This window comes from Crassostrea angulata, chromosome 1 (genome assembly GCF_025612915.1).
Source record: "Crassostrea angulata isolate pt1a10 chromosome 1, ASM2561291v2, whole genome shotgun sequence".
In the NCBI taxonomy this organism is placed as follows: domain Eukaryota; kingdom Metazoa; phylum Mollusca; class Bivalvia; order Ostreida; family Ostreidae; genus Magallana; species Magallana angulata.
Genome location: NC_069111.1, coordinates 34,696,213 through 34,807,175, shown reverse-complemented (window position 1 = coordinate 34,807,175; position 110,963 = coordinate 34,696,213). Strand labels below are relative to the sequence as shown.

Below are 110,963 nucleotides of genomic sequence, written 5' to 3'. Positions count from 1 at the left end.
GTCAGCCATTTTCAAAGATAGAGATTCACTAGATTCAGCTACTGTAGGGAGACCAGGTGTCACCTTTAGAGAAACATCAGTAGGGAGAGCAAAGTAAAATCAGCTCCTAAATTAATATTTTAATAAAAAGTAATAATTTTGTTACAATTTATAGGGAGACCCGATCTAGAGGGGTCACCTTGAATGGAATATTCATGAGGTGACCTCTGGTCATCAATCAAAAAAGTATAATTTTTGTTAATCAAACAGGAGATCAAGGGTCATCTAATGCCACTTTGAAGATAGAGATTCACCAGACTTCAGCCCCTGCAGAGAGACCAGGGTTAACCTTATTCAAGTGAAATACTTAAAGGCGACTAGACGTCAACCTGGGTCCTTAGTCAATGTAGTATTAATTTTCTTAAATAATACAAATCCAGATGTCACCTTATACATGTATCATTTCCAAGAACATCTATAAGGAGACTAGAGGCCACTTCACGTCCTGAATCAATGAAGTAATTATTTTGTTTATCTATATGAAGACCAGAGGTCACCTTATGTTATTTTACAGGATAGATATTCAGCCACGGTAGAGAGACCAGGGGTCACCGTAAATCAGAAAATGTACAAGCAGACCAGAGTTCACATCAGGTCCTAAATCATTAAAACAGGACAGAGACTAAGGGGTCATTTTAAGTGGACTCTCTATAAGGAGATTAGACGTCACCTTAGGTTCTAAAAAATGTTGTTAAACTTTAGTAAAGCAATACGATGACCAGAGGTAACTAAATGTCAGTTTACAACGGATATTCCCTAGAATTAATCCATTGTAGAAAAACCAAAGGCTGACTTTGGTAATCGATCTATGTCGTTATAATTTTGTTTCCTAATAACTGAGACCAGAGGTCACCTAATATCATTTTACAAGATGGAGATTCAAAAAGTCATCTACTGTAGGGGGACCAAGGTCATCTTAAGTGGAATATCCAAATAGAGGCTAGAGGTCACCAAAGGATCTAAATTGATGCAGTAATTAATAATTCTGTAAATCAATACGGTGATCAGAGATCCCTTAATGTTATTTTACAAGATGAAGAATCATAAAATGAAATCCATTGTAGGTAAACCAGAGGTCGCCTTATGACTTAGATCTATGTCGAAATAATTTTGTTAATCAATACGGAGACCGATCACCTTAAACTCTCAGTTGTCAATGTAATTGTTCCGAAAATCAGAACGGAGATCAGACATCACTTAACAAGATAAGGCATCCAATGTAAGGACACCAGATATCACCTTGGGTCCAAAAGCAATTTTGTAATAATTTCATTGACCAATACAAAGACCAGGGGTCACCTTATGTCATTCTATAAGACGGAGAATCACTGGTCATCCACTGTAGGGTGACCAGGGGTCACTTTAAGTGAAATATCATGAGGGAGAGAGAGGTCACCTCCTTATGTCCTACAAAAATGTCGTTTTTTTTAAAAATGGAAATTAATCAGTCTTCATCCATTCATTGCATTGACTACCTGGTGTTACTTCAGATTATTTTACAAGATGGAGATTCACTAAGGTTATTCACTGTAGGATAACCATAGATCACCTTAAGTGAAAAATGGATAAGTGACGTCACCAATGGTTTTAGATTTATGTTGTAATTCTTTGAGTCTATACGGAGACAAGATTTAATAAATATTTCAATATACAAGGTGAAGATTTACCAAAGCTTTAATTGAAATATGCCTAGGGGGACCAGAGGTAACCTAAGTTTTTTTTATCACTGTTGTATTCATTCTTTATTTCAATACGGAGACCACGGGTCATCTTATGTCATTTAGCAGAATGGAGCGCCACCGGTAATCCACTGTAGGGTGCACACGGGTCACCTTATGTCATTTTACACTATGGAGAGTCACCGGTCATCCTCTGTAGGATGACCAGGGACACCTTATGTCATTCTATAATAAAGAGACTCACCCGTCATCCACTGTAGGGTGACCAGGGGTCACCTAAGGTCATTTTACACAATGGAGAGTCACCGGTCATCAACTGTAGGGTGACCAGGGGTCACCTTAGGTCATTTTACACAATGGAGAGTCACCGGTCATTCTCTGTAAGGTGACCAGGGGTCACCTTATTTCATTTTAACATATGGAGAGTCACTCGTCATCCTCTGTAGGGTGACAGAGTCACTTTATGTCATTATACACAACGGAGAGTCACCGGTAATCCTCTGTAGGATGACCAGGGATCACCTTATGTCATTCTATAATAAAGAGATTCACCCGTCATCCACTGTAGGGTGCCCACGGGTCACCTTATGTAATTTTACACAATGAAGTGTCACCGGTAATCCACTGTAGGGTGACCAGGGGTCACCTAAGGTCATTTTACACAATTGAGAGTCACCGGTCATTCTCTGTAAGGTGACCAGGGGTCACCTTATTTCATTTTAACATATAGAGAGTCACCCGTCATCTTCTGTAGGGTGACATGGTCACTTTGTCATTTTACACAACGGAGAGTCACCGGCCATCCTCTATAGGATGACCAGGGGTCACCTTATGTCATTCTTTAATAAAGAGATTCACCCATCATCCACTGTAGGGTGCCCACGGGTCACCGTATGTCATTTTACACAACGGAGAGTCACCGGTAATCCACTGAAGGATGACCAGGGGTCACCTTAGGTCATTTTACACAATGAAGAGTCACCCGTCATCCACTGTAGGGTGACCAGGGGTCACAATATGTCATTTTACACAATGGAGAGTCACCGGTCATCCTCTGTAGGGTGACCAGGGGTCACCATATGTCATTTTACACAATGGAGAGTCACCGGTCATCCTCTGTAGAGTACCAGGGGTCACCTTATGTCTTTTTACAATATGGAGAGTCACCGGTCATCCACTGTAGGGTGACCAGGGGTCACCTAATGTCATTGTACACTATGAAGAGTCACCGGCCATTCTCTGTAGGGTGACCAGGGGTCACTTTAACAGAAATATAATGAGAGAAGAGAAGTCACTTCCTTACATGTATGTCCTACACAAATGTCGTACTGATTTTGTAAATCAATACGGAAACTGGAGTTCAGTTGCTGGATTTTGCAGATGGAGATTAATCAGTCTTCATCCATTCATTGACTACATGGTGTTACCTCAGATTATTTTACAAGATGGAGATTCACTAAGGCTATTCACTGTAGGGGGACCAGAGGTCACCGATGCTTTTAGATTGATGTTGTATTTCTTTGAGTCAATATGGAGACCTGAGATTTAACAAAATATCAATATACAAGGTGGAGATTTACCAAAGCCATCTACTGTGGGAAGACCAGAGATCACCCTAAGTGAATATCTAAAAGGCTACCTGACCTCAACCTGGGCCTGAAGACAATCTATACTACTATATTAAAATAATAGACTCGAATTTATGAGCTTTAATACCGATAAATCGGAGGAGTACTGTCATTTGTTTTATATATTCTAAACATCATTGGTACTTGAAGATCACCAATTTGTTTTTATTTTTTCTCAATCAAGCTTCGCTAACTAATAATCAACGAAAATTCCTAAAAAAAATTCCGGATATCATCTGATTTTTTTGGATTTTACAATCTTGCGCATGAGCATAACATTCACGCCAAATAACGGGAGGCTCTTTATTTTTAGGTTTCCACAATATTCAATTTGCATGGATAAACTCGGAGACGATAAAAAAAAATGCGTGTATTTTCTGTTCACCAAAGAAAAAACGGGAGATAACTCTATCACAGTGCATTTACTATATAAAATCCCGAGGAATGTCAACATAGTGTGTAAAAAACGTTGTTGAAGAAATGTTGAATTCTGCAATTATAGAAATAAACTTTTCGAAGAAGAGTATTAACATCTTCAAAATGGTTTGTTATGAACAATTTTACTGTTATTTTCAATGCATCTTTATTATTTCTCCAAAATCCTTTTTGGAGCAATTCTGCAAATTTCTGCTACATTACGGGTATATGGGAGGCATTTTAACTGTTGTGAAGGCCTTTCCCCAGACGCAGTTACATTATTCCAACTCAGCAGAGTGTATTGAAATTAATAGCATTATTGTAGACTTTAACCTTAGTTATGCAAATGTCAACAATATACGGTGTGTCTATGTATCTATTTCGTAAATGTCCGATATCATATGCAATGTTAACCTGTGCACGCAGGGGTCAAAATCTAGTGTAGTTTTAATTTTCTTCAATGACATGAAGTCCAGATGTCAACGTATGTCATTTACAGAAACACACAGAAGGAGACTAGAGGTCAGTTCATGTCCTTTATCAATGAAATGATTATTCATTATTGATAGGGTGACCAGAGGTCACCTTATATCATTTTACAAGATAGGTATTTCGCCATGGTAGGGAGACCCGGGGTCACCTGAAGTAAAAAAATATACGAGGAGACCAGTGGTCACCTCAGGTCGTTATCAATAAATAATTTTAACATAAAAGAGGTCACCTTATGTCATAACAAGATAGATATCCCTAGAAGCCATCCACTGTAGGAAAACCAAAGGTCACCCTTGAAAATCGATGTCTGTCGTTATAATTTTGTTAATTAATAACGGAGACCAGAGGTCACCTAATGTCACTTTTAAAGATGTAGATTAAAAAAAGTCATCTACTGTAGGGAGACCAGGGGTCACCTTAAGTGGAATATTTAAAAGGAGACCAGCGATCACCTAAGGTTCTATATTGGTAAAATTAGTAAAATATCCATGAGGAGCCCTGAGGTCCCCTTATGTCCTACACTATTGTAGCAATAATTTTGTTTATCAATAGGAGGCCAGCGGTCCCCTAATGTCATTAAACAATATGCATACTCACTAGATGTCATCCATTTGTTAGACCATGGGTCACCTTAAATGGAATTTCAATAAGGAGATGAGAGGTCCCGTAATGTCCTATACCAATGTAATAATTTGTTGATAAATACGAACACCAAATGTCACCTTGTTTTCCAAGATATACATTTACCAGAAGTCATTCACTGTAGAGAGACCAATGGGTCATTATAAGAGGAATATCTGAAAGGAAATTAGAGGTCACCTTAGTTTCAAAAAGGTTTAGTTATAATTGAAGATCAATGTGTTAACCAGGGGTCAGTTAAAGTCATTTTACAAGAATGAGATTCCCAAGAAGCAATCCACTATAGAAAAACCAAAAGCCACCTTTGGTAATCGATCTTTGTCGTTATATTTTTGTTAACTTCTAGTAATAACGGAGACCAGAGGTCACCTAATGTCATTTTACAAGATGAAGATTAAAAAAAAGTAATCTACTTTAGGGGACCCAGTGGTCACCTTAAGTGGAATATCCAAAAGGAGAACCAGCGACCAACTAAGGTTCTATATTGGTGTAGTTATTAATAATTCTGGAAATCAATACGGTGATCAGAGGCCCCTTCATGTTATTTTATAAGATGAAAAATCATAAAATGTCATCTATAATAGGTAAACCAGAGTTCGTTTTAGGTCTTAGATAGGTGTCGTAATAATTTTGTTACAATTTAATTAAGAAGGAGACCAGAGGTCACCTTATGTCATTTATAAGGTGGAGATACCAAAGTAATCCTCTGTAGAGAGACGATGGGTAAAATGTAATGAATTAACAGTAAGGAGATGAGAGGTCACCTTTAGAACTAAATTGTTGTTGTAAATTGTTAATAAATACAAAGACCAGATGCCACTGATGCAGAATTCATCCAGTGTGAAGGGACCAATGTCACTTTAAGTGGGATGTATATTAGGAGACCAGATGTCACCTTAGCTTCTAAATCAATGTAATATTTAAAAAAAACCAATACGGATACCGGATGTTATCTTATTTCATTTTCCAAGACGAGAATCATGCACCATTTTTATATTGTTTATTAGGAAGAACATAATTATTAGAGGGAACAGATGTCACATAAAGAATACAATGTATAATAAATACGAAAACCAGTGTTTACAGTACTGATGTCCTTAAAAATCAGAATGTCTCAGGTAACTTAACAATGAGATTTAAAAGCAGTGTTTTAGGTACGATATATTTCGAAAACAGCTCTGTATGAAAAAATTATCAGACAGTTCTCGGAACCAACGGGCCTCGATACTGTCAGATATTTTTTCATACAAAACTGTTTTGGCATGTATCAACTACGGACACCAGATGTCATCTTATGTAATTTATTATCAAATCATTTTACCATTATATTTCAGTATCAGTAAAATGTCTTGGGGGGGGGGGGGGGGGGGGGGGCAAGACTACATCTGTCTACAGGCTACACCTACGTATACAGAGTAAGAAGGTGAACTACTTTTATATTTTAATGAGGAGGATTTTGTGTTACATTAATAACGTCGCCTATAACTTAGATAATTAATCCTTAGGGGGACCACAGGTCACCTAATGTCTATATAACGTTTATCGTATATCTTAAAAATAACAGTCAATGTTGATTTTTTTCATCCTCTATAGTTTATTTCAAATCTTCAGAGGGTTATTCGTTAGAAAATACATTTCTTCTTGATGTATAACATTTCTTAAGGCTAAGTAGTGGTACGAGTTATTCTACTTTCACTTTGCGGTTGCAATGCACTACATTTTGTAGCGGAGTGCACAGAGTTGGTATTTGTGAATGAGCAGGTGACCTTGGGTCCTAGTTGAGCGTACGTTTTATCCTCCTGCAGGATAAAAAATTCAACATTGACTGTTATTTGAAAGATATATGATATACGTTATATAGACATAAGGTGACCTGTGGTCCCCCTAAGGATACATAAGTTAAATGTAACACAAAATCCTCCTCATTAAAATATCAAAGTACTTCACCTTCTTACTCTGATACGTAGGTGTAGCCTGTAGAAAGAAGTAGTTTTGCCGCCCCCCCCCCCCCAGCCACCCACCCATAGACTTTTTACTGATACTTTAATATAATGGTAAAATGATTTGATAATAAATTACATTAGATGACATCTGGTTTCCGTAATGGATGCATGCCAAAACAGTTTTGTATATAAAAAAAATATCTGACATTTTCGAGCCCGTTAGTGATGAGAACTGTGATATATTTTTTTTTCCATACAGAGCTGTTTTCGGCATACATCGTACTAAAAACACTGCTATTGAATTTTATTGTTGATTTACCTGAGACAGTCTGATTTGGAAGGATGTCAATACTGTAACCACGAGTAACGGTCTTATTTTAAGAAGCCCACTAATATCGTACTGTACATGTAAAATTTTAGACTGCTGGAACAAAGAAATGACATCAGATTTGTGTTCTTACTAAAGATACATCATATACAACAAAGGCAACCTTATAAACGTAATGCTCTAGCTAACATCTGGTCTCTTTATTGTCATTACGGAGTAGGTGTTCCCCTGTCTACAGGTGTTGCATGAGGGTTGGAGTTCACCATTAGAAGCTAAGGTGACCTCTGGTCTCCTTATAGACATTGGTTTCTTTCCAGTGGATGAATTCTGCATGGTAATTCTCCATCTTGTAAAAAAAGGTGGCATCTGGTCTTTGTATTAATGAACAATTTGCTACAATAATTTAGGTCTAAAGGTGACCTCTCATCTCCTTATTGATAATTCATAAAATTTTATCCCTAGTCTCTCTACCGTGGATTACTTTGGTCTCTCTACAGTGAATTACTTTGGTATCTCCACCTTATAAAATGAAATAAGGTAACCTCTGATCTCCTTCTTAATTAACAAATTTATTACGACACATATCTAAGACCTAAAACGAACTCTGGTTTACCTACAATAGATGATATTTTATGATTCTTCATCTTGTAAAATAACATTAAGGGATCTCTGATCACCGTATTGATTTACAGAATTAATAATTATACTACATCAATTTAGATCATAAGGTGACCTATGGTTTCCTTTTGGATATTCCACTTAAGGTGACCCTTGGGTCCCCTATACAGTAGATGCCTTTTTTGAATCTCCATCTTGTAAAATGACATTAAGTGACCTCTGGTCTTCGTTATTAGTTAACAAAAATATAACGACATAGATCGATTACCAAAGGTGACCTTTGGTTTTCCTACAGTGGAAGGCTTGTTGGGAATCTCCATCTTTTAAAATGACATTATCTGATTAACGTATTGATCTTTGAATTAAATCTAAACCTTTTTGAAGCTAAGGGGACCTCTAAATTCCTTTTAGATATTCCTCTTATAATGACCACTTGGTTTCTCTACAGTAAATGTCTATCTTGGAAAAGAAGGTGACATCTGGTGTTCGTATTTATCAACAAACTATTACATTGATTTAGGACATATCGGGACCTATCATCTTGAAATTCCATTCAAGTTGACCCATGATCTAACAAATGGATGACATCTAGTGAGTATACATCTTGTTTAATGACATTTGGGGACCTCTGGTATCCTATTGATAAACAAAATTATTGCTACATTAATGTAGGACATAAGGGGACCTCAGGGCTCCTCATGGATATTTTACTAATTGTGACCACTGCTCTCCCTACAGTAAATGACTTATTTAAATCTACATCTTGTAAAATGACATTAGGTGACCCCTGATTTCCGTTATAAATGGACAAAATTATAACGACAGACATTGCTTTCCAAAGGTGACCTTTAGTGGATGGCTTCTAGGCATATCCATCTTGTTATGACATTAGCTGACCGTTTCTATATTAACATTATTTTATTGATGAAGGACCTGAGGTGACCTCTGGTCTCCTTGTGCATATTTTTACTTCAGGTGACCCCTGATCTCCCTACCATGGCTGAATACCTATCATGTAAATGACATAAGGTGACCTCTGGTCTCCCTATAGATAAGGAAAATAATCATTTAATTGATAGGGGACATGAACTGACCTCTGGTCTCCTTATGGGTGTTTTTGTAAATGTCATACGTTGACATCTGGACTTCATGTCATTTTAAGAAAATTAAAACTACATTGTCTTTAGACCCAGGTTGACGTCTGGTAGCCTTTTAGATATTCACTTAGGGTCTTCCCACTGTGGGTTGTTTTGGTAAATCTTTACCTTGTATATTGATATTTTGTTAAAACTCAGGTCTTCATATTGAATCAAGGAATCGCAACGTCAATCTAAAACTATTAGTGACCTCTGGTCCCCTTATCGATTTTTTACTTAAGGTGACCCCTGGTCACCCTACCGTGAATAACCTTAGTGAATCTCCATCTTGTAAAATAAAATCATCTGATGTAACACCAGGTAGTCAAAGAATGGATGAAGACTGATTAATCTCGATCTGCCAAATGCATCTGCCGACCTCCAGTTTCCGTATTGATTTACAAAATCACTACGACATTTGTGTAGGAAATGCATGTAAATAGGTCACTTCTCTTTCTCATATGATATTTCATTTAGTATAGTGGATGACCGGTAGCTCTCGATCCTGTAAAATGACATAAGGGGACCCCTGGTCACCCTACAATGAATGACCAATGACTCTCCATAGTGTAAAATGACATAAGGTCATCACTGGTGACTCTCTGTCCTGTAAAATGACATAAGGTGACCCCTGGTCACCCTACAGTAAATGACCGGTGACTCTCTGTATTGTAAAATGACATAAGGGGACCCCTAGTCACCCTACAGTGGATGACCGGTCACTCTCCATAGTGTAAAATGACATAAGGTGACCCGTCGGCACCCTTCAGTGGATGACCAATGACTCTCCATAGTCTAAAATGACATAAGGTGACCCCTGGTCACCATATAGTAAATAACAGGTGACTCTCTATATTGTAAAATGACATAAGGTGACCCCTGGGCACCCTGCAGTGATGACTGGTAACTCTCTATCCTGTAAAATGACATAAGGTGATCCATGGTCTCCGTATTGATATAAAGAATTTATACAACAGTGATAAAAAAAAACTAAGGTTACCTCTGGTCCCCTTGGGCATATTTCAATTAAGGTGACCCCTGGTCTCCCTACTTTGGATGGCTTTGGTAAATCTTCACCTTGATTATTGAAATATTTGTTAAATCTGGTCTCCGTAATGACATAAAGAATTACAACAACAATCTAAAAACATTGATGACGCCACTTATTCATTTTTCACTTAAAGTGACCTTTGGTTATCCTACAGTGAATAACCTTAGTGAATCTTTATCTTGTAAAATGATCTGAGGTAACACCAGGTAGTCAAAGAATGGATGAAGACTGATTAATCTCCATCTGCAAAATGCATCAGCCGACTTCAAGTTTCCGTATATATTGATTTACAAAATCATCACGACATTTGCGTAGGAAATACATGTAAGGAAGTGACTTCTCTTTTCTCATGATATTTCACTTAAGGGGACCCCTGGGCACCCTACCGTGGATGACCGGTCACTTTCCATCGTGTAAAATGACATAAGGTTCACAAAATCATAACAACATTTGTGTGGGAAATACATGTAAGGAGGTGACTTCTCTTTCTCTCATGATATTTCTGTTAAGGTGACCCCTGGTCACCCTAAAGTGGATGACCGGCAACTTCCCAAAGCGTAAAATGACATAAGGTGACCCCAAGTCACCCTACAGTGGATGACCGCTCCCTCTCCATCGGATAAATGACATAAAGTTCACATAATCATAACGACATTTGTGTGGGAAATACATGTAAGGAGGTGACTTCTCTTTCTCTCATGATATTTCTGTTAAGGTGACCCCTGGTCACCCTACTGTGGAAGATCAGTAACTCCCCACAGTGTAAAATGACATAAGGTGACCCCTGGTCACCCTACTGTGCAAGACCGGTAACTCTCGATTGTGCAAAATGACATAAGGTGACCCGTGGACATCCTTCAGTGGATGACTAATGACTCACAATCCTGTAAAGTGACATAAAGTGACCCCTGGTCACCCTAGAGTAGATGACCGGTGACTCTCACCTTATGTCATATAACATGATGGAGAGTCACCAGTAATCCACAGTAGGGTGCTCACAGGTCACCTTATATCATTTTGGAGAGTCACCGGCCGTCCTCTGTAGGGTGACCAGGGGTCCCCGTATATCATTTTACACGATGGAGAGTCACCGGTCATCCACTGTAGAATGATCAAGGGTCACCTTTTATCATTTTACACGATGGAGAGTCACCGGTAATCCACTGTAGGGTGACCAGGGTTTCACGTATATCATTTTACACAATGGAGGGTCACTGGTCATCTGTAGGATTATATCCTTTAACACGATGGAGAGTCACCGGTCATCCACTGCAGAGTTACCAGGGGTCCCCGTATGTTATGAACACGGTTGAGAGTCACCGGTCATCCACTGTATGGTGATCAGGGGTCACCTTATGTCATTTTACAAAATGAAGAGTCACCGGTCATCCTCTGTAGGGTGACCAGGGGTCCCCGTATGTCATTTTACACGATGGAGTGTCACCAGCCATTCACTGGTGAATGTCATTTTCACTATGGAGAATCATCGGTCATCCACTGTAGGATGACCAGGGGTCACCTTATGTCATTTTACACTTTGGAGAGTGATCAATCATCCTCTTTAGGGTGACCAGACGTCCACTTATGTCATTTTTAACTATGGAGAGTCACCGGTCATCCTCTGTAAGGTGACCAGGGGTCACCTTATATCCTTTAACACGATGGAGAGTCACCGGTCATCCACTGCAGAGTTACCATGGGGTCCCCGTATGTTTCTTAACACGATTGAGAGTCAATGGTCAGCCACTGTAGGGTGACCAGGGGTCACCTTATGTCATTTTACACAATGAAGAGTCACCGGTCATCCTCTGTAAGGTGACCAGGGGGTCACCTTATATCATTTTACTCGATGGAGAGTCACCGTTCATCCTTTGTAAGGTGACTAGGGGGTCCCCGTATGTCATTTTACATGATGGAGAGTCACCGGTCATTCACTGTAGGATGACCAGGGGTCACCTTATATTATTTTACACAATGGAGAGTCATCGGTTATCCTCTGCAGGGTGGCCAAGTGTCACTTTTTGTCATTTTACACTTTGGAGAGTCACCGGCCGTCCACTGCAGGGTGATCAGGGGTCTCCGTATGTTATTTAACACGATGCAGAGTCACCGGTCATCCACTGAAGGGTACCCACGGGTCATCTATGTAATTTTACACGATAGAGAGTCACCGGTCATCCTCTGTAGGGTGACCAGTTGTCACCATATGTCATTTTACGCCATGGAGAGTAATCGGTCATCCTCTGGAGGATGATCGGTGACTCTCCATTGCGTAAAATGACATACGGGGACCCCTGGTCACCCTACAGTGGTTGACCGGTGACTCTCCATTGTGTAAAATGATATAAGGTGACATGTGGGCACCCTGCAGTGGATTACTGGTGATCTTTATCCTGTTATATGACATAAGGTGACCCGAGATCTCCGTATTGATAAAAAGAATTAATACAACAGTGATAAAAAAAAACGTTAGGTTACCTTTGGTCCCCCTAGGCATATTTCATTTATTCATTGTGTAAAATGACATACGTGGACCCCAGGTCACCCTACAGTGGTTGACCGGTGACTCTGCATTGTGTAAAATGATATAAGGTGACCTGTGGGCACCCTGCAGTGGAGAACTGGTGACTCTCCATCCTGTAATATGACATAAGATGACCCGAGATCTCCGTATTGATAAAAAGAATTAATTCAACAAAGATAAAAAAAAAAAACTAAGGTTACCTCTGGTCCCCCAAGGCATATTTCATTTATTCATTGTGTAAAATGAAATACGGGGACTCCTGGTTACCCTACAGTGGTTAACCGGTGAGTGACTCTGCATTGTGTAAAATGATATAAGGTGACCTGTGGGCACCCTGCAGTGGATAACTGGTGACTCTCCATCCTGTAATATGACATAAGATGACCCAAGATCTCCGTATTGATATAAAAAATTAATACAACAGTGATAAAAAAATACTTAGGTTACCTTTGGTCCCCCTAGGCATATTTCATTTATTCATTGTGTGAAATGACATACGGGGACCCCAGGTCACCCTACAGTGGTTGACCGGTGAGTGACTCTGCATTGTGTAAAATGATATAAGGTGACCTGTGGGAACCCTGCAGTGGATAACTGGTGACTCTCCATCCGGTAATATGACATAAGATGACCCGAGATCTCCGTATTGATATAAAGAATTAATACAACAGTGATAAAAAAAACTTAGGTTTCCTTTGGTCCCCCTAGGCATATTTCATTTATTCATTGTGTAAAATGACATACGGGGACCCCTGGTCACCCTACAGTGGTTGACCGGTGACTCTCCATTGTGTAAAATGATATTAAGTGACCTGTGGGCACCTAGCAGTGGATAACTTGTGGCTTTCCATCCTGTAATATGACCTAAGATGACCCAAGATCTCCGTATTGATATAAAGAATTAATACAACAGTGATAAAATAAACTTAGGTTACCTTTGGTCCCCCTAGGCATATTTCTATTATTCATTGTGTAAAATGACATACGGGGACCCCTGGTCACCCTACAGTGGTTGACCGGTGAGTGACTCTGCATTGTGTAAAATGATATAAGGTGACCTGTGGGCACCCTGCATTTGATTACTGTTGACTCTCCATTGTGTAAAATGATATATAAGGTGACATGTGGGCACCCTGCAGTTGATTACTGGTGATCTTTATCCTGTTATATGACATAAGGTGACCCGAGATCTCCGTATTGATATAAAGAATTAATACAACAGTGATAAAAAAAAAAACCTAGGTTACCTTTGGTCCCCCTAGGCATATTTCATTTATTCATTGTGTAAAATGACATACGTGGACCCAAGGTCACACTACAGTGGTTGACCGGTGACTCTGCATTGTGTAAAATGATATAAGGTGACCTGTGGGAACCCTGCAGTGGATAACTGGTGACTCTCCATCCTGTAATATGACATAAGATGACCCGAGATCTCCGTATTGATAAAAAGAATAAATACAACAAAGATAACAAAAAACTCAGGTTACCTCTGGTCCCCCAAGGCATATTTCATTTATTTATTGTGTAAAATGAAATACGGGGACTCCTGGTTACCCTACAGTGGTTAACCGGTGAGTGACTCTGCATTGTGTAAAATGATATAAGGTGACCTGTGGGCACCCTGAAGTGGATAACTGGTGGCTCTCCATCCGGTAATATGACATAAGATGACCCAAGATCTCCGTATTGATATAAAGAATTAATACAACAGTGATAAAAAAAAACTTAGGTTACCTTTGGTCCCCCTAGGCATATTTCATTTATTCATTGTGTTAAATGACATACGGGGACCCCAGGTCACCCTACAGTGGTTGACCGGTGAGTGACTCTGCATTGTGTAAAATGATATAAGGTGACCTGTGGGCACCCTGCAGTGGATAACTGGTGACTCTCCATCCTGTTATATGACATAAGATGACCCGAGATCTCCGTATTGATATAAAGAATTAATACAACAGTGATAAAAAAAACTTAGGTTTCCTTTGGTCCCCCTAGGCATATTTCATTTATTCATTGTGTAAAATGACATACGGGGACCCCTGGTCACCCTACAGTGGTTGACCGGTGACTCTCCATTGTGTAAAATGATATTAGGTGACCTGTGGGCACCTAGCAGTGGATAACTTGTGGCTTTCCATCCTGTAATATGACCTAAGATGACCCAAGATCTCCGTATTGATATAAAGAATTAATACAACAGTGATAAAAAAAAAACTTAGGTTACCTTTGGTCCCCCTAGGCATATTTCTATTATTCATTGTGTAAAATGACATACGGGGACCCCTGGTCACCCTACAGTGGTTGACCGGTGAGTGACTCTGCATTGTGTAAAATGATATAAGGTGACCTGTGGGCACCCTGCATTGGATTACTGTTGACTCTCCATTGTGTAAAATGATATATAAGGTGACATGTGGGCACCCTGCAGTTGATTACTGGTGATCTTTATCCTGTTATATGACATAAGGTGACCCGAGATCTCCGTATTGATATAAAGAATTAATACAACAGTGATAAAAAAAAAACCTTAGGTTACCTTTGGTCCCACTAGGCATATTTCATTTATTCATTGTGTAAAATGACATACGTGGACCCCAGGTCACCCTACAGTGGTTGACCGGTGACTCTGCATTGTGTAAAATGATATAAGGTGACCTGTGGGCACCCTGCAGTGGAGAACTGGTGACTCTCCATCCTGTAATATGACATAAGATGACCCGAGATCTCCGTATTGATAAAAAGAATAAATACAACAAAGATAACAAAAAACTCAGGTTACCTCTGGTCCCCCAAGGCATATTTCATTTATTTATTGTGTAAAATGAAATACGGGGACTCCTGGTTACCCTACAGTGGTTAACCGGTGAGTGACTCTGCATTGTGTAAAATGATATAAGGTGACCTGTGGGCACCCTGAAGTGGATAACTGGTGGCTCTCCATCCGGTAATATGACATAAGATGACCCAAGATCTCCGTATTGATATAAAGAATTAATACAACAGTGATAAAAAAAAACTTAGGTTACCTTTGGTCCCCCTAGGCATATTTCATTTATTCATTGTGTAAAATGACATACGTGGACCCAAGGTCACCCTACAGTGGTTGACCGGTGACTCTGCATTGTGTAAAATGATATAAGGTGACCTGTGGGAACCCTGCAGTGGATAACTGGTGACTCTCCATCCTGTAATATGACATAAGATGACCCGAGATCTCCGTATTGATAAAAAGAATTAATACAACAAAGATAAAAAAAAAAACTTAGGTTACCTTTGGTCCCCCTAGGCATATTTCATTTATTCATTGTGTTAAATGACATACGGGGACCCAAGGTCACCCTACAGTGGTTGACCGGTGAGTGACTCTGCATTGTGTAAAATGATATAAGGTAACCTGTTGGCACCCTGCAGTGGATAACTGATGACTCTCCATCCTGTAATATGACATAAGATGACCCGAGATCTCCGTATTGATATAAAGAATTAATACAACAGTGATAAAAAAAACTTAGGTTTCCTTTGGTCCCCCTAGGCATATTTCATTTATTCATTGTGTAAATTGACATACGGGGACCCCTGGTCACCCTACAGTGGTTGACCAGTGAATCTCCATTGTGTAAAATGATATTAGGTGACCTGTGGGCACCCTGCAGTGGATAACTGGTGGCTCTCCATCCTGTAATATGACCTAAGATGACCCAAGATCTCCGTATTGATATAAAGAATTAATACAACAGTGATAAAAAAAAACTTAGGTTACCTTTGGTCCCCCTAGGCATATTTCTATTATTCATTGTGTAAAATGACATACGGGGACCCCTGGTCACCCTACAGTGGTTGACCGGTGAGTGACTCTGCATTGTGTAAAATGATATAAGGTGACCTGTGGGCACCCTGAATTGGATTACTGTTGACTCTCCATCCTGTTATATGACATAAGGTGGCCCGAGATCTCCGTATTGATATAAAGAATTAATAAAACAGTGATAAAAAAAACTAAAGTTACCTCTGGTCCCCCTAGGCATATTTCATTTATTCATTGTGTAAATTGACATACGGGGACCCCTGGTTACCCTACAGTGGTTGACCGATGAGTGACTCTGCATTGTGTAAAATGATATAAGGTGACCTGTGGGCACCCTGCAGTGGATAACTGGTGACTCTCCATCCTGTGATATGACATTAGATGACCCGAGATCTCCGTATTGATATAAAGAATTAATACAACAGTGATAAAAAAAAACCTTAAGGTTACCTCTGGTCCCCCAAGGCATATTTCATTTATTCATTGTGTGAAATGACATACGGGGACCCCTGGTCACCCTACAGTGGTTGACCGGTGAGTGACTCTGCATTGTGTAAAATGATATAAGGTGACCTGTGGGCACCCTGCATTGGATTACTGGTGACTCTCCATCCTGTTATATGACCTAAGGTGACCCAAGATCTCCGTATTGATATGAAGGATTAATACAACAGTGATAAAAAAAACTTAGGTTTCCTTTGGTCCCCCTAGGCATATTTCATTTATTCATTGTTACCTCTGCCCCCCCCCCCCCCCAGGCATATTTCAATTAAAAGGGCATGGTCACGATTTTGGTCAAATTCTAATTTTCTATTTTTTCTACTTTATTTTTTAGAATGCTTTAGACATGCATTTCCAATGATCAAATGAAATTTGAGAGTCAATCGCTGGAGTTGAAATCAAGATACAGAGCTGAGAATTATTTGTAATATAAACAACACTCGTGCCCTGTTTTTGTTTATATAGGTTTAATATACGAGTAAAAAAATTGTTTACCTGATTTGTCTATCTTTTAATCTATTTTAAGCATAAACAGTTTCTAACGTTTAACACATTCATCTGAGGTCTAAAATTGGAATTTTCACTTTAACATTTAAAATTTAAACAAACCCTTTGTTTACTTTTCAAAGAAGTTCAAGCTCTGTAACGTGTTCACAATTCAACAAATTACACTCAAATTTCGGTTGCTTATTAAGAATTCCTTACTGAAGCATTGTAAATATTAAAATAGGAAAGGTGATTTTTGACCAAAATCGTGACCATGCCAATATAAGGTAACCTCTGGCTTTGGTAAATCTTCACCTTGTATTTTAAAATATTTATTAAATCTGGTCTCAATATTGACTCAAGAATTACAACATCAATCTAAAACCATTGGTGACGTCACTTATTCCTTTTTTATCTAAAGAGGGCTAGAGTCGGTGGAATCGTTGATAATCTTAAGGCTTTCACGAGTATGTTGGAAACACATGCAAATGGTCCAGGTATTGTAGTCCTTTTTTAAAGGACAGCAACTTGTTTCTCACCACTCTATTAGAATGGTTGTATACTGGAATGCTAGGTATACTATTTATGAGTGTGAATCGACTTTTCTAGTGGCGGTTCTATGAATCAAGGGCAGGGAATCCAGTCAATAGTAAAATTTGAAATTTAAAAATATTAAAAAAAAAAGAAATTAAATAACATTAACCTTTACCTTTTATAAATATTTTTAGAACAAAGAAGTACATGTAATTGATATGGTAACTAATCTGTTGTTTATAAACATAATCATTTAGAACATTAATTAATTTGTAAAGAATTCGGTGCAATTTGATGACATATAAAGCTCAAATTGATTATATTTGTTCACTTTTTGGCAGTTTTTTTTTAAGATACAACGTTCACAGAATAAACCTTCATATAATACATGTATAGACATTTGATACATGTAAAGACATATTACCTTTTTAACAAAGTTGATCAATGCAATTATTTTAGTATAGTATATTAAAATGAAAGTGGTTTTTATCAGGATTTAGAGGGGTGAGGAGAGGCAGGAGGGGGTAAACGCATTGAGTACTAAACCATATCAACTAGATCACATAAGAAATTATCATACGTTACAAAATGTTGGTTTATTCACATGATTAAATGCCAATAAAGGTTGATTATTCAAAAGCTTGAACAGAAGAAGTGAGTAATCTAAAAAAGCTTTTTAAAGCTTTGTTTGGCCATGGTTTTTTGTTTTTATTTGTTTGTTTTTTGGGGGTTTTTTTTATTTTTTTTATTTTTTTTTAATGCCTTCGGGGAGAATTTCTGTCTACCTCGAGGATGAGGAATGGAAGGTTGCTTTAAATAAAGTATTTATACTAACCACCTTGTTTCAGCTTATCTATGAAAACATATACTGTATAGATAAAACCTGTATTAAGAGTTAACAAATATAGGAAAACTATTTTTATTATTAGGCCATGAACTCTGTTATAATTTTTATTAAAAGTTAGGTAAAGGTTTTTGCAAAAATCATAGGTTTCATCGTCCTTTTTGAAAGATTTCAGGCAAGGAGGTGGTGGTCATTACTAATTTGTAATTTTCTACTCTAGAATGAAACTTAATTAAATGAGACTCTCAACAAGTTTGTGTATGGGCTATTGTAATCAGGTTACCGCTAACGCTCAATGGTCTCTTGTTTTTCTGGTTTTATTTAAAAGAAATAATTATTCGACTGAATATTTACCATAAAATATCAGAAGGTGGGTTTGCTTCGATAGTTAGTAAGGTGTTAGAAATTGCGTTCGGGGCATAGTTTAATTACAATACAATATCTAAAAACACCTCGGATGAGGTCACCTCGGAGTGACCTACCTCGGAGTGACTTCAGTGAATGTATATGAGGCGTGTTATGTTTTCGATAACACTTCCCGACCCCTCCACAAATAAACACATATTTTTTCTGCAAGGTATTTTATACCTACATAACGATATCGGAACTGTACAGAATCTTACACATACCTACAGCTGTGCATAACGATATAGGAATTGTGCATGTACAATATCATATGATAGATAGAACATTAGATAGAATGTTCTATCGTTAAAATGACAGATGTCCTGCAGACCCGGTTTAACGATAGAATTCGTCCAATGTACTCACTTCGTAGCAAATAAAAAAATATATCGCTCTGTATCTCGCCTAAATTTTTATATGATTGGTCTCAAATACCCACAATGTTGCTTTTTTATAATCCCATATTACCACATTAACTGTTTTTGCAACGAAATCGCAGCCACTTTATTAACATCACGTTTGAAAATTCGCTGTTTATGGTCGCCATGTTAACGATAAAATCCGAGACATTCCGAGTGCGATTTCCGACAAAATGGCAGGCAAATTCAAACGTGCATTTTAACAAATTGCCTTGGTACGACTCATTAAATCGATATTTTGTGGACTAAACTATATATACATGTTCAAAAAGGTTTGTAATATAAAAAATGTGTTTTTCCTTTGCAGATTATTTTAACAGACTTAAAATCGACGCCAAGTGATCCGCTTCGCGGCTGCTACATTGCAAGTATATGGGACGAATTCTTACTGTGACCTGAGCGCAGCCTGGTCGCGGTACGATTATTCTTTCTAATAGTACATGAGCCTGAGCTTCCACACCAGTCCCTCCACAGTAGGCATGCTGTGTCAATGGTGTTACCAAACATAATGGGAGAGGGGATGTAGGCTACAAGGACACCAAAAAATCTAAGCCTATCAAACATCATCAAGTTTTTAATTTAGATCAAAGAAAACTTAATATTCTACCATTCAAAAAAATATTAATTCTTAGATGTTATTGTGCTCTTTGAGTAACATTACTGAATGATCAAGATAGTGGTTGCTTTGACTGTAACGATAAAATATCAACTTATTTTTACATCAACTTGACCACAAAACTTGTATTTCATATTTATTGACGTACCAAACAGTCTCAAAATAACAAAATTAAGACCAAGTGCAAAACCACTCCTTTTCATCGTTTTTTCTTCATTTGATCCGACATATTATTTCATTTACATATTCCTTTGTAGGTGTAAGAGAATGCAACAAATAGAAATTACGTCCCAACGAACCTGTAAAATTTAAGCAATCCACAAAATTGGCCCCAACGAATTTTTATAATTTCACAGTATGAACTAGATTAAGTAAAGGGGATATAATGCACGTTCTAGTTAGGGAGTAAACATGCAAGTCTGTTCATAAAGTTCTAACATCAGCCATGGCCCAAGAAACGTGGATTTCTGAACTAACAATGAAATTTTTTACCTCAATTTGCAAGGCGATATGTCAATTTTGGGTAAAAAAAAAAAAAAGCAAGCAATGCAACCTTCTTTATCAAATATCTTGTTCTTTACTACTAGGCGAGAGGAAAACAAACTTACATCATTAAATATTGTAATGCAAATAAAGTCTTTACCAAAATTATGAAATTAACGACTTTATATTCAGTTTATATTTATTTTTTTATGAAAAAGTGACAAATCCGTTTTGGTTGCAAGCAAGTCACTGTAAACAAAAGGGCGAACTCTAGCTGATTCAGAAGTTCAAAAGTCACTGTACAAAGTCATTCAACATTTCGTTGTGAAAATGCAATATTTCATTTAGAAACCACTTTTTATCATAGCGTATTTTAAGTAGTGTCATGTTCACATTTATTTTCTTACCCCTTTCTATAATATTTAATCAAAGGTTTTTAATATCATTGTTAGTGATCAAGAAAATTTTATTTGACATTCATATACCCTCTACAATCCAAATAAAAAATCATTTTTATATATTTGAGTAACTGTATATTCAGGTACTTTCAGCAGAACCATCACTCTTTACGAGTTATCCACTTTGATATCCAATGAGAAACAAAAGGAGAGAATGAATAGAATATTTAATGTATTCCATAAGTTGTGCTATTTAATTTTTGTCCGCAATAATCATTCCTTCAAAGCCTATTCGACACACCAAAAGAATGTAATTAACTGTCACATGCGATATCAAATTTACCTCTATATATCTGATTCTTCAATTACTAGTATCCCAGTATCTAATTGAGTAAAAGTAATCATCTTTGTTATCGATCAGCACGTTTCAGAGAAGGAACTAGCAATTCGTCCTTCTATTGTTATAGTTACAATGGCTACTATAAATACCTTTAGGTCTGAGTTAAAAGCTTGGACTCTGCGTTTTCAAAGAAGCAAAGCTTGTCTCATCACATGATGAAACTCTTTTGTTCAATCAACTGAAAGGTGCAAAAGATTGTCAATGCGTGACTCCCATTTGGTCATCTTTCCAGACCTTTCCGGTAATATTCACTATTAAATGGCACAGGTTCTTCCCGTGCATTTACCCCGTTTTCGTTTTCGCTGTTTACGGCTAAAATACACATACACTGTATCTGTCATAAAAATACACTTAAAGTGAATTAAGGCAATATTTCTACGATTTCTTTATTGTTCCTTTTCTCTTAGCCGCAAAAAATAAAAAGACTGCAAACCAATTTAGTTACAGACTGATTTATAATAGGGAAACCTGACATATTTTATGCATTCAGAAGTTCTTCGTACAGCATTTAAAATTATAATCTGGGTTTTTATTGGGTTTGCAAAGCAGAATCAATTGCAAAAGACTTTTATTTCCGTTTGCATTGAAACCTAAATGGGTAAAGGATATGTCTGAAAAACAAACCTCCATCGATATATTTCCTCTTTATCGCGATTTATTTTACATTGCAAAATTTTCAATATGTTAAATTTATATCCCGTATTGTTTGCTTAACACTTTCCTCATTTTCGCAAACTTTGTGACACGCAAAAACCGATATTAATAGTTACATGCTTTGTAGTTGACCTAATGTGGTTTATACATGGTCAGTAAATCCCATATGGAATTTACTGACCATGTATAAACCACATTAGGTCAACTATAAACCATGTAACGATTATCTCTTACCGACTGTCTTTTTTTAAAGATAAAAACTAAATAAAACAATGGAAATCAAGCTCTTATAATAATATTACAAGTTACAATTTGAGTACGAAACCTGACGTCATAATACTCTAAAATGACGTCATAATGCTCACAGGGGTGATATTTTCTACTGACTATGAGTGGAATATACATAGTCTCCACGTGATTGCTGTAAGCCAATGATTTTCTTACAATTCAGCAAAGATTTTTCTTAAAACATACAAAAAATTGAATTAACATGGAGTCCCCCCCCCCCCCCCACTTTTCCGTGACCCTGTAAAAATTATATTGAAAATAAAGAAATAAACAATGAAATTGAAGATTGAAGTGAAAAGTAAATCCCCCCCCCCCCCCTCACGGATTAGGATTGTCATGATTTTGGAAAGTAACATTTTCCCTACGTCATCCTGCTGAAGCTGAATAACTTGTACTTAATTAAGGCATTCTTATATTCATATCAAGGGACCATATATAATTCCCCTTAAGTTTTTTTTAATATTGAATAGAGTTGAATATTTTTATTATACCCGCACTTTCTAAAGAAAGTTCGGGTATATTGTTGTTACCCTGTTCCGTCCGTCCGTCCGTCCGTCCGTCCGTCCGTCCGTCCGTCTGTCACGTTTTACTTTCTCAAACTGCTCTTACATCTTATAAACCAGCAAACTGAACTCTTGGAGTTTGATTTGGGGTATCATGTTGTTTTGTAAAAAAGTTTCAAAAATTCTCTGTTAGTCCTGGGGGTCAAATAATTGGTAAAAAATGACGTTTTTTCACAAAAAACCTTCTTCCTCGAACTCCTCCTACATTTTCAAAAGTAGACAAATCATCTTTTGGAATATGTTTTAGGGTATCCTATAGATGCGCAATAAGGTTTCGGAATTTTCAATTTTGTCCTGGGGTTCATTTAATGGCTAAAAAATGACGTTTTTTTACAAAAAAACTGGTTTAAAAAACGTCATTTTTTTTAAGCAGTAGCCAAATGATCTTCTAGAATATGATTGGGGGTGTCATATTGAGGCATGATCAGGTTCCAGAATTTTTTTTTTAATTAAAGGGATCAGTGGGCAACAAAAAATGACGTTTTTTGGCAAAAAAAATATGGTTCCCAGAACTCCTCTTACAACTTTTGGAGTAGCTACATCATCTCTTGGGATATAATTGGGGCTGTCCTATAGATGTGCAATAAGGTTTTAAAAATTTAAATTTCATCCTGGGAGTCAAATAGTAGCAGAAAATTGACGTTTAACACTAAAAAATCAAACATTGATCCAAGAGCTCCTCTTATGATTTAATGGATAGACAATCATATCTTGGGATATGATAGGGACTGTTCTATAGATGTGCAGTAAGGTTTTCAAAATTTAAATTTCATCCAGGGAGTCAAAATGTAGCAGAAAATTGACGTTTATCACTTAAAAAAAAACATAGATCCTAGAACTCCTTTTATGATTTAATGGATAGACACATCATATTTTGGGATATGAAAGGAACTGTTCCATAGATGTGCATTACGGTTTTGAAAAATTAAATTTAACCCTGAGGCCCATTACCTACCGGTACATACCTTTTGATGCCCTTTAAGGATCAAGAATATATATGGTTAAGGGGTGGGGATCTCAACCGTTTTCGAGATATTCGTGCACTTCCTGTTCAAGGGGGGTCATGACAACCCCTGGGGCCCATGACCTACATACCGTTTGATGCCCCTTGACACAAGGTACAAGAATATATATGGTTTAAGGGTGGGGATCTCAACTGTTTTGAAGATATTAAGGGACTTGCTGTTTGAGGGCGTCAGGACCACCCACAGGGCCCATGACCTACATAACATTTGATGCCCCTTGACATCAGAAACATGAATATATATGGTTTAGGGGTCATGATTATAACAGTTTCTGAGATATATGGTAATTTCAAATTCCTGGGGGGTGGGGATGACCCCAGGGGTCAGATCTAATAAACCCTATATATTGCCAGTAACAGCCAATATATGATTATGAAAACCCTATATTATTATCTTTGTCCGTTTTCAAGTTACCATTTACAATAGAGTCTATGATTCTTTCTACAAGGTTCAATGTTAGACCCCACACCCTTTTGACACCCCCCTCCCCCCCCCCCCTCCCCCTCCCCCGAAAAGTGGTTGTCTAACCCAAAATGAGAAAAATCAAACCAGGGTGCACAACTAGATTTGCAGGCCTATCATATCCTAGAGTTTTGTACAATTATGTTCAGCCATCTCTGAGAAACAAGTTCAGAGCGGGAAAGAAGAAAAAGAAGATGAAGAATATATACATGTATTAAGAACCGTAAAAAAACAATAAGTCTCCAAACTTCATTCAGGAGACTTAATAATTAATAAAGATTAAATAGAGATAGGATCATCAAACATCAATAATTTAAAGATAATTGACAATTTCTGATTCTAAGGGGGTCAGGATGACCCCTTAGGGTCATGACTTACATGCCATAATGATCTGATGCGCCTGCATGACCTAAGGAGGAATAATACCTTTGGATTAAGGTGGGGATCTCAATGGTTTTTATGATATTTGATAATTTCAGGAAGAGCACTTGGGATCATGACCTACATACCATCTTAAATGCCTTGAACAAAGAAACAATAATATAATATGTACATGATATATGATTCAATTTAAGAACCCAGATATAGATCAATCATCTGTTTTGTAATACTTCCTATGTATATATACATGTACATGTATTAGTTTGTGTTTTGTTCTATACTATTCATGTTCATGACTGTAGTATGGCTTAGTCTTATTTTAAATTACATTAAAAAATTGTCAAATATATGACTTGGAACCCCCACTCCCAAACAAACTCAAATATAAACTGTTCTCTCTCTCTCCCCCCCCCCCTTCCTTGTCGAATAATCTATTAAAATCAAAATATAATTTGGGTGTCTAAAAACTTTTATAAACTGGTAAAAAATGTTATTCTTAAAAAAAATTACATTACACCTTGCATAATTGACAAATGATCTATTGAGATACGATCAGAGGTCATATTTCTACCTTGGGATCAATAAGTAGTATTCATTGACAAGTTAAAATTAATTAATAACAATAAATGATTCAAATTATAAATGTTTATACTCCACATTCATCCCCCCCCCCCAATCTAATCTGCTTATAAAGATTCAGTCTTCTTAATACATTCTTACATGTGTTGAGGGGTTAAAGACAACACCTGGGGGTCATTAATGTACTTTACACCAGTTGATGCATCATAATGACTTTAGAAGATATTTTGTATTTTCCTGTTTCGTGGGGTCAGAACAGTCCCATAAGGTCATGACCTACATTGTATTTATTGCATTATAATACATTAAGAAAGAAATACTCCTTCCTTCCTATTATTACTCATATAAAAAATATAAGTGTCTACACTTACTTACATATGAAATACACAAATTTAATAAGAAATTGTTTATACAGGGTCAATATGGGGTCAACTCAACAGTGCATGCAGTCTGACAAATGAAAAAAATAACTTTTGCAACTAAAATGACAGAAACTTTACAAATGCGATAGGATAGGTAACGATGATAAGCTTATTTAAATATTAAAAGATGATGATACAGTATGCTGTCAAAGGGAGATTACATTTAGAAAGTGAAAGTAGAACTTATATACATGTGTATGTATGCTGGCAGGAATCCCATGCTGGCATCTTATTATATTGTGCTACTGCTACTACATGTATTATGCTTACCTAAATTGGTCAACATCATAATGATAATCCAATTAAAACACAATAATGAATTCCTTTAGCTGATCTTAACTACCGTAATCCTTTTCTACATACGGAAAACACAGACATGTATGTATGGGTGTTGCTAAAACGCGGAACGGAAAACGGAACGGAATGGAAAATATCATCACGTTTATCCCTTAAAAAGGGTATAGACTGGCCAGAAACGATTTACTTTGTATCTTTTATTTATATCTAATGAATGATTATCAACATGTTGCTATCTTATTAATATTCATATGAATGTCTATCAATTATAGCATTGTATTCATTCGGCTTTAGTTGAGTACGAAACGGAAAAATCAAATGTATACGAATTGTGAAACATTAACATGATTAAACGAGCAAATTAGCTATAACTTTTTACTTATTTCTCTTATATGGTATTGCTGGCATATTAGCGTAACGTACGCAGTTAGTGAAAGCGTTTTATGCGTGTTTTGAGTATTTTTATATTATTTTCAAATATGATGTACATGTATATACTTACATCAAAATTGAATTTTCGGTGTTCTAGACGATCTTTTATCATTCAGACGATACAGTATCATTGAGATGGAAGAAAAAAACTGTAGGACTGACGACATTAAAAAATTGAAATACAGTAAACATTAAAATACTCGGTAATTTGTGAAACTAGTAATTTGTGAAACTAGTATTTTTAGCAATGCAATTTTGTTTACGTTTGCATTACAAAGCATGCAGTTGTTTATTCCAGCAGCTATATACATATGATCCGAATAGAGAGCTCTAGACGTTGCCTGGTTTGATTTTCCGATTATATATTGGGACTATAGTCTGTCGATCCCAAAATATTCATGCAGCACATTTGGACGATTTATAATGGAAAATGTTGACATCTTTTCTCCATTTGGAAGTCACTCAGAAGACCTTGCACAATTTTTCAACACCATCATCCGGGTCTGTTAAAATGCAAAACCCCGTAGACTTCTTTATTTTTAGCCGTGTATTTATACCAGCTGATAAGCTAGAGAGGACGTTTTAAAGAAAGAATAATGAGAATGTTTAATGCTTCTAAAAGAGAATCGCTTGAACCCTGAGGTATATATAAATATACAGCAAAAAGTGAATCGAGGATATTTTGGGACAGAATATAGTGGTCAATGCATGTACTGTTAATTTTGAGGAAATAAATATTCTTGAATAAATAATCTAATATTGCTAATCTTTCAAAAAAAATTAAAAAGGTACATAAAGTATATCGTTTTAGCATACTTAACAAATCTATGAGGTAAATAACATTAGATAAGATTTTCCGTTTTCCTTCCGTTCCGTTTTCCGTTCCGCGTTTTAGCAACACCCATGTATGTATACACGTGAACCCATCTAATCGAAGAGCTGGGTAAAACTAGTACCCGCTAATGAGACATGCAAACCTGTGTTGTGTACGTAACTTCAGACAAAGATCAGTCATTTGTAACATGCATGTATTTTTATGACCTATTCTTCAAATCCACTTGCACTATTTTATTAGGTAAATAACAGCTTTAAGGTGGTGCAGGACACCTGCATATTGGGATGTACATGTATACTTCCTATTGAGATAAACAATAAAGTATGTTGACTATTGATTAAATATTTACCCCCCAAATAATGTTACCTAACATTGAAGCGCAATGGGTTAGAGCGTTTACATGTCTGAAAGAGCATTGGGGTCCAAGGTGTATTTTTGGTAATTTACGAATTTTCATGGGGAGGGGGGGTCTGGACCCCTCACTCCCACCCCTTCTCTAAATCTGTGCACACGATGATGTTCATGTAGGCACACAGAAGCAAATCTAAAACCGGCAACCGCCACGGGGAGGGGGCATAATTTAATTTTTAATTTTGTTTGTAATAATTATATAGACCATTATACTTCCTATGACATAAAATGTTAAGATTATTGATTAACTGAAAATTCACTGCAAACAGTTCTACCCCAAATTGCACATAAAGTGCTGCTCATGTCACGATGTGTATTATCATATGGGCAGGGATCTCATCCTTCAGTTATGAAAATTATAATTTTTAAATGTATTACCGGAGTTTGCATGTAGCCTTCATTTTTAATTAAACTGGTATAAAACAGTGTTATTTAGGGGCAAACACATGGTGCGGGTATTACTGTCTAATGACAGCATCTAGTATTTACTTTGCAGACGACCAGTCCTGAACTGTACTGTTTTTCATTGCCCTCGCAAAATCGTGCATTTAAGCAACTTATTTTCTTTTTTTTCATTTATTATACTTAATAATAAATGATTATGAATGAGCCATCAATTGAATCAATATAATTTGTAGTTCATCTTAAATGAAGTTGTTTTTTGTATGGTAGGAGTAATATACTTATTCTTCTCGTCTGATGCACTCCATGAGGAAAGTAAGATTTTGTTTTATTTCACAAGTAGTCTTAGCCTCGTTCGCCCATTTTAATGTCTAACATTCCATTACGGTACATGTGTCTCTACTAAGAGAATGATTTATCATTGATTTGCAAATTATCAAATCTAAGATTTTCTTTCTTACTTATAATTACTTCTCTTAAGCATAAATTGCAATTTTATGCATTTCAATTAAAACAAGTACTTCTACGTAGTTACCGATGATCCGAATGGCTATACGACGACAAACCACAAACCTTGTAATAATTTAGTTTAATCAGGCTGAAAATAGGAAAATAATGTGTATATTCATTAATGTATGCCGTAATAGGTAGTAAAATAGGAGAAATACGTTGAGTTGTTTTCACGTGTAATGTCTTCTGTACGATATAGGTGAGAACCCCGCGTACATTTTTTAAAATTCGTAAATTGAAATGAAATTCGTGCTTATGATTTTGTTTTTGAAAATAGCCACATACATTTACATTCCAACAGAAATATGTATATATTATTAGAATTATCTTTATTATAATACATGTACATGTATCTGCTTTTGCAGGCGTATTGTATTTGCTATTCATATTGCAAAAACCGCTTTAATTAGACAGAAATTGAACGGAATGAGGCGAGTTCTTATTGCAAATACAAAATAATAATACATGGTAGGTTGGAAAATCATACACAAATACATACAGATACTAATATCATTTTCAATTTACAAAAGAATTGTACCGGGTCATTGATTGGATTAATTGGTTTGTTGATCGCTTTCATCATCTTGACACTTGGACTGCGTGAATATATCAACTATTCAAAACATAATAAACATTTTCTTATATTTGACGTTATTTAAAATTCTTATTTTTTAATTGGGATTTAATTCTGTTATCTTAAAGGTAAACACTACTTGTTAAATGCATAATCCGCCATGTTTCTCTTTCATCCCCGCTATCCTTACATACAGTCACTAAAATTTTTATAATCAATTGGAAAAGCTCCGATGCATTCATTTCCTTTGTGCTACATTTATATCACATTGCTTGTCGTGTTCAGTTTTGTGCGATTAAATCCCGACGACAGAACGCTGAGTTTGAAACAAGCCTCTCCCCACAGGTTTGTTGCCAGTGCGAGGACCCCGATACAAATAAAATTCAACAGAAAACCAGCCAACGCCTGAAAGGAAGCGGAAAACATCAGTACTAAAGCTTATAATTTTTCACAGTCATGAATTTTAATTGAACAGGTGAATATAATAACAAACCATAAAATTAATCATACAATTTTTGAACGTAATGAGTATTAAAACATTTTTTTCATTCTCAGATTACATCAGCTTTAATAGGGATTGTCTTGGTAAACTGTTTGTCGTATTAACTCAGTTAGGAACTAAATTCGAAGATTTGGTAATGCAAAAAATTACTGCTTACCATATCTTTCACCGACAAATGACCAGTTGCAAAAGCAATGGCGTTGGAGGGGGTCGCTACAGGTAGCATGGAGGCAAAGGAAGCGGCTATCACACTCTGAATTGTTCAAGTTTCGTACGGGTACTTTTTCATATGCGATTATTTTTACAACATGCAGAATACAAACCATACCTAATTTTGTCGGTCGCAGGAATATTTTGTCGTTTCTGTTCGTGCGCCAATTGCGAAAGTTGCTTAACACGGAACAGTTTCACGGTTAGATAGAATAGCATGTTTATTCGTTGTAGTTTTACACAAAAATATTCATAGAGATTGGTTAATATTCAACATCATGAAATAAATCCAAATAAAACCATTTTTCAAAGTGAAATGAAATTTATTCATAATTTTTTTCAGTCCTTTGTTATTTATTTCCCTACATATAACTCGAACATGAAATGCACCATCCGGCAAATGATGTTTTCATGTGGTGTTCACTGTGAATGTTTCCATGGGGAGTATATCCGGGTTCAGATCTTACCATGACTACGTCACCCTGCTGAAGCTGAATAACTGCCAAGCCAGTCACTCCGTTGAAAGTGGTGTCCCCTTGCACAAAAACTATACCAGCTCTGACACTGTTATGAATTAATTCAATCGGAAAATACGAATGTGGATCAACAAAAGTTGTCCAGGAAAATACATACATGCCTGCTTTTGGGGCAGTAAATGATCCAGAGTGCTTGCTATATCCATTTCCAGAATTCGTAATAACATGGTCATACACGATTATATGATGGGCTCCTGGATTTATTTCAGCATTTGTAAGGTAGGCATAAAATGCAATAACATCAGTCGGGTTAGCCGTCAATTGTCTTGGTTCTGAAATCAAAATATAATAGATATAGAGAAACAAAATTCCTGCTCCGTTTTTTTTATTACCAAGAGCGAGAAACGTGTGAATCATTAAATATCAATAATTTTATCAAAAAATATTCTACATGTGACGGGCTCCTCCATCATGGAAAAACATTGTACAACACAATCGTAAATAAAGGTTTCACAAGACTTTATTACAGATAAATAATTGATGCCTCATCATACAAGTACTACCTTAATTAACACCCTCTTCAAATCAAAAATAGCTCCCCCCATGCTACGTGCCTGCTTATGTTGGCTGAAATTATTGCTGAATCGATATAGAATTCGTTTTTTTTAATAACTAATGCTTACAATTTCTCAACTGCCACATTTTTAGGAGTTGATTTTAATAAAATCTCCTTTGCAGTTATTCTGGCAAAACGGAAGTAAAACAGCGTTTGGACCTAAGCACAAATTATCACCGCTGACAAGACCTAGGTCTTCAAGACTTGAAGATATTGTAATTAAAATAAATCGATAAATTCGATGTAATATATTAAGAAGCATTGTTTCTCAAGGAAACCTATCTATAAACACTTTGAAAGAAATTATATTTTAAAAAGTGCGATCAACTAGACATTCTTGTAGTCATATGCATTCCTAAGCCATAATATTTCGATATTATTTTCAAGTACCATATATTTACAATAGTAGCGTTTAGAATCAAGAGCAATTATCCAATCTAAAGATAAAACCAGTATATTCTGGTATAGACAAGACATCATTTTTGTTGTCATAAAATTGCTTTGTTACATATTTCGATTACTGTTGCATGTACAAAATGCATCGTTAGGTTTGATGGTGTTTTTCTGATTTTAAATATTACAAAACATGGTACCGATGCGGTTTCCCGTCTATAGCTCGGATTTTTTAAAGGAAAACCCCGATTTTTCATATAAGAAAAAAATTGTGCGTAATTATACAGCTGAAAAACTACTTGCCGTGCGAAATTATACATATTGCTGATTTTAAAACCAATAAAATCAACTCTCAATAGCACTTCAATACTTTAATTAAATAAGAACCAGAAACAATTCTTCTATACATGTACTTTTAAATGGTATGCTTTAAATTTGCAAAATGTGACATCTTCTACGATTTCTTGAGTAAACCGAAATTAAAAACATTTTTAAGTAAGTAAAAAAATCTGTAAAAATAAAAACACTTACGCATGGCTTCTCGTTTTCTGGGTGGTTTCAATGAGTCTTTTGTGGATAACATTGAGGGTTCCCCGGGTAGACTCTGGTTTGAAGTCACTGCTGTATCATTTTGATTCGAATTATTTGATGTTTCGTCATACTTTACTAACATCCTCTTCAAATCAAGTATAGCTTTCTTCTGATATTCAATTTCTTTAGCTTGCTTGTCATTTTTCAAAGTCAGCTCCTGGATATGGTTCAAAACATTTGCCTTGAAATCATCAAATTCTTTTCTGCTGATGCAGTCTGTTGCGGCTGTATTTATTCCTATCCCGCACAAAACGAAAACTAAAGCAACAGACAGTTGGGTTTTCATGCTTCAAACTCAACGTAATCGTGTGTTCCAATACGGTTGTAGTCTGTACTCAAATTATTGTGTAAGACGCATATATATGAGCTCTATCTTGGTAACCTTACTGATAAGCATTAGTAATTAGACTTATCATCTGTTATTTTTGTTATGACTGTACATATGTCGTTCACTCAGACAAAACTTCTGAACTGAACATAGAAATGTTTTTTCATGCTTGATTTACGTGTTTTGATACTATTTCCCTTTTATATGTACAATTATTTACAAATGCATATTGCTCGACATAAGCTTACATTTGTACAATCTAACCAGTTGTTTGCATATGTACGCATTTTCGGAACCTGTTAAAATTAATTTTATCAATTCGTATAGTAAATACGAATTGATCTTTATTTTATTCGACGACATTTTTAGGGTCTTCCGTTTCCAACGGAAGACCCTCTTGTTTTTCTTCGGTTTCTTTTTATTATTATTTTATTTTTTATTTTTTTTCTGACTCCTTCTCGGCTTTATATCTCAAAAAGTTTTCATCCGATTTCAATGAAATTTTCAGAGCTTTTGTAAAGTTACTGTGCCTCAAAGATTTTAAAGTTTCAGCATTAACGTCACTTCCGTTCAAATTTGGCGGCCATTTTTAAATTTTAAAAAAGTGATTTTGTCCGGAAGAAATCTCCGTAAACTTTAAAGATATCGCTTTGAAATTTTTACTGATGATAGATGTATCAATTCTATAATGTACTGGGGGGTTTAAAATTTTGTTCATCAATTTTGCTCCAAACCGGAAGCAGTTCCAATTTTTGGAAATTTTCATTCTTTTTAACAAAATAAGACAATACTACAGTCTTATAGAACTTGCCATGGTGAATTCAAATCTGAAATCTGTTTGAAAATCGGACGATGCATTACAGAGATATGGGGGTTTAAAAATTGATTTTTCCGGAAACTTTGATTCCGCGTCCTTGGTTTTAAAAATAGCGTAATGTTCAAAGTAAAATGAATTCGTATCAAAAATAATTGTTAAGTCGTGCTTGAACACATTCGGATTTTTTTTTCGTCAAGTCGTTCTTGAAATCAGAAAGGTTTTTGTTAATTCGTACTTAAAATCATTCGGATTTTGTTAAGTCGTACCAGGAATAATTCGATTTTTTCTTTTTTTAATTTAAGTCACTCTTGTTGTTGGTTGGTTTAAGAGGTCTGCTTCTTACAGGAACTTCCGGCTTTACTTCCAACATTAACGGAAGACCCACTCGTTGCTTTGCAACGAGCTTTGCTCTAGTTATTTTAATATTTATTAAAATGGTGGAAACGTTCTCAGATACTTTTTAAGTTATAATTGCGTTGATAAGTTATTAATTGACCAAAACTAGACTGATTTAATAGTAAAAGTTGATAACAGAATGTCAAGTCCATATTAAGAAGTATTAATTAGCTAGTGCTTCTATGCAAAGTACTAATTGACATTTATAATTCATTGCTTAATTCCGTATTTATTAACTTTAACGGATAATGGAAGATTTTAAGGAAACATTTGTACATCAATAATTAAATTTTTTGGCTGTGTTCACGACTTATGAAAAAATGAGCAACACATAGTTTTTCCTTACAGAATTTGCATCAGCGGGATAGGTATTATTTCTTCAATGCTTTTACGTCCTTATGTTAGCATGATATATTTCTGATAAAGGTAAACAAGATGAAACAAAAAAGCATATTTTTAAATGCTTAAGACAAATAAAGTAAACAGATCATTTCTTACAAGGTTTTAAATATTACATAAATGCACAGACATTAATACTTAATGTTCAAGGAGTGCAAAAGACGACTCACTAGCTTCTTATCACTAGAACCCGACTTCAGTATCTGTGATGAACAATGGTTGTGAGAGGGTGTGATGGTCGCCCGCTCTCACATGTTATGACATGTAGTTGGGTTTTCTTTATAGGTACTCCGGGTTCCTCCTACAACATTAACCTCTTCACGCTTACATCCGTGCCAACGAGAAAAACGTGTACTGATATGATTATGTTGTTTGAACTTACGTACACTCTATATTGTCTTCCTTGGAGTTCTGTTTCTTAATTTTCAATAGCAAATGTTTAATTAAATAATAAGAAAATAGTCTCAAGAGCTTCAGTCGTCATATGGAAATTTAATTAACACAATATATATATATATATATTACTTACTTACTTATTGCCCGTGACGCCTTTGGCGTATAGGGCAGTAACGAGGGCTCTCCATCCCTGTCTGTCACTGGCTAGCTTCTGGAGAGTGCCCCAGCTTCTCTGATGCTCTTTCATCTCGGCTTCCACTGTTCGCCGCCAGGTAACTTTTGGTCTCCCTCTCTTCCTTTTTCCTTCTGGTGTCCAGAAGAGGGCTGTCTTTATGATGGATTCAGGGTCCCTTCTGAGTATGTGGCCAATCCAGGTCCATCGTCTCCTGGTGATGATGGTGGCCATATCCTCCTGATCGCATCTGCTGAGAAGGTCCTGATTTGAGATAGTATTTGGCCAAAATACTTTTAGGATTCTTCTCAGAGACTTGGTGTGGAAAGTTGACAGTTTGTTAAGGTCGTTCTCTGTCATTCTCCAGCACTCTGAACCGTACAAAAGAATTGGTATGATGCAGCTTTTGTACAGTTTGAGCTTTGTCCTGTTGGTATACTGGCTGGATTTCCACACAGCTTGCAAGTTCTTAAATGCTGCTCTGGCTTTGGCTAGTCGCTGCTGAATGTCCCTGTCTGCTCCACCATCTGTTGTGACAATACTCCCTAAATAAGTAAAGTTGTTTGTAAATGGAAGGATGTGAATGTCCATTTTAATTCCTTGTGGGTTATTCACATTTAGGGTCATGACTTCAGTTTTCTTGGCATTGATCTTCAGTCCAATGTTTCCAGCATACTCGTGGAGCCTATGTGTTTTGTCTTGGATGTGCTGGTGGGAGTGGGAAAACAGGACAATATCATCAGCAAAGTCCAAGTCTTCAAGTGTTGTGAACGTTCCCCATCTGATGCCTCTTGGGATGTCTGATATTGTGTTCCTCATGACCCAGTCGATGGCTATGATGAAGAGCGTTGATGACATTACACAACCTTGGCGAACTCCAGTTTTGACATCAAACTCGATGCTTGAGTTTCCAACTTTGCATCTGAAGTTGACGTAGAAACTCTTGATGATGTCTATAAGATGTTGGGGGATGCCGTACGAACGCACAATTCTCCAGAGACTGTTTCTATGAATGCTGTCGAAGGCCTTTTCAAAATCGATGAAGTTCAGATAAAGTTGTCGCTGCCATTCCGTACACTGTTCAATGATGTTTCTCAGTGTGAATATTTGGTCGATACATCCTCGTCCTGGTCTGAACCCTGCTTGTTCCATCCGTAGTTTGACATCTACTGCTTTGGATATTCTTCTGATGATAATTTTAGCCATGATTTTACTTGGAATGGAGAGAAGTGTTATTCCACGCCAGTTATTACAGTCATTTAAATTTCCTTTTTTTGGTATTTTAATGATGACTCCATGATTCCATTGATCTGGTATGGTCTTACTTTCCCAGATTTCTTTGAAGATTGGTTGGAGGATGGTAGCTGTAAGGAGTGGGTGCGTTTTGAATAGCTCAGCATTTAAATTGTCACTCCCAGGAGATTTTCCATTTTTTAAACACTGTATGGCCGATGTAATTTCTGGAACGTCTGGTGGATTGGTGTTGATATTCAACTCTGATTCGGGTTCACTGATTTCAGGTTCATGGATCGGAGGTGGTCTGTTTAAGATCTCCTTAAAATGTTCTGTCCACCGTTCCTCCATTTCATTCTCTGATGTTATCAGTTTTCCTTGTTTGTCTTTGATGGGAAGGTTTGGTGATGGTCTGTTTTTCCCACATATTACTTTTGTTATTTTGTATAGATTTCCTTGTTCCCCTTTGTTGGCTGCCTCTTCTGCTTTTGTTGCTAAGGCATCTATGTATGCTCTTCTATCTGTACGTACAGCTTTTTTCACTTGTTTCTGTATTTCACTGTAATCTTGTTGATGTTTCTCCTTGAGTCTCAGTGATTTGGCTTCAAGTATTTTCTTTTTGGTGCATTTTCTTGTTTCGATCATTTTCCAAGTGTTAGGTGTTATCCATTCTTTGTTCTTTTGTTTTGGTTTGTAGCCAATGCACTTTTCGCTAGCTTCAGTGTAGATGTTACAAATTTCTTTCCATTTTTCATCAACCGATGTTGTCTTGTTTTCTGATTGTAGGTTTTGTAGAATGCCAAACTTATTTTTGAGTGTGATGTTGAACTCATGCCTTGTCTTGATATCTCTGAGTTTGTCCACATCAAATCTCTTCCTTGTTGTAAGCTTTCCTTGTGTGTTGCGCAGTTTTAGTTTGATAGATGCTGTTACCAGGTGGTGATCACTACCAACATCAGCGCCTCTCTTAACCCTCACATCAAGCAATGATCTCCTCCATTTACCATTTATCATGATGTGGTCAATTTGGTTTTGATCTCTCGCGTTTGGTGAATGCCATGTCAACTTATGAATGTCTCGGTGGGGGAAGAGAGTTCCTCCGATCACATAGTTGTTGGTGGTACAAAACTCTGCAAGCCTATGTCCATTCTCATTCATGATACCGCAACCATGGTGCCCCATTGCTCTATTGTAGAGTTCATTATCTGCTCCTACTTTAGCATTCATATCTCCCATGATGATCTTGATATCATGGTCTGGTGTGTTGTCTAGTTCTCTTTGCAGTTGTTCGTAAAAAGCATCTTTGTCTTCTTCATCTGCATCGTTAGTAGGTGCATAACACTGGAAAACCGTAGTGTTAACCTGCTTTCCTCTAAGTCTCGCCAACATCAATCTGCTACTAACTGGTTTCCATTCCATCAAGAACTTTTCTACTCCTTTCTTGAGTATAACTGCCACCCCTTCATGGTGTTGTCCATCTTCTCGGCCAGAATACAATAGAGTTTCACCGGTTGTTGTTCGCATTCTTCCCGAATTGACCCATCTGCTCTCACTGACTCCCAGCACATGTAAGTTGTATTTCCTCATTTCTGCTGTTACTTGTGCCAATTTTCCTGCTGCGTACATGGTTCGCACGTTCCAAAATCCTATTCTGACCTTAGTTTTGGCCATGCTGAGTGCCTCTCTAATCATGCAGGTAGCTTCCTGGTGGCTTTGACTACCCACAGTCATACTGGTTCCAGTGGTGGTCCTGGAGAGGTTCTCGTCCACAGGTATAGATATATTCCTCGTTACTGTTTCTGTAACAATGTTTGTTTTACAAGTTAGGGTTGTTAGCCCTAAGCTTAACCCCCTGGACTCGGAGGGCCAGTGGTTTTCTGTCAGGGTTTTCCTTCCCTTAGCCACGGGTTCCAGTTATTTTAAGGCGCCGGATGCTCGCCTCTTGCCACTGTCATTCAGCTACATAAGCATTACCAGGGCCACCACGGGGAGGTGTGACATGTGACTTGCTGGCAGAACCTATATGAGACGGTTGGGCATTAACTCAAGGTTTTAAATGGCAAAGCCTAGCGGCATAAGCATTGCCCCTTGAGACCCGTACCAGCATTTGACCCCATATATATATATATATATATATATATATATCATAAAATTCTTTTCTGTTAATGCAGTCATTTGCAACTGTTCCTATTCTGCACAAGGCGAATACCAAAGCAACGGAAAACTGTGTTTTAATTTTTTGCTCGTATGTCCCAATGTGATAATATTTCATTCAATGATCTTAATTATTGTGTAAGACGCATGTAAAATGTCCTAAAGAAGTGAAACCTAATGATAAGCATTTTAATCTGGTCCACAAATATTGATAAGCACTTTTTGTCATATATGTTCTAGTGTCTTTGTATTAGTCAAAGCTATTTAAATATATTGTAGGAGGCACAGTGTATCTGGCTGTCGTGAACAAGGATATCTTGTTATGCTTCATTTAGTTTCTTTTAGTATATGCACTTTATCTTTATGTTGACCAAAATGTAACAGTTGTACAATACAGGTGTAGTTTATACTTAATATGTATTTACATTCAATAGGTACTGTAAACATACCGTATTACATTTGGCTATGTATTCTTTTCAGTGTTTCTGGCAAAATGCGGCTTCTGCTAAATCAAATACATCGCTTAATGCCTTGCATATAGGTATTAGAATGGTCACATTCAGGACTACGATAATTCCTATCCACGCCAACTTGTTCAAAAGTTATTTACCATCAAATATAGGTTATTTACCATCAAATATCGTACACGCCAAATATAATACGTTTACAGTATTTTTCCCCATTTCTTAAGATGTTCGACTGAGTAGTTAAGTCTATATGCATGACAAGACGGAAACATACGCGACCCCGTAAAATGATCCAGCCGCAGCGTAGGAATACACGCATTCTAAGCTGTTTATGGATGCACTGTTGAGCTTTTAAAATGACAACACTTTAATTCTAGTTGCTATGATATATACTGTTTATATCGTTCGTCGCTGTCTTCTTTGGACTTTTGTTGTTGACTTTCTGCTGATTATTTTATGATAGCTACACTGAGAGCACGAATCTCACGGACTTGAAATTGCACGGACTGACAACACCCTTCCAAATAGCTATAGTTATAATGGTAACCTTCACATATATTTGGAAATATGGCTGTTCTCTTTTAGTAAAGTTCTTATCGATAATAACAAAAGTTTACTTTTTCGTATGTAACGTCTGCCCAAAGCTTTTTTCGAGGTGTACAGACATTATGAACGTTGTAATTTTGTAGTTTTAAAGCCCATTTTTTGTTTTTTACATTGTTCTGCGTATCTGTTTGTATGTAGGTTTTGCGCTTAATTACAACATCATATTGTCTTTGTACGGCATCTGTTCAATACATGGCAGTTCTAGTCAAAACGACAATAAACAAAAATATATGAATCACATATAAAAAAAAAAAAAAAAAAGAAAGAAGAAGAAGCAAAAAACAACAACATTTAATTCCCTTCATTTCTAATGATCGTCTGCCATCGAAAGGTATAACAAGCCATTGTGAACATGTTAACCATACTGACGTTTTTACAAATTAACACTATGTCCATATGTCCGACGTAGAGCTGAGTGTTTGTGTTCGAGATAGACGGGATACACAGAAGTCTATACATTGTAAGGGAGTTCTTATCTGCTGTCAATGCTAACTTTGTGAATACATGCAGTTTTAGAAAATTATCCATGATACTTTTCATTTTTTTTTACCTGTTGTACCTATGCATTACATAAAATCTATAAAACAAGAAACTCTTTAAATATCTATTTTATCCTAGTATGACTTAGTCTTACAATAATTTTTTGTAATATTACTTCTCTTAGTTATCAAAATGGATTCGAGTTAAAATCAAAGTATGACAATCCGGCACTTCCTTCTTCATCTATCACCTTTCCATAAATTGTTTTCCCTGTGTTCAGAAGTAATACATGTAGAACCATTTTAACAAGAGCTTGGACTTTGGATAGTTGTGTCAAACAGCAATGTGACGTAAGCCTGTCTCTTTCATTGTAAGCCACTCAGCCAATGGCTCTCTGAAATCAACAAGATTTGTCTAGCTTTTAAGCAAAGACTACGCAATCGGTGTATATTTCGCTTGAAACCACGTCATTTTAACTTGTTTTGACGCAAGAAATAGATAGTAAGTCCAAGGCCTTGATAAAATGGTTCTATATCTTTTATTACTCTATAGAACATTTTACTAATATTTTTCCTCATCGTAACTCTTGACTGTTTGCCTCCTACAGGAACACTGATAGATATTATATAACCTTGGATATGTGAATCATAAATTTAACGAAGTATACTCCTGTTTCTTAAATATGCTTTACAGACATACCCGGTATCTGTTAATAATGAAGTGATTGTTTATGAGAACAAGCTAAAAACTTCAATGATTTACGACCGACACTCGACAATAGAAAAAACCCGGAAAGGCACTGGTAGCCAGAAGTTTTTTTTTTCTGGTAACAGCGTACATGTACCTTAAGAGTGCAATAAGATCAGTGACATTGGCTGCTCTTGATTGATTTGCTGTTCTCCAATCTCGTAATCGCAGTCTGAGTCAGTGAGGATAAAATCATGGAGGTACTTAAAACTTGAAGGTATCAAACACTTAATCATAAATTCGTTGGCGTTTTTAATGTTTATTAAAATGATTCATGGTCATACTAAAAGGTCATTTAGAACCGAGATATCGAATAAATAGTTACATAATTGGGGTTTTTTTCAATATTTTTATTGGAAAAATCTGTTTAATGAAGCTCTCAGTACATTGTCCTTTTACTTCATGGCAGGTAAGTTTAAAATATAAACGTGTTTCATTTTTTCCTTTTCAATTTCTTTTTGGGTTGTCCATATTGCCTACCTGAATACTGAAGTGATGTAGGTTGTGTAATTTGTTGCAAGAGGTTTTTTTTTTAATCCCAACAACTAAGTCAGCTAACGATAAAAGCAATCAATTTAACCATCTAACTCAGTCATACATGTATAATGACAGAATATATTAATTTCCGTTTATCTGATTCATTTTTAAGGACTGTTTTAAAAACCAATGATTTAAAGTTCAAAGTCAAATTTTCACTGAAAAGAGCACGACAAATATTTGTTGCTCTTATTATTTCTGTCAACTTGAATTTTTCCAATCATTGCATAATTATGTTTAGATGTATACCGCTTCCGTTGACTGACAATTAGAGTGTTCATTAAAAAAAACTTCAAGAATGGTAATATTTTTGTGATTTTGATGGGAAAAAAGAAATATTGAATACATGAGATCAAATGCGTTTCGCAAAATAAACAATTAGTGCGATATTGGGTGCAATAATTCTGAGTGTTTTTCCTTTGCCTTTTGAATTGATGTTTGTTAATTTGCTATAATTAAAAAAAGATAAAATCGATGTGTCTTCTGAGATTTCGTATTAAACATTCAGCTTTATGTGACCAGAATCATTACAGGCTTATATGTACCGATTTTATTGTTCTTGTTACAAACCTACCTGAAAGGTGAAAAGACCTTACTTACATTTTACTACATGTACATGCTGGGTAACACTATATCTCAATGATTATTCAGTTTGAATTTTTATTCTGCAGTATTATTATTTAAAGGAAATCATTATTCGGTGAATATTTACCATATGATATTAAAAAGTGGGATTAGATTCTTAGCTAGTAAGGTATTATAAAGAACTTGAGTTCGAGGTATGTTTAAATTACAATACAATATCTAACAACACCTCGTATGGGGTCACCTCGGAGTGACTTCAATGAATGTGTATGATGTGTGTCATGTTTTCGATAACACCTCCCGACTTTTTAACATATAAACACATGATTGCTTTACTTCTTTTTTCACTGATATTTCAAGTACTTGTTAATTACTTTTCACTTTTCCTAATCAGTGTACTTTTGTAATGGCCCACCATGAAAAGTTTTACTCATCAATTGTTTGTATTGCATCATTTTAAATGTGTTTTTTACCAATATAAAAGATGGTAAAATATATATGTCTCCTATTTACAAAGAAATAAAAGCCAACCTTTAATAGCTATCACACATTTTTATATAACATTATGATAGCTTTTATGTGTTTCGATAATTTATTTTTTTTAAAACATGCATTTAGCCATGTGATATTTAAGTTTTTAGCCATTTGATATTTGATTTTACAGATCCCTTTCTAATACCAAGATTACAATCTAATCCTTCCAGAACGCTCAGACCAACTCAAATCACATACAACGCGTTCTCGTACTTTGTACGCGGTGGTAATGTACTTCAATCATATCACCAATTGATGTCCTATTCAATAAATCACTTTGATATTGTCAAAATTTATCATTATTTTATAGTCTTTATAAAAGATGTTATAAAAACAAAAAAAAAGTTATGCAACAATTTTGATCGATACAAAAACGGACGATAAAGTGCTCGTAGTAGTACATTGTGGTCCTACCTAGCTGTCAGGTATGTAGAACAAGACATAAGTGGCAAATAATTATTAATTTATTAACTTGATTTGATTTATTAGAATGATAGCTGCAGAGTGACTATTTTCTCTTTTGATAAGAAGTGTCTAAATTTTACTGATTTTTAGATCCATTTTCCCCTCAACATATCTCTAAAAGCCACTTGTTTAAATTTTTAAGTTTAAATTACTATGCAGATTTGATAAATTCTTATTATTGTCATGTACAAATCTTGATAATTTATTTTCCTCTTTTTCTTTAAGGTTTTTGCTCTATTTATAATGTACTAATAGGACGTAAACCCTGTTAATTTGGTGATCTATGACACCACCACTACTATAGTGCATTGCGAATCACGCCTGCGTATTTTTACATTGTTAAATTTGTATAGGTTGGTTTCTAGTGATATAACTTAAAAGGGCATGGTCTTGATTTTGATAAAAAATAATGAAAATTATTTTATCTGTTTGTAATGTTTACAATACTTCAGTAAGGTATTTCTAATAGTCTACCAAATCTTGAGTTTTAGGCGTCGTATTATAAGCGAGGTACAAGGCTTACAATTCTTTGTCATATAAACAAAGCTTACCTCATGTTTTCGATTTCGTTTGGAATGTTGAATATCCATTTAAGACCTAATCTGAATGTGATAAACGCTAGGAACTATTTATTAATGCTTTAAACGAATTAGAAGAGAGGGAAATCACCTTGAAAGATAAGTTTTACTGGTATATTGAACCAATGTAAACAAAAACAGGACACCAGCCTTGTTTACATGACAATGTATTTTGAGCTCTGTATTTTGCTTATAACTAGGACTGAAATCCAAATTTTAATTGATTATCAAAAATGTATTAATAATATTTTCTAAAGCATATTAAACAACAGAAATAGAAAAAAATGACCAAAAGCGTACCTGGCCCCTTTAATAATGAACTGATGAAAAATTAATCAATAACTGAACTGTTGTAACATTTTAACCCTCAGATATGTCCATCATGTTGAGAATAATGGTACTGGCGGTGATGACAGACATAATATGTGGTATGCTACATTTTTCACTAAATATGCAGAATTACATCGGTTACATAGATGCATACGTAGGAAATTTAGTCAAATATTTTGGAATATATCTTACCATGAATTGTCTTTTAGGACAACCTGGTGTGAAATCCGGCTCATGCCCGGATGTAAGCATTCGTGGACGCTGTAGAAACGAGTGTGAGTTTGACACGGACTGTAAGGGCCAACTCAAGTGCTGTCAAGTTGCCTGTGACAACCAAAACTGGATGTGTATCGACCCCGAGTACACGCCTCACGTGGATCCCACTGGCCCATTTACAGGCAAATAATTGACCAAAAATTAAACTTTATTTCATACCCTTGTTTTAGTTCATTTCTTATATATATTGATGGATACACAAATCATGCAACAATGTGATTATTATTCCTCTTTTATTTCAAATCTATCAAAGAAAATGAGGTTTCTTTTCAAACTTAAATATTTGATGAGAGAGTAGACACGCTTTCGACAAATTTTTAATATTTTAATTTTTAAAACGAAATTTGGGCAAAAACTAGATCAATAACAAAGTGAATGCTTCATAATGAAGGGCGCATGGGGCGCTGCATTGAAAAAAGTCACTGGTGTGTTAAGAACAATATTCCTCAAAAGTCTCTTGAATCTTGGTTCTGTCGATTTTTTGTCATTAACAATAGAAGCCATTACAGACTGGTAATAGAATTACTTGATGAAAGAATCAAAAAGGTTAAAACAAATCATACACTGTATTTGATGTATAAGTGTACACGATCATGTATATATAGATATTTCCATTACATGTATATATTTACATTCAGTGTCTATTTCCCCCTATCTTGGCATTGGAAATCTGCGGCGTTCAATTTTCAATGAATACATTTTGATAATTTATTCGCCATGTGCACAGATAAATACGTCTCCACGTGTTTTGAGTATACTTATATTTGTAAGATTAAATGAAACTTTCAATCTAACATAAACAATTTGATATGTACTTTTGAAGAAAAAAATCATAAATATATATCTACTCCTTAATAAAAAAAGATTTTTCTCCACATTATATTTTTTTCACATAAGCTAACTAAATAATGTTAATATCGCTGTTCCATGTATGTTTCATATCCCTCACTAAGAGCGCAGATAATGGCTTTAAAGCGGCGATACATAATATTTTATACAAATAGACATCAGCATGAAAATATAAAAATAAGCATTCAATACTTTAATGTAAAATTAAATTTCAATTGAAGACAGGATTTGTATGCTTACTGTTCAATAATTGATGTGCCATATCAAGTTTCAAAATTTTAAATAGATCTTTGTCGGAATATATGTCCAAAAGTTTTGAATAAGCGTTTACTTTTATAACGAAGAAAAGGGAATTAGTAATGTTCTAAGAAACGACGAAATATATATTTATATATCGTACATACCAAATACTAAGCTAGCTTTGATTATAAATCGAAAAAATATCCTCAAAAACTCGGACTAGCTTTAACCATTAAGTCTTACTAGCGGTTGATACATGTACAATGTAGTTCATCTTAGGAATCCAACAATTTTCTATACGTTAAACCCACTTGTTACTTAATTTTGACAATATTAGAGGGCAGCATGCGCCGGGTCTACATGTACCCCATTCCATTGGATCTGCCACTGTTAATCACTCACTTTTTGCTGGACTAATGATGTAATGGCCTTGATATCAACAAACATTTTTTGTCATTTTGACTGTTTATTTTCAATATAATTTACAATGTTTGTGAAATTCATTATTTTATGAATTGAACACAATACATTTAATACCAAGTGTTATGCTCTACAACAACAGAAATTAGGACCGCAATAGGTACTCCCACATCCATTACTGTATTTATGCATAGCCATGTGTGCTTTGCCCATGTCCGAGTTTTTCAAAGGAATACGACCGCCGTAAATATGGAAAGTTTGGAAACAGGTTCCCCTGGCAAAATTTAAAAAAAAAAAATTATCCATTGGTTATATAGGCTAAGAAATCCATCGTTGAAAAAAGAGATTTATTTTTCTTTCTTTTTTAAATTTATCATATCGGTTTTCTTTAACGCTACTATTCTTTAAATAAATAGTATGGAACAAATCATTTATTATAAAATTATCATTCAAAAAGAGCGTCAAGATGAAATTGAAATTTACGATGTTGATCCTTGATTTCCATATATTTTTCTCATGCTGCAAGCGGCATCTCTACAAAGTGTGTTACAGGATGGGCTTTTCCTATTGCACGGTTTTCGAACGGCGGACACAAAACCACTGGGAGCAATCGCTGCGCACGCCGCTTGTGCTATTTCATCATCAGTTAACGCTTCAATTATTACAATCATTCGTTACAAAAAAAAATCATGAAAAATATATTCCAAGTAAAGGAAGACCGCACTTAATACATGTAATTCTGAAGATAACAAATAATGTATAGTAGAATCATCCTTTAAAATATAAACATTAATTCAAGTTTTAGGTATAATATGTATTTTTAGATTTAAAAAACCTAACATACCTGTTGTTATTGCAAGGAGCACACTTAAAGTGAAGATCTTCACCGCTATGCTGGTGGCCATGATCCTTTTCGATGTGCAATGTGAAAATAGTTATTACGCATTAATAGATGAAACAGTCATACATGTATATTTATACTACTGTCAACGAAAAAAAGCCCAGCTGTTCCCATTAACAAGTATATATACATGAAGATATTTTACATTTTAATGACCTATATGGGTGTTATTGATAATATTCGTTTTTTACTTAAACATGAGGCCCATGGGCCACATCGTTTACCTGAACAACACTAGCGAGATAAAATCAGCTTAATGGAGTCATAATTTATAAATAGTGCCTGTTTTGGAGGGTAACAGTTGAAATTGACACCCCGAGAAAACCATTGTCAACCGACGCGAAGCGGAGGTTGACAATGGTTTTCGAGGGGTGTCAATTTCAACTGTTATTCTCCCAAACAGGCACTATTTATTTTGTTATACTGAATGTCTTAATTTTACTGCTTTCATAAAAGAATAACGTGAATTCTAAGGCGAACCGTACGCGCATAATTTTCGCGCATGTAACAATTTTTAATGTTACCCGTTGCTAAGTGCGTTGCTAACACTGAGGGTAATAGAAAGGATTATGAACTGCGTCTTAACCAATCAGATTTCAGTATTTAACATGAAAGTATAACAATACAAAATATCTTGGCAATGTGGTATACATGCAGATCCTGTGTAAATAAAAATCCATCCCCCGGGATTCTTATGTTTATGATGAAGTCCCTTTCTAACAGGATGATTTTATAGTCATTTCACATGTTAAGCATTACAGTTCTCAAAAAGATCCTAAACAATTATTTATATACAGGATATAAACCCACATCAAACTCTGAACCCCTTGTGAGGGCCAAGAATCGTCCAGGGGCCAATGTTTAAACAATTTTAAAGAATCAGCAATATGTTAAAATACTTGCATATAAGTAAAACCATTTATAATTACATTTCAGTTTTTCTAAATAATTAAAATGTTTTCCTTTGTACAACTGAAAGAAATGTGCGTTAAAAGCCATTTTGCTATTCAATTCCGTGAACACCAATTAATCCACCATACCTGGTAAAATGGCAAAGAATGGTATGAATTTCTAGAAGCCTATTTATCTTAAACGGTAACAGTACGACTTTCTAAATGGTATTTCATAGTACAAATTATATAACCTCAGACAACTCCCATTGTTTGGCTAACATGTCAAGAAAATTCTGGGATAGAAATGATGTCGGTAATACGTTAAATTTTGGAAATCAAATTATACTTTGTCTCTTCCTTAGAAAAAAACCATCATAATATTTTATAGTCACTGAAAACGCAAAACACAGAGGAATTGTTTGGATTTTATTTCAAAACAGATCACATTGGATCACTGGTGGGAAAACAGAACACCAATAAATAAATTATTTTAACTAATTCAACTATTCAACAATTAACTGATTTTATGGGAGAAAAATTGACTCAAAAATGAAAAAAGAATCTGAAGGCTATGTAACAAATGCACAGAGGAAATGAAAACAAAATTGCATTGCTTTGGGAACAGTTAAAGGGACACAATATACACATAGCATCATTACACAAGGATAAATATAAGCTTTAGAGACATTAATTCCTAATTATAGTTTTCTTGCAAATAATCTGCCTGTTGGCGTAACGTCTATGCCTCTAGAAAATAACATTAATGCAAAATAAAAATGTAATTATAATCTATCAATCAACAAAAATATGTAAACCAGCAATATAATAATTTATGATACTTGTGAATTATCACTTCTACAATATTTCATTTTAAAAATTTATTATATCACAAACTCTTGATATATTTTAATGCAAAACTTTTGTTGATATATCAATTAAAACTGTTCTTGGAAATCTATTATAAAAACCTTGGCATATCACTAAGTAAGATGTCCGTAATTTTTCCTGCCAGTGCCATACTTGAACAGATAATTCAAACTGTACAGGTCACACAATTCACTAATTATCATCTGCAACAATCTAATTATACCGATATTTCAACCATAAGGCAAGTTGAAGAAAGAGAGAGATGCAACTGTAATTTCTTTCACCTTTTTTATAGGTAATTCAAATGACAGTTTCTACACTTTTTTTATAAATGTTATCAAACTCTCTCACGATTGAATAAATGCTTAAATATTAAGTGCCATGAAATAGAACTTAGTTTTAAAATCAACCTTATGCAACTTAACAAAACAAAACTAATAAATAATTCAATAAACATATTTCTACACTGCATATTCTATGAACACTTTTTGGGATAAATTTGGGAATTACAAAGGTTGGTATTCCACCTTGAACACATATAAATTGCATTGTTGAAATTTTGGGAGTATACTACTTGCAGGCTGCTGCCCAAAGTTGCTTTACTATGGGTCAAAATAGGAGGCATGGGCAGAAATTGTCTCCAACATGACTATAAAGTACATTGCCCCAGGTTCTTCTAAGAACATGTTACTTAGATATCTCAACATACTGAACTTGATTTGAGGAAAACATTTTCAAAACATTAAAAAAATATTTAAGAGCTTCATTTTCATTAAGGACATGGGTGAAAATAGAATCTAGGATATAAATCACAGCTGTTATTTAGGCTATTTAATTTGATGTTTTAAATACAAAGAGGACAATGCAAAATTTCCTTCAAGGCTATCTTGAAGACTTTTAATAAAAGGAATTTCTGTAAGGGAGAATTAATCTTACTTTTTCAATTCATAAAACCATTAACAGGAAAATAATGATTAGATATTTTTATCTACGTTAATCTAAAATTGAACATAAATTCCAGGGCAAGGTCTAAATATTGAATTAAAAGCCAAAAACCCTCCTTGGGCGTTGGACAGACTGTAAAATTAATGGTATTTCCATTCACTTGATTTTATACATATATTTAGAGCATCTAGTAATTCATGTAAAGTATCTAGTAATGCATGTAGAGTATCTATTACTGGAATGCATTTTGTTTAGAACAATTAGGCTGCCCAAAGTTAATTCAATGCTTAACATTATCTAAATGTCTACGTTTAGGAGAAATTGTTTAAAAAAAAACTCTCATTTCCAATTGCTTTACTTTTTGCAACTTAAATCCTGCAATCTGAACAATTACAACATGTAGGGCAAATTTTGGATTATATATAAGATAATCATTCAGATTGTCTTTATAACAGGCAAGACAGATTATTGGACAGCTAGTATACCTGAAACTAGGATACACACAGTACATGTACTAAAGAAAATGAATAAAAGTCACTTTTTTGAAAATTTTGTTTTTGAAAATTTTATAACCCTCCCTTGCAGATTTTGTATTTTCAAGAAAATGTTTAACGTAGAATAAACATTGGACAGCCTAAGAGGCAATTCTATACCGAACCAGCTATCCTGGTTGTTCTCTATACCATTTCAATAACTTCCCTATGCATGAAACCATCACCATACCCAATAAAAATCAACAATATTGGTCACAGTTCTATTGATCTAGTCTACTATACAATATAATAAAATTACATATAATTCAATAAGACTTGTATATAGATCAATATTTTCTTATGTTTCCTGATTTAAGGTTTGCTACAATTCAGTTCTCACACATAAAGTGATATATATATAAAATTATACGATACATATAACACAGTATTTGTCAACAACACTTTGAACAATAAGGGGTGTGGTAACATAGGTTAACTTCACACAAATATCAGACAGAATTTACAAACAAGACAATGATCATATTGTAGATATGTACATACATCACTGCAAGACATTGTCAATTTTGATCACAAATCCTTTCCTCTTAATTCTAACCAAGGGCACACAACTGTTAATCAAATACCAGCTCTTTGTATTATGCATGGCCAAATCTTATTTACACTAGATATGTATAACGTCAATTGACACGGAAAACATCACACACGTGACACAAAAAAAAAAAAACCCACACACAATGTGAAACATATAAATATATACTTATATATATGCATCATTGGACATATAGGTGAAAAACAAGAGTGATATATATATAATACAAACATTGATTACTGAAAAATCCATCAACTTTCATGTAAAACTAAATTTTAACAATAAGAGGTGAAACATTGGCAATATGGAGTGAGGGTATGTTTTGATTTAGTTAATATCACAGGCTGGACTCCTTTGGTGCTTGCTGGTCCTCCTCCATGCCCTGGGCAAGGTTCTGGGGTCCCCCACTACCCCGGGGGAGTGAGTGACGCTGGGGGTAATCCAAGTCTAACTTGTTTATGGAATTCACTGAGGCCATCATGTCACCCACCTACAACAGAGAGGCAATGGACACTGAACAAACCTGTACTACTTTACAAATGGCCGTTTAAGTTTTCAGAACATGTGCCCAATCTATTTGTTATCACCATCTCAGCAATAAAATAGGTTCAAACTCAACTTTACAAAAATCACCATAGATATAGGAAAAATTATTTGAAAGATTCTATTGTGAGAGAGCATTATAAATTTCAACAAACCTGCGCTACCATACCTGAAGTATGGTAGAATTGGACAGAAATTATTATATAAAAGATTCTTCCACAATAGAGATTTTCATACATTGTAATTTCAACTGATTGTAGAGATATGTGTAGACAAAGAGGTTCCTGTATTTTTGTATTGAACTTACTGGGAGGTTTAACTGCAAATCTCTTCGGTCTTGTCGCCGCATAAGAATCCACACAATTAGGAAAAAAATTGTCCCCATAAATTTCAGACCAGCTGAAATTCCTATACAAGATTTAAATAAAGAATGTTAGATATGTTGAAATCTCATACTTTATAAGTTTACTTGTAGATAAATCAGAGTATGGGGCAACTTAACAATTTAACTAAAACTTTGTATGGATGCCTTTCCTTCACAACTTAGATATGGACATGTTGCAATAGCTGTTAAATCCCAATTAAAACTGTAACAAAATTGCAAATCATCCAGTAACTGAAGATCTGCAAATGTGGACTTTGCAAATACCCATGTATGAAATGTACAACATATTTATACTGATGTTTGCTTTACATATACTGTATCAATATCAGAAATGAACAATGTCTACTGATGCGTTATACATGTACATACATGTATCTACATATTGATATTGGGACTATAAAATATCTTATACATACCTACATAATGATATAGAAACTGTAAAAAATCTGATGTTTATACCAGGTACATACCTACATAACGATATCGGAACTGTACAATATCATAGATAGAACAGGAGCCTGAGCTTCCACACCAGTCCCTCCACAGTAGGCATGCTGTGTCAATGGTGTTACCAAACATGATGGGAGAGGGGATGTAGGCTACAAGGACACCAAAAAATCTAAGTCTATCAACTATAATCAAGTTTTTAATTTAGATCAAAGAAAACTTCTAGACTACCATGCAAAATATTATCAATTCTTAAGATTTTATTGTGCTTTTTGAGTAACATTACTGAATGATCAAGATAATGGTTGGCATAAGATGTATTGAAAAATTATCAACTTATTAAAACATCAACTTGACTAAATGTACATGTATTTCATATTTTTTGACGTACCAAACAGTCTCAAAATAACAAACTGAAGACCAAGTGCAAAACATCTCTCCTCTTCATGGACAGACCTAGAAAATACCAATTATTCTTTTTTTTTTAAATAATCGATCATTTATAATTAAATGTAAAATTTCATAATTGAGGAAACAAATGTCAAACTTTTAATCCAATGAGAAACTCGGGTACATCAATCATCTACTTACCTGAGTGTAATCATAAGGAGGGGCATCTGTGTGCCAGCCACAGTGAAAGTTAGGATCACGAGTAGGATAAGGAATGGGAGAAGGTTCTGACAGGTGGATTTACACGGTCCACTGGTTGCTACTGGAGACATGATCACTTCCGGGGAAATACTCGAGTTTTCCATGATGCAGGAACAACCACTAAAATTCTACAAAACAAAAAGTCACACAATGATCACCAAGAAAATACTACTCACTGATACAAAACTAGAAATTCAATCATCGATGTAGTCAATGCATCTGTACTATCCTACAGCGTTAACACATAAGTAGCATGAGAAGACAGAACAACAATACAACATGGTCACAGCGAACACTGTTATAACAAATCACAGCAAAGTCAGTTTCATTGCTCTAATCTTAAAAATTGTACATGGATTTATATAAACTTATCAGACTGAATGAACTAGGATTACAACAAATCAGTATTGCTTTTCCTCGTCACTTCCTAAAACCATGTTTTACTATACAGACAATGCAAAAACGTACCACCATTTTCTCCTCTGTGGTGATGTGGCTGAAGAACTGGGTACAGCCCGCATGACAGGGGGAGAAGTAGGTAATGCCGTTAATGCCACAGATTGGTTCCAGGTGGTTGTTGGAACATGAGCAACCTATGTTACAGGTCGAAGTCAGATTCGCCTCTATTTCAAACTCTTCCAATTCGGAGCTGAAATCATATAGTGAATGTCAAATCCGTTATATTAGACGCATCATCTTCAATGGACATGTCCCTGAAATATGGAATCTTTTTCATGAATAGATGAGAGAATATCAGTCTAGTATGAGAAAATTGCCCACAGTATAATTTTATGTCAAAGTACAGAGTATAATCTTTGATCATGAAAACCAGATTAAATTCAGTTCTTGTTACATTCCCCAGCTCAGATGTTAGCAACAATACCTATTTTGACTGCATACATATAATCTTGCATATCTGCTTAGTATTGTAACACACATGCTGTTCAATATATACTTCCTTCCATTTTTTAGGGATTGTATTGCAGAGGCAATCTCTGGAATTTGTAGTGACTGGTGATTTAATGTTGATGTATAGTCAGCTGCTGGATCACTGATACACACGTTGTTCAATAGATACTTCTGTCCTTATAACCTTAGTTTCCTTCTCCTAAATATGTTACGATTATAAGGTGAGCCACATCTTACCTGTTCAGGTTAACAGAAGCATGATATGGGAAGGTAGCGCCGGCTATTTTTGGATTGTCACATCCCAGTACCAGGAAGGACAAGAACCCCAACAGGGCCAGGGAGTCCAACAACAAGGTCAGCTTGATGGCGCCTGTAATCAACAGAAGCATTTGTTAATGTCCGATGAAACAAGAAATGTTCAACTTAGGCCTTCAAGTTTTGTGAGGAACAGAGGTTCAATTATAATTTCTTTTTATAAAACATATACAAGCATCTTTAAAGTCATTAAATAAATGTGCTGGGCCAGCAATTTGTGACTTTCTAAAAGAACAACTGTGTTCATTCTATTAGCCAAATTGACCAACGGAGAAATTTTTTTGGTCTTCAGTATGTGATAAAAATATAATAACATTTCCACAAATGCGTAGAACATGGTTACAATGATTTTTTTTAATTTGCTGATTTTATTATGAACTTTCTAGACTAATTTAGTTGGCCATGTGTAGTATAAACAAGGTTATCTATCATCTACTAATCATTCACGTTATCTACGAATACAAACAAGATTTCAGACAGAGCAGGGGGCAACCGGCGGATGTCTGGGTCAAAGCCGAGGAGTACCTGTGCATTGTTCTGGCCAGTTCCCAAAAATTTTACAAATTGTTTACCTTTTGGTTTTAACTGGAACCTCTTCAGGAGAAAGCCCCCTGTCAAAATGCCAATTACTGCCCCTGGAATTCCAATGGCACCTGAAATTGAGGAAGCATCCTTTTTATCAGCATTATCATCCCTGCAGGTTTTATCGTCAAAATACACAACAAAGTGTGAACTCAAAATACACATTTTCTATCATCCATTTCCTGTGGAATGAACAAGAGCATGTTATGATCTCTTTAGATTATTTTCTTATTAAATTTTGTGTGTGTTCATGTATTAAAATTATTATTCAATATTTGTCTCCGCTTCCTTTAACTTACTTGATTGCATATCTTCATGTAAAATGTACATGTATTTTTTTTTCAATGTTAATTATAAATTATTAATGATAGGTTTTTCTTGAACAAAAAATTATAGCTATGCATATATTTAACAAAACTTATATAATCTATTGAATATGTATATGTAAATACAAATAGGTCAAACTGTGATATATATACAACATTGACTCCTGCAATAGTGATCATATATGCAGATCGATGGCCAGTTGCAAACGTAATATTGGCCAAGGTATGCTTTATAAACATATTCACCAAAATGCCTATGTATTTACATATAATCTATTTCAAAATATAACATACTGTCACATTAGAAAACAAGAGATGTTTGTGAAACACTTATGCCCCCCTCCCTTGGAAAAATCCACAAAGAAAATGAATGTAAACTACAAATAACTGGAATTTTTCTACGTCCAAGGGCCATAACTCTGTCAAAAATTGCTCCATCGTACCCAATATCGAACTTGATCTAGATATTATCATGATAAACCTGTACACCAAATTTCATTACAACATCCTCTGCAAAGAAAATGAGCGGAAACTGCAAAAAACTAGAATTTTTCTATGTCCAAGGGCCATAACTCTGTCGAAAATTGCTCCATCATACCCAATATCTAATTTGACCTAGATTTTATCATGATAAACCTGTATACCAAATTTCATTTCAATATGTTCATCCTCTGCAAAGAAAATGAGCGGGAACTGCAAAAAACTAGAATTTTTTTTAAGTCCAAGGGCCATAACTCTGTCGAAAATTGCTCGATCGTACCCAATATTGAACTTGACCTAGATATTATCATGATAAACCTGTATACCAAATTTCAATTCAATATGTTCATCCTCTGCGAAGAAAATGAATGGAAACTGTTGGTTGACCGACCGGCCGACCGACCGACCGACACACAGCAGCAAAGCAATATGCCCTCCCTTCTTTGAAGGGGGGCATAAAAAAATGTCTTTAATGAAACTGGTTTTTGTGAACAATTATATGTACAATGTTATTTTTCAGCTTTTACATAAATTTTGCTAATAAAAAAATGGAGTCCTCATTTCATTCATCCTGCCTATCTACACAGCATTTCTAGATTCATGAAAAAACAGCCTTCCCTTTTTTTCTGGATTACTCAACAGATTTCTAAATGAGTCTCACCTGTGAAGAGATTGGCCATTGAGGTAGTGGTGCCAAACTGGGTCTCCAGATACTTGGGCAGGAACACGACGAAGCCACTGACGATGGCGATCTCACAGCATATACCTAGACAGGTAACAAGGTACACGTCGTTCTTCAGCAAAGACAGCATGGAGCGCGGAATGTCTGTAAGCAGAGGAAAAATATCGTGAATTTTAATATTTATAAAAGTATGCAGAAACTCAGAGATTTATGTTCTTTTTCCTAACAAATGTGTGTTAAGGAAAAACAAATGCATTTAGAATGTGCAGTACACTTTATGGTCAGTTTATCATTTCTAGGAATGAATTTGAAAACTTTCAAATCAAAATGGATCTGGATAGTTAACTGTTTCGAACTGCAAACCTGTTTATTTAATTTAAACAACACTCTGTTTAAAATTTTAATATTTAGGCAATCTGGACATTTGAAGGTATCGAAATGCAAGGACTGTACATGTATCCATGTAAAATCACAAGACAGATCCCTTGCAGATTTTAAATATTGCTCTAAAAATAATTCTGACAGTTGTGAATTTTTTGAAATTACAAAAAATATGGGCATTCCTGAATTTATTTCAAAATTGCCAAATCACCTAATTTCAAGTTATGAGCACTGTACCTGTATTTCAAAATTCAAATGGAAGGAATACATAATAGCATCTGCATTGTTTTGAGCTGTGCATGTACATGTATATAATAGTTATATGTTCATCATCTGCAATGGTTGTATTGTTGCACCCTGCCTGCTTCTTATTACCCCAGGAATTTCACACTTGTCTTAATGAAGCTAGTATGGGTGCAGTTGCAATTATCCAATCTGCACCTTGAAAAATTTCCATACACATTAATTAGACCAATAACATATATATATGAAACCGTTTCCATCGTTTCCTACTACAACCTGATTAAACAAAATGTTGGAAGGAAGACAGGGATTTATCAGCCTATTCAGGAAATGCCATTTTGGGGGAATTGGGAAAATTTCATTGACAATTGGATGAAATTAGAAAAAATTCAAATTCAATAGAATTCAACATAAAAGCACTGTTTACTATTTGCAAAGATTTGGGGGAAAATACTGCTGAATTGGGAAACCTATCTTCAATTGGGAATGAGAAGGTACTGATAAATCCCTAGAAGGGAAAATGCTTCATTTCAATCTTTTATTGTAAAAGTACAGTTAGTATTTAGTAAGTGTTTAAATCATGAAGTGAAACGAAAAAATTGCTCTGAAAAAAAAATGTTGATGAAAAACTGAGGGTATGCTTGAAAATTCTATAGCAGCAGGTAACAAGCTTTTCAATTGTCTAAGTCAAATTAAGAATGGTTTCAGCTTTTTAGATACATTCAAATATATCATCTTGCATTTTGCCTTTGATGCTGCATCAACTTTAATCAATATATATACAAAATTCATTCAATTTGACAACCCTGGGACAGTACATGTAAGATGACATACGGAATGAGTCATACATTACATCCAGCTGGATGAATCTGGATGTTGGAATTACCACAAGGTCTATGCAAAGTCTTGACTGTAAAGAGATCATAACAACAGCTAGCCAAACACCAAGTGCTCAATCTCTGTAATCTTTAATTATAGCCCTTGAATTTACAAGCACATTTATCTTGCAAAGCAATTTATTGCCAAACAGCGCAATACAAAATGGCCAACATATTGAATTTTCCCCCAGATTCCTTGATGTCAGTCTTTCTAAAGTATTTTTTCTTGTCAGACGTAATTATTACTTGACAATGAGAAAATCACCAATCCAAGAGCATTGGACTGGAGGCGAAATCAGAACCAGGGGCACGAATCCAATATACTAGCCCACATGAAAACCTCAGGTAAGGGGATATTAGCTATCGATGGTGGCTTACAAAATGTGACAAAGTAATCATCTACGAGTGCCCATGGGAACCATAGTTCTACATATTAGTGAGACTATAATGGACCCTGATTCACTAATCAATAGCTCGCCACTTGTTGCTGTTTGTTGTGGGAATGGCATTTAGTGGAGTTTATGACTTGGATTAGCTTCCTCACTGTCATCGTCATTTCGTGAACATGTCACTCTTTCCAAACACTGAAGTACACTTAAAAGAAGCCAAGAGAGCTGAACTTTAATGTTTTCCTGTTGGAGTTCACACGTAATGAATATTGCACTATCACCAGTAAATATCAGCAGTTTATGATACCCATAAATAATTTGTAATCTATCTTGTTATGATTAGGATGTTATCTGTCTTTTTTTCCCATATGTTACCAAGCATTACCAAGAATTACTAATTCTTTAAAAATGCATGTATCTATCATTACCAATCAAATTGGTATACGTGCACATTGTCATGTAATATTTATACAAGCAGTCACGTATTGTTTTATATCAAACAAAATTCATAATTCATAAGTGCTCTTGAGAATTACTGTACTTATAAACAGAGCTCATCATAATTGTGGGATTCTTAAAATCAAAAAGAAATTTCCAAGTGTTAAAATAGATACATGTTCTGTGAAAAGTAAATAAATTCCCTTTAATTTTCTCAAATTGGAAATAGTTTGCAAGTCAACTATATAATACAAAGGGTTTCAAACAGTCAAACTGAGATATACACTGTATGTACTGTGTTTTTTGTACAGTTACCTGTAGCTTTGACCTTGAAAAAAGGAGAGAACAAGAAGAGTAACATTTCTCTATCCGTAATCAATTTAATCCTAATTTCTAAGTGAATCAAAAACTTTGATATAATTCCTGGCATTAAGATCTGTTCATCAAATAAAAAAAGATCAAACATATTTATTCATATATTCTTTTTTGCTAACTTGAACTCAAAACTATCATTTATCACCTTTAAACTTTCCAAAGGACAAATTTATGAAATGGCAAAACAACGGACATTTGACACTGGTCTCATAAAAAAAATAGCCGTGTAAATCATGTGATATCAAGATAAAGCCTACAGATTCGAATATCTTTGTATTTGTGGAATAGAGTCCACACGTGAACATGTACAACATGATAAAACACGCCAGGTATATATGTAAAACTGATGCAGACTCACGTACGTCTTGGGTAAAAATCACTGCTTTGATTCCCCATTAAGCAATGACAGTGTTTGTACTGACATTCTACTTTGATTACCCATTAAGCAATGACAGTGTTTGTACTGACATCCTCCTCACCTTTGATAGTTTTGCCGTATTCGTTACTGTGCCTGGATTGCTGATCCTCGCGCTTCTCCATCTTGGTCACGTCCTCGTTATACTTGTACTCCAACAGCTTGGCTTTCTCTGCCACCAGCGTCCGGGGAAAGGAGAGGAATGGAAAGACCAGGACTATCAGGAATGTTCCACAGAGGATGAACCCTCCCCACCACGCCCCTATCCACTCAGGGTCACCTGGTCGGATCTTGACCTCAAAGCTAAACATATCCACGTAGTACTGTAACAACAGGGCCCCCAGTCCGTATCCAAGGACAGGGCCAAGAACTCCCGAGGCATAGATGAAAGCTACAATGAAAGGTTATCACTCAGTCATACATTCAAAAACATACATATTGCAACTATAACACTACATCAAGTTTATATAGCATTTACATGATTTAGGAAAAGATTGTATTCAAATACTAAAAGCTGGTCCCATTTTTGAGCCTGTAACTCTTCATATTGATATTTGAAAATGAAGAAGAATAAAAAACATATTTGATATTATCATACATATGAAGAACTTTGAAAAAAAAGTATGCAAAATTGAAGCAATCTGATCATTATGAAATACGGTAATACATGATGTCAAAACATGATGTGAGTAAAGTCTTACTTAATATCAAATATTATAATGTAATCATTTAAAACAATGTTTATTTGAGTATTTAAGACTTGTTTATGAGTTTTAAAGCTTTTTACTTTTCCTGAATGTTTTTTTATAAAAGCGTTATGTACATTTTTAAAAGAAATCTATAAAGCTCTTTAATACAAACTGAGTCTTTTACATATTTTTTACGTCTTAGTTTGTACTGAAATTTTAACCACTTTTGTATATCTTGAAAAGTATTTCTTGTATATGACATATTTTCCAAATCATTTTAAAAAACTATCATTTTTTAGGATGCTTTCCCAGGTACAGTACATTTAAGGATCTTCAATTTACATATACCAAAGATAACCATGTAGAGATACATGTACAAGTTTCATTCCAAATGTTCAATCATTGCTCACCTAAGTATGCTGGAGCCTTGTCTTTGTGGACATGATTGTCGACATAGGTGGTTCCCAGAGTGAGGATAGGTGTACTGCCAGTTCCAATCATTATCTGTGCAGAGATCAGAATCAACACGTACATCCAGTTCCCTGAGTCGTTGTCAATGCACCCATTCCCCAAAGAGTCGCTGTTGATTTTACAAATGTTTTCTTCTGTGTCGTTGACGGAAATACCCCTGTACACTGTATATTTTTCGGCAATAAAATGAGGCAGCGTAAAAAGGAACGCTCCAAGACCCATGAAGAAAAGCCCCGTTGCGATCCATACCGGAATGTGACGTCGTCCTCCCAAGTAACTGATAAAAACAACTGCCACAAGGGATCCAAATTCATAGGAAGCTGCAATAAGTCCAGATATGGAACTCCCGATTTCAAATCGTTTTTCGATCGTTGTAAGCACACTGTTCAGATAACCCGTAGACAGAGTTCCAGAGACGGCCAGTAACACACTCATACACACCACAAATGCCTTGATGTTGCAGCATCTCTGCAAACATGCCGGTCTCCATCTTCCTATGCCGAATCTGAAATCCTCTCCACTGCGAACAGACTCCAGGCCTTGTTCTATGTAGATATCCTGCTGAGGGTTTCCTTTGATGAGGAGACAGCGGCTATGGGCAGACACTGAAGAGACCTGACTGACATTTCCCGGTGTTCCTACTTCGTCCTCCGGGGCGGGGAGGGTGGTCAGCTTCTCCAATTCTTGAAGGGTGGGCCTCCCAGCCATCAGAAGAGAGCTTTGTCTGTTACCTTCTGATCAACACTCAAGCAAACGCCTTGAAGATCCATGACGGAAGATACTACATTATAATGCTGCTATGGCAACCTGATGGACAGAGGAAAGAAAAAAATAATTGTTAATTAAAGGCATACAATCACAGCTTTTTAAACAAAAGATTCACTAATAGCTTTCTCTGTACAATTACTTCTTGTGTTGTACACATCCTTTACAGATCGCGTGTCAGTCACTATCCAATTGACGTGGTCAGAGAGAAAAGCATGGATTTGCCTTAACATTCACAAAATAAATAAAGGAATAGAATTGGCAGACTAAACACACTTCCTTACTGATAATGTCCAACTTGACAAATCTCAACCTTTTGCCTGAACTCTGCACAACAACCTGAGCACTAAATGAGCTACATGTACCTTGTTTCTTTATCTATGCAGTACATGTAATATTAACACCAACAAACAACCCTACCAGTCTGTCTGTAGTGGAGATAATATTTTAGACACATACATAACAAAGAAAGATTTCATACTTAATAACTGTTGACCTAATTTATGAAAGATAACAAGTGCATATGAAATATATCTAGTATTCCACACGCACACAAAAAAAAAATTGTAAGGAACAAGAAAAATTAGACTACAAAATGTATATCTCTGAAAAAAAGCAGTATTTGTACTATATCATACAAATAAAACATGATGCATAAAGCTGTTTACAAGTCCTCTTGATGATAAAAAATTTGGACAGGTATACCAACAAAAGATGAGATGTACACTGCACAGGTGGGATAGCATGCACTTGCATCACGAACAATTCTTAAAATGAAATTATCTATCTTAATTAATATCAACAAACTTCTTTTTCCTTTTCTTGTACATTTTTTTCCCTGTGGAACTGAAACAAGAATATGCATAATTCTGTAACTATATACTATTAAGATATTTATTTCTCTAAAAAAAAATATCAAATCACATTAAAACAGTGCTTAAATTTTTTCAGCCCAATCAATGAACAGAACTGAATCCAAACTTATCTTAAAGATAAGGACTACAAGCTATACTTATTAGGTAATGGTACATACATACACTGCCACAATGGAATTCTTATTGCCTTATAAGTTAATACCTGCCTCATGCATGGTTATTTTGTAGGTAATAAAGCTACACAATGTGTTCTCGATACTGGATGTTTTTCAAAGGTGAAGATAATGCGACTGAGATTTAATCTGTCTGAGCAGTAACTAACGTAGAAAAAAAGCATAACCTGAACAGGAAGCATAGCAAAACATGTATTCTACCAGATACATAAATACATGCATTTGATTTAGAACATTTTTACCTCAAGCCCACAGATAATTTATACAGTTACAATAAACACCTTGGTTTACTGACAAAGAAATCCACAAGCTGTGCATGCATTAATTACAATGCAAAGCAGACATGCTCAATTCCAAATAAACTAACCAATTTACCATTAATAAACCCCTTAGTGATCTTACATAAAATAATAACAAAATGATACTAAAATCATAAACTAATTCAAAGAACTTACAGAATTGGGTTTGCTTTCCTAGCTAGCTGTAGCACAGGTAGTAATCTAGCTCAGAAAACCTTGTCTTAATGATATCCCCAAGGTCATGCACTGACCAGTGTTGTAAACCACCAAGAAAGCAGCAGCTAGAAGCAAATCTGATGGGCACTCAGTTATATAGGTCATCCAACACTTACACAGGGAGAAACCTGGATCAGAAAAATTTGATCCACTCCAAGTATAAGGATGTGCAATGTAATCAGTTCATTGTCATATCATCCCATTAGACCCATCCCCCAGTAAAATATCCCTGAGGAAATTCTACCCACTTGGGCACTCAGTTATATAGGTCACCCAATGCTTGCTGAGAAACCTTGATCAGAAAAGTTTGATCCACTCTGACTTTTCCAAATATAAGCAGTATAATTAGCACATTGTACTATCATCTTAAATCCACTATTAAAGTATATCCCTACCTCATTTCCTGCGGGAATTCTATTACTGATAAGTCCCAAATATCCTGTACCCTTTAGTATTTTCTTCCTGGCTTTAAGGAAATAATATTAATGTAAGGGAAGTAAAGGTATGATAACCCTTTTATCTGCAGCCACTTGGCTATCTAAGTATAACCTATATTAAGAGTTGTTGCAGGTGTCTTTGTTTATAGCAATTAATGATAGTATTAGGTAAAATCACCTTGAAAGCTGTCTATACTTTTAAGTAATTAAGATGTTTGACACATTCTAGAAGACAACGTGCTGTTAAAGAACATGTCATTTGAACATTCATGTCTCCAACTTTATATAAACTCAGTAATTCTTACAATTGCCACAGAAATTTAAGAGTCAATCTATACATGCACCAGTTTTCATATATATATATATTCCATTTCAAATGCTAATGAAAATGCAAGATCAAATGCAATGGATACAGTTTAGCTTAAATTAAAAAATCCCTTTGATATACTTTAATTAAAGGATAAATCTTATCAGAATAAAGCTCAAAAAGACTCTGCACTTTTGGCATTAGTCTAAAGTACAATTGATTTTACAATTAAGCCAAGAGAAACTATTTCTCTTACAGTAAACTGCATGGATGAGTATCTAATTTCCTTTAACAAGACTATATGCTTTCTGCAGTTAGGACAAATTAAAAACTTGCTGATTAAGATCTTTCAATTGAAGAAAGATCTTTATTTTGGTTCTGTTTTCTTCATAGCATAAAATCTAGCTAACCTTTTGTTGATCTAAATGCTTGCATCTGCTGTTAAACTTCAACTTGTGAACTCAACAATTAGGTTTTATTTACACATGTAATTTTACCAACCCTTAATTGTGTCACTAATTAATTAAATAGTAGATTAAACAATTAATACAGTACATGTACACATTGTATATCTATAGAAATTTTCATGTTTACATTAAATATATTTTACAGTTGTATTTCTATAATACTGTAAAATATATTCATGTACCGTATAAATGTAAAGATGGATAGTGGACATGTTGTTTGCTTTTAAAATAAATACGAAATTACGCAGCAATCAACTAGATACTACTGACTATAAATCCAGGCTAACTACCAACCTTTCTTTTTCAAAGAACTGTCAATTGTTCAGGTAAGGTCACAGAAAGGAAAGACCTTCCTCATCAGGACAAGACGACCCTTCAGGTTAACAAGTTAATGTACTTCAGAAGGAGTGGGGAAGGAACAATTAATCTCCTATTATATACAAATCAAGTAAATTGATCAGCAGTGATAATTCACCATTATCTGCTTAAAAACATTGCGCAATTCATTTTAGCTATTTGAAAGTCTAATTAACATATACATACATCACAGTACATTCGAAACAATTGGCAGTAATTTCTGCGTGTTTCAACTTTGTGATATAATAACGATCTTGAAAATGACAAAAAATAGAGTATCTCTAAATACATGTACCGGTACCCTAGATGACAATTAAATACCAGTAAGTTAAATGTAGCTCGAAGTCAAAACTATATGTAAATTGGTTTATTCAAGATACCAATGCAAAGTTGAATGAATATGGTTTCTTAGATATGAAAAATTTATTCTTGTAACAGATGGCATCAATTTCCATTTACTGATTTAGCATGGAGTCTGACCAGTCTCTGAATTTTTCAAGAAAGCTAAAATATCATGACTATTGTGATATTGATACTACATTTACATTTACTGTAAAACTATGCTGCATGGTCACTTTTCCTTGAAAGGGGGGGGGGTTAAATTTTCTAAGTTGTAAAAGTATGGCCCTGTTCCAGGATTAAGGTTCCGACCTGCAGGCTTTACATGTACTTGGGCAATGTCTGATTCTTCAACACATCCATCACAGCAGTCCCTAACTGTTGCATGCAAACAAAAACTATCTCTAAACCAACTCCATGATAATTACAGATCTCTTAAATAAGCACTAACTCAAATCAAGGGCTTTGCTCCAATCAATAAAAGCTCATGAAAACTGAATGTCAATCAGAAAGATTTCTTCAGATCTTACCTGTCTTTAAAAAGACTAATTAATCTATCTCCACATTGACTGTCTAGTGCACAGGCTTATTTAGCTGGTACCTTCTCCTAATTACACATACACTATGTATCTGAATCGACAGTTGGACATGATATGGACACACATGTAAACACATCCCTGATGTGTGAAAATAGCTTCAGGTCACATGAGTTTACTCATAAAACGCAAGGCTGCATGTCACCAATACAGCTAGTGTACCTCTCACCTCAAAGCAATGTAAATCGACTATGTCTAATTGATCAGAATGATTGGAGTTCAACTGCTATGATGACAAATAGGGAAATGCAAAAACCTAAACGATACTTACAAACATAAATGCAAAGGTTCTAACAATAATTTACCTGAGCACAACTAAGACTTCTCAATCAAATGTACACATATTTGATAATAGCACTACACTGACTGTGTATCTAAAGATAATACACATATTTGTAAACATGATTTATAAATACTAGATTAATCTGATAGCAAATTTCATGGGCAAAATATCATTATCATTATATGATACATGTATCAATACACATAACGTCCATACGGTGTGGACTAATAAATGTAAGAAAGATGTATTTACAAACCTAACCAAATAAAGCCCAAATCCCAAGGATACATGTGTAACCTTGAGTGAAGAACACAAGATTACTTCCACAAAGAGATGGGGTCAACTGTACAAGAGAAACACCATGTGCCGAGGATAAACTGTACATATGTGTGAATTCATTATTTATAAATAAACCAGCATTTCATAAATTCATTTAGATGAAATAATTACAATCATGGTGCATCAATCTGAAAACTTCCTTCAGAAAGTTACATTGTAAATTACATGGATAAATTGTTGTGAGCCAGCCTATACATGTACTAAAATCTTTGACTACTTAAACAAAATATTTCAAATCTTAAGCATGTATTTATAAAAAAAGAATGTTATCTCCCTTTTTACGCATAGAAATTCACTATAATTAAAAATGTACCATATTTAATTTACAAATATGTCTAATCTAGAAAATCTGTGTTCTCTTACCCAATCAGAGCACTTTCGAGCTGACCAAGCAAAATTTTTCAACTTTGTCATTCATATACTTTATGTCGCTTATAATGCACCTGACAAAATAGAGGGAATATTATGACTCTAAGTGAAAATCTTGGACTTTGTTCAATCTGAATCTAGTGTACTGATAAATGAATGAGATCTTTATCAAGAAAAGGACCTGAGATACCCATACTAGTGCATGAAAACGTAAAACTATTGCGCAGTTAACAGATACATGTAGTATGCGTTGCCAGATTCTTTAATGTTTGAATATAATTATTAAGCTATCTCTAAATTTCATTTCATAGACAGTCATGACATTGTAGCATTATGTTTTAAGTTCCAATACCAAAGTGTTAAATTATCTAAACAACTATTACATTGTATAATGTTTATGGTACATAAAGCATTGTCTGCATGCTATCGGTTAAAAATTGGTTGCATAATAATACAAGAAACCTTTTGTGTAATGACAATTAAAAGCAAAACAAATTCTATTAATATTCTAAATTTTTTTGCTTTCAAATTTTCAGAATTTTAAAATGAAACTTACCCTATAACAATTAAACAATCGCTGATCAAATACAATACACTTTCAAGTCCTCTTCACCTGCCTTAACTGTTGCATTATATCATAAAATTTCTTATTCAATGGAGACCTACTGTGATGAAGACAGTCTCAAAGTCAATTAACAAGACTTTTACAAGGGTCTTGCCATCAAATATATACAGCCATTAATTCATAATGGGGTATTGTATACCTAAAACCAATTACCATCTGATGGCAAAGTCAGCACAATTTGGCCAGTTACAAGCAGGTGGTCTAAGGTAGATTATTTCCCTATTGATTGCTTCGATCAGTTATCGGCTGCACTCATTCCCTGGGCTCCGCTGCAGCCAAACTTTTCACACTAGTGCAGAGCCTCTTGTCTTATAACAGACACGTTCCTTTATGCCTTCACTGCGTTGGAGTACAACAGTATATGATATATATTCTTCTGCTGCATTCAAAACGGCACTATATAACCATTCCCTTTGCCAAGTGCTGGTTCATTCATATTTCAATGAAGCATTGCATAATCATGCACATTTCTTTACACATGATAGTTTTGTTTGTATATGACTAGCGTTTCTTCCGAGTTCTGGTTCCATTCATTAGATATGGGCTAGGATTAACTTACAACTCTACATGTATCGTTCTGCTAATTAATTTATTTACAAACTAAGCATGTTGGAATATTTGGTTTCGTATAAATTTATGTCGTCCAAGAAATAATCCACAACAAAAAATATTGACAACACTGTAGGTTTTTCTTTGCAATATTAAATTTGTAATAATTGTAAAACGCAATATACATTTATTCCAACATTTCCCATACCTATCAAAAATCATACCCAACTTTTCTGACCAAAAACTCCTAAAAAAAAATATGAACATTTTTTTTGCACATGCAACTTGTCAAATTACTTTCACGAATAATTTTTACTCCAAATATGTCTAACACATAACAGCTGTAAACACATTTATGTTAATATTAAGTTGAAAATTATTCTACGACGTTGAAAACAAACTTGAAGCGTTGACATTACAAATCATGTACAAGGTGTTTACATTAATACAGGTAATAAACAAATTATTGCCCACATCAAACAAAACAAAAGAGATGCATTAATGTATGATATATATCCCCAAGGTATAAATCTTACCTTCATAAAAAATATCACAATGCAAAACAGCTAGAGCTGAGAAAAATATGTACAGTAAGATATGGTACATCTTGTACGAATTTTGTGTGCATTGAAGTCAATGAAATGCTGTGCATGACACTATTAAAGTAATATTAAGATTAAAATAGTAGAACAGGTACACTAGTTTAAAGGGGCATGGTCACGATTTTGGTCAAAAATTATTTTTTCGATTTTAATGTTTGCTTCAGTAAGGCATTTTTAATAGGCAACCAAAATTTGAGTGTCATTTGATGAGTTATAAGCGAGTTACAGAGCTTATAATTCTTCGCTATGTAAACAAAGCGTTTGTTTACATTTTGAACGTTGGAGTGAAAATTCCAGTTTTAGACCTAAAATGAATGTGTTAATCATTAGGAACTGTTTATTTATGCTTAAAATGAATAATAACACCGACAAACCAGCTTTAAAAGATTTTTTAATGATATATTGAACCTATGTAAACAAAAACAGGGCACGAGCCTTGTTTACATTACGAAGAATTGTAAGCCTGGTATCTTGCTTAAAACTCAACGACTGGCATCCAAATTTCATTTGATCATTAGAAATGCATTCCTAAAGCATTGCAAATAATAAAAACAGAAAAATAAAATTTGACCAAAATCGTGACCATGTCCCTTTAACTTTTGCATAAAAATTGTTACACAATATGAACATGTCAGAGTATTTCAAATACAGTAGATATTTTACTGATATTTGGGAAAAAAATACTTTTTTCTTCTAGGTTAAATTTATCAACATTATTATATAACTTTAGAATCAAAATTAAGGCAGTAATTGAAACTAAAACAAGGTACATTTAGTCTAGTCTACATGATTTATGTCTTAACAGAGTAAAACTGGTATTTTAATTTTGTCATATTTTTTACTTTGCTAATCCTGAAATACCAGTACCTGTTGCACACAAGGAAAATCTTACTTCAAATTCAAATTTAAAACACATACCAATTGCCAGTACAAATATATTTCCCTTTCGTTCTCAGTTTTTTTCCTTTTACATGACAAATATGATGATGTCAAGGAAAGAGGTGTTGATAAAAAGACTCAATTTACCACAAGACAGCACCATACTTTTATTGATCGGGCTCTATTAGTTTGTTGCTGCCATGCCTGTTTCATTAATAAGTTTACATTGCAAGCATGTACAGGGGAGCGGCTCTGTTTTTCCAAGGTTCCAGCTGTTATGATACATTAATTATGATTTGAATTTCAATCATAGATGATAGACAAACCATACTTTATAATTAACGTCCATTTATGGACATGTTTGAAAACTGCTGGTAACCTGATACGGATATTAATATAATACCTTGGAGATTTCAGAAAGGATGGTTGAAAGAGTCTAGAAAATGAATTAAATCTATATTCAATCATGCCCTGCTAAACAACTTTCACAAGATCAGATGGAGAGATGCAGTAGACCAGATGAAATCTTGCCAGGGGATATAAACCAGCATGTATTGTGGGAAGTCACAAGACAGTCTGCCCTAGCTCTACTGTTTACGCAAATTAAGTTAAATTAAGTTTTTCATGCTTCAAACAATGGTTTATAAACCTGTTTATCTTAAACAGTTCAGAAGGAAGGAACGTACTGTCACGACACCAGAAATCTTTCATCCACTTGTTAATTCCCTGATTCACTAGAAGCAGACATGTACATGCACTTCTTGCCAACACAGGGTAACATGAAAACTGATAGCTAGCACTGCAGAGATAAAATAAGGGAGATTTCTCTGTAAATTGTTAATTAGGACCACGATGAAGGGCTAAAAGCTAGAAATAAAACCTTCTACAAACATACAGTACTATCTGCTTAACCAAATTGGCATAATCACTGCTAACTTGCCAGTACTGTGCAAGTTTCCAAATGAAGGCATAAAAAAAAAATTCCTGCTCTTAAGTGGATTAGATATTTTTGGTTTTTAAAACCAGTTCCTTAATTCATAGAATCATTACCTCGTTCAGATGATTTTAAGTTCCTTTTACATTTTGGAACTTTGATAATACAGCTCCAGATACAAAATGTAGGCACATGAAATATCATATGAATCTTTAATTTTATCCTATAATTCATAGTTATGATTTTCACTAAATGTGCAAAAAAACATATTGGACAAAAATTTTCTTTTGACTTTAAATTACAAAACCCAAATTCTCGGTAAGAATTTTCTCTTCCCTGAGTCTTAAATTAATTCTCTAATTCTAGCAACCACAATGATATAAAAAGACTTTACATACTATTTTTATAACTAATAAGAGTATATATACTTGTATTCAATTGGTTATTTTTCTATCTCTCAATCACACCCTATCTGGTTACCTCTGGATTTTCTTTTTTGATGGTGGTGGTGGTGGGGGGGGGGGGGGGGTGTATTTAATGTTCCTCCTGCTGTATTAACTTCCAGGTATGAGCATTGTTAGTAAAATGTGTTTAATTATTTCCTTTATGGAAATATTTTGCAACTTTTAAACTTCCATAGAATATCAAAACATGTAGCTTGCTGCATACTTTTTCATCAAAAATATTTTTGGACAAAGGAAATTAACCAACTGGGGTCCTCATAGTCATTGACAGTGGCAAAACTCTATAGAGAGATTATACATGTAGTACCTTTTATAAATACAACAAAGTTTGTAAATTTCTTCGTTATCTGGAACTAGATGGGACTGTGTTAAAAATTTCAAGATATTTGAGTATTCAAAATATTGAGGGTAAATTACTTAAAAATTAAATTGTTGGGACTTACAATTCACTTCGACATATCAATTGTATTCAAGATATCAGTGTTCGACAAAGTTCAACTATATTCGTTTTTCAATAAACATATGGCTTAAAAATCAGTTTTGTTGTTTTGAGAGGATATGTCACAGTTTGGTCCCCCCCCCCCCTAGATATCTGACTCATAGAAAGAACAGTCACAGTGAAATTTACGGACATGATTTAATGATTAAAGTGATACTGATCTCGTCAAGTTTTAATTAAGAGCATTATTTTCTTTAAATCATTTGGAAGCTGACCATTCTAATAATTAAGCACACAAAGGAATTAAAGAAGAAAAACAGAAGCATATATGCTTAACCTGAAACAGCCACAAATAAACAATATCCCGTAAAGCTGACTTTCAGCTTTCTAGAAAGATATGCTCCAGACAACCTTGTTGCAACTGGCTTTTTCAATGACAAATTGCACAAATTATAGGCGTTGTGTTTATAAATTGTTAAACAAATCTGTTGGATTGTGCAATCTTCTGCAGTCGACCAGTCTTGAATATGTGCATTTTGTTAATTGCAGCAAGACATACATGTACACTAAAGTATACTGCCAAAACAGTGTTACTGCTATAGATCTGAAAGCCCAGTGTGCAAATCAACAACACATGCAGCCCTGTAACAATTACATCAATAATATATATCCAACACAGATGATACATATTTTAAATCATCAATGATGTTTTCTTATTTCTTTTTCATTTGGCAAAGCATAAAAGTTTTGCATGCTTTAATTAGTAGGTCATATAAAACTGGTTTAAAAAATATTTATATTGTCTCTAGAATATTTCCTTACAAATTCAAGTTTACGAAACCGACATTTTTTGTACTTGCAGTTGTTGTGATACTTAGTATATTTTTGTCTTTTACCATATTTATCATCCTTGTATCTTCAAATAAAAGCACAGGGCTGTGTCCTTGCTTTGTCTTTGTTTTAGATAACCAAATAAATAGATGTGAAACATATCATCATTATCAGTATCACTCTTTGGCTTGCCAAAACAGCATGAATTAAATTTTGCCTCCATGTGAGAAAACAATCTCTATTCAGAGACAAAAAATCAAAAAGAGGATTGAACTATATCCACTATTTTTTTTTTCATATTTTATGAAGAAAATAATGATGATTATATGGTAATTAAATGAAATTGTTGTGCATCTAATTCTTCTGTTAACTAGATCAAACTAGACTTTATATTGAAAATTGAAAGAACTCTTAATTTCCTTTGGATAACATTTAATATATATATAAAATGTTCATTCAATTCCTAGCATTAAAGAGCTTTGCTAGTCTAGGGCCTTGATCTGGACCCATCGAGGGGCCCTTATGTGGCCTTTACTGGCTTTAGAGCCCCTACCAGTGACTCATCAAATCCATACGGGTTTATCAAATTTGGCTATTTCTATGTCATTGCCTTACATATCAAGAAGTAAGAACAAGTGCTCAGCCTCCTAATTAAAATTGTGTACACAATCTTTGACTTTGACTTAAATCAGAGACATAAAAAACAAATTTATGTCTCTGCTTAAATACAATGTAGTGTCTTATCATTATAGAAATCAGAAGAAATTTGATAATGTCAATAGCTTCTGAACGTATATACAAAGAGTAACGTAAAAGGTTAACATGGTACACGTATTTAGAAAACGTTATTGCACAAAGTAAACAGGCGAACGAAATTCGTTATCAAGAGAATATCGAGAAGACATACTATTTAATAGTACATTTTTTCCGACATTCCTTATATTTTCACACAATTTACTTGTTTCCATACATCATTAATTAGGCGAAGAAGATTTCATTCATTTCACTGACACAAGTGACAGCTACAATGAATGAAGGAAAACGCCATACAAAATCAACGTAGCCGATTCATAACAGGGTGATCTATAGATATCTAATTTACAGAGCAAAAGTTAAATGAAGTCCATGTTTAGTTATATTTACAATGTTATAGAATACCTTAAAATATGTAGATACAAACCTGGAAAGCTTCAATGCGTTCAAAACTGCTCCGAACTATCACACATCTCTCGTATTATGATAGCGGAAGTTGCACGGGAAGACTAGGGAGAATGGCGTTCATTGGCTGAATTATGATGCTCAAAAAATCTAGCGGGAAAATTAATTTTACTCCAAACAACGGGGAGTAACTCAGTTTTAAACGTGGGTTGTGTGGGTTTTTTCTGCAGTGCTAGCTTCCTTTGGACCCACACGAAGCACCAAAGAAAGGATTTATTGAAACAAATATTGTTGGCTGATAACATGTAATTAAACAATAAACCGCTTCAAGGTCCATGCGTGTTTGAAGGTATAGGCCTACATTGAAGAAAAAATAAAAAATAAATTTATAAAAGAAAAAATTGAAGTGTATAATAACAATGAGCGATCAAAATTCAGTGCACAATTAAAAATATTGATAACTTTTTTTATTATTTTATGTTAAAAATTTAAAGGGCAACATTTGAGTGTGTGGGTTAATTTTATATGTTGTATATGGGTAAAAACTTCGCTAATTATAAATTCATTTTTCCTTAATTTCAGCTACGAATTCAGTTTCTAGTGTTCTCCACATCTCATTTTGTTATAGATCTAAATATACGATTTTCAAACCTGCAACTTGAATCCCAGGCACCTGACATTATACATGTACTAGTATATTTCTCTCATAACAAAAATAAATACCTTAGGCCTATATCTGTATTGTTAGATATAGGTTATTTATTTTTATTATGAGAAAAATATATAACCGTCAGGTGCTTGTGTTTCATTATGTTCAAAAGACGTCAATTACATGTGTCCCTCGTATGTTCATTTAAACAATAAAATGCTTCCTTTGGTGATTCCTGATCATGTCGCGAGATGTGAAGTTGCATGGCGACATCGCAGAAAAAATACATAACGCGCGTTCGAGGGTTAGGTATTTTTTTCTGCAATGATCGCTACCTTCATAATCAGCATGAATCATAAAAAAAAAACATTTTATTGTTTAAATTTGCATCTGTCTTTTAACAAATTAATAAATTGTTTGTAAAAAGTAAGAAACATTAACCAAATTTTATTGTCAGTACGTTAGCTAAGAGAAACAGCCAAATCGTCTCCTATGGGAATTTGAGTCTAGGTCGCTGTAGGATTCGCCGAATCGATAAACAGGGCTTGTAGATTTCAATCTGGCTTTTTAGCTCACCTGAGCTGAAAGCTTAAGTGAGCTTTTCTGATCAAAATGTGTCCGTTGTCTGTCGTCGTTGGCGTTGTCGTTTTTGTAAACCTTTCACATTTTCATATTCTTCTTCAGAACCACTGCGCAAATTTTAACCAAATTTGGCGCAAAGCATCACTAGGTGAAGGGAATTCAAGTTTGTTCAAATGAAGCGTCTCACCCTCTTTAAAGGGGAAATAATTTAAAATTATTGAAAATATGTTGTTATTTTAAAAAAATCTTCTTATGGTCTCCGAGGTTAGGATGGGGCCACAACGGGGGAGGGGGGTGGTCAAGCTTAACATAGGAATATATAGAGAAAATCTTTAAAATCTTATTCTTGAAAACTATTTAACCAGAAAAGCTCAAACTTGTGTGGAGGCATCCTAAAATAGTGTAGATTCAAATTTGTTTAAATCATGGTCCCCGGGGGTAGGGTGGGGCCACAATGGGGGGGGGGGTGAATTTTTACAAAGAAATGTATAGAGAATTTAAAATCTTTAAAAATATTCTGGGAAAGTTTTCAGTCCAAAAAGCAGTAACTTTTGTGAAAGCACAGGTTGTGCAGATTAAAGTTTGATCAAACCATGATTTCCTAAAAAAAAAAGCGGGGCCACAAGGGGGGGGTATATAAGAATAGAGAAAATCTTCTTACAGGTACAACAACAAAAGGACTTGGTATTTACCACTAAATATGTGGAATTCGATCAGCAGAATTTTTAGATTTCTTGAGCAAAATGTGTGTACTTTAATAGTTGTCAAGATATTTTGATTTTGATACTGTAATGCTAATTTGATCAGAGTTAAAGCTATTGTTGCAGAGGTGAGCGATGTGGCCCCTGTGCCTCTTGTTCTATAGAGCTAACTATAACTTAAGTTTCCGTAAGAAGTAGAGGGAATCATACTCTATGTAAATAAATGTATATGTTCTTTGATCTTTTTTGTCTTGCCTTTTACAGAAAAACTATCTTGTAAACCAAAATGCCACTGTATGCATAGCTGGCATAGGCCTATTTGAATTTTGGGTTTATTTTTTTTTTTTAACTTGTCCAGTGTCTTTCTCTGTGATAATTTTAGCAACGTGTGGTTCAATACACTGTGTCAATGACGCAAATGCCGTTCTGTTGGGTCGTCAATCGCAACTTCTCGGGTTTTTACGAGCCTGCCGGAAAGGCCTGAGAAGTTGCGATTGGTTGGTAGTCAAGCAGGGTTTGCATAATATTAGGGAATATAGATATACTAAAAATATCAATATTTAATTTTTAATCTGTATTTGCCGAAAAATATATAAATAGAAGTTATAAGGAATCATTCTTTGCATTTGAATATTATGAGGTGATAATTCTGGTCGGCTGGTCTGATCTATCCCAATCGCTGGGTACACAAGCACGATCGACCAATCTAATACTTGATTAAATAATTTTAACTGGTAAGTTTATTTCTTGCATATTTTAATGCATTTGAGATACGAGAAAATGAGAGAATTTTATTATGGGGAGGGGGTTTCTTTTTTTTTGGGGGGGGGGGGGGGGTTAAAACCAAGATAATGAAAAGAAAATATGCATGCAGTGTAGCGATTCTTGGGATTCCCTTCACAAATGGAAACCAACTGGAATAGGAAATGAAATATTCATTAGAACGAGAAAAATTAAGCGAGTTGGTCCATGGACAGCAAGTGTATACCTACTAAGCTGGTCGTGGATTTCCAACGGTATACATGTATGACAATATCCCCTCTCATTCTTCCCAAATATTTTTTTTTAGTTGGAAGTGAATGCGTTCTCTAATTAGAAGCAGTGTTTAGTTCTATTGTAGATTCGTCTAGTATGGACAGCTAGCCGAGGTGCATGCATTGTTCAGATGTCAGCAATGATAAAGAATTAGTCGAATAATAAACATTTTTGCTGTCTTCAAACAACTAAACAACAACAACTAGACATGATGCAGCTGCCAGCACGCAGCAAAACAAGACACAAAAGGTGAAAATAAACAATGACATCAAGATGAAAATAAAACAGGTGTTCCAAAAATAGTTTGGTATAACAGACAAAACCTCAATTTCTTTGGAAATTATAACAATACATGGTGCTTATTAATGCACCGATTTTGTCATTCTGCAGAAAACTGCGTGTACATGAAAATATCTCTCTCTCTCTCTCTCTCTCTCTCTCTCTCTCTCTCTCTCTCTCTCTCTCTCTGTTCATATAAAATGTCCCTTGTCAGCAATGACTGATATAGTTATGACAGATAGGAATTTCTGTTTTCCTGACTTCTATACGTTTTATCTTGAATTGTGCAAATCCGGTGAACAAACCGAGTACATTATCTGAGTTACGAATCAACGGATGCACGATTCGTGAAAATGAGATCCCGGTATTGATAATGCAATACATGCACATGTAAGATCAGATTTTTAAAAAAAAAAAAAGGGATATATTAGTTTAAAATAACAATTTTAATTCCATCGAGTGTTATAAAAATAAATTAACATTCATTTGGTTTTAAACAATTATTCCAAAATTATGACCACGATATATCTAAATTAAATATCTTTCGTCAATTTCTTCACATCATATTACATCTGTCAATTTTTGTCGATTTCCTACCTAGCAATTGTCCTGCATATATTCAAGCAAATTCATGTAATGTAAAAACCAATTTAGAATTGCATAAAATATTAATTGAAAAACATTCAGTGTTAAAACCCAAAATTTGGACTAAAAAGTCTCTGCATATGGCATTTTTGAACAGAGATCACGACAAGTAATAAACAGAAAATCTCTTATCTTATATATGCTTGCATCTATACTACTATATTAAAATAATAGACTCGATTTTTTGGGCTTTAATACCTAGAAATCGGAAGAGTACTGTCTTTTGTTTAATTTTAAACATCATTGGTACTTGAAGATTACCAATTTGTTTTTTTTTTCTCAATCAAGCTTCGCCAATTAATAATCAACGAAAATTCCTTTAAAAAATCTGGAAATTATCTGAAATAACCAAAAAAAATCTCAAATATCGCCTTATGTGACAACCAAGATGTTAGATGCTACTTATTTATGCCAACATGCAACTTAGTTATGTTCACATGCTACTTATTTATGTCGACATGCAACTTATTTATGTTACATGCTACTTATATATATCAACATGCAACTTAGTGTTGTTCACAAGCGAGATAAATATGTTGACATGCAACTTATAAGTTGCATGTCAACATAACTAATAAAGTTGCATGTCGACATAAATATGTTGCATGTCAACATTTTTTTTACATATTAACATAATTAAGTTGCATGTCGACCTAAAGAAGTTGCATGTCGACATAAAGAAGTCGCATGTTATCATAAAGAAGTTGCATAATGACATAAAGAAGTTGCATGTGAACATATTTATCTCGCATTTTAACATTTAATAAGTTGCATGTCGACATTAATAAGTAGCATATAGCATCTCGGATGTCACATGTGAGCGATATTTGAGATTTTTTTTTATAATTCCGGGTTTTTTATATTGCATTGTTCTTGCATGTTAAAATAATTATAATGTTGCATGTTGACATAACTATCTTGCATGTCAACATATTTATCTTACATGTTGACATATTTGATAGAAAAATAACTTACACACAAGGGGCAGAGATATGCCACCATATAATGAATGATAATGGAATATGTATAATTTTACTTGCAATTATGAATAAATCAATCAAGACACTAAGTATGCAAAATTACGGCACTCGGATATGCCCGTGAGCCTTTAATAAAATAAAAATGAAGCATTTCTGTTCGGCAGGTATCCACATATAAAGTTATCTACCTGTCCGGATATTCAACTGTATTTACTATTTTAATCTGAAAGTTAAGCAACTTTGCAGTCACCTTCTAGAGATATTTGAAAAGCGTGCCGTCTATTACGTGCAACAGAAACGTGTACTGTGAATGAATTAAAGGATCATACGATTTATAATCAAAGTCTCTAGTCATTTACTGATGTGTTTTAATATTTTATGATAATTTCTTTATATCTTATCTTTTCTACTGATGTTAAATTAAATTTTATTGATAAAATATTATAATAATAATTTTACAATTTGTTTGTTGAATATATGAATTTAAAAAATTTATTCGATCTTTTAAAAAAATGATAAAAAATAAATAAAATGCAGTTTGTGACCTACAGATAGAATGTACGAGTTATCTCCTCTTAAATAGTGTTGAGTGACTATTGATTATACTGCTATTTATGGTGACATACCTCTGCCCCTTGTGTCACTGTGCAAGTTATTTTTCCATCAAATATGTCAACATGCAAGATAAATATGTCGACATGCAAGATAGTTACATGTATGTCAACATGCAACATAACTATGTTAACGTGCAAGAAAATTGCAATCAAACGAGAATTATAAAAAAAATCAAAAAAAAAAATCTTAAATATATCGCCAACATGTGACATCCAAGATGGTGGATGCTACTTATATATGTCTACATGCAACGTATTTATGTAAACATGAAACAGCATATTAACAAGCATAATAATAAGCAGCATATGAACATAACTAAGTTGCATGTCGACATAAATAAGTAGCGTGTGAGCATAACTAAGTTGCATGTCGACATACTTAGTATTAGTAAATAAGTAGCATCTAGCATCTTGGAAGTCACATGTGGGCGATATTTGAGATTTTTGGGGGTTCTTTATAATTCTTATATAATTGCAATTTTCTTGCACGTCAACATAGTTATGTTGCATGTTGACATAACTATTTTGCATGTCAACATATTTATCTTGAATGTCGACATATTTGATAGAAAAATAACTTGCACACAAGGGGCAGAGATATGCCACCATAGACATTGAAATTTTTCTTTCAATTAATTGTTTGCTCAAGCCAAATAGATGGCCACTCACTTTTGACATTTAAAATTTATCATACTTTGCATCCAACATTACTATATATTTTCACAATTAAAATCAAGAATTTTAAAAAATATTGCTGCTTACTGTACATATATAGCTACATGTAATCAAATATCAAAAGATACATATATTTTTTCTAATTATGAAAGTCCTTTCATTCTTGTTATATATGTGACTTGAATTTTCTCTTTTCGTGGTAGATACAATTTCCATAATCTCAAGGTCATAAATGTATCTAAATACCGTTACAGTAATTTTTAATTGTATGGTACATACATTTATTGTTCCTTGACATTATCATAGCCCCCCTACCGGGCGGTTTCACCGCAGAGGACTAGCTATAGCTTTTCTCTGCGTCCGCCAGTCAGTCCGTCCGTCAGACTGTCCGTCTGTCTGTCTCACTTGAGTTTTACACACTATTTCGTTATTCGTTTGAGGAATGATATGAAACTTACTGAACAGCTTCAAACTGTCAAACAACAGATCAAGTTTATACACTTTCGTAGCGTCTGGTAGCCATATTTTCGAGAAAATCAGTTGAAACTGAAACTCCCAAAAATAAATAAATAACCCACTGACACGCTGACTATAAATATAAACTGATAATAATTTTCATCCTCACAATGTCAGGGGTCCTGACGGCCACGAGTAAACTGAGGACCCCTGACATTGTGAGGATTAAGAATTTTATGTTTTTATTATTATAAGCAGCTTTTGAGAGGGAAGGACATATGAAGTAGGGGAGAGGGTGTAGGGGGCTATGTAGTGTATTAAAATTGACAGCAAACTCCACCCCCTGCACCCTCTGACCCTCTACTATGGTATTTGGTCTTCGGTTGTTATCAATCAGCGATTCAAATATTGACATCACCTTTCCTTAGATTCATTGTTGATGGGTGTTAATGAATGCATGTTTCCATAATCAGAATTGGGCAGATAATACTGGTATATACCGAGAACAGAAAACTTCCGTGAATAAACATATACCAATCGCAACTTCTCGGGCCTTTCCGGCAAGCTCGGAAAAACACCTCGAATGTATTACCAAGGCGTCCATGACAACCCCCCTTTTTATAAAACTTGATGTAAATACAACACATTTTACAATCTGTTGAGATGTGAGGTATACTTCATTAAAGTAAACAATATACACTAAAATATAACAAAGAAGCGACACACAAGACTGTCTAACCGATACTTATTTTAATGGGAAGCGACTCCATTTTGTATAAAATTCTAACATCCGGTGATGTTAATACATTCGAGGTGTTTTTCCGAGCTTGCCGGAAAGGCCCGAGAAGTTGCGATTGAAACATATACAACGGAATTGTACGAAGTATTCCGATTGCATTTAATGAATGAAATCTTTCAACCAATCGTTGTGTAGGTCAAAGGTTACACACGGGACATATAGAATAGTAAATTTCCGTTTGTAAAACATTGTGAGATTCGTCTGGGAGGAAGAAACGTCCAAATCCCCCAAATAACTTAAAAACAATATCAATTATCGTATCATTTAAAAGATAATTTTCACGGAGAATAAGTACAGAAATTGTATTTGACTACATTAATCTCCAGAAATGAGAGAGATAATCGATCCATCTGCCGATCAGGGCGCTATAGAACCCACATGTCGGATTACATCCGCAGATGGCTCGGAATCGGAATACATGTTTGATGAGGATGCGGATGAAGTTCAAGTTGTGGCTATTGTGAGTAGTTTATGAATTAATTTTTAGTATATAACTTATTCATTTATATATTTCAAATTTTCATTTAATTGATACTTCATAAAAGTAAACAAAAACAAAAAACAATAACAAAGTACCGTCAAAATACTGGTTAGAATACGTTTTTATTTTGATGAGGAAATATTTTCTTGAGTTTGTTTGTAATCATTCTGTAAATACGATATCAGAAACCTAGGTTTTAGTGTGTAAAACCCACGCGCCTTTTGCCATGATGCAATGTTTATTTACTCTTGAAAGAGATTCGAAAGAATACATTTAAATCCTGACACGCAGATACTTGTAAGCTTCCGATCCTTTGTTTAATTTTCACAAAAGAGCGATCCTCTTAACAACTTATTTCGCGCCCAAAATTACATTGACCTGCCCATTGGCTCCCGCGGAAGTTATAAGTTGGGGGGAAATTTTTGGTAACAAGAGTGTACACATGTACACGTGTGCCTCAGAAGTGTAATTTCTTTTTCTTGATTAATTTATTTCATTCAAAGAAAATGGGATAGGAATGATAGCGGAGCTGAAATGGTCCATTAGAAACATTGTTATTATTGTTTATTTTACGTGTTTCCCTAAAACACGTGACTTTACTTTGATCAATAAAGCGTTTTAGCGCAAACACCGGGCTTTGTGATGATGAACAGAATCGATACAGCGTCTGCCAATGTGCGTCAGAACTACTAAAATAACACAGATATCGCTCCTTGAAAGGAGAATAGCAATTGGTAGAGAAAGTTCTCGCAACGCTTGTGGTAGATGTTAGAATATTCAAAATGTTGCTCATTTCAAATCGAAATTTGTGACAATATTGTTGGCTGAATATTTTAAATATTCTTCCGCCAGGAAAATTATCTGAATTATCGATTGTCTGTAAGGACTTTTCCCAGTATGATCTGGTTTTACCAAGATCAAACGAGCAAAATTCGTAATGAGATGAAGTACACTGTCTGGCAGAGTAAAAGTCTGAAATAACCTTTTTGATGACGCTAACATTGCCAATAGAACAAACTGGATAGTGCAAGAATAACTTAATCGATCTTTTACATTATGCAATCTATAGACTGAGGCAGATTACTAGAAGATTATCAAGTTTTACATGCTTGCTGCAGGAGAAAGAGCCCTCTGTTTATTTATCTTGTGCGACTACAATGTAAAATATTTCGGGATCGACATTTTCTCAGAAAGAATGCGAAAATGTTAGGAAGTCAGGGGGACATCCGACTTTATAGAGTGGTAATCAAAAACAAAACATGTTTATGACGTAATCAACTTGTGACCAATAGAATGTCATTGAAATTAGAAATTATTTAGATGAAGAGTATGATTGTATGCTTAAGTGTTTGTAACACTCTTTTATTAATTTTTATATAATAACCTGGATTTTTTCTGCAGTAATTTGTTTATGTTATCTTCCTTAACAGAAAGAAATTGCGGAAGGAGATGACGTCAGCCAGAGAAGTACCGAGAGTTCCGGAAGTGTAGAAGATGACCGCGCTCAATGGGGCGGGAAATTAGAATTTCTCCTAACCTGTATTGGTTATGCAGTTGGCTTGGGAAACGTTTGGCGATTTCCTTACCTTTGCTACAAAAATGGAGGAGGTATTTCGAAATAAATTTCTTTCTTTCCCAATTCTTAAGTGTTGTCGTCAAACATTGATATGCAATGGGATTGCCTTTTGATATGATAGTGATTTATTGTAACGATAACCTTTTAAAGGTTTGGGCATTATTTACAGGCGCTTTTCTCATTCCTTACACCATTATGCTGGCATTGGTGGGATTGCCCCTATTTTATATGGAGGTGGTCCTTGGACAGTACGCAAGTTTGGGACCAATCTCTATCTGGAGGATTAACCCTCTGTTTAAAGGTAAACACAAACATCGGTGTTTTTTCTCTAGTGATATAACAAAAGATTGTTGAGTTCAATACTTTTCTTTTCACTCTTTCTGATTGCCTTTGACAGGTGTTGGGTATGCTATGGTCATTGTTTCCTGGCTGATTGGACTGTACTATAACGTCATCATAGCCCATGTCCTGTTCTACCTGTTCGCCTCTTTCACGTCCGAACTACCATGGAAGCATTGCAACAACGAATGGAACACGCCCAGCTGTCGAGAGTACAATTACCAGCCGCCGAGCGCTTTAGGTACAATAATCGTTTAATTAAGTTCAGCAACTTCATATAATTATGAATGATGTGTGTTTTATCATACAGTCTACTATATAGTAGGCGATTGATCTTGTATCTCAACATCCATGGAAGCTGACATTTATCAAGTAGCTTGCGAACCTCTACATCATACGATGTTCGCCTTATCTCAGTTATCCGAGTTGTCATGGCAACGCACTAAACGATATTTTCCGTGGGCTAAATTTAAAATTAAACAAAACTTTCTGTAACTCTTTTTTTCCAACCTGTGTAAGTTTTCTTGAGTTAACTGTGCATTGCATGCTAATTATAACTTTCGGCATCTGGAAAATGTTTATTCAATAAGGTAGTGTCATAACTCTCCTCAGATCCCGCACTGCTTCACACATGCCGATGAATCATGCAAACCCAGGTTATAAATTCTTTAAAGCAACTTTGAACAGACAATCTTTTTCTGTCTTTGATGCTAGTCGTCGACTGATTTGGAGCAAATGCATAAAATTGCAGACCTGAAAATCAATAGAACGCGAACATGCAATCAGCGACATTAGAGAGGAGAGGCGCCGCGCTGTTGTAAAATTTTCCCTTCGGTCAAGCTTCTGAGTAGAGCACTATATAACCGGCCTAATTAATCCCAGCCACATCACACTGTTAAAGTGTGCTGTAGGAAGTGGTACAATGGAATCATAGAATTTGGCGCGAAAATAGTAAACATCCTTTGTCCAGAGGGTTGCTTAATCAGATGTGATAAGATATTTGAGAGTTTTGATACGCTTTGTTTAGAACCAATTTTCAGACATTTTCAAAAAAGGCAAAAATTCATTTCTTCAAATAATTGCATATTATATATAAATAATTAATTCATTTTTCAATTTATTCACATGGTAAATAAAGAACTGGTTAAAAATATAAAAAGACTTTTTTGATATATGTTTTTGATATATGTAAATCTTACTGTTGAATGTGTATTGAATAACATGATTAACTTCGTAGAAAGTTTTGTGTATAAGTATTGTGCCTAAGTGTCTAAGTGAAGAGCCTGTATGCCGATTGGGTTTTTCCATGCAAGATCTGACTCACTGTAACTTTTGTAGTGACGGAGGTATTCCCCGTCTTGTTTATCCCTTAGGTTTTCAAATTTATCTTTCAATTTTTTAAATGATAATGATTTAAAAATAAAAGTATTTCTAATGCCAACCAACCGAAATTTGAATACCATTTGTCGATTTGTAGCTTTCTAAAATCTAAATACTAAATGAGATGTGAAAAACAGCAGAGATCGTTACATTGTAATTAAAAAAAAATGTTCTAACTAGATTTTTACCAAAATATAAAGCGTTTGTACATGTAAACATAAACATTGCCTAAACCCTGTTAGTGCATAACAGAGAATAGACAATAGACTTGTGTGTTAAGTTGGACCTGCTCTTGCATTCAAATTATGACTCAATTATTATTATTATGCAATTACCCCAATTAAGCATTATAAATCCTTTTAATGTCTTCTATTGCAAAGAGGCAGAAGAAAGAAAGTGCCCATCCCCTTTGTGCTAATATTTCAAGTTGGTTATTTCATGCCGCAATATATCTTCGCTATAGCCAAGGGTTTTCGGTCCACTCCACTCCCTATAAACGGGAGCGGAGAGGACCAAAACCCCTTGGCTAGCGAAGATGGCCGCAATATAGATAATTATGCTTTTCTCTTGAATCTTGCCATTGGGTTTTTTTTGTATGCCTTCCATTGTCAACTATATTTTCATTTTAATGGGAAAAAAAAATTAAGAACGGAACTTCAATATTTTCAGGAAATGGAACGTACAATTCGACTTCATGGAACGCAACTTATGTAGTCAACACAACGTTCACCCACAATTCTACCTATTCTCCCATTATCCACCACAGTCTGATAACGACCCCCAGCGAGGAATACTACAAGTAAGTGCCAGTCGATACCCCCTTCACAACTACAACAAACACCGCTATATATTCGCTGAGTTCCCATTAAACACTTGAACCATTGATTTATTTGTGTGTGCTTTTTCCCTTTTTTAGCAACCATGTTCTTGGAAAATCCTCGGGACTGGATGAGATTGGAGGTGTTCAGCCATATCTGGCTCTAACACTTCTGGCATCATGGGTGACGGTGTACCTAGTACTTCTGAAGGGGATTCAGTCTCTTGGCAAGGTGCGTGATCCGCGGCCACTGATCGTCATTGATTTATCTGTACGAGTTAATTAACCTTCGCTCATTTAATTGACCATGTTTACCCACCCCCTCCCCGCTAGATTATGTGGCACTTTGCCATATTGATGCTTCGGTAGCAGAGAGTTTAATACCTGTTAAAGCTTGACATATGGTAACCTTAGAATGAGTTTTGCGATGTCGTACAGAGTTCAGTGACCCTTGATGCCTCCTCATAAGCCAAGGTTTTCGCCACAGGGCTCGATATTTTTTCTGAAGCATTTGATATTTATTGCTCCTTTTCTACATTTTATAACTGAACAAAAGTTTTCTATATGCAAATAGAACAACGTATAGAGGCCGACTTCCGTCTTCTGTGCAGTATTTTGAAATAATGCCGTATCAGAAATCAGTATCAAATAACACAACTGCAAAATAACAGATATTTTATAAAATGAAATTATAGAAACTTGAACCATTATTTAAATAAATGGTGAATTGAAGTCGTTACTGGCACATGTGAATTATTAATCATGAAATAAAGCTCTTATTTGCTGAAATATATATGAAATAAATATTATTCAATTATCATTGACAGGTGGTGTACTTTACCGCTATTTTCCCGTACCTGATGCTGATCGTTCTGATGTTCAGGGGGGTCACACTCCCAGGGGCGGTCGACGGGATTATCTACTACCTGAAGCCGGACTTCAACAAACTCCTGGAACCCCGTGTGTGGAGTGATGCCTGTACACAGATTTTTTACTCACTCAGTGCGTGCTCGGGAGGTCTGATTGCCATGTCCAGTTACAACAAATTCAAAAACAATTGCTACAAGGACGCCGTCATTGTCTGCGTCATCAACTGCGGGACCAGCGTCTTTGCCGGTTTTGTAATATTCTCTATATTGGGTTTCATGGCCAATGAAAAGAATGTACCAGTTTCCGAAGTTGCAGATGGAGGTTAGCATCCGTACAAACGACACTTGTACCAAAAGTGATAAAAATTTAGCAAACATTTACCAGATAACCAGTACCTAGCATTTCTAGACTTGTAACATTAACCTTTGCTCATTTGTTGTTTTAGGTCCCGGTTTGGCTTTTATTGTCTATCCAGAAGCTCTGACACGTATGCCCATAGCTCCTTTGTGGTCCATTCTCTTCTTTATCATGATGGCAACGCTTGGCTTTGGCTCTGAGGTGCGGTATAATTGATAATTGCTCAGTAAATATTATGACTTACGAACTAATTCAAAATTTAATTGAAAAATATATTTTTTTAAAAATTATTGGGATAAAAAAAATACTAAGATACAACATATTGTAAGAGTTTTTATAAAACATCCTTCATTTCAACGAGTGTTTTCATCTATATGGTGTTGATTTGATTTGATTTAGTTTTCCATCGTTGAGTGTGTGCTGAGCGCCCTAACGGATGTGTTCCCACAGATTCAGCCAAGGAGGGCTAACATCATCTTCCGCTCCGTTTTCACAGCTATTTGCTTCTTGCTGGGACTTCCTATGGTTTGCAAGGTAAAACCGGACTTAGTTCTTAAGGATTAAGTAAATTCAATAAGTATGCATCAGCACGATCTTACAATTGTTAAGTAAGGTGTGACGTAATATCCGGTTGTCCCATGAATGTTTGTCCGATTAGGATTACAGGACATTGTAAACAATTTCCTAAGCTCAGGAGATTAAAGATTTTCTTTAAAAACAAATACAAACCTACGGATTAAACTGACATTTAGTTCTTTAAAACTATCGAATATTTTAAAGTCATAAAACATTCTACAATTGTTTGCATGAAAAAACATGTTTTTCTTTGAGTGCAACAGATGATGAAAACGCAAATTAACAATCCATAAATAAAATATCAAGTAAAGACAAATCATCAATTTAAATCGTTTTATACTTCTGTTTTACAGGGAGGTATATACCTGTTGAACCTAGTTGACTTCAGCGTTGGAGGCTTTCCTCTTCTAATCGTTGGGCTTTTTGAACTCGTGGCAATCAGTTGGATATACGGTGAGTAATTTATTATGATGGAATTGTTTTGTTTAAAAGTTTATTCTTTTCGAAAATTGTACATTTTATTTTTTTTTTAAATAAAATTTCAAAGCGAAGTGAAAACGATCTAATTATTTTTCCTCACCGCAATTCAGATATATAACATGATATGATGAATTATTAGGATGTTTGTTTCTCGAACTATGTAGAATACTTCTTGGAGAAGGTTGATAACCTTTTTTTCTCTTCTAGGATATAACAGATTCTCTGATAACATATTCGCCATGCTGGGGAAAAGGCCAACAAAATACTGGGAGATATGTTGGAAATTTGTTTCTCTTCTGGTTATTGGGGTAAGTTTGCGTTTGTTTGTAAACAAAGTGATGCTTTCCATTCGCATTGATAACGAGAACCAAAAAAATCAATACTGTAACTGATGCTGCTTTGAACCACTGCCAGGAAAACATTGGTAATATTCTATAAGGTCGATGATCTTTTTTCAGATAACGGTCTTGATGAATATTATTATGTACACCGAACCCGAACTTGATGGTCAGACATATTCAGATTGGGCAAAATCTCTTGGATGGCTTATAGTTGCATTTCCAATCGTTGTCATTCCCGTATGGTTCCTGCTCAGATATTGCTCGGACGGCGGATGGAAGGTGAATATGATTTATTCATATTTATGAGACTCTACCCTTACTTCAGATACAAATTAAAATACATGTATAGAAAGAATTTTGGTAAGGATTACATCAAATGTACGATTTTCTAAATCCAAGTGTGTTTTTAGCTTATTCATTTTTCTTCTGTTTCCAGCTATTACGTGAAGGTGTAAAACCTCTGAAGTCATGGGGACCTTCAGAAGCCAACAAGAAGTTTGAATACAGAGACAGTGGGGTTACCTATAAGTCAGATCGCAGTGCGTTTGCCAAGCTCATGAGCAGTAACATTTCCAACATGACAACCAACACAACCTTGTCAGACTTTCCCTTCAGTTCTTCCAACACTCTTAACACAAGAGAACTGCCGTAAACTGTTCTAATTGCCGTAAACTGTACTACATGTTCGTGAAGGGAATTTTCGCCTCAGTAAAGGGAATGTCACCCTCCCAACTGGAGGAAATGCCTGCCTGCCTCCGACACGGAGGGAAAGTCCCCCTTTCAACGGAGGGATCACTTCCCTCCCAATGGAGGAGAAACTCCCTTTCAACGGAGGGAACACCTCCTTTTTAAAGGAGGGAACACCTCCCTCCAAACGGAGTGGAAACTCCCTTTATACTTGTGATGCCGATTTTTCTCTAGCAGTAGATGTGAAAACACTTTAGTTTACTGGCTTTAAAACCTCCATGCTTTAGAAAGTAGAAAGTAACTTCACTGAAAAAAAGTTTTTATTCGGTTTAGCGCTGTTTTATATACCGGTAGTTTATAGACGTCAGAAATTGTTGGCATTTCGCACATTCCCCAAATGAGAATTTTTTTCATTCAATATTTTGGCACAAAGAAAAACGCTGGCAAATTTTACAGTAGATGTGTTAGGTTCTCAACATGTTAAGCTGTGAGGGGTATTATATCAATTTAAATCATCACGAAGCATTAAATGACGATATTCATGAATTCATCTTCCATGCAACATACTATCATACAATATCATATCGTATCATCTGCAGACTGCCTAAGAGCAATGGAAAACATTTTTTAACGAGTCACTGTTTTACATGCACATATGTACCTAGATTGCAACGTGATTTATACATATATGAATGTCAGTTATGACGAAGGCTGATCCTGTTGTTGGCTTTTGTCTTGTGTATTAATGGATCTAAAAAAGAACTTAATTTCAATTTTTATTTATATACATTCGCTGATCAATTTTAAATTTTTAATTCATTTATTTTAGCATAAAGCCCAAATTTATAATTCAGTTTTAAATATCGGTGTAGCGTAACTTGAAATGTTTTATTTTAAAAGTATACATCTTCGTTGCTTCTAGTCATATTAGTCTTTCTAGTTGCTACCAACTCAGGGACTATTTTGGTCAAGTTGGGTAACTTCCTCTGTTTAGCTTCACTCGGTCTTTATGACTCTTTGGGCCGTGATAATCCCAGGAGTCGCGGAGTGATTCGATGGTTTTTTGCCTATAGTCTAGTCAACTAATCGCACGGTACTATATAGAGGGTTATCCATACTTGGGTGTAGTGTGATATGCATTTAAAACAACTATTTACGTTAACATTCGAAATTTATTTATTTATATATTAGTTTTGTGAGAAATTTACCCTCTTTTTTTTTTACATTCATTCAGACTTTTTAGAATGTGTATTATTACTTTGGACTACTTTCATGATGTGCATTGTGCTATTATAGTACATGTGTGTATAGGAAAAAAAATCATTTTCAGTTTGTCTTCCTCGGTAAAGTTTTCGTTGAAATTTTTTTAGTCATTTTGCTTTTAATCTATTGCTGCCATTTTAAATAACAAAAACCGTGCTTGAAATACACATTGTATTTGAAGTCTGACCAATGTTTTTGAAAATTGCATTGTATGTTAATTTATTTTTTGAAAAGGTATATCATGACTTTTCATGACCATGTAAAGAAACTGTCACTTTTACGAGAATTTATTAGAATCTCAATCTTTCCATATCAAGCCAATGTGTGGTGTTTGTTAAGTTTTTTTAAACGCGTGATGTGTTCGTCAAAGCAATTTACATTTGAACAGTTTGATTTGTATGCCGCTTTTTTCTTAAATTGCCATATCTAGTTTAATTTCTTGTGTGGTGAAAATTGTTGCAATAGTAAAATGAGGTAATATGTTGAGCTGTGAAAATAAAAAGAAATATTGATTAAAAATTTCGATAAAACCGACGATGTTTTTTTTGTTTTCTTTTTCAATGCAAGTACGAACTGATCAAAGTTTTGACCGCCCAATGGCAACCTAGAAACACTCGATTGAATATTGTGGCTTTTGTTGGGTAACCCTTATTTTCCATCTTTGATTAATACAGATATGTCATAATTGAACAGGTTTTTAAATACCCTGTTCTGTAATGAAAGATCACGTGAAAGATCCATCGGTATTTGATATTTGCCCTATTTCAACAAACAATTCCAGTGACGCAACCCATTACAAACGTCGAACCCAATATCAACAAAACAACGTTTGAATAGAAATACAGATTTATTTGGCATTATATACATATAATTTAAATATCAATCATCAATGATTTTTTTTATACGTGCGTAACTATCTGTAACATGGATTTATATATAATAAAAAAAAAAGGGGCGGGGTCTTGCGCTTACGTCATCGTTGTTATGAAAACAATCGTTAATTGATGATATATTCTACATTTCTATTAATTCTTTAGTGGGTTTTTAAAATTTTCTTTCAACTTTTTTAATTATCTTAGTCATAAGATGATTCCCGTTGATATTTTTATCAGAAAGCTGTGAACAACAATTGTTAACAAATTTGAAGAAAAAAAAAATGGAAAAAAATGAATCACACGCATAAGTCACTTGTTATGTCTTACGGAAGTTACATAAAGGACTTAAAACGTGTAGGGATGTGAGGTGTTAAACTTGAGTTCTATGAAAACGGAAGTTTTATAAAAAGTACGTTTTAACTGGAAACCATAAGAAAATTAACTGGGAAGTCTGGACCCAGGGAAAACATACATATCTTGTTTCAATCAAGCTTTTGCAGGAAAAATCCAGTACAAACTAGATTTAACACATACTACATGCATGTGGTGCACCCACTCACAGCTTGTGAAATTGTCCAATTAAAAAAGGTTAGAACTATTTCTTAAATGAGCGCCGTGAGAAAGACTGAAATAACATGAATGGAAATTTTCGTTCTCACTGAACCCAGGTATACAGTCAAACAGTAAGATTGATTACACGTGTGTAAAATAGGTGTAACTGTCCTTCAAGGTTGATAAGCAGGCCCCTTTAAGCTAAAATTTTATGCCTACGTCAGAAATAATACATTTTTGTGAAGATGAAATGAGATACGCTTGTGTTTGTAAATAACCTTTATGGTGTTGACCCGGTCATTTCCCACCGGTTCCTGGTTGATTTGGTACACCTCGACTTTTTCAACGAACCGTGAAAATGACCGTTACATTAGATGGACGCAGGGTCAGCATCTATCAATGGGTCTGTCAAAGTCATGGCCACTTTTTCATATAAAATTTATGTTCTATAAAAAATGAACACTCCTTCATCAAATACCTCAAGCCATACCACTGGGTGAAATTTAAGAAATTTTAGAAATATGAGAATAAACTTTTAAAAATATGTTGACTATAATAAATGTGCATTATTTGGAGTCCCATTTCAAACAAATGTTTATCTTTTTTACGAGTTAAATGAAAAATGTGTCATAATTGCAATCTAGTGTACTTGCTTTAACAACTTCGATCAATATTTCCGTTTCTTCGTTCAACCTATGCAGAATTTCAGAGAATATTAATTTTAATAAATTGAAAGAGTTTCTTTTCTCAAAAACTTGTCATTTAAGCCTAGTACAATATGAACACTTTGAATGAGAAGAATATATATTTCTACTTTGGATTTTGTTATCAGAAATTCTAAGGAAATCGAATTGCACTCTACAAGCAAAACCGATGTTCTCTGGAATAATTCATTCACCTTGGCCACGTGTCTAAAGTTTGAACTTTTCTAAGGTAAATATTGCTCAATACAAACAGAGCGAGGGAATCTTCCATTTCGTCAATGAAAGTCCCCGATGACAACTGCCATGGCTCTGTGTGAATCGAAGCGTGTTAAAAAAAACACGTGGCGGTTGTTATGTGAAAGTTCAAAGATATCATTTCACTGCATTTTAGAATAAAATTATTCCAGTTGTGTGATGTTTATTATGCATGAATGGTATAATTAGAAAACTGAAAATAAATATGCGCTCCTTTTACATAATATTCAATGCTATTCGATGACAATCTTAAAGTGGTATTTGAAATCTTATATAACAACACCCTATGTTTATGGCTCAGAATAATTTTATTTTAATTTGAAAACACGAAATGCTTTGTTATGAAGTTTATTATGAAATACTTACATATTATATTCATTTCAAGACAAATGTTTTTTTTGGTTGCCAAACTTATTACATCAGTAATAACACAGGCGCGTTATATCAAAGTCAGGGCGGGGACCTATCTTAAAATACAAACAAAAACAAAAGATAAGAAAAAGATTATAAAGTTCTCTGCCATGCAAACCTCCATTCCTTAAAGAGTGTGTGTGTTTGTGAGGGGGGTTTTGGACGGTCTCAGTGCCAAAAACAATGAGGGGATGGGTTGCTCCCAACCCTCTTTCACCAAGTGCTCGATAAAGTTTGACATACCAATGATAAACAGAGGTATCTATGTTATCAACTGAGCTTTTTATATAACCTAAGGCATGTAAATGATTATGTAGGACAGGTCTGAAGAAATCCCCCACAATGCCCACTCCCCTCGCTGAATTGTGTCATCACCTGTTGATCTCAAAGCAATTTGTTCGTTCTCGATGACATGTGGGGGTAGGATTGGGGTATACAAGGAATAATGATAATAAAGCAAACCTTTGTTGAAAGTTTAGAAAATATCTTAATTTTGTGTTTTGAATTTCCTCCTGATTATTATCATTAACTTCATATTTGAAATTTTCTTTGGACCTGACTAACAACAAGCGATAAGGCGGTCCTAAAAATGTGAGGTGATAATACCAGGTATAACCTGACCTTAAAGGGACTTGGACACGATTTGAGATCAAAAATTTTATTTTTATTTTTTAAGTATAAAATGGTTAACTGGTGCATTTTAAATGATTGACCAAAATATTGAAAGTTAAAGTCAAGTTACAAGCGAGATACAGAGGTAAGAATTGGTTGTTATGTAAACAAAGCTCGAGTCTTATAGTTGTTTACAAAAATGTAATGTAGAGAATTACCATTCCGTAAACAAAATGACATGCAAAAAACAATTTTAAACTAATTCAATATCTTCATGAATACTATTTTCAACAAAAGAAATATACATTTGATTGAAACTTACACCAATACAACACATTTGTAAAAAATGACATTTTCGAGCTTTGTTTACAAAACAAAGAATTATAAACTCTGTATCTTGCTTATAACTTGATATTTGACTTTCAAATTTTGACATAGCATTGTAAACTTCTATATTTATCAGTATAAACATTGAAAATGGGAAAATAAAATTTGAAAATTTTAAGTCAAATCGTGTCCAAGTCCCTTTAACAATAGCTTAACTCTTTTAACTGGTGCTATATTGATTCTTATTTGTTTGCTTCTTTTTTTTTTTTGGTGGGGGGGGGGGGGGGGGATCTGTGCACCTCAATGAGGGGGACAACTTGCAGTTTTTTAATAGACAATGAGGAGTTGTCTTTCCATACTTTTGGACCATTTTGCATTAATTTAACTCTACGGGAAAATTTGGGTTGACAAGTTCATAAACCCAATCACAGATGTACAGTTAGCTGAGGTCCATATAAGGAAAAAATACATCTGATCCATTTTGAATTATAATGATTTTGCATTTATGTACTTTACATGTTATTGATATCAGCTATTTTTGACTCATGAATATTAAACATGGATTTTATTAGAGCAATGGACTTTTCTTTCCTTTTTATTTGTTGTAAAATTTTAATGTAAATATGATTATTTTAAATTGTTTTGCATTTTATATACGTCTTTATGATAAATAAGACGAAAAGAGATCTTTGCATTGCAATAATATGAACCAGTAATTTTTAAGAGTGCGTTTTTGTCAGAATACAGGGCATGCGCATGTGACAGCGTTCAATCAGAGTATGCAAAGATACGTACATGTGATATAACATAAAATATGTTCTTTAATTATTATTGATTATCATATTTTAACTAAAGGTTCTTCACTTTTGAGTGCGCACGTATATACGCTAGAGTTATCTTTTCTTAGACCACAAATTACATTAATCAGAATTATCATTGCATACAAAATTCGGCATTTATCTCAAAATATACTATCCCTTACCGAGATATATAAAAGAGAATTCCAGTAACTTTTCTGAAATATAAAATAAGAGGTAATTTAAAAAGAATATCAACACTAGACTAATAGCATAACAGAATAAACAAATTACATGTATGTACGTCTACATACATAAATTACTTCGGTAGCAAACACAATCTTCAATATTTTAGGAGAAAGGTTCTTTACTTTTAAATCTCTTTTCTATCTAGCTTTAGAACTGTAGCTCCCAGGCACGGGATATTTCATCTGTCCGTCAACCAAAATTTCTCGTGGAGCTAAGTTCTGCCGATAGTTTCTATATGCACTTGATTTTAAAAGTATAGTTTTTTCTTTCATGTTTTTTAATTTCAAAATTATGTAACACTTCGGGGATTACTTCTCCGTGGAAGAGATGCATGGATAATGAAAAATTCAAATACATATATCCCAATGGCTGTTTATTTTTTTTTAGAAGCTTTACTGAAATAAAACTCGATTTCATGTGTATTACTTTAAAGGTATCAATGCTTTTCTTAATTTAAGTTGGAACAAATGATGTTTTGTTAATCCATGTACTTTATATAATTTTTAGTTCTAGTATATTTAAAATCAGTTGCAAGAAACCATTCCAGACCGATGAAGCATACTGTCAAACCAATTATAACAGTTCAGTGTAAGTTGACCAATTGTGGTGAAATAAAATGAAAGAGCTACTCCCAAATAGTTATGTGCAAGAACGTATTCTAATCGACCTTCTTGATAAGAGGCTTCAAGTGGGATTTTTTTAAAACATCTCTCCATCTACTAAACACTGTATTATCTTGCACATTGTTTTTAACAACAGCAGGGAATCACATAACAACGTTTGGGGGTATGCACATCTTGAGTTTTATTAATTTAGTGATTTAGTGAACATACGATTTTTAAGCAAATTCTTAAATATACACATATATTTTGTCTAAATCGTAAATATATATGATAAACACATGCTACCACCGTCCCAGCCCCCTTCCTCCTTAACATATGCATGTAACCACCGAGGCTTATACCGTTCCAGCCAACTCCACCCTCGTTCCAGCCAACCCCCCCCCCCCCACACACACACACACAACAACAACAACAACAACAACAACAACAACAAAAACACTTGATGGCACTTTTAGGAGACTGACGTTAGTTTAATCATTGCGCATTGAAAACTAAAACGGGCCTGTATTTTTAGATGGCCATGAAAAAGAAACAGATGGTAGATTTTCTTGAAACTTCTCAAATCTTCCCACTAGAGTTGATGTAAATTACATATGGTTAAAAAATAAAGACTTTAGCTATTGTAGTTTTTACGCAAAACCCCCAAATCAGCCTGCACGATTTCGTTATTCCTGAAAACTTTGAGACGATTTCTCCGACAATACATTTTGTAACTTAATTTGCTCATAGGAAGTATACACAGTTGTAAATAACTAAAAAATAACTATTAAGAAAATAGCCATTATTCAATTGGATTGTCCTTCAGTCTCTTATTTGCTGTATATATAGGAGAAATTTGATTGGCTTCATCAAGACAACCCACTTCGATGAATTCCGAGTGGTGCGGGAGCCCGAAATTATATTAGAGGACCGAAGAGAGCAGAAATCTATTCCTGAGTGCAGAGAAATCCGGAACACGTATAAATATTTGTGTTAGCTCACATTCAAAATGTTTGGAGAAAGAATCGTTCTTCGATTGCAAACATCTTTTCTTTCTCCGCTGAGCGAGGCCATTGGCTCAGTAATGGCGGCGGACGGCTAGTGTTTCCAACGAATGCTACCGGTTTTTACTTTAGCTCTGTTGGACGTTCGGAAATGTTGATATGTTAAGGCCAGGATTCTAATCAATGCACACACCGTGTCCCGACTGTTATCCCAGAGTTCTAATCAATATATAGCAAAAAACAGATCGATAAATTGAAAAATACAACAGTTACTTCCCTTTAAATTATGATCAGCAGCATTTTCATTGCTAAGACTGACAACTTCCGGTTAGTGACTGTGAACTTCGCACATTAACTGAAATTTGAATCAATTCGGTGGAGTAATCTTTAGGAACTGTGAGAGATTGGAAACGTTCTCTTTTTATCATCGTTTTGCCGGGGACTAGCTATCTTCTACGTGTTGTATCATTTACATCAACCTCTGGATCAATTGTGGCCTCTCTACCATTGGAATTCACAGCTTTAATGTGGAACATAATTTCATATGCTGCAGTGTTGGAATTCAAATTTAAAATTTAAAACTCGATTCATGAATAATTAGCTTTTGTCATCTCACGAGGAATCGAATATTTCAGAAGATTGGAAGTCACGTGATTTCGATCGATATGGCGTCAAAACAGTGCTTTGCAAGCATCGATCGTCAGATGTTCAGTAACATGCTTATTCTTTTATTTCTTTAGATTATTGAAAATGTATCTGTGTTCTATTACAAAATGAAACAAGTTCACACCAGCTACATTTACCGGCGTTTTAGAAGAAAGTGAAACCATAAACGTCATTGATATCGTTTTGACCATGTATAGTTAAAATTTAGTGTAGGCCAGTGATCACCAAACAGCTATGAAACCAAAAGAATCAGATTTGTTTATGAAAGTCTGAGTTCACTCAAAGCTCAGTTTTAGCGCATGTCAGCTAGATTACAGTGAAAATGGCTACATCAGTAGAGACCAGTTTACCAGGTATTCTTTCTACTTTTAATATATCAAGAGTTTATGTTTAGGTGAATACCCTTAATGGCTGATCTGCGCGTACCCCAAAGCATTTTTAAAATAGATTGTTAGCATAGCTACTATTTTAGGCCATTAGTAAGAATTAAAGGCCTCGGCCTTTTTGAGTTCGAAGGTCAGGTTTGACTTTATTTCTTGTGCTAAACTGTTCTTGTTTATAACCGTATTTATACCTTGAAATTTGAATGCTTTACTATAAAATTTTTACATGCATGCCATGTAAGTTCATGACAGGCTCATTTCATCTTCAGTTCTGTTTTTTTTTATTTGAAAATCTTGATATGTATCATATCGATACAATTTTGTTGCAAATTTTTTAAAGTATTATTTGATCCTTTCGAGTGTAAAGGAGGGTATGCACGTAATTTCAAAGAGCACGCGGAATACCTGTATATGGGATACCCACTTCTTGTCACTTTGATAACAAAGCGTACTTACTATGTGTTTAACTCTCTGTCAAAGATTGTCTGGTACGGCACTAATTGAGCCCTGGGTTACTTTATGTCCCATTATCTGTACGTTTCCCCTCCGTGGAAGCCCATAGAAGGCGGCTTAGAAGGGTTAACCAAAGATCAGCCTTAGTTGTTCGGTTTATTGTGCACATAAACCACTCCAAAACTCCAATTTCGGTTCATCCAGAGGCAGTTCCAGCTTGGCTCCAAAATCAAATTTGGACAAATTAACAACTGTTATTGAAAAGTGACGAGGACGGGCCAAGAGAGACAAAAACGGTTGTAGTAATGTCTGTATCTGATTAACGAACTCTGAATGGGAAGAACTTTATCAGGATGATTGTGGCGCAATGAATATCTTAACAGCAGGGTGATTAATAAAGAAGCGCGGTCTTGTAAGTTTTCCCCAATATTCATCGAATTTTAACAACTGGAATCAAGCAAGGTTCCAAATACACTTGTCTGGAGACCATTATTATCAAATTAGTGATGCGCCTTTTTTACTTCAATGGAATTATCCTCGCTATCGCCAGGGTTAAGTGGGGGATGGGAAAACGATCTCGGTTTTAAAAAGATTTTGACTCAATCATATTTAAGGAAGAATGTTAAATGTATTTTGAGGGATATTTTCACTAAATTTAGTGACTAAAAGTGACAGATATACTTTTTTTATTTAAAGATAATTGATAAACCCAGCAAATGTAAAACCAGTGTATGAATGCACATTGTACATGTATTTCTGAGTTAAAAAAACGAGCATGCGTAGTAGATGAATTGGCTGCATGTAGCATGAAGTCTGCCTACATTTCTGCCATCTATAAGACGTTTCGTTGGGGGAGCGGATAATGTGAAGTAATATCTATTGATTCCCGCCAATCTTGATTCCGAGTTCGACGATGGGTAATCTATTAGGACCCGCGCACTGTGTAATTAAAACTGTTCCCCCTGACACTCGCGTCAACTTATCCTTCATTGAGGCAGAATTTTGGGGGGCTGGTATTGATCCCAAACAACCCAAAACTGGTTCCAATTCGACTTTTCTTTTAAAAGAAAAAAAGAGAACTAAGAAAAAAGTGTCATTCCGGTCATTAGCAGCCAATACATTTTAAGGAATATCTAGTTTAATAAACCGAATTTTGATCCCAACATTCCGAAACTGATTCCAATCTGATAATTAATAAAATTATGAATGATTTAGCTTTTAACTTTTTCAAAATCCTGCATAAAAACTTGTAAATAGAAGTCGAATTGATAAACAAAGCAAACCAAAAAGCGGGATTGGCTTAAAATAAACTGATCATTTTATCAGATCGAGACATATAGCTTTATCCGTGCACTCATTCGGGGTGTACTAGCTGAAGTTCACAGTAAATATAGAACCATCACTTTCACCGGTGTTGCTTGGTTATCCAACTAAGCAAATGCAAGCGGTAGATAAAATATATCGATTTGGATTCATTTCTAAGGCATTTAAAGTTTATAAACAAGAATTCATACACCATCTTGTTATTTGCAAATACAAACCTTTTGCTGTTTGAATGTGACGTGACGTAATGAAATGTTTTGGCGGTTATTTAAATGTTTTTTTTAATAACTAATAAGGCTGTAGTTCGGTAACTTCATTATGTGTACTAGCATATCAATAGAACTTTAGTACTAGTATGCGCGTGTTTAACTGTGTGAATATGCAACCACTTAATTACTACCCGAAAAAAGTGCTGCTACTATATAGAGAATGACAAGAATGACACGTGTAGTCAGAGTTACCAACCATTTAAGTGTGTTACACAATTTGTAATTTATTTATAAATTTCTACCTGTAAGCATATTACGATATAGTACTTTATTTCTTAATTCAAACGCGAGTTTTATCATTCAGGACGTTGTTGTCTTTGAAGACTGTTCACTGGTTTAAAAAAAGGACACGAACCCCACATTACCCAAGAAGTAGACCTTCATGCCATTTCTGAATTCATAGAGGGTCCATTACATCTCTGATAAATGATACTGTATTTCTTAATGTTTAAGACACACCCAAAAGCTAGCAAGATTTTAGTTTCGGTTAAAGCATGCTATATTTTTAAACCTATTGCATTGATTATGTCTGTCACTCGCTCCACTGGGAGGGATCTTTTTTACGTTTACCTCGGTACAGAAATTCAGGGGAGAGACCCCTGTAAATGCGTTGGAACAGTGGTTATGTTGGGGAGGTCTGTTAATCCCCTCGAGTTGGAATACAAGAAACAGCCCATGTCTTGCTTATTTCAAGAATGACATAGCTGAAGATTTTATGTATGGCACGAGCCAATTACAACTGGCAAACGCAAGGAATTGATAAGGCGCAGTCCGGATATGGTTAAAAAAGAGGAGGCTTTCCCATCCTTTTGTGTATTTCGATTTTAGAAATAGTCTGATGAAGTAAAATGAGGTGAGAATAATAATATGCAGATTAGGTTGGAATAATCGCCCATTAGATGGAGAGCGAATTGTCTGACGGTGTTTTCTACTGTCTTAATCAGAACAACGTTTCGGTTGAAATTGATTCTACTTTTGCTTTACAGGTACACAGACTTTAACATATTCGTGCATGGATGCCGTCAAGTTGTTGCAGAAGAAAACGACAACGGAAAATAACAATACATCAAAGTCGCTGGAATTAATCCCATTTCAAAAGGATGGACTTAATGGATTTCCAGTTGTGTTTTCTCCCAAGCATTGTTCGGACGTCAGGCTGCCTGCGTCCTTGTATTACCACAGGAACAGTGATCCCCTTCTTCACGGACAATCAAAGGTGAGGCAGGAGGAAGAGTTTGGAAGTTGTTGCCAAATATCTCGCGAGAAGAGACGCCAAAGTGACAAAGGACCAAGCCTGAACGGACCTAGAGGGCAGGTAAATAATGTATGTGTTCACCCAACCATTTCCAATGCCCACAGAAAAGACAAAAACCACATGTGTAATGGCGGGCCACCTAATTTCATAAAAGTTAATGGTATACTTCCAAAAGGAACACTAGAAAAAGAGTTATCACCAATCTCAAGAATTGTCAATTCAATCGATGATTTCCATGTGCAGGTTACTGACACTAATGAAAGTGCGAGCACTTATGAATACCCGACTGATTGTGACAACTTTAAAACGGATACGTTGTCTGGGTCCGATTTACTTTTACATAATAGCAGCTACCCTGATGAAGCGGAACCGGAAGTCATAAATATAGATTTGGAACCACGGGTTGTGTGCAATGGGACACTTATTTCGTCATATCAAGAAGATGATGATGATGGGACTTCCGAAAAACAACCGTTTTTGTCTCATCATAGCGCGAGCGGTTCCGAATCAAACTTTTCTGCTAAACACGGCGTAAGCTGGCACAAAGCACGCCAAAACGACAATGGCGATTTTGTGGACCAATCTGTGAGTTTACCAAGTAGCTTAGAGAGACATTCCCACGCGATACATGAGCCAAGTGTGACGGACTCAGAAACAAGTTTATCAGTGAAACCTTTCAATATTTGGAATAAGGGTAGACCTTTATCCGGGCTTTCGTCACGGTCCATTTCACCACAGCCCGGCCCAAGTGGATATAGCGCCGCCAAACATAAAAGAGACATCGGGAAGAAAACGGTGAGATACAGCGACGTAATAGGGAGCCACCAGACGCTGGCGTCCGGTGGCAGCATCAACAGCATTAATACCTTCCCGACCACTCTGGTAAGCATAAAGGCATTGATACCGTCTCTACCACTTTAAAGCATTGTTACCTTCCCTCGCGACACTGGTAAGAATCAACAGCATGAATAACATCCCCACCAATCTCCTAAGTATCAACAGCATTAATAACGTTCCAACCCTCTCGTAAAAATTAACAGCAAAGATGACTTCCCTACCATTGTGGTAAGCATCAATAGCATGGATAATTTCCCTAACAATGTGGTAATAATCAACAGCAAAACAATTTTTTTTACCACTGTGGTAAGCATAAACTTTCCTGTGCCTCTGGTAAGGATCAACATCGTTAATAAACAACATTAATGATCGAATTGTCTTTTCCCACCACTCTTTATAATTATTTACTTGTGTTAATCATATGGAAAACGTATTCGATCAGTTGATACATGTATTTCGTATTACATTTTTACGTTAAAAAAATATGAAGAGGGCTCGATGATCGTGGCCATTTTAAGACTATATTTGTTTTCTTAAGAAGAGATTCTTAATAAGGACTAGACTTTGACCCGTGTGTGCACGGGTAGACATACTGCATATGATATCGGACATTTACGAAATAGATACATCGACACACCGTATTGTTGACATTAACATAACCAAGCTTTAAGTCTACAATAATGCTATTAATTTCACTTCACTCTGCTTAGTTAGAACGATCTAACTGTGTCTCGGGGAAGGCCTTCACCACAGTTAAAATGCCTCACATATGCCCGTACTGTAGCAGAAAACTGCAGAATCGCTCCGATACGATTTTGGAGAAAATTAATGAAGCTGCGTTGAAAATAGCAGTCAAATTGTTCATAACAAACCATTTTGAGGCTGTAAATACCTAATTCATATTTATGAAGAATTCAATTTGGTTTTTTACTCGCTTCGAATTTATACTCCATGTTGGCATTCGGAACTTTTGGGATTTTTCATATCAAATACACCATTAAATGAGTTAGAGTTATCTCCCGTATTTCCTTTGAAGAACAGAATTAATGAAAATTTACACGTATTTGTAACATCGTTTCTTTGTTTATCCATGCAAATGTGATTTTGTGGAAACATTTAATTTAACTAAAGAGACTCCCATGATTTAGCATGAATGTAATGCGCATGCGCAAGATTGTAAAATCCAAAAAATCCAGATGATTTCCGGATTTTTTAATTAATTAGCGAAGCTTGATTGAGGAAAAATAAAAACAAATTGGTAATCTTCAAGTATCAATGTTGTTTAAAATATATAAAACAAAAGACAGTACTCTTCCGATTTCTCGGTATTAAAGCCCAAAAATTCGAGTCTATTATTTTAATATAGTAGTAGAGATATATAGGAAAAATACTCAAGTTAATGTATATGGATGTTTTCGTTACCAAATAAATGTTGATAGCTAAACAAGTTCATCTATAAAAGTTTAAGGTAGATCTGATGGTTAATGTGTTGGCCACTAAGCCTCCTTAAGGGCTCCTCTGCAGTACAGAATAGTTTGCATCCATCCTTATTACATAGTTTAGCTAATTTCACCCCTTAATTCTGCTAAAGTTCGTTCATTATGTAACATCTGACATTATCTATCAGTAAGTCAAAGACAGAAATAAGGCAATTCTCACCATTATTCCAAAAGAAGAAAAAACATAAAAACATAAAAACACGGCTCAAAGAGATAGATCATTCAAGCTAAATCTTCCCCTCGTGGTTCAAAATTGCTTTTACCAAGTTGGGGGTGGTAATTTAATGACATTGTGAATCGTTCTACACTCAAAGTTAGCCCTGTCCATCGATAAAATTGCCAAAACGAGCACGCCGTTTTTCATATTGATGACATTGCTATAAATGTTACGTTCCGCTTTAGCTTGATAAACTTATTTTATTACGTCACTTCCTATGATTTAATCCTATATCGAGTAAAGTGTGACTGAAATACAATAAACAATCACGTGCTTCCTACGGTTATTGTGGATTTAAAACGAGAAATAACTGTTAAATTGACGCTTTACTATTTGTTGTCAAAACTGTGATGCAATTTCTTCTTTGACATATCCGCTGATGGAAAAAAACCAGGTGCTACCGTCACCAAAATTTTCTAATCCCTCAACTCATTCCTCAACTCAAATCCTTTAAAGAAAAGTGCATAAACTTGAGGTCAAACCTCAGATTTGAGGCTGAGTATTGACTTGAGGAAATCAGTGGACAAAACTAATGGCAAAAGACCGAAAAGAAAAAAAATCAAGTAAAAAAATTCTGGAAACAGCGAAATTCAAAGTTGCATTTAGTATTTTGTTTTTGTGTGTCCAACATTTCAATACATATTGCTTGCATGTATACTTTACAATTTTAAAGCATGTCGAGCACATTTGTTAAGTGTGTCTGTTTTTCATTTATTCGACGACTCCTAAGGTTGCAAAACTAGATAAGACGATGCCAATACAGTAAGATACATCACAGAAGCATTACGTTTATACACTAGTTTATAAGAGATAGAAAACGTTAACAAAAAGATACAGTGGCAGATATAAATTTATTCAGGTTGTATGTCCTCAGTTTTGTTTTGTTTTTTTTTTTATTTTTTTTTCAAATATGAGTGTTGTTTTAAAAAGACACATAACACAATGAAACCTTGTTTCACTATTAATACTCTACGTACTCAATTGATTTCGATCGGTTAGAATTTCTCACCCAGTTACGTTTTTATCGATTCGGATTATTTAGCAAACAGATTTTGTGAATCATTTTGGGTCCTTTGTCGTGACGTAATCCCAATATCACCAGCTTGTCCAGTCAGAAAAGACCAAATGACTAATATATCTGTCAAGAACGCCATCATCTGTGACGTCATGGCTAATATTCATTTTTTTTATATTAAACAAAGCGAAATGATAAATTGATTAACGCAATTGTTAGCACCGATTCCCTCCAACGTTAAATTACAAATATTTTTGTTGATATACTTCATTATATTGTTCGAATAGAATGTGTAATATTGCAAAAGAATTTCGCCATATGTTGATCGGCCAAAACGGGACGATTTTAATATCAAGAGAAATTACACGAAAAACTTTGGCATGGCGTAAAAGCTGAGGAGTGATTTTAATCGTTAAGCCAAAAACACTTGCTCTCAGTCAAGATTCTTTTTGCCATTTTTAGATCCGCGATGAAAGAACGAGTATCGTTCAAATATAAACAGACCCCGGTGTAGTATTTGTTGAAAGAAAAGATGCATATGCATTTGTTTACAAATCCATTTCTTTGAATGCCTCATTTGTTTAGGAGATTGATTCATTTTTGCATCACTAATGGACATGTGACCGCCTGTATCATAACCATCGCATCTGTCTAGAGAAAAATAACAAGAGCCATAAAATCTGATTGCAGGTAAATTGGATTACATGCCGGGTTTTCCCAGTTGTACTTTTTATCATTGGAACATAACAGCACTCCTATACATATCTGCTATTGATCCAGTATGTTAGCATTAGCAATGGGCGCAAATATTATTTTTCAAATGAAAACTAATTCGATGGCTTTAGATACGATTTGTGTATTTGTGCAACACCACGATTACACAGAAATTTAATTATACGGACCATCTAGAGATAGAGACAGTCTATTCAAAATGAAAGTAAAAAATATTGTTTGTCAATGATAAGGATCTCCTTTCAATATCATTCATCATATCAACACGTGATGTAGATGGGATTTGTTTTTCAATTCTGTAATATGCCCGATACAATCACATAAACAATGCTGAGAGTCAAGGCTATAACCTACAATAATTCTCCTTTATTCAACATCGGTTAAGATGTCCTTGTATTAAAGTGTCAAAAGCCAGTATGTCTCATGGAATTAAACACCAAAACAAAAATAGTTGTACAGAAAACAGGAAAAAAGAGACACTTTATCTTATACTGCGTATGCTAATTCAATATTTCCTTGTGGTTAAGGTGGAATAACATATCATCACAAAATGGCTGACCCCTGATCGAAACGACATTTCCTTTTATTAAAGGGATATTATGGACCGAAACATGTAACGTACTCCATAGCCGAGTCACGGGATGAAGTGTTCGACTTGTTATCCATACATCCCGAGTTCGAATCCCGTAGGGGCTTTTGTTATTACTAACTGGAATAATTATTTTAGATATTCATTTTTTATCCCCAAACATCAAATTTTTCGCTTATTTGACAATTGTACAGTTTATTTATCATTATATCTTTCATTACCAAAAAATTTCCTGTTAATTTGAGTGACGTTTTCCAGGTGTGTTATTCCACCTTAAACGTGATACAGGTATTCATAAATGATAAAATAAAAATCTGTTTGCCGAACACACGATTTTTTTTTCTCAAATCAAGAACCCGCTGCTGGGATCACATATGATGCAGCAAGTTTCTAGAGGAAAATGACACGCAGAATTTGTTATTTATTATGAAAAAATCTTTATCTATTATTCAAAATTACCACATTATATAAGCTATATAAAAGATTCCATTAATAATTAAAAGGTACAAAAAGAGATGCACAGTTCAGCCTTGCATCAGATTGTTCACCATCTTGATCACGTGACTCGTGACCTTTAGTTTTCTTGAGGTTCTTTGTACTCATTTTTCATTCAAGTAGTTAGGTATCATTTTGTGGAACAGGTGATCGAATGGCGCGCTGCATTGGGTGACTGTGTTCGTTATTATAAGCAAAACTTCCAACATTTCAATCGATTTCCATGGAAAGTAGTCAAGGTCATATCCCGTATTAACAACTGCTGGAAATATAGAACATGCTAATTCGGGCAAGCCATTTCCCACGTATATTTATATTTACAATATCATTGGTACAAAGAAACTCACTGTACTGGGTTTTTTTTGGGGGGGGGGGGGAGGGGGTGATTTTTTTAAATTTTGATTTAAGTCATACTAATACATAGCAATAACGTGCCTAAACTATTACTCAGATAAATGTACTAAGCTGTAGTTTGTGTACAGAAAAATCGAAACTCGTCATTACTTACCATTTTAAGAATCAATTCTGATATAAACGTAAATAAGAATACAATGAATGTGCACTACGTAAAAAAGAATGGTTTTCAATAGTCGATAAGTTGTATGAAGTTTGATATGATTTAAAAATGCTTTTTAATTCCTTATTTTTACTTCGAGTATGGTTTCTGTGTGAATCAATCTTTTTAAATATCATATTTACGCAAGTGCGAAATATCACGGCTGACTTTAAAACATATAAATATAATTTATTTCTGCTTATTAGTCATTTAAAATTGGTATGAGTCATAACAAATGTTGAATCACTTTTGTAGTGAAATATTTAAAATTTTGAATAATAAATGCCTGAAATCAATTTAAAGAGGTCGTCATTCTACGTACTAGAAAATAAAAACTGTAATGAAATAAATATTAGCAGTCAAGATTATCTCTTCAGTCTCTATTATATTTGAGTTTTGGCCACACCTTCAGATATGATATTAAGCGGCAACATTATTGTGGTTACAACAGGCTCTTTCTAGAACCCGATTACCTTGGGTCTTCTTCTTGCTTTTAAAGTGAAAGAAAAACCGTTTCTCCACCCCAACCATTTTCATAATATATCAGATTGGTATTGAATTAAAGAATTGTAGTTCAGAACAAATTACAAGTACCCACAGCGTCCACAGCGTGGGTGATCAGTAATGACATTGGTCCATGCTTTATCTTCAAGTTTACCAAATTTACTTCCAAAATGACCCATTGACATTGTAAAAACCACATGTTTTGTGTCAGATTATTAATTAATTCCACATAATATAGGCTTTAATGTTATGTAATTTTATTTCAATCGCTGTTTTAGTCAGAGATATAAAATTACAATAAAATGGCTACAGCCTCAAGTCTAAATCATACTTTTCTGAAAAATGAAGCAAAATTTGTTACATTTTAATAATAATTCTTTATATAGTACTTGAAATATTAGCAATTAAAATTGAATTTTATTTTTATTGATTTATTGTTTTCTTTTGTGAATATTTTTTCACTTTACTTCAGTAGTTTTTCAATGAAAAACGCAAATCAATGTTCATACACAGTAAGAACGTATAGTTCGTATAGTTTCCATACTTGCATATGACTTAATTTTAATAAACAGAGCTACTGTATATGTGTAATAGATATTCTGTATTGGACCATTCGTGTTTTATCGGCCCAAAATGCATGTTTCTTTAAATTTTAAAGTCCATCTCTTTTAAACATTAAAAGTTAATTCGAACCTGCGACCCACAAATACCCTCTTTTAAACAGCACTTAGAACGGAATGCAGACCTCTCAATTGCAAGCTTAACCACGGGCGGCCGGACTTACATGGAGTTTTCTTGGACAAAACGATAAATCTTATTGGATAGCTCACTGAATTAAATAAGTTCGCAAACATGGCTATAATTAAATTAATATTTCATGAAATTGAAGATAGTTGAATGCTAGTTCTGCCGTAAATCAATGTTAAACAAAAAGCAGTGAAACCAAGATTTTCCCCCTGATACTTTTCTTTGCCCAGCTAATTAAACATGCATAGGTATAATAACTTGTGTGAAATATGAGTATAATTGCTAGATCTTTTCTTAGCTACACTCAGTATACGAAACGTCCATCAAATTTCATACATGTACAAAGTGCTTTTATCGGAAAATAAATATGCACGTATGCCGTGACAGAACGGAAGATAATTATTTGTTATTTCGTTTCTGCAATTATTGCTCTACTTCAAAACCATAGATGGCAACGTACATGTATCCATGGCCAAAGTTGTAACCCTAGTGGTCATCAAGTACAGCTATTAGATCACCCTGATAAAAATTACTAGTATATGTCTGAAAAAAAATACGCTCGTATTAGATTGGATATGAAAACTAATGATGTAAGCATGTTTTGGTACTTGTGTTCTATAGCTAGAATTTCACAATAAACCAAAAACATTTGGTAAGCTTATGTTGGAGTCAATGTTCTGTACATAGCATTGATAACAAGCTATGATACATCTTTTTTTTTTAAATCTCGTTTTTTTCTTATGTACTTGGACTAAAATCTGTATTCAATATAGCAATATCTTAACGCTAATGCTAGCTAATCCCATTTCTTTTTCTAAGTACCATACGAATCAGCTTCTATTTACTATGTAATGCATTTTGTTTTGACCTTCAACCACCTATTCATTGCATCCTAGCATTTAACTCCTCGAGACAGAATGAAACTGTCCAACATTTCAGATCCCCGAAACACTAATGAAAAATGTTTTTGAAAAAAAAAAATGATATCGAAGAAATGTCTATATTTGGACCAAGTTTTCTTATAATTATAAGTTTACTTCTTTTAATATCATCTAAAGACAAATGTCCTTTTACCCAGGAAAAAATCAAGTACGGAAAAACAAAACTCGTTTTTACTGACATATTGCTTGAATATCTAAATTTTTGTTTCATAATATTGGTCTACGCTTGTGTTCGGAATGCTTTAAATTTATTGATGGCAAAGTTTGTCAAACACTGTTGATTGATTGTCCATTTGCCTGAACAGTAAGCAGGAGTTCAATTAAAAGTTGAATGGTATCAAATAATCATACGATGTATAATGGATATTGTTTTTTACCACTTTGCAATGTATCCAGCTAGATGTTTGGGGTTTTTTTCACTATTCATTTTCTAAGAACTTTAATTAAATAATAAAATAAAATAAGTGGTTTCAAGTGTAAAACTTTGTTTACAAAAGATAAACCTTTGCTAAATGATTTTCAATTCAATAATCATATATGTAAATTTGAAAAATGCTATTTGATTATAAGACACTTGTAAACACAATTTTGCCCCAATTTTTTTATGTAGGGCAAGGTTTGAATCCTGCTTTCGTGACGTGCAATAGGCGCTAAGTCCCATTACTATTGATTAGAAATATTACGACATGAAGCTAAGTAAACAAGACCAGATTAAGACATTTGTATAACTGTAAGATTCTCCCTTGGGGCTTATAAAATCTTCCCAACCAATTTTGAGTTGCAACCTGCTCTAGTGCCATTTCTTCTGGGCGAGAGATGGGGTCGGGTTGAAGTGTACACGGGAATTGTTCAATATGAGAAGATCTATATAGTTTTTATACACGCTAACATAACATTAAGACGACGCGACATATCTTTTCGAGAAAAAAAAATTTTAATTGCTAACTTTGTTATTTCCATTCAGAGGTTGGGGTGTTGGGGGATGTTATCTTTTGATTACTTTTATATACTAATTATGTAATGAACACAATTATTATTGAATTATTAGATATTAGATATCATTTGGGTTTTTTTTAAAAGATCAGCTCCTATGAGTACATTCTATACATTGTTTTTTTTTTAGTGGGAGGGGTTTTTGATTATTTTGTCTTGTTTTGTTGTAATTCTATTTCTTTGTCTGTTTGATGTTATCTTGTTTGCTTTTCTTTTTTGGGTCTTTTTTTTGGGGGGGGGGGGATGGGGGGGATGGGGGGGGGGGGGGGCTTGATAATAAAAGAAATTACGATCACAAGCAGCGCTACATTTGTATTTAAAATCACAATTTCAGATGAGATCTGTAGCATATTATTAAGATAAAAATAGTAAGATAAAATACTAGTAGCTGCTACTATCAACATAGGAATTGTTATACGTAATTTTGATATGTAAATTAAGACATTTGAGTTTTTGTTTATTTGCATACTTGATCAGATTTTTCTAGATATTTCAAATAACACATCTATTACGCAATATATTTGAATTTGGTTACCCACGTGACCAAATCTTATGAAGCCCAAGGGCTTTTCAGTAGATTTGATCATAATTATTCGACTTCATATACCCTTGTTGTGTTTTTGTTGCTGTTGTTTTTAACATCGACTGATTCATCATTTACGTACAGACATTCTCATTTTAAATTGACATCACATGCCTTAAATCATTTAAAGCTTTACCCTATGGTATATTTTCACGTGGTATTCCATCGTTAATGGAGATTAGGTTAGTTAAAACTGGTTTGTTCATAAGTAACAAAATTACCTAAGAGCAAATTAACAACGTAAAATAGAAAATAACAATTACAGAACGATTGAAGTAAAATTTGACCTTACGGGGGCATGGTCACAATTTCGTCAAATTTTATTTTTCTGTTTTGATTGTTTAATGTGCTTTAGCACTGCATTTCTAATGATCATCCGAAATTTGGGTGTCAGTCACAGAGTTATAAGCAAGATACAGAGCTCACCATTCTTTGTTATGTAAACAACTTGTAGGTTCGTGCCATGTTTTTGTTAACATTGGTTTGATATACCGGTAAAAGTTCTTTTTATCAAGCTGATTTTTCTATCTGCTAAATTGTTTTGAACATAAATAAACAATTACTTACGTTTGTCACATTCATTTAAGGTCGTAGCATGGAAATTTCTTTTAATCATTCAAAATATAAACAAAATCATGACCTAAACTTTTCATAACAAAGAATTGTGAGCTCTGTATCTCTCTTATAACTCGACGAATGACACTCAAATGTCTGTTGAATATAACAAATGCCTCATGCATTGAATTATTATAAACATTAAAAACGAAAAAATAAATTTTGACCAAATTGTTACCATGCTCATTTAAACCATTGCTTGATATAAAGCATAACTTAAGGAAAATGGACTATAAAATGGGGAACACCGTACATGTACATGTATATTACAATTTCAAATTTTAAATATATTAACTTTATGTCATAATGAAATCATGCAATAGCAAAATTGCCAATTGTTCTCGGTTTGATTGTTTGATTAATCAAACAAACACCAAGAATGTTTTTTGAAAGTCAATAATTTTGGTAGATGTAACCATCAACTTAAAAAGCTTCATTCTTTAAGCTTTATTATGTTACATATTTAAACATTTCAGTCATTCAAAAAATGACAATTCTTATATGTAGTAGGTTAAAGCCCCAATCATTTATTTATTAAAATTGGTTCGTTTTTTTTAAATAGCATGGCAAAACTATGAAGCATAGGCCTAGTGTATTATGCAATACACACAAAGGTTCATTTTAAAATGTTACTATTTTGAGATTTTGATACTTTTTTAAGAGTTTTATATTAAACCAGTTTATATCAAAATGTTTCTCTAAATGCTTTTATTTTAAAATTTTGTTTACAGTACGTTATCCTATTCAAGACAGAAATACCATCTACATCTTATTCGGAAATTTCCTTTTTACCAGTCATTAAACTTTCTCAACAATGTCAAAGAATTCCCTTCTTCTATAGGAATATTTTTTTGAACGGGGAGGGGGGGGGGGAGTATTGAAATTGTAACATAGTTGACATCAGCACTAGTTCAATAACTGTGTGTGTGCACACATGTAAGTTATTTGACCACATAAAGTGCATTGGTCCTATGTTATCTAAACAAAAAGTTATCATGACCCTTACAAATAAATACTCTTCCTAGCGGAAAACAACAATAATAATGGATGCCTGCAAAAGCTCAATGGTTTTTTATGTGTCCGACGTCAATTATATGTTTTTTCATAAGTTCCATTATTGCGGGTGTTAATGTAAAGTTCTCATGTATATTACTGGGTTGTTTTTTACTTTTACCAGAGTGAAGAACATATGAACAGACTGGACCGAGAAATCAGAGAAATCGAGAGAGTTGGGAAGAAGGCCGACAGAGGAACTATTTACTGCGCATGCGGGGTTCTTGGACTTGTGATAGGGTTGATTTTAGTCTTCGTTTACATTCTGTGATGTAAGCATATAAATTTTAACTTTGTTATGATTGACTGTTGGAGCCTTTGAAAGATTTATTATTAAAGCCGTTGAGTTCGTTTCAATTAAAACATATTTCAATATAATATCTTTGGTTTTCAATTTTGCATCGTTTTTAAGTTGGTTTTTGCCTCATTATTTTAATGCAGGTGAATTTTTGGTAGTGTTGGCAAAGTTTTAATCAAAATGACCAAAAAGAAACTTATACACACATAACAGGTTTTTCGTATACCTTTAAGACCGATGTATACTGTATATTGGGTTATTTTCGCCCCGTGTATATTCACTTCTATACTTGCAAACGGTTTTACTTAGTACATACAGTTTAGTTAAAAGGCCATTTGAGACATTCGAATACGCCCATT

The 110,963-nt window shown here is 34.7% G+C and overlaps 6 protein-coding genes across 18 annotated transcripts; 3 read left to right on the top strand and 3 right to left on the bottom strand.

Moving 5' to 3' along the window:
- Nucleotides 1-30,268: 30,268 nt before the first annotated feature.
- LOC128172611 (complement C1q-like protein 3) lies at nt 30,269-32,340 on the bottom strand. Its single transcript, XM_052838393.1, has 2 exons — nt 31,952-32,340; nt 30,269-30,743 (listed from the first exon to the last, which is right to left on the bottom strand). The coding sequence occupies exons 1-2, from the start codon at nt 32,295-32,297 to the stop codon at nt 30,298-30,300; spliced, it is 792 nt and encodes a 263-aa protein (XP_052694353.1). The 5' UTR covers nt 32,298-32,340; the 3' UTR covers nt 30,269-30,297.
- Nucleotides 32,341-40,224: 7,884 nt separating this feature from the next.
- On the top strand, nt 40,225-44,355 carry LOC128172632 (WAP four-disulfide core domain protein 2-like). Of its 4 annotated transcripts, none has more exons than XR_008242322.1 (4): nt 40,225-40,615; nt 41,993-42,078; nt 43,277-43,333; nt 43,445-44,355. XR_008242322.1 is itself a non-coding variant. In XM_052838407.1 (4 exons), the coding sequence occupies exons 1-4, from the start codon at nt 40,609-40,611 to the stop codon at nt 43,639-43,641; spliced, it is 357 nt and encodes a 118-aa protein (XP_052694367.1). In that variant the 5' UTR covers nt 40,267-40,608; the 3' UTR covers nt 43,642-44,354. The 4 variants fall into 4 exon arrangements, 1 of the variants encoding a protein (XP_052694367.1); XR_008242321.1 differs by having other exon boundaries at nt 40,225-40,423; nt 41,993-42,088; nt 43,445-44,354; XM_052838407.1 differs by having other exon boundaries at nt 40,267-40,615; nt 41,993-42,088; nt 43,445-44,354.
- Nucleotides 44,356-45,126: 771 nt separating this feature from the next.
- On the bottom strand, nt 45,127-46,022 carry LOC128172623 (uncharacterized). The gene is made up of 3 exons (XM_052838400.1): nt 45,865-46,022; nt 45,504-45,672; nt 45,127-45,294 (listed from the first exon to the last, which is right to left on the bottom strand). The coding sequence occupies exons 1-3, from the start codon at nt 45,923-45,925 to the stop codon at nt 45,144-45,146; spliced, it is 381 nt and encodes a 126-aa protein (XP_052694360.1). The 5' UTR covers nt 45,926-46,022; the 3' UTR covers nt 45,127-45,143.
- A 1,205-nt stretch (nt 46,023-47,227) lies between these two features.
- Nucleotides 47,228-71,749, bottom strand: LOC128172560 (solute carrier organic anion transporter family member 5A1-like). 8 transcript variants are annotated; one of them, XM_052838340.1, is made up of 12 exons: nt 71,634-71,749; nt 59,248-60,115; nt 58,213-58,539; nt 55,009-55,173; nt 53,532-53,612; nt 52,882-53,014; nt 52,204-52,384; nt 51,676-51,863; nt 51,476-51,540; nt 51,108-51,236; nt 50,560-50,660; nt 47,228-50,199 (listed from the first exon to the last, which is right to left on the bottom strand). In XM_052838340.1, exons 2-12 carry the CDS (start codon nt 60,014-60,016, stop codon nt 50,047-50,049), a joined length of 2,292 nt encoding a protein of 763 aa, XP_052694300.1. In that variant the 5' UTR covers nt 60,017-60,115; nt 71,634-71,749; the 3' UTR covers nt 47,228-50,046. The 8 variants fall into 8 exon arrangements, with proteins under 8 accessions (XP_052694300.1, XP_052694329.1, XP_052694341.1 ...); XM_052838369.1 differs by having other exon boundaries at nt 71,612-71,731; XM_052838381.1 differs by lacking the exon at nt 71,634-71,749 and adding an exon at nt 65,125-65,512.
- A 7,458-nt stretch (nt 71,750-79,207) lies between these two features.
- Nucleotides 79,208-88,727, top strand: LOC128190198 (sodium- and chloride-dependent glycine transporter 1-like). Of its 2 annotated transcripts, none has more exons than XM_052862145.1 (13): nt 79,208-79,486; nt 80,938-81,115; nt 81,253-81,384; nt 81,481-81,663; nt 83,472-83,601; nt 83,719-83,851; nt 84,447-84,810; nt 84,935-85,047; nt 85,246-85,380; nt 85,776-85,875; nt 86,110-86,210; nt 86,361-86,522; nt 86,680-88,727. In XM_052862145.1, exons 1-13 carry the CDS (start codon nt 79,355-79,357, stop codon nt 86,893-86,895), a joined length of 2,079 nt encoding a protein of 692 aa, XP_052718105.1. In that variant the 5' UTR covers nt 79,208-79,354; the 3' UTR covers nt 86,896-88,727. The 2 variants fall into 2 exon arrangements, with proteins under 2 accessions (XP_052718105.1, XP_052718112.1); XM_052862152.1 differs by lacking the exon at nt 79,208-79,486 and adding an exon at nt 80,247-80,749.
- A 5,413-nt stretch (nt 88,728-94,140) lies between these two features.
- Nucleotides 94,141-110,675, top strand: LOC128165905 (uncharacterized). Of its 2 annotated transcripts, none has more exons than XM_052830848.1 (3): nt 94,141-95,600; nt 98,662-99,812; nt 110,431-110,675. In XM_052830848.1, exons 1-3 carry the CDS (start codon nt 95,570-95,572, stop codon nt 110,575-110,577), a joined length of 1,329 nt encoding a protein of 442 aa, XP_052686808.1. In that variant the 5' UTR covers nt 94,141-95,569; the 3' UTR covers nt 110,578-110,675. The 2 variants fall into 2 exon arrangements, with proteins under 2 accessions (XP_052686808.1, XP_052686815.1); XM_052830855.1 differs by lacking the exon at nt 94,141-95,600 and adding an exon at nt 98,295-98,528.
- The last annotated feature ends 288 nt before the right edge of the window (nt 110,676-110,963 follow it).

What these genes read in the sequence shown, in the direction of transcription:
- LOC128172623 (XM_052838400.1), bottom strand. Translation starts at nt 45,925, where the DNA reads ATGGCCACCAGCATAGCGGTGAAGATCTTCACTTTAAGTGTGCTCCTT. An exon ending in GCTCCTTGCAATAACAACAG is followed by an intron (nt 45,673 to 45,864) that starts GTATGTTAGGTT and finishes TAATAATTGAAG; the next exon opens with CGTTAACTGATGATGAAATA. An exon ending in GGAAATCAAGGATCAACATC is followed by an intron (nt 45,295 to 45,503) that starts GTAAATTTCAAT and finishes AAATTTTGCCAG; the next exon opens with GGGAACCTGTTTCCAAACTT.
- LOC128190198 (XM_052862145.1), top strand. Translation starts at nt 79,355, where the DNA reads ATGAGAGAGATAATCGATCCATCTGCCGATCAGGGCGCTATAGAACCC. An exon ending in GACTTCCTATGGTTTGCAAG is followed by an intron (nt 85,381 to 85,775) that starts GTAAAACCGGAC and finishes TCTGTTTTACAG; the next exon opens with GGAGGTATATACCTGTTGAA. An exon ending in TTTCTCTTCTGGTTATTGGG is followed by an intron (nt 86,211 to 86,360) that starts GTAAGTTTGCGT and finishes ATCTTTTTTCAG; the next exon opens with ATAACGGTCTTGATGAATAT.
- LOC128172632 (XM_052838407.1), top strand. An exon ending in CTCGTACTTTGTACGCGGTG is followed by an intron (nt 42,089 to 43,276) that starts GTAATGTACTTC and finishes TTTAACCCTCAG; the next exon opens with ATATGTCCATCATGTTGAGA. An exon ending in GATGACAGACATAATATGTG is followed by an intron (nt 43,334 to 43,444) that starts GTATGCTACATT and finishes ATTGTCTTTTAG; the next exon opens with GACAACCTGGTGTGAAATCC.
- LOC128172611 (XM_052838393.1), bottom strand. Translation starts at nt 32,297, where the DNA reads ATGAAAACCCAACTGTCTGTTGCTTTAGTTTTCGTTTTGTGCGGGATA. An exon ending in CAGAAAACGAGAAGCCATGC is followed by an intron (nt 30,744 to 31,951) that starts GTAAGTGTTTTT and finishes TTTTGATTTCAG; the next exon opens with AACCAAGACAATTGACGGCT.
- LOC128172560 (XM_052838340.1), bottom strand. Translation starts at nt 60,016, where the DNA reads ATGGCTGGGAGGCCCACCCTTCAAGAATTGGAGAAGCTGACCACCCTC. An exon ending in ATACGGCAAAACTATCAAAG is followed by an intron (nt 55,174 to 58,212) that starts GTGAGGAGGATG and finishes CTCTGCTTACAG; the next exon opens with ACATTCCGCGCTCCATGCTG. An exon ending in TGTTATTTTGAGACTGTTTG is followed by an intron (nt 51,237 to 51,475) that starts GTACGTCAAAAA and finishes GTGTCCTTGTAG; the next exon opens with CCTACATCCCCTCTCCCATC.
- LOC128165905 (XM_052830848.1), top strand. Translation starts at nt 95,570, where the DNA reads ATGGCTACATCAGTAGAGACCAGTTTACCAG. An exon ending in AGTAGAGACCAGTTTACCAG is followed by an intron (nt 95,601 to 98,661) that starts GTATTCTTTCTA and finishes TTTGCTTTACAG; the next exon opens with GTACACAGACTTTAACATAT. An exon ending in ATACCTTCCCGACCACTCTG is followed by an intron (nt 99,813 to 110,430) that starts GTAAGCATAAAG and finishes TACTTTTACCAG; the next exon opens with AGTGAAGAACATATGAACAG.